This window comes from Colossoma macropomum, unplaced genomic scaffold (genome assembly GCF_904425465.1).
Source record: "Colossoma macropomum unplaced genomic scaffold, Colossoma_macropomum, whole genome shotgun sequence".
Lineage (NCBI taxonomy): Eukaryota > Metazoa > Chordata > Actinopteri > Characiformes > Serrasalmidae > Colossoma > Colossoma macropomum.
The window spans coordinates 12,926,498-13,070,676 of record NW_023494809.1 but is presented as its reverse complement, the minus strand read 5'-3'; the positions used below and the strand labels follow the sequence as shown (position 1 = coordinate 13,070,676).

General features: G+C 37.6%; 2 protein-coding genes across 6 annotated transcripts; both read left to right on the top strand.

The window, feature by feature from the left end:
* The first annotated feature begins 1,232 nt into the window (after positions 1–1,232).
* On the top strand, positions 1,233–49,193 carry erfl1 (Ets2 repressor factor like 1). Its single transcript, XM_036558532.1, has 6 exons — positions 1,233–1,330; positions 39,131–39,207; positions 39,640–39,874; positions 44,706–44,892; positions 46,996–47,125; positions 48,346–49,193. The coding sequence occupies exons 2-6, from the start codon at positions 39,144–39,146 to the stop codon at positions 49,191–49,193; spliced, it is 1,464 nt and encodes a 487-aa protein (XP_036414425.1). The 5' UTR covers positions 1,233–1,330; positions 39,131–39,143.
* Positions 49,194–69,220: 20,027 nt separating this feature from the next.
* On the top strand, positions 69,221–130,523 carry arhgef1b (Rho guanine nucleotide exchange factor (GEF) 1b). Of its 5 annotated transcripts, none has more exons than XM_036558509.1 (32): positions 69,221–69,583; positions 86,594–86,658; positions 93,304–93,390; positions 93,604–93,717; positions 98,909–99,007; positions 99,625–99,667; positions 100,645–100,750; positions 101,286–101,426; positions 103,862–103,891; positions 106,140–106,239; positions 106,841–106,928; positions 108,025–108,048; positions 108,737–108,934; positions 109,365–109,506; positions 113,235–113,390; positions 114,483–114,673; positions 114,959–115,105; positions 115,695–115,777; positions 115,978–116,103; positions 116,591–116,705; positions 117,084–117,184; positions 117,800–117,874; positions 117,956–118,031; positions 119,139–119,306; positions 119,401–119,488; positions 119,895–120,014; positions 120,406–120,464; positions 120,902–121,045; positions 121,164–121,274; positions 125,520–125,680; positions 125,842–125,939; positions 127,085–130,523. In XM_036558509.1, exons 2-31 carry the CDS (start codon positions 86,632–86,634, stop codon positions 125,914–125,916), a joined length of 3,195 nt encoding a protein of 1,064 aa, XP_036414402.1. In that variant the 5' UTR covers positions 69,221–69,583; positions 86,594–86,631; the 3' UTR covers positions 125,917–125,939; positions 127,085–130,523. The 5 variants fall into 5 exon arrangements, with proteins under 5 accessions (XP_036414402.1, XP_036414403.1, XP_036414401.1 ...); XM_036558508.1 differs by having other exon boundaries at positions 69,222–69,583; positions 121,164–121,286; XM_036558510.1 differs by lacking the exon at positions 108,025–108,048 and having other exon boundaries at positions 121,164–121,286.
* Positions 130,524–144,179: the final 13,656 nt, after the last annotated feature.

The window sequence follows — 144,179 nt, the reverse complement described above, 5'->3', positions numbered from 1 at the left end:
AAAATGTTGAGTCTTCTATTAGATGAAATAATAATAATAATAATAATAATAATAATAATAATAATAATAATTATTATTATTATTGTTAGTATTATTATTATTATTATTATTATTATTATTTAAGCAGGAATGTCTAATGGACGCACGAATGATTTGACTTATGTTAAATAATTTCAATAATCTCTAGAAAATTGTTTTACCAAACTGACAAGCAATCCAGTGTAGTACAGCATGCCTAAGTCTAAACTTGGCGCATAATGAAAAAAAAATACAAAATAATCTGGAGTTGAAACTTCCAGATGCTCATCTGACAATTCCAAGTAAAATTTTGAACAGACTAATTTTCCGTTTTTTTCTGCGTCCTGCTGTTTATATTTATTTTTCCTTTTAAATCTATAATTAATTTCGCAAGTACATCTTGTATTTCAACACGTGCATCGCTTTTATTTGTGCCAAATGTCCATGTGTTCCTAACAGGTACATATTACTCTTATATTTGCTCTATATTTTCTACTCTTTTCTGCTTTCTTTCTTTTTTTCTTATTATCGCACTGCTGGACCGTGGATTTTAGTAACATCACGCAGTAAAAGGCGGACGGAGAAGACTACTTGGTGCTTGGTAAAGAAATACACAGGCACCACATTTTCTTACCTATAGCAAGTGAAACTTCAAATTACTCAGATTTTTGTCCCTCCCAGGACGTTTTGTGTGGTAAAATGCTGCGTTTATATATTGGATGAAAAATACGGAGGTTCATATTTATTAATAATTCGCCTACGCGCTGACAGCCTATTTAAAGCGCACGAGCACGATAAGCTCTAGCGTTATTGACATTCTGATTAAGTCAGCTTACGATGGTCCAACCGCTATTAAACACAAAGCTCTGACTTTAGTACACAGACTACAGAACGACTTTCACTAAAGTAATCGGGATGTGCTGCTGATGACTGAGAGCCTCGAAATCAGCAGGCTAGCGGCTGTGTGAGCGACTCGCGCGGTCTCTCGAGCCCTCTGAACGTGTCTGCGTGTGTGTTTGTGAGAGAGAGAGAGAGCAGAGAGAGACAGAGAGACAGGGAGAGAGAGAGAGTTAAAGTCTGCTGTCCAGCTAACTTGTCACCATCAAAACATAAAATGCAGAGAGGAAACACTGATATGTCTGTTGTATTTTCATTCTAGAATCCTCTACGCGACGTGGAGCGGCAGAACTTCTTTTGCCATTCCCATCGGATCCAGTGACACCCAGCGATTCCCAGTCCAGTTCAGAAAGGGTCCGCGGTTCGGGCTTCGGCCCGCGCTTTCCATCTGAGGCAACCCCACTCCGGAGATCCGGTAAGTCTGAACGTCTAGAGCTCCAACCACCTTCATCATGCTCTCTTATGAGTCTCATCTCGGAGGAATACACATCTGCTCCAATCTTTACTCCCATCTCTGCAGTTTCTGCACTGAAGGAAACGAAACTCAACCTAAATGTGACGATACGCGCCATAAATACTTTTTCATTTTTATTCCCACATAAACCTGATGACCTCACCATTACCAGGTATTTGTGGAGCTTACTGGCATAGGACAAGAAATGTAGTGAAATAGGTGCAAACTCCTTTAACATCGTTTAATGCGCAATAACAATGACGCTATTTCATCCGCATGTACATCATAGCTTTTTGGGCAAAAGACTCTTCAGTCTGTAGGACTTATTCCTTCCAAATTAATTGATCTTAACTAGCTTCACCTACTTAACTAAGCACTATACAAGAAATAGCTCGTGTTTCTAGATGCATTAGTAAGTTTAACAAATGTTAGTTATGTTTTATAGTGGAAGTTCAATCCCAGTGAACTTTCAAGTACTGGAGTCAAACTTCTTTTCTTTTTTTTTTATCTCCTATTATAGGTATATTGCCCATTTAACAGTTGATGTGGTTATGAAGCAAGTTAACAGTTAGTGAGCTCAATTAGCAATTAGGCACAGATGCTCTTCTTATCTGTTTTCACTCTAAACACAAAATACAGGAATTTTAAATGAGAGATTTTAGGTCAGTTTTAGGTCAGCCTTCAATGCAAATTACCAAGGCTTCTGGAAGTTGTAATCCTGCATTACACTTATACTAAACTGCATTCTAACATATTCCCTTATCCAACATCCTGTACATGGCTAACACACTCAGTAGCCCACTAGATGATAGTGTTGTAGACTGGTGTATCTCATGAATCTTTCTTATCTTTAGTTTTATGTGCACATTGGTACTACTTAATTATGGTGTGTTGTGTTTGTGTAAGATGGCTTCTCCTTTTGGGTCCTTTTTCCTCTCACACTGGTTTATACTGTTAGGGAGTTTTTCCTGCCCCTGTTGCCCTCGATTTGCTCATTAGTTCAGGTAGTGTATGGTGTAAAAAGTGCTACATAAATAAAACTGAATTTTTATTCAACTCCCAGTCAGGTATAAAGTATAAAAGACCACCTTTTCACTGACACTCTGTATTAGACAGTAATTGGTCAAAATGAAGACTCTTTTGCACCTTATCAGCTGCTCACCCTCTGTCACTCTCTCCCTCATTCTATCTCCCTGACATCTTCCCCTATCTCTCTAACCTCTGTTTTGCACACTTAGTAACTACAACATTGTACTCAACAACAGCACACACGCACACACACACACACACACACTCACACACGCACACATATATATACCTATCTCTCGATCAGGCTTGTTGGCCATGTGGAGAGTAGTAAAGGTCAGTTAATCGATGGGGCCCAATTTGACAAATCCCAGTGACTCTTATCAACGTGTAGGAAAGAAGGATGCTGATATAATGTTTAATCCCAACAGCAAGTGCAGGGAGAGAGAAAGAAGAGGGAGAGCAGGAAGGAGAAGGACAGCTATGTTCATGGGTGGGAACAGGAGGACATTTGGAAAGAAACAAGGACAACTGTGAGTTTATCTACAGACCTGTCTTAAGTCTTTTCAATGAGAACATTCATAGCATCTAATTCATTAGTCTGCTTTTAAGTTGAGACCAGTTTGAGAGAACTGCCCCGAGGAAAAGAAATATAATTTATGAGAGTATGTGAAATGAGGGTAACTTATTAGTGTGGTTATGTGTATGTTATCTGTCTCATAAAAATGTGCTATGTATAGAAAATAGCCCTATAATCTTGCTTTTGGATTGAGGTTGGAATTCCATCAGAATACTCCTAAAAATTAAAGGTTCAGAAACAGTTCTTGGCTTAAAACATATGATCCTACTGAAACCTTCAATTGGTATAGAGCCTTAACAACACTGATAAAACTGTCAAAACTTACCATTCATTCTCTAACCCATTCAGTCTATTTATAGAAATTAAACTGCAAAAACAGGCCATTTTGAAATAATTCTCTTTGTGATGACACATATTTACATATATCTACATATTCAGCCTACAGCAGTTTAAACTAGCCCATGAAGTTGTGTGTTTCAGTGACATGTTTCAGGCCCTACTGCTTTTTGAAGGAAGTACAGTATAGGGCAACCAATCAGAGCAGAGCTCTTTTAAATATCAATACTACTTACAATTTTTATCTACATCATTTGAGCACTGCAGTTGTCTTTATACTGTATGAACAATTCATGATGAATGAACAGAATAAAATTCTGTTACATTAGTTATGTCAAGAATGTTTTTGTAAAGTTACCATTTAGGAGATACAGTTAACGTCATGGTAACAGAGACAGTGTACTTAATTTGACAAAGATAAAGAAAGGTTATAAAATGGTCATAGATACATAAACCCACAGAACCATTGACATTGGGCCTCATAATGGGCTCTTTAAAAATGTTCTTTAAGGCATCATCAGCCAAAAGGTTCTCTACGGCAGAGTTTCTTAACCACTGGGCCTTGGACCATAAGTGGGCCGCAAAGCACCCTCGGGTTGTCCCCAGGTCCATACCGAAGAGGAGCAAGTGGGCATTGGAACAAAAAATCGATAAGAATTAAACCACTTAATAATAAGAATGAAATATTAAATGCTTTTTTAAACAGTAAACAATTAATCAAGCTCTGTAACAATGGTGCACAAAGCAATTTCATCAGTATTGTGCCCCTTATCTCTAGAAACAAAAAACACGGCACAACATTTCACTTACCCACTTACAACGATTGATGTAAAATAAATGCTTTGCAGAAACTTTCTCCTTAATTTGCCAAAATTCTGACTTATTTCTAGTATAAAACAAGATTATATTAGCCTAATCTGATATTTTATGGTTAACGACATACGCTGCATGTTGCAGGGGTAGGCACCCAAGCATCACTTTGTTTTCATAACAACGCCATTTTTAGGCAGTTGAGTTTTGTTTTCCTGTGGGCCTTCATATTTTCTAGTCACAGCAAGATGAAGATCTTCTGTCACCCCTGGGTAGTACAGTTATGATGCTTCCTCCTGACAAACTCATTGATAATAACATAAGTCAAGATATGAGACCAAACGCATCACTGAAATGTTGAGCCAAGAACTTAGTGCACCAATAAAGAACACTGGAGTTTGAAAAATCCTGGACAACATAATTTAACCCTACAAAACAAGATAACTGTGAACAAATGATTGAACTGTCAAACATAAACAGAATATGAATCTCAACCAAAGCATAGCCAATTCTTCGTAATGTTCTGTGATATTGCAGGGACTCTAATACATTTGCTTCTTTTAATTCTGCTGCAGGCTTGTCCTGCTCACCCTTCATAAAATATCTAAACTGAACCAAAGCTAACTGTTTGGCTAAAGATTTAATCTAATTTAATTTACTTTAATTTTGTTTTCAGGAAATGTTTTAGTGCCCACAGCAATTTGATGCCAAAGGGCAGTTGCCCAGCTTGCCCACATGGTCGATTCGTCCATGTTTGTAGTGATAAATAGGTGGGCCTTGAGGTGGTAAAGGCTGAGAAACCATGCTTTAGGGATCTAAAATTGTTTTTTCATGGCATTGGCATTTTTTAGCACCTTTATTTTTAGGAGTGTAGCGAAGATAGACAAAAGTTACAGATGACCACCACACACACACAGATTAGGAGAGACCGGGAAAGTTGCTTGGCCGAGCAAGCAGACTGACGCTCTTGTCCTGTCTGTTCGTCTAAATACCAGCTCAATGTAATTCGATTGAGATTAGTTGCACTGGCATGACAGGAGGTCCCTACTATTGCCAAAGCACTTAGGAGGCAATGACAGGCTCCCATCGACGTGTGCTAATACAACACTCCACGGCTGGCCATGCATTACTACTGCAGCACACACTCACACACGCACGCACAGTGGTGTGTCAGTGCTCATACATTACTTTGACAGAACAAGAAGTACTTGAGAGAGAGAGAGAGAGAGAGAGAGCGAGGGAGAGAGAATGAGAGAGAGAGATACAGTACTAGGGCTACTTCCAGACATTTTAGGACCGGAGTAAAGTCAGAATATAAAAACTGGATGTAGGCTGAATGTGAGTCAGACAGAGTAAGACAGAGGCAAGAGGCCAGAGGGGTGACATAAGAAGGGAAATAGAGGAAATGGTAGAGGGGAGAGTGATGGAGAGAAAGGAGAGATTGATGGAAAGAGTATGGTAGAGAAAGACAGAGAGAGGAAGAGTAAGTGCTCTGAGAAGATGGATGGAGGCAAGTTTGAAAGAAACAGGCACAGCCAAGACGTTGAGAATCTTTACAAGATCAGAGATTAAGTCAACATGTCCCCGGTCAGTCATTAATCCGATTTAAGAGCAATTAAGGTAAGACTGATCCTTTCCCCACAGAGAGACAGAGAGAGAGAGAGAGACAGAGAGAGAGAAGGAGAGAGAGGGAATATATATATATATATATGTGAGTGTGGGTGTGTGTGTGTGTGTGTGTGTATTAGCAGTAGTAGGGTGCACACTTGAAAAGAGCATGTGATGTGATCTTGTACGCAGTCAGAATTTCTAAGCATAATATGAAAAACCTGATTGATTTTTAGGGTTTCTGGGAGAAGAACCACAGCTGTGCAGTAAATTTTTAAAAGTGACAATCAACAAAATTTTCATATTTACCTTATTTTTCACATATCTTTAGTGCAGTAGATTGACTCAAACAGATACATTTTAAGCACCATGTTCAATGTTTTCAAAACATCTTTAGCATAATTCAGCTGGCATGTTAATTGTTTTCAAATTAAACGCTCACTTTAATTACGTTAGAGTGAGCATCTCATGGAAAGCCCAGTTTTCCTTACTTTTTTTTTAAATAAAAGCAGTTAACGTCATAGTAAACATTGTAAGAGTTTCAAAACTTTTCACTGTTCGAATTCATCATGGTGGTAATGTCACAACTATGAACACACATATGATCACCCATTATATACATTTCAGTTCAGAATGCTTTTTAAACAAGACATAATAAAGAACAAAGTCTCAGAGGGCATTTACCTACTGTTGTATGCAAAAGTTTGTGTGCCCCTTGTCAAGGACAAAGGACACATCCTCTCCAGAGAACACATTTCCACACATTTTAATGCACAGTTAGTGCTTATTTGCTAAATTCCACATAGTCTGTTAAAAAGTTCGCACATTTTATTTTAAGTTTGCAGAAAATGCGATATTCAAGTTCTCTGTGGAGTACGTGTTAACTTATTTTCATGTAGAAAACCAAACAAAACATGTAGTTTGATCGGGGGTGTCCCAACTTCTGCACAAGACTGTATATCAGCCTTAAAAACAAAAGCATGATTAATGCTAAGGGATGAAGGGAGGTTGGAAAATGATCTTCTAAAAGTAAGCGATGATTAATATTTTTGGTACGTAATACCCCACAAATATTATAGATTTTTGGTGGAAAATACAAAAACAAATGTATAACTCTTTAAATAATTTTGGAAGACGTGGCATGTATTCGGGTTCCTAACATCTGTAATAACAAAGGTTGTAGAATAGGATTACCTCTCCCAAAACTAAAAAGGCTAAATAAATGTTATTTCTAGCTTTTCCATTTAACACAGCATGAGTGACTACAACACAGTATAGGTTGTGCTTCTTCTTAGGCAAGTATCATGCTAGGAATTTTGACAGTGTTAAGATGATCATTTTGCCTTCTTGAGTTTTGATCTTGATTGAGAATTACCATTCATCGTGTCTTTGTGCTACATTTTTCCAAACTAGAAAGGTTCTAAATAACGGAGATTACTCTGGTGAGATTATGATAAAAAGAAACGTATGGTAGATAGCGAGTTAATTATGAGTTAATGTCAGCTTCACAAAATCTAGTCTTGATTCCTGCCAATATGAATTTGGGAAGACATCTGAATAGAGTTGTACTAGTTTTGTACATGTGCAACAGTATCCACATCTTTGTGAAATGTTTTAGGAAGGAAACCAAAATGATGAACTGACAAGATGGTGTACCACAGGTGTATGTATTGGGCCCTTTACTATTCACCATATATGAGTGTAGCAATTCCATTTATAAAAAGATTACCAAGTAATGTGTTCCTCTGTGTGCAGTGATGAAACATCTGCAAATATAAAAGCTTTTACAGGACATCACATCTATAAAAAGACCTTAAATCGATGTCTGATGAGGGAACTATAAAAGTATAGGCTAGTTTCCAAAGGACAAATTGCTAATGACAGATCAACATCTGGGATATTTCTCATTTTACATCATAGTTACCTGTACTGTATTTCTTAGCTTTTTTTAGTAGATGGCATTCTGTACCATCCTGATTTGTCTCATTTGGACAGCTGTTCTAAAGATTTACAAATTGTGAACTATTTACAGTGTAGGAATAAAGAATAGGAAAATGAAAAGAAGTAGTGGAATGTGAGAAGAGAAATATGCATAAATAGAGAGTAACCTTGATTTTTCTTTTGTCCTCAGTGCAGTGCCACTGTTCGTCTCTCTGCTCTCTCATTATGCTTCTTCTTGGTCTCTCGTGTTTTAGATGTGTATCGCAGGCCACAGGTTGACACAGGGCCCCAGCGAGTGTGTTCGGCTTTATTGTATACTGGGAGATTGTGGTAGTGATAACTATACTGATTGACATGTACACAACAGGAACATAAATCAGACACAACACACACACAGTGCTTTGTCTTTTTGGGTTATGCTTGGGGTTCGTGAAGAGGGTTATAATTCTGCCTAATTACACTAGAGTAAATAAACTGAGCACAACAGATCTACATATACTCAGTGTTTTACATTTTTTGGAGCTAATGAAGGGCAGTATAATTCTCTTTAATTACACTGTTGCACTATTATCGTATATATGTCTGTAAATATTGACCCATCGGTGGGTCCAAATTTTAACTACACACCACTGCAACCTTAGAACAACTCAACTACATTTACACTGTAGTCCATTTAGTTACTTAATAATAAACCTTAATGTGTAATAAATCTGGGATTTTAAGTGGATAAATCAATATTTTTACAAATGTGTAGAATTTTTTTGGTTCTCATGATCTCAAAATGGCTGCTGCTTTTTACACTGCATGAACATTTCTTAACAAATGGACCAATAAACATGGTCCAAAATTACTATTATTAGTAACATTTTGTAACAATATAGCAAGAACATTTTTGCCTCCTTCTAAAGTTAGCATTTCAGCATTACAAGGTTTTCTCATGCCAGCATCAATTTTAGTTCCTGTTAATGCCGCTATGCACAGCAAGTGTCTTCAATACTGTACATAAATAAAGAGAAACACAGAATAGAGGAATAGAAAAAAACTATATAGTAAAAATGTACAATATGGGCTTCAGTTGAAGAATTGTGGCATCAATTCAGGCTGTGTTGCTATGCCAAAGTGCCTAATATCAGTCATCTCAAAGATTCCTTCATGGAGAACCATTAAATGTCAGGTTCTCTCTGTTTCATTTCTCTGTAGTCTATCACTGAATACAGCATGTGCCCAAGTTATGATGCTATAACATAAAAGCTCATATTTAAAGTAATTTTATTTACATGATGCCAAATAAATGTTCTTTCTAGCTTTTTCATTCAACAATCTGTAAGTGACCAGAAAACAGTGTGTCTTGTTTTGCCTCTGGGGCAAGTATCATGCTAGGAATTTTAACATTAATTTCATCACAAATTCCTAATTTTAGACTTTCTGAGGTGTGACATTGGTTTGATATTACCAGTCATTATATCCAAGTGCTACATTTTCCATACTAGAAGGGTAGAATTTTGTTACATTAATGCAAGAAAGTTATTTTCTTCTTCTAATGGTAGCAATTTACAGATACAAGGTTTTTGACGATTTCTGCTGCCAACAATTTTAAGGTATAGTCAATACCACCATGCATAGCAAGTGACTTCAGTACTGTAGACGAGAGCAAGAGAACAGAGAGAAACCTTCTCAGTCTTCATTGTAGCCAACTGTGAAAGAATACATAAGTGTTGCCATAGACTGAGTGGAGTGTTACTTATTGTTGACCAGGATGAAGCGCTATTGATTGGCTCCTCCTGCCGAGGGATAACTGTGCAGTCCTGAGGCCAAACCCACAGTGGCATTTAATACACTACCCTAGTGGCTGCTTCACTTACTGTGTGTGTGTGTGCACGCAAGTGTGCACAAACGCACACACTGACTCTCGAGTACACTCACGCTCTTGAGCTGTATCCGGCTAGATCAATATGAAATGGCTCTGAGTGGAAAAGAACATCAGGAATCAAGAAAGAAGCAGAGACATGAGGAAAGAAAAATGCTGGACTGGTAGGAAGAGAGAAGGAGATAAAGCAGGAAAGGGGATACAGAGAGAGAGAGTAAGAGAGAGAGAGAGAGAGAGAGACAGAGAGAGGGAGGAGAAAGAGAGGGACCTCAAAGGCCGCCTCTAAGGCGGATATAATTTGCAAAAAAGAAGGGTACGCTGAGGACGTTCCACACAGGGGAGACATAAAGGAGACATAAGAAAAAGGCAAAGACACAGACTAGGAGTGAAGGGGGGCAGCAAACAGTAGCGTGGTGGTGGGGGGGTACAATTTCCATCAGGTTTTCAATTGGGGCGGATCAATAGTGTATTAGAGCTCACCTTGACCCCGTGTCTCCCCCCTCTCCTGGTCCTGCCTCACAGGCCAAGCCACTTGCACACACGGCAGGGGGCTGCATAGGGGGAGCGACTGCATTACTGTTTCCCTCTCTGTGACCAAAGTGGCAGAAAATGGCAGAATAAAAAGGGAGACGGTGAAAGAAAGAGTGAGAAGGAGAAGTGAACGGAGAACAGGTGCCACTAAAATAAGATGTGCAGCTGTATTTGTGTGCATGTTTGTGTGGCCAAAAAAAAGCATATTTCAGTTTTGTTGCCGTTAGTCAGTGTGCACTTTGGACTGGGAAATTGAAGAGTATTTATAGAAATCCAATGCCAGGGTAGATCACTAACTTTACATGTGATCAGTCAGTTATGAAGCAAGTACTTCTAGATTCACTGAGCCAGCCAATCACTGTAACACACAGCCTTCATGACTTTATCTCTCTTTGCTTTATTCTGTAGAATCCTTGCTAGAAATGATCTTTTGTATTAGCTTGAATGTACAACGTGTAGAATGGAGGAAGTGGTATCTGTGACAGTTTTGTGAAATTAAATCAAAATAAATGCAAGGAAATCAAAATTTTCAGGAATGTCAAAATGGTGTACCACAGGTACATATACTGGGCCCTGCACTATTCTGTTGTATAGAAAATTAGTTTAGCAATGCAATGAAAATGTGCAAATTTAATTTATATACAGATTTTATATCTTTCCTTTTGGCAAATACTGCAGCTTCTGCAGTCATGCAAATATGTTTTTTAGATTTTAAATTAGACTCTGTTGAGGGAAATTTTAGACATTTTTCAAAAGATCCCTGCCAGTCTGATTGCCTGCTGTAGGCTATACATTGCAGTGATAACCCATATGTTTACAACTCAATACTTGTAGACAATTTGCTGTAAATGATCTAACAAAACATTTCATTCTTCTAAATGGTTTCAGTAAAGTTATAGAAACTTCAGAGAAGGCCAAAAGCAGTGGAAACAACTGGATATGGAATGGCAACAGGGAAAAGTGAAAAGATTCAAAAATTTAATATGTGAACACAAAAACAATGCTCTGTTAGTCACTTAGATAAAAGAAGTGTAATAGATAACTGTCATCTTCTAGGTCATCTAGATGATGCGTAGCATTAAATATGTGTTTTTTCCCCTGCCAGAAAAACCAGCATAGACCAATGTGGCTGGTCACCAGCAATACCACCATATGTTGCGTTTTGAGTACTGGTATGCTGGTCAACCAGCATGACCATGCTGGGTGACCAGCTACACCATTACCAGCATAAACCAGTAGCAGCATGGACATTTTTTTAGCAGGGTCCACTTTTGCCAGTCAAAGCAGTCCTTTTAGTTTGCATCCAGTATGAATCATTTTGTATGAATCACTCGCGCAATGTTTTTTTTTTTCTGCATGCGCTTCCTAAACTACTGCCGGCCTCGCACTCGTACACCCTCGGACACACTTGCGCACACACACACAGCGCCTAACAACAAAACGAGGTGCGCACGCTGTGTCCCTCTTGCTGAGGGGGGGAAAGGGAAAAAAGGGAGAGAAAAAAAGAAATCGATCGCCAGGGACAGTGGTGCGCGTCGGAGGATCGTATCTTGTCAAAATAATATATTACCCTCATCCCCGGCTGATCGATGCGGTGGATTAGGGACGGAGGGTCCTCTCTCTCCCTCCCTCTCTCTCCCTCCCTCTTTCTCTCTCTCTCTCTCTCTCTCTCTCTCTCTCTCTCTCTCACTTTCTCTCTTTCTCTCTCTCTCTCTCTCTCTCTCTCTCTGCTCCGCGCAGTTTAATATTTACCTCCATGGAGGAACAGGCACGCCGACGCTCACTCTTAATTGATTCCGACACTTGGGGCTCTGTGCTCGGGTTGCGGAAGAAGGCGAGGGGGGGTGGTTGGAATATAGAGCGCGCGAGAGGGAAATGGTGAAGACCAGGCAGATGAGAACGAGAGCGAATGCAGTGCGGTTACGAAATGAGAATGGAGAGAGAGGGTCCTTGCGATTTTCTCCAAATAGCAGCAGGAGGCCATTGTAGCAATCCAGTTTGAGCTTTTTTTGAAGTGCTCATCAGAAAACTCGATTTTTTTTTCTGAATTTCACTCAAAAAGGTTCTGTAGAGCAATGCCACTGAAGAACTACTTTTGGCCCCCTAAAATGAATGGTTTATCACAAAAATCAAATGTACACAATTCCCCCCCTCACCCCAAACATAGTCGATCAACCAAGACCTTTTTAATTTTAAGAAGTTTGCTTTTTTAGTTTTGGAGCCTCAAAACTAATATAAAAGAAGTTCATGGTATGCAAGATGATTTCAGGTTACATACACTGCATTACGTACATTGTACATTGATACAGTGTAGCTCCAGTGCAAAATTAAAAAAAGGAAACTTTGGACATGTCTAATCAACTATACCTGCGGTAAGGGAAGAATAGTAAACCTATGATTTTTCAGTGAACTATATCTTTAAGAACCTCAACTTAATGTAAGGTTTATACCTATTCCTGTTAAAAGTTTCTAATAAAACTGGATAAGTCCAAGCCAAGAACCATTCAGAAAACTCTATTTTAAAAGTGTAGAGAACATTTGAAGCAAACATAAGACGGATATGGAAGAAACCAGTATTAAATGTTGGCAGAAAGGTCAAACAAAAATGACTGGTACACCTGGAGGAAAAGTATAAGGATAAAGGACAGAAAGGAAAAAGGCTAAATAAATGGTGCTGCTCTAAAGAGACAAATGAATGAGGAACAGAAGGAAAGAATGTGGCACAGATTAAGGATAGAATGTGGGAAATGGAGTACTTAGAGAAAGAAGAATGGACGGTAAGGAAGGCAAAATGAGGGATGAAGATCCAGAAAAGAAAATGAAGAGGGATTAAGGGCAAGTGACATAAAGATGAACAGCAAAAGACATGAGATATGCCAAGAGAATAGAAAACAACGATAAAAGAGAAAGGAAAAAAAAAGGAAAAACAGTGGAGTAGGGGGTGGGAAAAAGGGGAAAATAGCAAAGAGGGAGAGACAAAAAACAGGAGCGACAGGGGAGAGGAAGAGTGCCGAAGAAGGACCATATTTTCTGTTGAAGGAAAGTGGCTGTCACCTTGTTCCGCCAGCAAAGAGTGTAGCTATAAAATACGAGAGCCAGGCAGGCCACAGCGGATGACTTATGTGTATATCTAGGGTTTGTCAATATTTCTTTCTGTCTCTGTCTCTCTCTCTCTCTCTCTCTCTCTCTCTCTCTCTCTCACACACACACACACACACACACACACACACATAGACTAGTTTTTCTGTCCTTGTTGGGTCTCATATTTGTGTATAAGCCATGATTCAGCTGATCATAATGCAAATCTTAACCCTAAGACTAAACCCATTTTTTTATATTCACTTCCATTTGGAAAAAAATTAAAAGAGCCACCTGAAGACACTGAAAAGAGCTAGTTAGAGACAGTTAAATAACAAACAATAGAATCAAACTAACACACCCAATGACAATTCAGGAGGTAGACAGACAGACAGTTTTGCATGAGGATAGTTTACATTTAATTAACATAATTAAAGCTTAAGAACAACAAAAAGTAAAGGGTACTATGGTATCTGGAAATAAAGAAAAAAACATATATACATACACATAATATATAATATTAAAACAACATAATATCATTTTTTCAGTAATTAGTGTGCATATTATACCTTCCATTCTTTTTAGGTTTTTGCTTACAGTTTTGCAAAGATGTCTGCAGAGATATATTTCCATGCTACTTGGAAACATTTCCAAAGTTCAGTCTTAGAAACAGGTTGCGCTTTATGCTTCCCACAATCCAAGTAATCCTAATTCCTAATTAGGCCATCAGTCCATAAAACCTTATTCCACATTTTAAATGTCCAGTTTTGGCCTTTTAGTACAAGTTTATGTCTATTCCTTTTCTCAGTAATGGATTCTTGGAAGCTACACATCCTTTCAGACCCATAGTGCCGAGTTGTCTTCTTATGCATCTGAAGCAAGAGTGAACCTTGATTCTTATGGCTCAAAGATGAAAGCTTTAAGTATTGTTTACCTGATGACAGTTTTGGTGATCTATCAGGTCTTGCACGTTTTTTAGGATTCCCATTTTCTCTGTATCTTTAAATTATTTTTTGAACTCTACTTTTGTAACTTCCTGTTTTTGTTTTCATTTATTTTCCTTTGACTTTCCCCTTCCTTTACAAGATGTCTAATCTCTTTAGAAATATCTCCTTTAGCCATTTCATATGTACATGAGAAAGACATTTGCAAGGCAGCTAAGGTGTGTTTGGGTAGTTGCCTGTGTGAATGTTAGTGTCTGTTTGAAGGGTAACAATGTTAGTGAATCTTTTGGGAAAGGAACACCTTTTGTTTGGAGGAAAGAGCTCTAACTCATTGCTTTCAAGATTCAATGGAAGATTTAAAGTGGCGAGAGGGTGCACAAAGGCAAAATGCTGATAGATTTGATTTTATAAGTAGTGTTGGAGGCTGGACTGATTTATGGACAATACTGTATAACTTTTGAAATTCCTATGTACTTGAAACCTACCTACCCGTTATTTGCATATTCTTTTGTCTTTGGCCCTTGGCCCTCCACAAAGACTGCATGTTGGCCCCCAAGGGGATTACAGACAAAGTGATAAATCAGATGTAATTTAATGATTTTGTCCCATACAATAATAATATTTGTTAAAATTTCCCTAGTAATAAACTGTTGTGATTGGGATTTATTAGATCATCTGGCAGAATGTTTTGTTTCATTTAATCTAAAATCTCATCACATAGCCATCATTCAATTACAATTTTCTTCCTCTATCTGACATGATATATGAGAATAGGAAAAGAACAATACTAAAGAATACTACTTCAAATTGAAGCCAATCAATTATGATTGTGCGGCATTGATTAGGTGGAAAAAGTATTTCAAATACAAACACATTCATAGCATTTTTATGAATTTGAAGACAAAGGCCAGAGATGGAACTGTTTGAATTCCTTCTACTTTGTCAGTACTTCTTCTAGAACATTGTATCTACTGTTGCATTGCCACATTTGTTGCATTCTCAGCACTAGTGTAATGTTACAACTTTTATTAATTTTATTTATTACTTAAAGGACCCATATCATGAATAACTGATTTTTCCTCACTCTTATGGAATAAAAGAGTTTGATAAAGTGTGCGAATGATGCCAAAAATTCAAAACATTCCGTTCACTTCTCAGCCTATACTGTCGATATATATGGAAATTACCTGCCAAAACAACCTTCTTTGAATTCATTGTATCTGTGATGTCATGAAAATCAACACTTATTCAGCCTACAGTAGGTTAGCTCCACCCCTTTACACTGAAGCTATAAGGAGTGTTTCAGACTTGACTGTTTTTTCAATGAGGCACAATACAGGACAGCCATAGAACAGAAATCATTTATTTATATGTATCAGTCTTAAAGGCACAGTAACAAAAACAGCTTGTTTAATTTTGTGGGATAAAGAGAGTTTGAAAAATAGTCATGCAAAAAATGAATTATGACTGTTTTGGTGCATAAAAATGTACAAGTCATAAGAGGACTGTGGGATCTTATCTTATGTTGTTGGTAAAAGGTCTCTGCCTTCAGTAATAATCCATATGGTTTACTGTTTGTTTGTAAACAAGCTTATGATCGTTGTTTCAGTTATTTGTAATAGTTTACTAGCACAGTGGAAAATCTCATGAGTCAGCATAATACAATACAATAATATTGTATATATAATACAAGTAATTTGCCATAGTTAAAGTGAAATTCCTCATTTTAGATGCAAACTGTCATTCAAAGGTTCATTGTAGAGACACTTGGATTTCTTTACAGTGGTGGTGACAGCAGCCAGGAGTTGTGACTGGGGACAATTTTGCCTTATAAAATGTGCCTGTACCACTGTGGCATAAATGGATTTAAGTCAAAATCTTATCAAAACTATTGTAAAACAACATCTCATTCATCTGGCTCCTATCACTGCTAAAAACAATTCAGACTCAATAAATTGCTGAAGATTAGTACATTTCACATCAACCAGCTCTGAATGAATTTGATTACATCCGAATGGTTTTTTGTATATTGTTAATTATAGATACTTCATTATTGCGCAGAAGAAACATCATTTTTACTTTTACATTTTTTAGTTGGTAATATGTCAAAAATTTTAAAGGTCAGTGTTTCCCAATCCTGAGTTGCTTTTTAGTCTTCTCCAGCTCAAGCCCTGCCTGAGATTAACATGGGTGTGTTACATCAGGAAAAACACAAAAATGTGCAGTGGTACTCCAAGACCTGGACTCCAGACACTGGTTTAAGACATTTCGTGACAGGTCTATTACACAGGTGGTGTGATCAGGATACAAAAATTGTGTTACTGCAGACAGAAGAAGGAGGTCAAACAGAGGTGAGTGTTATGGACTGAAGCTAGTTTGCCAGTACATGTAGACTGTCACACTAAAAGCTCCTTCTCAAGAACTTACGAACACTATAAAACCCCACTCTAGGAGCAGTTTTGCACTTAAATAAACACTCAGTTGGCCTGAGATTGAGGAATAATGACTACAGTTCTGAAAAAGGTTGCTGAGATAAATAACCATAAATAAATAATAAATAAAGATAAATAAAGAAAGTCCATCTCACTACTTCAGGGATGTAGGCTAGTTCCAGTCACACAATATGCTGTCTGCTCCTTTTAAATGTGATCTACTCTGAGCATGTTGAAGCTCTTATTCTAAAATAATTCTGGATTTTGAAAAGAAGACATGTTCCATCTATCCCTTCAGCTTTAACTTCACGTAGACTGTAGTTTTCTCCTGGAATCTCGCAAGCATAGAATCTCAACAAGCTTTAAGGTCATGATAAGTGGTAATTATTTTTGAATCAATAGGATCTCATTAACGCATCTTTTAAAATGTGCAAGAACCACTGCTTTCGAAAAATTTTGTGAAATCACAAAAATCATTAATTTGTCAGTGTTAGAGTATCACTCAACATATGTCAGCAACATGGAATGTTATTTATTTGTTTGTTTATTTTTGCCAAAGTTGACCCCTGAGAATGGAACAATACACGATTTACAGAAAAGCTTTGTGGACTGGCAGGCCATGTTACACTATGCATCTGACCATGTGGCACAAAGGTAAAGAACTTCAGATGATAGAAGACTTGCAAAATGAGAGTACAGTGTAAAGCTGTGAAACAGCAATTTAAGCGACTTTTAAATGCCCTTATAAAGCATGCCTTTAAAAAATGATTATAACGTTTGAAAAAGCCGCTGTAGAGTTTAAATAGAAAAATGATTATTGATTCTCACATAATGACACCAACTGATTTGCTACGATCTCTTGATACTAAACAGACATAAAGCCCTACCATCTGTAATTTCAGTGCAGACAAAGTACAGTACAAAACATCATAGTCTGTGAATTTTATATACAACACATAGCAAAATATAATTATGTGTATGTACATTTCTATAAAGATCTAAAGATGGTGGGCAAGTCTGCTTGAAATAACCAAAAAAATTAATAAAGCTCATCTTATTACAGCAAGGACTGTAGGTTTCGTCTAACCCTGCCAGCCAACCCGCTGTACTTTGTGGTCAAGATTCAGACACTCAAACAGTAGTAGTGCTGATGGAAGAACCTGCCTACTACCATTCTACTACACTGGGAACAAAAACAGAACAAAATGAAATATCTTATTTTTCAGTTTTCATTTTATGCCACTGAGCGAATTCAACATTTTATTTTAACTGCTTTAAAGAAACAAAATACACACTCCAAATTACTCCAACTATACTGCCATAGTCTGATGATGAGGAACTGAAAATCTAAATGAGCAAAAATGGTTACCTAGCTTCCAAAGTTTGCTTCACTAATAGCATTAGCTAGCTGATTAGTGGACTAGCTGGAAATGACATGCTAACTTGGAACCTAAGACAGCCTAAGTGTGTCCTATGTCCTATAATCTGTTATGAGGGTTAATCATTGCAATGATTGCAATCAGTTATAACTTTGCAGACACCCACCTAAACAGACAATTGTTCCTTGTGCAGATCTACCACTTTGCTCACTCATCAGCAAATTCTACCCAACATTGGAAAACAGGGAATGAATTCAATCAGGGAATGATTGAATTGAACAATTTCATGCACTACTTAATGCACACAAACACAAAAATAAAAATAAAATTAAATACTGAAAGAATCTAATCAAGAGACCATTTTAAGCATTTAAAGTTTACTAATTAGTAGCTTTGCTTATTAAAATAACTGACAATAATTTGTAGAGAGCAAACTGTTCACAGCCATGTGCTGAAATGTGTTCTCTCAACATGTTGAGGTCGACAACTTGTTAGTTAGGCTAACAAACCACACAATGCATTATTTATGTTTTGTACAATAGGTTTCTCAACGCCAAAAACCCCAAGAATGTTAGGTCAGGATAAGGTAGCTCTTCACCACTGAGTATGATGGAAAATTGAAATGCATCTTGGTGTTATCCCACTGTGTGAAGTCAACAGTTTTGTAGACTTCCTCCCTCAAGTTAAATCACGCATTCAAGGGCTGCCAACAGAAACTCTCCTTGACCCTTTTGAGGATCACAATGCCTTTCAAGATTCTCGTAAGAACAACTGAAAAAGAATTGGGTGGATGTCTAGGAATGCCTTCCTTCCCAGAATCAGAACACAACACTGATCAGCAACTGATGCTGATCTCGGGGTGTGGGTCGGGTCAGGAACAATGTCCAGGTGTATTAAGTATTCTTAGTACTTGCCTATTTGAGTATTACAACTGAACTTGTTTGGTGGTGGAGGACATTATATAACTGAGAACACTCACTGCAGTGCATTGTGGGATTTCTTGAGTTCATTGGTTATTCTCTACTATGTTTTCAGACATAACTACAAAATCATGGGCTGGCAAAATAATGCACTACAGAAGTGAATGAGGTTTAGTGTTGGATCACAGATATATTTAGAGACCCTGATAGCCAACAGAGGGTGCTGGACTGAAGACCATGTGTATATTCCTCGACATCCTGCCGGTGATCATTTTTGCTCTCTTTTTTGAAGATCTTTTTCTCTAGCACTCATGGAAGGATTAGAATTTATCTCCCTAACTATTTACTAAATTCTTCTGATTTCTTAATTTACTGTCATTTAAACACTCATAGTTTCTCAGGACTTTATTGAGTGTGTAAGTTTTATGGATTTGATGCTATTCATAGTTTTTTAAAACCTGTTCCTAAAATCTGATTTTGAAATCTAAGATGCGATTTACTGTAAGGGTATGTTAGCAAAAAAACTGTGTTGTCAGCAAGTACATACTATTATCTCAGTCCTGGGGCTCTGGCATAATCCAACATCATTTACTCATAATTAAAGAATAGTTCAAACAGTATTTCCAGTAGAAAAATATGAGCAATCCAGTTTGAAAAATGATCCAAAATTCCATATCCTGACATGATATCTCTGTTTTGATTCTCCATGAATATCACATACTTGTGTGTTCTAGTCCAGCACACTCTCCTGATGTCTCTGTAGTGCATGCAGCGAGTGATCAGAGCACTATGATTACTCTCAGCATTTAGAAAAACAATGGGATTCTCTGTTTACACTTCATTTTGTTGTAAACCACTGAGGAGGGAGGGAGAGAAGGAGAGACTGAGCCTGACACATTCAGAGCACATGTTGTTAGCGTGTAGTGATTGTCATAGCTACAGAGGGGGAAGAGCAGATCAGGGCACAGAGCGAACACTAGGTCAGAGCTCACAGCTGACCACTTCTGCTTAGTACAGTCAGTCAGTGCATCAGATTATATAAACTCATTCTAAACAATAATACATTAACTTTTGGTAAATAATAGTCAGTTTTTTCTTTCAATTTCAATTGATTTCAAGTATTATAAACAGTTAATAATGCATACCTATGTCAATCTGAATAATAACAGTTATTTCAAAAGAACTTATCTTGCCCTGAAGAAGGCCTGCTTTGTTGGCATCAAAGTTTTGGCACTAGCCATGGATCCAAGAAAAAAAAAAACATGGCCACCTTATTTTTGCTCAAAAATAAACCACATTTAAAGTTATTGTATTATTGTATCATATGTGAGTAGCCTGGGGTCTCCTGAAAATCAAAACATAAGGCTTGTGTGACTGTTTCAATCTCAAGTGGACCGTCTCTCAAGACTTGAGACTGTCCAAGTACTGTAACTGTGACTGTAGTTGACCAAACAAAACCAATTATGCAAAATTATCCTAAGGTTGTAAGTGCTAATGTTAACAGAGATTATTAATAGTTGTGGATTCATCCAATAACTCTAGACAATTTATCCACAATAGCCAAAGTAAAGGATGCACCAGAGATCATACAAATAGCTAAATAATGGACTTAACTAATGTGAATGACTAGCTAGCTTTCTAGCTAGTTACTCTCATTACTTATAAAGCAACAAAATAAACTGAACATAACAGGTACACTTACAAGTACACTATTTTGTTTATTTTTTGTGGATTCTTTTTGGCACCCACAGAAACTCATTCATTTTACTATAGGGAGTTGACTACCAATGTGGCAGCCAAGTCAGTTGTCTAGGTCTCTAATATAGCCTACAGATATATGGTGTGGACCTATGTTTGGGCAGATTTGATTGGTTAAGGCCATCTCTGAGAGTTCACAAGTCCCAATCTTACATTGCTTTGACTCTTTTATAATCATACTGGTTTCCTGTAACATCTGACTTCATTACTGAGCTCTCCTCCTTTACAAGGAACGCAAGCTAATTTCAATATGGTGTCAAGATGTATGTTTGGAGTAAACAGCCTACTCAGTCACTGTGTCTCTACAGGTGGTCAGCTGAGGCAAAGATCTAAAACTGAGGTCTCTATGATGTTGCATTGAAATTCTTGCTTTCTTGATTGTTTTGGAAAGTAGAGGTGAGCCATTCTTCAAGATTTCTAAACACAACAGAGCGCATAGAGAACCGTCTCCTTACATATATCAGCCTGACTCGATGCTGATGCTTTCCCCCCCCACCTAGTCTTTGGTTTCCTTTCTTCCAATCTCTACACACCCGTGCAGCCATTCTCTGTCTTCATCCATCCCTCTCTCTCCTAGTCTGTCTCTCGGTATATTTCCCCATCTCTGCTCTTTATTTACCGGCGCTGGCCGTGGTAGCCAAGGGAGCGCTAACAGAAGTGTCAGGTGTCATTATTCGTCTAATGCAGTAATCCGTCATCGCGCCCTCCCCGCTCGCGCGGCGCCTTATGCGCGGGCACAGCGCGTGTAGTAGGCGAGCGGCTGGAGATTCGATTTGACACGCGCAGAGGTGGGCTCGTGTCGGAGGGGCTGAGGGGTGTTACAACAGTGGAAATAAGGTCTTGAGTTCGGCTGGAGACAAAGGGGGCATCGAGTTAAGAGTGGATCGGGGAGGGGGGCCGAGTTTAGCACTTCTGGATACACAGTTTAGGTAGATATAGACTCTCGAGGCAGCACATATAAGCTAGCATGCTGTGTTTTTGCGTCGCCAGTGTTGAATGGACGATTACAGTGTTTAACGAACGTTTACAGAGTCCACTTGTGTGCAGCTAAACTTTCCTGCACATATATAAGCATTTTCATACGCAGGTGTTACGTCAGCACGTCTGCACTGGAGATTTTGCTATGTGCTTTCAGTGCGCAAGGAATACTCCATTCTGAGTTGTCCAGTTAAAGCAAAAACGTTATTCCAGGTCTTATTGCTGAGACTGGTACACTATTGTTGGGTATTGCCTGAAATATAGTCAGATAGCCTGTGCACAGATAGTTTTACATGTCATGGCCTGTATCTTGGAAAAAAAATTATTGGCTTTTGATATTAAAGAGTTTAATGTGGCAAGTAAACCCATAAAAAACAACCCATTCTTTAGACGCTAGACACACCTGATCCAATTAATGAAGGCCTTCAGGAGCGTCCGAATATAAGAGCCAGGTGTGTTGGATCTGAACTCTCCAAGGTGGTAGATCTCCAGGACCAGGATTGAACACACATGCAGTAAACAATATGGCATAACGTGTTTATATCAGTTATGCCATCAGTTTATAGAGTGTATCATTCACACTGTAGTCCACTACGTATGCAAACTAAGCTGCGAAAACTGCCCGTTTTGAATTCGCTGCTTTTGTGATGTCACGAAAAACCAATGCATTTACATATATCTGCCTATTCAGTGTAAAACAGTTCAGCCACGTTGAAGCTATAAGCAGTGATTCAGGCCTTTTTGAATGAGACTAAATACAAAACAGTCAAATCAAAACATATGTAATTTGCATATGCCAATCCTAAAAGCACAGAGAGGTTGGGAAACGGTCGTGTGAGTATGAATAAACGTCATAAGAGGATCTCAGGGTAAAAAATAAAATTTAAGACTTTTTGTGTCATAAAAAAGGCTCATGAGAGCCCGTATTGAGTTTGTACAAGACAGTGAAGTTCTGTGCCAACACAAGGCCTTCATTCCATGTGCTTCCACATGCAGGGGGGGAATAAAGGGTACACTCGAGTGCAATCAAGTTTGAGAGCTTCAAATGAAAGTGGCTTCTCTTAAGTGTGAACAGACTCACCTTGGGCGCACCTGGTGGATATTGGACTCTTGTTAAAGGGTTAGTTTCAAGTGGATATGGAGTTAGTGAGGGTTATTTCCTTTTCCTCCTTCGCTTTGTCAATGGCAATTTGTATGGGAACCCTCAAGTCTCTCGGCTCCTAACGGGATCTGGGGGTTTACCTACGCTCAACCCCCACAAGACTTTAAATCCGGTTACCACTACAAAGTGTTTTAAATAGTTTCAACCAGCCCAACAGGAAGATATGGCATCAACAGAGATCGAGAGTCAGACTTGCACCTCGTGGTTTATCTCGGGCATCCTTTTAGGCCGTGTAAAGCTTAGGTTTGATACCAGTGTGGTGTAAAGCCTTGACTGCTTCAGTGGTGTTGCTTTGAGTGTGGGCGAACGGGACTATGGGTCTGCTTAACGTATTTCGTTGTAGTCACTTGGAATTAGTTTCGCATCTCTGTTTAAAGCACAGTTTATCAAGGGCCTTGTGTAAATTTGAAATCATCATCACTGTGTTCTCAGGTCAGAAATGACACGCAGGAAATCGTCCGCTTTCCTGTGAAACTTTTAAGCGAATGTGTTGTGTGAGGAGGTTTCGTTTGAGTTGCGTCATGATTGATGCGCTGATTAATTTAGGAAGACGAAGACGCTTGCAAGGAGAAATACTGAAGCGGGAAAAAACAGACAGATTTGTTCCACGAGGCGAAGTGAAAGATTCAGCATGCAGTCAGAAAAATCCCAATGGAAGTGAAAATTTTTACCTGGTTATTAGCTACGTCATTAGGATTATTATGTTACGTGACATTCAGTAATTACCGCTCCTACCACTAGACTGAATTACTACTACTGATAACAATACTAATACTAAGACTAATAATCACAATGGTTATTATTATTATTATTATTATTTATTTATTTATTTTTTTAGTACTACTACTACTACCACTACTAATACTAATACTATTAATGCTATCGATATTCCACATTATTCCATTAATCAATGAGACATTCCATATTTGACCATATTTACTAATAAATCCAGTATTTCTGGCTAGGCCCATTGCTATAATAATAATAATAATAATAATAATAATAAGTATTATTATTATTATTACTATTATTATTATTTATGGTGTAATAAATATAAAAAATATAATCATTTATAAAATAATAATTCCTCAATAAAGCCAAATCAAGATTACAAAGTAAAAATATAGATCATAATATCCAGTCTGGGCTCACTGAGTGAGGAAAGGGAAAGACCCGCCGTTTCCGTTATCGGAAGAGGCGAGGAATTTGGTAATGAGACATGCGGAGAACTTCAAACAAACGGAAAAAGATATGCTTATGGATCTCCGATAGTCAGAGAGAAAGAGAGAGAAAGAGAGAGAGAGAGAGAGAGAGAGATGAATCAATCCTTCTACCTTCTGCGCATATGAACCGTTTAGGTCCTGTAATTTCAGAAAACAAAGTTTCGCTGGTGTAATCGCTGCGTCTCCTCCAGAGACAAAGATCGAGCATGGGAACAGGTGGCTGAAGATAAATTGCGGGCCAAGTGACTGGAGCGTACAGCAGGCAGCAACCACGATAACGGCGAGGCGAGCTGAGGGGGAACAGGCTGCGCGCCGAAAGTGTGGGAAAAGATAAGAGGATGAAGAGGATGAGGGCGACGGACGGAGATATCAAGCGAGATAAAGGCAGAGACAGAGGGCGACACAGGCAGCAGCGTGGAAGATAGGCACGGCGAGGCGGCTGAAAGATTGATAGTGCGCGCTGAGTTTGGGTCAGGGCAGTCACTGTTTTAGCCCCTCCGAGTAATTCCACACTTAATCACCATCATTATGGCAGCGAGGGAGAGAAAGGGAGGGAGGAGAGCCAAAAGGAGAGGAGGGTTAAGTGGATGTAGATTCGCCTGAGTTATTAGCGTATGCTTGAGGAGAGAGAGAGAGAGAGAGAGAGAGGGAGAGAGAGAGATGGGGATTCACATATGCTTCAGTAGACAGAGAGAGTAAAGAGAAAGAGAGGAAAGAAAGGAGGGAAGAGGATGAGCTAAAGAAAGCCGTGAACGAATATGTGTAGAAGAGGCGTCGCACTGACTGGCTGATGACTTGATCAGATTAAATGAGTTAGCTGAAGCCGGACTAACCCTCATCACCCTCTGTCAAAGAGTCAGAGAGGAGAGGGAGCAGAGAGGAAAAAAGGAGGAGTTTGAGCTTCTGTATGTTCAAAACAAGTTTGAATGGAGCTACAAATATTTACTACCATAAACCCAGTTTATCGAGTACCACGTGCTCTTTGTTCTTAGTGGTACTCAATCTACACTCACAATAAAGCCTGGATCAGGCGAGAATAATTCAAATGCGAGACGAGTTTTCAATCGAACGAACCTAATTGTGGGGGTAGTACATATAAGCTGGCACTCTTAGGCATTTTGCATGCCGTGCGCTCATTCAGCTTCACTGATAATAGCCCAAAAGCGATTTTTCACCAATATTTTCAAACGCTCGTCTATAGTGAAAACTATTACAAAATAGTGAGTTTTTTTCACATGATTTGAATATTTAAGGCTGTAGCTGATTAACTACACAATACAATCACCCCTATTAAGCTCTGAGTTAAATTGATTTCAATCATTTCATACCATGCCCTCTGTTTTAATGCATTGGTGGCCACGAAGGCTTTATGGACCATGCCAGAGTACTGTAGCTGTTCTTGATGGCTGTAATTACTGTTACATTTGTGTTTCATTAATTTCCATGTTTGTGTTGTATTTGCTGAATTAATACGGGCCCTACTGTATTAATTTATTTATTTATTTACCTCATCTGGCCATCCCTCTTTCCTTTTTCATCTCTCTCTCCAACGATTATCCTCCCATCTAATTAGAAATCGATAGTGTGAGGCCGGCGGGTATTTGCAATGTGTTTGTGAACGTTGAGAACAATTCCCCGGACAACAGAGGAGGATAGAATGGAAAAGAAAAAAAGAACGCGCTCTTTCTCTCTCTCTTTCTCTCTCTCTCTCGCTCGCTCTCTCTCTCTCTCTCTCTCTCTCTCTCTCTCTTACACTCACACACGCACAGACACACACACACACACACACACACACACACACACACACACACACACACACACTACATGTACGGACAGAATCACTCGCACAGCTTCCAGCTATTCGTCTTTCCAAACCAGAGAATAGGAGCGAGTTAGGAGGAATTAAAAGGAGAGCGTAAACGAGAGATTAAAAGAATGGCCTGGCATTTCTGCCCCAGGTCCGCAAACAGAGGAATTTGGGATTTTTTTTGTAATGTTAGAAAAAAAGAATCACAGAATGGTCCATGCATTCGTCTTACAAGAATAAAAATGCCTCGCACAGACAGTCAAGCAGCTCAAGGGCTGAAAAAAACTTTGAAAATGCTTAATGGAATTGCAGTAAAATGTGCAATCCCTCAGTCCCTCAGGAAGTCTTTAGTGTCAGAGCTTCATTTGTGGAAACAGGACACTGGACACTGAATAAAACCCCACTGAAACAGCATTATCATAGACAGACAATTAAAATAACGTTAGTGTAATTTTACATCGATTTTCTTAGCTACTACTAATCATCATCATCATCATCATTTATTTCTTCGTCTTCTTCTTAGCATCACTATTATTTTTTACTATTTATCATGATCTTCTTGTCTTCTTCTCGTTTAATGATAGTGATAACTAATGGCGATGATTATTTTGTTATTATTATTATTCTTATTGTTATTATTATTATTCTTATTATTATTATCGTTGTTGTTGTTGTTGTGCATTAGCAGTGCAGATCAGTGTAGCTCTCCGTGTTTGCAGGGACATTTAAATGCTATAGAAGGTGTAATGAGGAGAGGAGAGGGCCTCTGTGTTTGATAATGGCCTCGAGCTCATCGTCTCCTTCTCACTATCAGAATCGCTGGAAAGGTCTTGTGTCGGGCGCGTCCCGTGGAGAGGAGGCGATGGAGGCGGCGGGTTAGCCCCTATTACTGCTCCACCAATCGAAGTTAAACGAATTAGGAGGCCCGGACGCCGCTGTGGAGAAAAGAAAGTGAGAGAAGAGTCGGAGCGCGCGCATTTATTAGTTTCAGCTCGCAGCGAATCTGTTCTCCGCCGCTGTTCTCTTTATTTGCTCCCGCCGTATAATCTGCTTGGGCCTAAACACTTTCTCTCTCTCTCTCTCTCTCTCTCTCTCTCTCTCTCTCTCTCCCTCTTTCTCTCACTCTCTCTCTCTCTCTCTCTCTCGCTCTCTCTCTCCATTCTGCCACACTGTCGTCTGAGGCTTAGTGCCGGGAAATGTCGATTTTAGACGTTGCCACAGCCAGCCACGGCTTTTGCGTGCACAGACATCCACTGTTACATTCTATTTCGTCAACTCATCCAACGTGGAAGCCGCTGTTCTTATTGGCGTTAGACTTCGCGCGCTGTCCGCGTGCCCATCATTGCAGCGGAGCCGCTCATTAAACGTCCCTCTCCTACTCTCTGCTCCGCCGTGAACACCCCCACCTCTCTCCCTCTCTCCTTTTCTCTCTCCCTCTCTCCCTCATTTCTCCGCGCGCTCCTCTCTCCCCTTGCCCATGGCTATATGATCGTGAAAAATGTGTTTACAAAACTCACTCTCGCACAGATCAAACCGCTGCACCGAATCAAAGAGTTTGAAACAGAGACAGAGAGAGAGGGAGAGAAGGCCGGAGAGAAGAGAGTGCAAGGAAGGGTCTGTAATCTTAAAATTCTCTCTCTCTCACACACTCTCTCTCTCTCTCTCTCTCTCTGTGTCTACTGTATGTATGCAAGTGTGTTGTTATTACTTGTGTAGGCTTGTGTACAAGAGAGAGGCCAGCTAAGGAATGAGAGCCTTAGAGAGATAGGAAGAAAACCCTGGATGTCTTGGCAACAACAGTATGACACCATTTCCTGATCACAATAAATGAAATAGCCATGTATCTTGCCAGCACAACTGACTTTGACGTTGGTACTCCTAACAACCATGCAAGACCTCAGAGACCACCAAAATCACCATCTGATAAACAACACTTAAAGCTTTTATCTTTGAGAGATCAACATCAAACTCCACGCTTGCCTCAAATAGGAAAAAACAAAAAAATCTGCTATTCTGAGTCTGACACTAAAACTGGGTCTGAAGGGATGTGTAGCTGAACCTATTACGGAGAAAAGGAAATAGACAAAAAAGAAGACAATTTGCAAATCAAAAATGCTGCTTGTGTTCTCAGAACAATGGGCTGGCAATCCCAGAGCCAAGACCTCAACATCAGCATTTGGGATTACTCTGATTGTTATAAGCAGAACATGCTACCAACTTCTAAGACTGAACTTTAGAGGCCGTTAATGGCCATTTTGACTCAAAATTAAATAAATGTAGGGTGGTCTCTGACTTTTGCACAGTACTATATATGCCATGCAGATGATTTCTTGAGCAGCATTCATACAATTTTAAAGATAATGGTACCAAAATGGTTATGCAACGTACAGTTCTAGCAAAACCTTTTTGTTGAAGTTCCATTAGATCAAAAAGGTTCTTCAGACTCATACATATCATTTACAGATCCACTGAAAGGTTCTTTTGAGAACCAAAATAGTAGAGACAGAGTTTGTGGATGAAAAATGTATTTTGATTAAGGCACTAAAACTGAAATTAAAAAAAAAAAAATATATATATATATATATATATAAGGGTGCGAAGGCTAAAGCAGAAAATAAGAGAAATAGAGAAATTTGCATCTGGATAAATAGTTTGCACTTCAAATGTCTGGATGGTGTAGAGAAGATTAAGGACAGGGAGAGAGAGAGGGTGCGGGGGTAACGAAGGAGGAGGAGAGGGTGGAAAGGGCAGACAGACAGGCATGTGGAGCGATTATAGCAGGGTTTATGTATGAGTTATTGATTGAGTCGGTGGTGACTTCTTGAGTGGTTAATTCGGGAAGTGAGAGCAATAGAGAGAGTAACTCACTGGCCAGAGGGAGGAGGGATGAAGAGAACGGGGGATAAAGAGGAGAAATGGATGAAGAGCAATGGTTCTTGAGAGCAACTGGTGCCACAGACGTCCTTTAGAACAGCACACTGTTCCGTAGCTCTTCTCCTTCTTCTTGATTTGTGCAAAGATTGCATTCATAACATGTATAGCATTGTATTGAAAATGGGTTAAAATTATATCTGTGATGTCTTTCTTCCTCTCCATCAATTTTTCTTCTCTGAAACTCGATTCACATCACTTAAGATGTTGAACATCTGGGCAGAAAAGCAGGTAACTTTATCACCCATCACACTTGGTTTAATATGTTCTATATACATTGACTGGAGAAATCCTGAAAAAGTGAGAACACTAGTGCACTGCACTGGTATTTTGTGCACTCACTCTGCAGTGTGAACCAAAGCCTAATATCTATAATCCACTGGAGAAAAAAAACCCAAAACAAAACATTGTGTCAGACAGCCGAGATCTTTTTTTTTTTTTTAAGGGTGTAAAGTGTTTTAGTCCACTGGATAACAAAATAAAAAGCACTAATAAGCTACACTGAACTACAGTACTGTGCATTTTCAGTCAAAATGGCTGTTAGGTAAGTTAGTTTTATATTTTTCAGCATCAGGAAAACAAACATATTTAAAATTACGCACAACTAAATATATAACATTTTTCAGCCATTAGTGTGTCCACATTTCCCCTTTATTACAGCTTCCTTTCTTTTCAGGAGACTTGCTCTCAGTTTTGCAGAGAAATCTGCAGGGACATTTTTCAACAACTCCAAAGTTCAGTCTTAAAAGTTGGTTGCTTTTTCTGCTTCTCATGATCTAAGTCATCACAAACACATCCACGATGCTGAGGTCTGAGCTCTGTCAGTCCAGGAGAACAACTGGAGCTTCTTTGTTGCAAATTCTCTCCTTTTTGTCATTTTCCTTTTCTAAGCAATGTCTTCTAGACAGCTACAGGTCTCTCAGACCCACAACATAGAGTTGTCTTCTCTCAGAGGAGGATGAACAGAAATACTTATGGACATTTTTAGATCTGAAGTAAAACTGGAGCTTGATTTTCTCCTTTCTGTCCAAGATAAAAACTAAATTTGTCTGATGGTGACAATTTTGGAGGGCTACCATGTCCTGCATGGTTGTTGGGAGTCCCATTTGGACATGATAAAATGATCATGTTGCTTGACACAAAAGTTATTAGATCTTCTTAGTACCATATATAATAGGTTAACCAGATATGACGAGTCTAACACTACTGTGTCCTTCAAAATAATTTCTTTAGAAGTGTAGAATTTATTTCTGTGTTTCATTCATTTACTTGTTACACAGTTAAACATAACTGTTTTTAAATGGTTTTTAGATTAGGTGTAAGTTCTACAGTACCTCGGGGTTCTTTAAACTTTAAAAAGGTCATTCATGCTCATCTCATTTACACAGATGAGATCTGCTGAAATGAAACTTCAGGGAACCAGAAAAGGTTCTTCTACAGCGTCGCTTCAAAGGACACTTCTGACACCATTTTTTTGTCCATAGCATATCTGACCAATTACACTATTGGCTCTTTAATTTGTGTGCTCTGAGTGTACCGCCAAACTTTCACTGGGGTGGTACATCTTCAGTCCGTTTAGTTAGGGATCATAAATGTACCATATTTCATGAAAATTATATTTTTTAAAGTTGTATTGACTCCATACACCCTGTATTCACTCCAGGCTTTTTATTTTACTTTTCTGTTTTAAAACATTTGGTTAGGAGGAGGTATAAATACGTATAAAGCTTATATGAGGTGCACAGTTGGACCTCAAAACCATTGCTGTACCTTTGAAGGTACATTTACATTATTTGCACCGTGATGGACTTTTCTCTGACAGTGTAACTAGGACGCAACCGAAACCATGTCCTGAAACGTCCAGAACAACACAAGTTACTTTTTATCTTTATAAGGTTATGAGCTAAGATCACAAAAAAGTGGGCGAGGTTTGGGCTTAGCAAACGACCCGGGTCACCACAGGCGCTGTAATGCCACATCACGACAAGACCGTGGGCGTGCGTCTCTCTGTGCGCGTGTGCGCGCGTACGTGTGCGCGCGTGTGTGTGTGTGTGTGTGTGAGTGAAGTTTAAGGTCCGCTCGCCGGCGCGCTTTCTGTTCCTTCTCCTCTTCCCCTCTCTCTCTCTTTCCCTCTCGCGCGGGGTTTTGATCTCTCAGTCGCGAGATCAAAGGCGCTCTCTGGCTATTAGTCAGCGCGAGCCATTGATCCCACATCGATCCGCGCGAGACACAGCCGCCCCGCCAACGCCGAACGAGGCTCCCCAAAGCTCTCCCGCGCGGAAAGGGGAGCGCTGAGAGAGGGAGAGAGAGTGAGAGAGAGAGAGAGAGAGAGAGAGAGAGAGCGAGGGGGGTTAGAGGAGCTGGTGTGTGTGCGCGCGAGTCTGTGTGTGTGCGCGCGCTCGCTCGTGTGTGTTTTTCTCCGGCGCTGGTAGAACCAAGCTCGAGCTTTTTCTTTGCCGCGGGACATGAAACAATGAGGCTCGAGCCGGTTTTAATAAAGCGCGCTTTCCCCGCTTTCAACTCTGGCGCGAGGCGGACGAGCCGGCAGCGGAGAGCGATCGATAATTAATGACGATGAATAATTTAACCCTATCGATTGATACTTTTTCTCCCCCCCCCCTTCTTTTTCCTTATATCTTAAGGCCGATGTTCTGTAAGATGGCCTACTGATACCGCGCGCTCACTCGCTCCCATCGCCTTCTCTTTAACTCCAGCTCTGTTCCATCTCTTCACCAAGTTTCCTCTGCAAAACTTCGCTTTCACTCGCCCTTTCTAGCTTATCGTTTAATTAGCCGCTGTCGTCCTAAAAAACTTTCGTGCTCGGCCCATCTGACTGTTTTAAGTGATGAAAGCCCTCACATGACAGGAGGCGAACTGACGGATCCATGTAATGTGTCCACATTTTCACAACTATTAGTCAACCCTGTTGACCAGAACTAGCATCAATGCAAAACTGAAACCTGAACCAAGGTTTCAAAAGGGGTTCTTTGGAGGGAGACCACAGAAGAACTGTACCCTTTCAAAAGATGGTACTTCAAGGGTTCTTTAGTAAAGACAATGGTTCTGTGTAGAACCATGAACACTCAAAGAACCATTTGCATGCTTAAAGCGTTCTTTGCATAGTGAAATATTTCTTCAGATTGATGGAGAACGTCTACAGAGCACCAAATAGGATTCTTCTGTTCTTACAAGCTTGAAATCATAGCTATAGAAGAACGCTTTTTGGTGCTATGCATTTCACAAGAGTGTACACTCTTAAAAATAAAGGTACCAAAAAGGGGTTCTTTGAAGGGAGGAGGCCACAGAAGAAGTATACTCTTAAAAAAGATGGCTCTTCAAAGGTTCTTTAGTAAAGATAATGGTTGTGTGTAGGACCATGAACACTCAAAGAACCACTTGCATGCTGTGAGGGTTCTTTGCATGGTGTAATGGTTCTTTAGATTGATTCAGAATGTGTTGTATATGGTTCAGAACCAATAGGTGTTCTGTAGAGCACCAAAAAGGGTTCTTCTGTTCTTACAAGCTTAACATATTGGCAGTAGAAGAACCCACAATGCAAAGAATCTTTTAAGCATGCAAATGGTTCTTTCAGTGTTCATGGTTCTAAATAGAACTCATGAAGAACCATCTTTTTTAAGAGTGTAGTTTTGATTCCCTAAAGAATCTTTGAATAAAAAAAAAAAACAATAATTGAAACCACTATTTATTGAGCCAAAAGTGTTTATTCTATGGTATTTTTAAGAGTAGTGCTTAATGCCCAATCTAATCAGAAACTGCTACAAATGCTGTATGTCTGGGGTTAAATCCATTGACTGTATTTCTATGTTTGGATGGACTGCAGAGGAGGTTTTGCAGTGCCCTGGGCATATTATTTTATAGTTTTGATATATTGTTGTCCCTTTTTATTAATATCCACCACTGCACTCAGGAGAAACTTTCCAGAGTTGATTTCAAGTTCAAAGGTTGAGATGAAGTTCAGTTCATGGTTAATTTTTAAAGGATTCTTTGGAATGATGTCACTGAAGAACCACTCCTAAAGAGCCTTTCAATGGATGGTTCTTTGAAGAATTTTTATAGATGTGCTCGTGTTAAGAACCTCCATAATAAAGGGCCAATGAAAGGTATTTTCCTTTCCTTTCCACCAAACCATTTAGCACCATTTAATAGCTGAACACTGTTGCTCTGCGCTGTTTCAGCCAAGTGCGCTTTCTGTTTTCACATATTTGTCAGACATGTCCTCGACCCTTTTCTCCATAAACCCTCGCTCCCTCCTGCTCCTTCCTTCTATCCCCTCCTAACAAACACCACACAAGCCAGTCCCTCTGTTCTTTGACCCTGGGGCTGTGCAGAGGAGTGTCAGAGCAGACAAGAGAGGGAAAGGGGTGTACAGAAAGAGAGAGGGAGCAGGAAGAAGGAAGAGAGAGAGAGGGCAAGAGAGAGAGAGAGAGAGAGAGTCCATGTTTTGATGGATTCCAGATAGAGAGGGTGGTGTGTAGAGAGCGTTTGGCCCTTTTCAGTGGCAACCCAAAAACATAAAGATGAGACAGATATTGAGAGTGTGTTTCATGTTCTGGGAGGAGAGGGTGAGAGAAGCCAGAGCCATCACACTCCTCTAGTTTTTATGTTTTCACTCAGAACTCTGCTCCCCATCCATCTCAGCACGCTGCTGGAGACAAAGTGTCACCCATGTGTCACACTTTTCCCCCCATCTCTTTCCTGCTTTTCATTCTTTCTGCTGGTCCACTGCTGTTCCCCTGCTTTGTATTATTTTGTTCGCTCCTTTTAACAAATCCATCTCCTCTTGTGTTTCTCGTTTATTGAAAGTCTACGGATCAGTTCATTGCAGTCACTTCCATTAATCACATGACTAAACTTCACAGCTGTAGTTCACTCATAAGAATGGAGCTATGACAACAACTGCTCTGAACTGGCAGTGCATTAGTGGGCCTGATAGCTGGCCTAATGATGATGACAATGCATTGACTGTATTGGTATGTTAAATAGATGTTGCAGTGCTTGTTGTCGTACAGAAATGGCGTGAGGTTAAAATGACTCTAATGGAGGGTTTTTGGTAAACAATCTTCAAAGAACTGCTTAAAAGTTTGTAAGCTTTAAAAGTCAGACAAGTCTAAAATTCCTAGTCTAATGTGAATCTATAAGTCTTAAGCTTGTTACTTTTATGGCAGAATTAACATTATCATCAATCTAAAAAGGATCAGTGTTGAATGCTATTTTTCATTAGTCTTACAATATTTTTCAAAACTGTTTGCAAGGTTCCAAGGTATATAAAAATGGTCCAAAAGAATAAATATCATGAAAATAATAAGAAAGGTAGAAAAGCATAAACATGCATGAAAAATCTGATGACTAGCCGAATATGATTAAATAGTATTTATGCCTTATACTCTTCATCTTTACAGGTATATTTCTGCAAAATGTACATTTTACATAATGGCCAAAAAATCTTAAAATAAGCATTTGAAAAAATCTAATTGCCAGCCATTTTTGAAGCATTTTTTTCTGTATCATGCTGTTGTCCTTTTCTATTCTTTTCTTCATTGCTGAACCGATGTTCCAAGTTGTTCACGGTTGTAAAAGAAATAGCGCACATAGCATTCTGTTGCGACTCATCTCCTGCAATACCCTGGATTCAATCTTCCTTAATACCCCAGAACCATAGTCTTAGATAGCATGTCTGTGGGGTCTTGTCCTTTATATTATTACTTTTGTCACTATCCAAGTCACTATGTATCCTTTTTTTGTGCAATTGTGTGCTATTGTTTTGTCCCATCATCATGCTAGCCTGCAATTAGCTTTGCACTGTTGTTGAGTGTACATATTAATGTGTTTATCATTCATAACTCTGTTGTGCATATCTGTGTGTATATGCACATGTGTTTGTATGTGTGTGCGAGAGCATGCAGTGTACACTCCCTACATCAGTGTGTGTCTCCATATCTAGGAGTGTGTGAGGAGATGTATTCCCTGGGCTGCTAGTTATAATGTTTCTGGGGGTGATGGGAGGAACTTGAAAGCCCCGTGCTGCCCAAATCAAAACTAACAAGGAAATGATGGGGGCTCCTTTATCTCTTCACCTGCCTGGGGGGAAGAGGGTGGGGGGGTGAGAGAGGGAGATCGGGCAAAAGGAGAGAGGTGGGGGGGGCGGACTGGCTTCCTCTTTGATTTGTAAAAAATGCATTACCTCCGAAATCAAACGGAAAATTACTGAGTGGGAGTGAGAGAGAGAGAGAGAGAGAGAGAGAGAGAGAGAGAATAGGTGTGAGGGTAGCAGAGCTGAAGTCTTGATTTTTTGGTCTTAGTTTTGCCACCCATGACAGGCCCATAAAATCAGCCTGGGTGTCGGTCTCAGTACAAGAATTCTTGATCTCGACCTCTGGTCTCGAACACAACCCCAGTGTCAATAGATAATCCTTGGAAAATTTTCAGAAAGAATAAGAAATTATCATTAAAATGTAATGATTTGAGGCTATGAAGTGTAGTCTCTTAGTAACTGGACAGTGACACAACTTTTGTAGCTTAGGCCATGAATACTAGATATGAAATGAGACAATTTAAATCAACATAGCACAATAGAACTCAACCTCAACATAAATAAACAGCAATAATAGTCACTTTTATAATTACTCTCCCCATTTCAGGAGACCATAAGTAACTGGACAATTGGATGTTCAGTGGCACAATACAGCTAACAAAATATCTAGAGTTGATTCTAGACGTGGAATTTTCATCTGAAACCTGCTGCCATCATGAGGCTGAAAACGAGCATAAATTACCAAAGTTCTGTGGCAATGTCGTATGGACAAATGAGATAAAGATATGGATTTTGTTGAGACAAAAGCCACTGATTCAAAGGAAACTAAAGAATACCACTTCATTTCTGAAACATGGTGGCAAGAGTTAGAATGTCTTTACTGATGATGTGACTGTGGGAAGCTGCAGAATGAATTCAGAATTCAGAATGTACAGAATGTTAACCTCCCAGACCCAACCAAATACCTTAAATTAGCATATAGTCCTTCACCTTACATCAGGACAATGATCTTAAGCATACTACTAAAGCAGCTATACTTTTTCAAGGCCAAGAAGCAGAATGATGACAGGGCAAGTCAATCACCCAATATAAACTCTGTCATTTGTTCATTTCTGATTGAAAAGCCAAGAAACTTGAGAACAGCTAAACCTAAGGCCTTTTTTTTGAAAAGGGGATATAGATAAATACACTACAATTAGCCAAACAGGCCCAGAGTTCTTTGAAATGATGCCATAAAAAGAATCACTTTTGAACCTCATTCAAGAACATTTCATTTAATAAAAAGCATAAATGAGACGTGCAAACAGGAAGGAGCTTAACATAATATAAAGGTCCTATATAAACCAATGTGTCCGAGACGAGAACCATTGAGGAACTTTTATTTTTTAAGGGGAATACCCTCAAAGTAAAAAAAAACCTGTAACCTCATACACTGTGAATTGTAATATTGAATATGCATAAAAATTGGTTGCCTTACTTTTACTAAATAAATTAACACATTAATTTCAAGTCTACAGATTTCTCTTCTGAAAATCTGTGAGTAAAATATCAATTCGTTCAAAAAAAAGTAAACTTTTTAGTAAAGTGTACTTTTACCACTCACAGTGTAGTTGTTGTTTTGTTTGAAATCTAAAGAGCTGGAGAGTTAAAATAACAAAACTATGCCAATGCTTATGGACCGTTGGAGTTGTCTTTGTCTTGATAGTCTAAAATGAACAGTGGTTGATGTCTTGGTCTCAAGGAGTCTGATTTCAGTCTATATCTTGTGTTGTCTGGCTTGGTCAGGATTTTAGGGTTTGGCTATAACAGTGATAATTAGGTCAGAAGACTGGCAAGAGGAAAGAACATTCATGGCGATGGATAGTCTGTGAAGAGTTAGTGTAGATTTTTCTGACATAGTAAGAGAAGATCTTCACCTGATCCCAAGCAGTTTATTAATTCACTATATTAATTAACTATTTGTATAACATTTAACTATTTTCAGAACATAGTCTGTTATAGGGAATATTTTCAAACTCATAGCAGCAAAAAAACAGAAATATTTAGATGCAGGGATGTGTAATATGTCTTACATATACATACATGGTATACGATCACTGCATTTTCATGGGCTTCTTCAAAGACTCTGGTATGTACCAATACTTTGGGATGTGTAATAGTACTTTTCTGAATACCTTTTCCTCTACTTTTTCATGGTTCACCTGAAACTAATTAGCATTAGCTGGCTGCCAGGAGAAGGAAAGAATCTGTGTCAAAAGAAATAAAGAGGGAATGGGAGATGAATTCCAAGAAACAAAGAGAGCAAGAAGAAGAGAAAGAAAAGAGGGAGTGAGTAAGTGGACAGTCCAAAGACTAAAGGCAATAGAGAGAGTGTGTGAGTGTGTGTGTGTGTGTGTGTGTGTGTGAGTGTGTGAGCGTGTGAGTGTGTGTGTGTCTGTAGTGTGTGTACGTTAGTGAGTGAAAGAGAGAAGTGCCTGGAGTTAGCAATAATAATTTATACAAACACACCTTAATAATTCACGTTCCATTTCAATGCTGGAGGGAAGATCCAAAATTCACAGAGCATAATTAAATAGAGTAGCAGAAGAGAGGGTGAGAGAGGGAGAGAGAAGAGAGGGAGCAAGGGAGAGAGCAGCATTAAAGATACCCATGTACTGACGTTTTTTTCTTCCACCCAAGCTTTGTAAAACAACCTTTATGAAATTGTGATGTACAAAGTAAGATTGAATTTCTCCAGCTATGCTGCATTGTTGCACAGAGAAATGGATATTTATTGAGTTACCTACTTTCTTCTGATGCCAAATCCGTGTGCCTTTAATGATTTCTAATATACTACCTTGAACGTGTATGTGCTTAATGACACCGCCGGTGCCAGTTTCTGCTATTGGAGTTTGAGTGTGGCTTGAATGTTTCCATTTATTTTCCCCCTCGGTTCACTTTAAATTTGATGGAATAGGATCAGTTTTATTTTGGAGATTTCTGTAGCCAAATTCAATTCAAACTATTTTATGAGTTGAGTAAGTCCTTTTGTTTCCTCTCTTTTAATTTGTTCATTCTCTCACTACAGAAAAAAAGAAATGTTTTTTTGTATGGCTTGCATATATACATTAAAACATGCCTCTGAAAAACTGTATGCATAATTGGTTGAAAATCCACACAAGCTGGCACTACTTCATAGCCACTGGACCTGTGAGAGGCTCTTTGGACTATTTCTCTTTGTGAAAAATGCTCAGTGATCTTACACTTGGCTATTGGGCCGGCCTTCGGCAGTCATATTTAAAGTCAGCCTTCAAATGAGAAGCAGGTTTTTCAGAGGCCACTGGAACAGCATTCCATGATTTTGAAGAGTGTGCACTGACCCTCTAGTGTGCTAGCTATGAAATGGATATTTATATGGAGATATGTGATTTAAGCATGTGTTACTGCTTAAATTACATATGCTAGGAGCCAATTCTGCGTTTTTAGTTCTGTTTGTTTTTAGTCAGATTTTTTGCACTGTATGTTGGTTATTTTGCAGTGCATGTTGTTTTTTTGTACCATCGCGGTTCCAAATGCTGATATAAAGTTCAGGTGTAAAACATGGTCTGTTATAGTGAACAACATCAGTGTTAATACCACTACAATCTGAACTTTTTTAAAGAACAACAACAATCCACCTCCCTTTTAGGTTCAACATCACATTGCATGTAGAAAATCACAAATATTGTATGCATGTTTTTTTTAATTTCATCTTTAAAATCATGTAATGTTTCATAAGTAACACTACAGACAATCTTTTTGTTATCGTAATTTATTCTAATTTATCAGGAAAAAAAGAGATTTAAATAGTCATGTACTCCTCAGAGTTAGTCTTTCTTCCATAGAAACATTCATACATAAAGTAATTCAAAAACATATTTCTGTATATTATTTAATGACGTTTTCTGTAACAGGACAAGATTTAGTACACTAATGGAATTATATTTATGTATTTGAAATATTTTTAACATAGATCAGAATTGCAATGCATTTTTACAACTAAAACTGAAAAACAAATTTGTTGTTTACATAAAAATAAAAACAATGCTGAAGCATTTGTGAAGTCACTGGTGTGATGTGTTGTTTTTTAATGCACAACATGACTAAACATCACTAAGATGAAACTTCAAAAGAACGAATTATTATAGTTTTTCATGGGTTAATTCAGGAGTAAAATAAAAGGGAAAAACATCAATAATCTTTGGTTTATTCATATTTTGAGATCACTTTCATGATTTCAAAGTTGTGGCACTTTTTTATTTATTTACTTATTTACTTATTTACTTACTTACTTAGCCATAACAATGATAGAATTATCCATGTATAACCAGAATATATATATGTGTGTATGCGTGTGTGTGTGTGTGTGTGTGTGTACAGGTGCAGTGGAGGCATGGACTGTAACTGTGTTAGTGACTTGCTGCTCACTCCACCTGTCCCAGCCCTCTGGACACCAGGTGAGAAGTAAAAGCATTTAGAACATTGATGTAGAACGTCAGAATGGTCATCATTGATATCATCTTTGTCTAAAATATGAAGACAACATTGATGTTATACACTCTTAAAAATATAGCTTCCTAAACGGTTCTTAGCTTTGGCGTATAGCTGTATGACTTATATTTTTAAGAGCGTAGATAAAGGCAACTCTACCAAGATTTGGACATTTCAAAATGGCTGACAGGTTGATTGGAGATTTATTAAGGCTGGCAAGTTATGTGTTATTTTTGTGTTAATATGTCCTCGATTAACATTAGAGCTAATTCTGCAGGCTTAAACACAGCCAACTCCTCACTGTAGCAGACTGTGTAGACAGCCATGCCTCTCAGCAATCACTAAAAACCAACAGGTCTCATCCACGCTCTCTAACTTTCCTCCCTCTTTCCCCTCAGGCTTCGCCTTCCCAGACTGGGCCTATAAACCAGAGTCTAGCCCTGGCTCCAGGCAGATCCAGCTGTGGCATTTCATCCTGGAGCTGCTGCAGAAGGAGGAGTACCAGGGGGTGATCGCCTGGCAGGGAGACTATGGCGAATTTGTGATCAAAGACCCGGATGAAGTGGCAAGGCTGTGGGGCATTCGGAAATGCAAGCCTCACATGAACTATGACAAGTTAAGCCGTGCGCTAAGGTGGGCTTACTATGCGTTTAGTTTTAATGCTAAGATGTTTATATACAGTTCTTTGCAAAAGTCAGAGACCACTCATTATTTATTTAATTTCCTGTGAAATGGCTATGCAAGTTTCATTTTTCAGCATCAGGAAAAAAGCAGAAAAGCATACATTTAACAGAGAACTATCAACAACTATATATATATTTATTTATTTTCAGTATCTAGGGTGTCCGTCCTTTTTCTTTTTTTGTGAGACTTCTTTTTAGTACTTCTATAATTCAAAATGAATCACATTAAATGCATAAAAGTATGTCATAATTCCTCAGTTAAGATCATCCATAGTTAGTTAAAACATTAGTTTTTCAGTATTGGGAATTTATCAAAATTTTTCTAAATCAGCTGTTGTTGACCTTCTACCTAAAACATATTATGGATTCTGTTTTCCAGAAGATAATACAGATTCTGTTTTAGAATAGTAGTATAATCATGTGCTATATTTAATATTGTTAATCACAGTATCATTCTGTATTGTTTTGAAAACTAACCTGGTCTTTCTGGAACTGACCTAGATTTATGTGACACACATTTACCTGGAGGACAATTCTATGTAACTATAGGTGACTGTATAGTGAAAAGAATTCACCATGCACTATGGTGTACCACTGGGTCCATACTAGGTTCAATTATATTTTTGTTGTATATGCACTTCTTTAGGTAGAGTAAACATGGGCTCCGTCATCTGCCGCCAGTTTTAAAAATAACTCAAAACCTTCCCCCCATAGCTTTTAATTAGTATCTGCTTTTATGTTGATTGTTTTATTTAACAATTTTTTTTACAATTATATTTACTAATTTCTTAGTTTTAGAATGTTTTTCTCATAATTTGTTTTATTATATATTTTTCCATTATTACTTCTATTGATTGTTTTAAGTTCAATTTGTTTTTCATTCTTAATGATTTTGTCATTTGTATTACTTTATATATGTTTCAGTTGCATTTTAGTGTGTGAAGGGCAAGACACAAATAAAATACATATTTTTCATCATTTATGATTTGGACACTTTGTGATCAAACCTCTTAAAAAGTGGTACTTAAAAAGTTCTAACTGTTTGTGTGTCCCTTACTTCTTTTACTACTTTATTATTCTATGAATAGGCTTACTCACATGCCTGAGCTTTTGACTTTAACATCTTTCACTGAAATTAACAACCAAGCAACCACACGGAAATCTATAGTTTGTGTAAGACTGCAGCAGAAAGATCATAAGCAGGTTTGGCAATATATTTTATTATATTAAGTTGTGGAAAGATGACACTTGATGTCACTTGGTTGTAATCTTAATGTAATCTTACTGTACGCTTAGTGTATATATGACCACTATGTAGTACTATGAACTGAATGTTATTAATTCAAAATTAAAATGGTAAATATATTTGATGACATTTCTTTCCAAAACTCATTATAGACCACTATCAAGAATTTTCTTTTTTTTTTATGACTGACATTGTTGGGTTTTAAACATACATTATATATTACAGAAATAAACTGCTGTTGTTGGAAGAAAACCTCTCCATTTTTTGACATTTTTTAGTTTTTGACTCTATTTGATAATAATGTCGTCCTTTACATTGTACATAAATTTCATGATAAATGGACTAAAAGAAATGACCCAAAATGACTTGGAAAAAAGTCTGCTTCCACTGACTTACATTAAAAGCAAAGTAGTTTTTTTTTCTTCTCCTGTAAAGTTATTATTTTCGAGATATGAGCTTTTCTTCTGACAACAGTGAAATTTGTATTTTGGAATGAAACCTTTCATTTATTATTCTAGTTTGTAATACCTTTGCTTCATATTTATCTTTTTCTTTAACCCTAATACATAATTTTAACTTCTTGCTGATACAAGAAATACTTTAGGATACACTTTATTTTATGACTTCAACCTTATCGAATAGTGCGTATAGTATATTTATGTTTTCGTCTTAATGTCTGGCTTTTTATCATTTATCTTGTGACGGGGACAGCATGGCTTAAAATTTTCAACAGTATGAGAGCAACTAATTTGTTATTCCTTATGTGCAGAAGAAAGATTTTTTGTTTGTGGACATTTTAAAAGCTGCTTCTCTCTGAAGAACGTCAATACTTTCAATTTTTGTGGGATCTTTAAATGTCCAAATAACTCTGGCAAGAAGCTTTTATAAAGAAGATTTGTCAATAGAGATCTTGAAATTAAGTCTCAGATTGATCCTTACATCATCAAACATATATCAGCCCTGCTCTATAAACCCTCAACGCAGAACATGAAACTTTTTCGAAAGCATCAGCCCCTGTCTTCTTCTTACTTATGCAAATCATTTCCCAGACTATTCCATCTTTTAACCTCTCTGTTTCATCCCCCCTTCCCCATCACTCCAACCCCCCCCGCCCTCTCTTTAATAGACGCTGTCGCTCTCTGCTAATTGTTATGAATTGGTGTAGGCCATAATTGGCCTCGTTGATTAGCCTTTCTTAATTGCTCAATTAAGGGGCAGTGCACAATTGCGATGCAAAGCAAAAGTGTGCAAATCATTGGTGTGGCGGCTTGCATTATGTGCACTTGTGTAGGCTGCTGAGCTGAGCAAACCGAAGCCAAGCGTAAAGTGTTCTGAATTTTCAGAGCGTGTGCAGCTGAGCAGTTTTTCAAATCTCCCTAAGATTTTTTGTGCTAGCTAAAAGCAAAGATTCAAACGAATCTGGACATATTATCTATCCTTCATTACCAACTGCTTTCACAGTCTGAGAGGCAGAGAGTTGTTTTATGCTGAGGGATATGTAGGAGGTCAGGTTCATGCATCAAGGTGAAGAAAAGGAAACTGACATGGCTATCATGCTACGTTGACATCTCTAATCCTGCAGAATGATAGTGGAGGCATTACTTCCTCTTTAGAGACTGGCCTTATAATGCTAGGACCATTTTACCTTTAGAAAAAGTGTTTAAAATAACATGTGCTCTACCATTTTGTTCTATGCACATTTAAAGAGAAACCGCTGTTTATAACAGTGTTGAGACTATTTAAACTTCAGTGTTTTCACTGTTTAAAAAGGTTTCTTCTATTGTTACAAGCTTGACAAATTTTCAGAAACATTCTATATAGGAGTGCTAGAGGAAATATACAACACATTCTCCATTAATCTGAAGAACCATTTTAGCATGAAATCGTTATATATAGAACTCATGGTTCTTAATAGAACCATTGCCTTTACTGAAGACTAATCATTAAGGAACTCTCTTTTTTTAAGTAAGGTGAACCTTTTTTGGATTTTGCAAAAGTTATCAGTTTCTAGTAGGAACCACATTTTTAAGAGGACTGAGTTATAGCCCTGTTATGTATGTACACTCTTTAAAATAAAGGTACAAAAATTATTCTTTGGAACAAAGAACCTCTTTTGGATCCCTAAAGAACTTTTTCAGTGTATGCATTTCTGTTAATAAGATGAAAGCATATGAAGAACCTTTTTAAAGTTAAAATGTCCACAGAGTACCGTAATTTGGCATTACCTCTTATGCTTTTCCCAAATCTGCCTGTTGACCCCAATTTCCGCTAGTACCCCTGTGGCATTCCCTATGTTATATTAGTGCCAACTTATCAGCGTTTATTTTGGCATTTATTCCAATCTCTAGTTCAAACACATACATTTGAAAAGTGTAACTGACACCAGTGGTGGGGTTATGATAAGACTCTCTCACTTTTATCATTAGCCCACGCAAAATGACAGCTTAGATTTATACTCAACAGAAAATTTATGTTCGATAGAACATAAAATTTTAATATATCTTAAATAAATAACAAACAAATTAAAATGCACTCCTTAAATATAACATTTGAAGTTCTATTTTTGACATCAATAAAATCAAAATCCCAGTTTAACCAATAACCATAACTGTGAGGCGTTCGGTGAACTTAAGGATTGGAAGCCTAAGAACATGGTTAATTTTAAGCATGAAAGTAGCCAAACATACCACGAAGAATTAAATAAACACAGAAACTACAGTTATCTTAATCTACACGTGGAACAACAATCAACTGGCTCATTAACACCAAAGGCATAAATGGCAGAAATTGCCAGCACATTAAAGTGATAATGTTAAAATAATGTTGGTTGATTTACAAAGTTAAATGCTGGTCATTGCTGCTTCTGTGTACAAAGCAAGAGACAAATGTTTAAACATTTTTCTATTATGAGCTTAGATTGACCAGTCAGTTGATGTTTGCTACTATGTTTCTTATACTGCAGTGTATAAATGACACTTGGCAAATGCCTCAGTTATGGTTTAATCCCCCCTCCTGTCCATGGGAATGAGATTTGGCCCACCCACAAATTTGTTGTCCCCACCCAAAATGGCAGTCCTGGTGCCACTACTAATTGGCAATCAGGCAGCATGATCTTAAATTTGTATGTCGTAGTGACTCCTTCAAAAAAGCTATCCTCTGAGCTGTTTAGCCTACTTCATTGACAGCAGAATGTATTCTACATGTCTATGTACAGAATTTAGAATGTAGATCAGTTACAGACAGCCCATTAACAGCATTCAGAAGTCTTACATTTTTTATTCTTAGCTCTTGTGAAATACGTGTTTAAAAATACTTACGTCTGAGTGGAAAATACTGAAGCAAATGGAACAATTGTTCCAAGCCAAGAACTATTTATTTTAAAGAATGTAGGATTCAACACACAATATGTGAAAATGTTTTTAAAAATGTTCTGCCTTCACTAACTTACTAATGTCTCCCTGGTTTCCTCTCTCTTCTCCTTCCCATCTTTTTTCTTTACTCTCACTTCTTACTCTCCACTTTATTGGTTCTCCAGGTACTATTACAACAAGCGCATTTTGCACAAAACTAAAGGAAAGCGATTCACCTACAAATTTAACTTCAGTAAGGTGGTTCTGGTCAACTACCCGCTGTTGGACATGGCCAGCTCTCCATTCCTGCTAGCACAGAACCACTTCAATGGTGGAGCAGCCACCCCAGACTGCAGCCCTCTCACACCTGAGGTATGACGGAATGAGTGAATGGGTAAAACAAATATTTCTCAAGCTCATCTTATTTTTGCCTAAACTGCCTAAAATGTAGAAATACTATGTACATGCAGTGCAGAATGAGGGTTATACAGTATATTACAGTATATATGCAAGTATATATGCAAGCCCAGTATTTACAGTTACTGTCCAATACCTAGTTTGGCTAATCAAACTGTTATTAAATTGAATCAGATGTGCTGCTGATATTATTTAACAAATCCATCCAATGCCTGGAATGCACCAAGAAGGCAGGAACCAAACTTGTGTTCTTTCAGCTCTAGTCTTCCAAATAAGATAAATAACTTACAATTAGTTTTACTGTATAGCATAGCATGTATACATATGTTTTTAAAGGCAAAAAAAAAATAATTGAATACCTCCCTGTGGTAGAACAAAATATATAGTCTTTGTATTTCTACAGACTTTTAACTTTCATAAGAATCCACAAAATGCCATTAGTATAAAGAGGTGGGTGGTGGGCAGCGTTGTTTGCTGCCATCCCCTCTCAAACTGAGTGCAATTAATTAATTGAATTTGTAACAGTTAGCTTCTTAACTTTGTATATAAGGAGTCAACCATATATAATTTATAGTCTTATATAACTTTTTCAATAAAAGTGTTGTAAATGCAGCTAACTTCAAATTGCAATATTCAAAACTGAAATGTATGATTTGTGGTTCATTAATGATCACATTTTCATATTATACTCAGCATTTAGTAAATTGCAGTTCACCATTTAAAAACTTTAAACACTTACAATGTGAGAAAGTTATGTGGAATGGTGGGGGAGAGAGAAGGAAGAGGGGGAGGGGGTGAACTGGGTAGGAATCTGCCAAGGTGAAGGAGAAAGAAGAGAGAAATGTCAAAGTGGGTGTTAAAAGGCCTTAAAACAAAAGAAGACATTATCCTCTCCCTCTCATCCTCACCTTGGCTGCTGCATTCTACCGTGGTATCGATTGAAAATGAAAGAAATGTAAGAAATTAAAGGAGAAGGGGAGTATGAGGTTGGTTCTCTATAATTGATGCAGGATGGTTAAGAAATCGAGATTACAACAAGATTGGAGGCGCAGTTACTCAGAAGTGAGAGGTGACAGAAATTCTTGATGGTCTTAATAAATAAAAGAGAAATTTCTGAGACTTACAGCGACTGCACATACCTAGACATGTGTACACAGACATAGCAGTTTTCCTTATTTAGCTTCATCCCTACTTCTTTTGAATCAGAGTTTTTTTTAATAGAAAATGTTTTGGTATATTATATCTCTGAGTAGACTTTATATTTCACACTTGTGAAGCAGGGCCTGACCGATATATTGGAAGGCCGGTAATATCAGTCGATAATATCATTATCCACGGTTTACCAGATATCAGTGAGGATATTGCCAATAACCTGCTGTTAATTTAGTTAGCATTGCAAAATCATGCCAAATTTATCCAGACCTATCAGTTAGCATGAGAACGTTGTTATAACACAAACTACCTTTTATATGAAGAGAACTAATAATAAAATTTCATAAAAAAACAACATAACAGAAAACAAAACTGCTCCATTTCTAGCACTACAACATTTCTGTTATTTAAGATTGTGTGAGTCTGCTATTTGAGTTTAATACGTGCTACTTAATTACTTAATTATTGGAGAATTAAGCACTGTTTAAGCTTTTGGAGTACAGAATTAAAATCTCTAAACTATAAAATTATACTAGCTAATAGTGATATAGGTCACAAAATACATCGGTCAGGCCTTATTATAAGTCTTAGTTACTGTAGATGTTGCCAGCTGTTCCATAATATAACATTTAGTTTGCTTCAATGTTTAAACCATTCATTTAATTTCTGTCTTTCAAAACCTCATCTAGTGTGTTTTTAAAGCAGTAAAATAAACATTTGAGCATTGTTCTTAAAAGACAGTTTGACAGATACTGTGCAAACTGTAGGCATCAATACAAAAATCTGAATTCTTCTCTATATTCCCCTCTGCTTCTCCTTCTTCTGTCTTTCCTCACTCTCCTTCACCTGCCTTCACAATTCCTTTTCATCCATCCCTCTCCCTTTTGCTCACTTTTAACCTCTTAGGCCCTGCAGTCTTTATTCCCCCGCTTGCCTGAGTCTGGTCGAGGGACGTCTCTGTTTGACCGCGGCGCAGGGGCCCCGGGGCCAGAGGGGGATAAGCTGAGGCTGGACACTTTCCCTTTCCTCAGTTCAGGTGAGAGTCAAACAAAAAGAAAAGATAGACAGCAGAAAGGAGGGTGGGTCAGGACAGAATGTTGTTTTTAAGGGCTTGAAAAGAACCTGAGAGAAGCGGAGGGATTTTTCTTTCCGTTACTTTGGAAGAAAGTGGGTCGTGGGATGCGGTCTGGTTGCGGATGTCCAAAGAATAAATACTGAATAAATATCTGAAAGAGGAGGTGCGTCCTTATATCGCATTTGTCAAGCAGCGTGGGAGCTGATTGGACCCCTGCAGTTACTTTGTCTTTGTGACTGTTATTTTTCATTTGCATTGTAGTATGCATACTAGCATATCGATGAATATGCTTCAGTACCTCCTCTGTGAGAGCTCTCTATCAGTTTGTATGCATGCACTTCTTTGTCTTTTCGCCATATAAGCTTTTTTTACAGTATCTGTGCATTAGAATGTGTGTGTGTGTGTGCACGTATGTGTTTGTTTTTGTGTGTGTGTACCTCACCACCCCAACAGGCCCCCCTTACTTTGTTTGTCCTCAGGTCCTATTCCTCCCTCCTCCCCTCCTTACCCTGATCTCACTCCCATGTGTCCCCCTTGTCCTAATCCCTTCCCAGGCAGGAAGGCCCTAATTGAGGGTGCAGGCTTCAGTTTGTGGCCTGTGGGCGCCCATTACTGTGTTTTCATAAGCAAGTGAGGCCTGCCTGACTGATTCAATATTCATGTGTCTGCTAGCTACTTCTGGCCCAACACACAGAGAGACTGTAGCACTGTCAAATTAGCCCTGCATAGCAAATAACAGAGAGAGAGAGAAAGAGAGAGAGAGATGGGCTTGGAAGGATGAGGAAAGTATGAAGAGAGTAAGAGAAGACAGGAAGAGTGTGAGGAAGAGACAGAGGTAAAGATTTGGAGAGAACGAGCAATTAGAGGAAGGATTTCTTTCTTAGTGGGAAAAAAAGAAAAAGAAGGTTTAGCTACATGAACTCTGTTAATACAATTTTTTTGTTCAATGTAATTTTAACAGAACACTGAAGAGAATGAAAATAATGGTTCTCTGTAAATGAGGTTTGAGAGTGAAGTACCTCCAAGTAAAGTTATGTCATTTTCAGGGTTATTTCTGAAAAACGTATGCCACAAATCACTTTATTGATTTAAGAGTATTTGTAGGACATTATTTCTAGTTTGTTATCTCCTTTAGAAGTGTATTTGTTCTTGAGTGCTAATTCTACCTCTACCCCCAACAGGGACTCCTTGTTACTCCAAACCTCCATCCATGTTGGGTCCTTACCCCCGTAACCCTGCTTTTGACTACTCTTGGGGCTTCAACCCTTATCTTCCTGGGGCTTTCTCACTAAATAACTGTCCTAAACTGCCCCCAGGCTCCCTGTACCCCTCGCACTTCTACCCCAACCCGCTTCAGTCTGGCTTGTCCCAGCTGCCCCATCCCTTCTCCTCACTACTCCCGCCAGCGGACACAACTGCAACGGAGCGGGGTCAAACTGGAGGAACCACCAATGGCACAGCAGGTGGTCAGCCCCCTCGACTTTGCATCCCACCCTACCCGGGTAACCTGCTGCAAGGCCGGACCGAGCTGGGTGGCATTGGCCCAGGAGTAGGCGAAAGGGAGAGGGGGGAGACCAACAACAACATCCCAGGGGCAGGTGGAGGGATTGGAATGGGACTGGGATTGGGCCTTGGCCTTGGAGGACTGGGCCTGGGGACTGGAGGAGGAGGCCGCCAGAGCCCATCCGACCGGCGTGGTGGTGTAAAACAAGACCCAGAGTCGGACTCTGAGCTGGAAATCACTGACCTGAGCGACTGCAGCTCAGAAAATGAGAACGAGCCAGACTTCCCCCTGGCCAAAGAGCCCAGGCTGGGCGGACAACCCCACATGCTAGAGGCCAAGACTGGGGGCCTGGGAGGGACCCTACCTCCGCTTTCTTCGCTTCCTCCTCCTGTATCCCCCCATCCTCTGAAAAGCCTGGTACCCCTCACTCCTCCTCCTCCATCCCTCCCTCCGTCCCTCTCACCTTCCCTCACTCTAGTCGACCGGCACAGAGAAACAGACTCTCTTAAACTTGCTCACAGTTAATGTGCTCTACATTCGGTTCCCATTCAGCTAAGTCAAGCACTCTCTGCCTCTTTCTCTTTGTCCTTGTATTTCTTCATCTTGTAAATTCTTGCTTTACTTTTGTGCTTCATCTTCCTTTGAACTTTTGTCTGATGCTTATCTGCCCCACCTTTTAATTTCTGTATCAGTGTTTTGCTGCTTCAGTTTTATCATAGTAAAAAGCCATTTGCACATCATGTACAAACCTTTGATAAACGTGCACTTCTGCATTTACAAATGCACATTTTAAGCAATCTTTATTACACTAAATTTGTCCAAACCTAATTTTGTTTTGTGGATATTCAGAAAAATTTAATTATTTGTTCAATGCTTTTCAGCAACTTTCGAAAACATGAAATTTTAGTCTGCATGCACATGCAGAATCAGTTAAATTGACCAGTGTGAACAAATGAAAGAAACTAACTGCTTTTAGGAAAATGTTAAAAAAAAAAATTGTAGTAAAATCATGCAAATGATTAAATATTGGCAAGCTTCATTAGAGAATAACATAAAATGTTGGGATCTACTTCCGTTAATATTTTGTTTGTTGTAAATCTACATCTTTCTAAAGAAAATGTTACCAAGAAATTGATCAAAATCATGGCCTTGTTATTTTTTTAAATATCTCATTATATTTAAAATGTTGCCAGCACAAATATAAAACTGTCTGGCTTAACATAAGGTAGGGGTTTCATGTATGAATCTTTCCAATTTTGGTTACATTGTATTATGATATTTATGAGTTCTCCAGTTGTTACCCTTTTTATTCAGTCTACATATTATTCCGACAAGGTAGTTTGACTTCATTCCTACTAAAAGTGATGGTTTGAATGGGGTACACTGCACAAATTTTACTGCTCATATGTTCATGTGTTAAGCTCTGTAGTACAATATCCAAGCAGCATAGTAATACAAAGCCAACTGCAATAACAGCAATTTTGTGAAGCTATTTTAATAGCAACTGAGTTGTGTTGCAATAAAGCACTTACTTGCATAGGGTTGTACTAGGTTTTAAGGGGTTGGCTACGTTGGAAACGCTGTCAAACATTGCCATCTAGTGGTGACATATGACTTCTGCACACACAATGATTGTGTATGAATGTAACGTTCAAATTTGTCCTTTCAAGAATAATCCCCCGTTCTTGCACATGGATGCATAATGTGTTTATTGTGCTGGGCTATATAATGCTTTTACTTCTTTGTTCCCCTTGTACAGTTACCATGTTCATTCAGTGCTAAAAAGTCTTATTTAAAGCAGCTATAAAATGTTCACTGAGACATAGAGAATGAGAAATGGAGCAAGGAAAGTGCTTAAATTTGCATCTATATCTCATTGTACATATTTTATTATTGTGTATATTATGTTCAATTACTATTATATGAGATTGATGTATTGGTGTGATTTAATTCTGTATTTAAATGAAAACAGGTTCTGGTGAGATGGACCGTAGGCGTTTATAGTGACTCAGAATTATAAAAAAGAGAAAGCACTTGTTTTCTTGGAGTTTTTATGTGGCCAAAAAAAAATGTAACATTTGCTCAACTGCCTCTAATTATAGCCTTTGGTCATTTTTGCAGATACTTGACTCCATAGAGGACAATTAAAATGCCATTTATATTCACCCAGTAATTGCTGTAATGAGACAAATGTGAGTTATACTGGGGGTTTGCACATTTTAAAGATAAAATGGTCACATAGTTTGACTAATGTTTATTTGTTTTGGCAATTACAAATGAAACCCACAGAATCACAACTGTTAAAGGGGAATTCAGCTGATTTTTTAACATTTCTGCATAACTAACTTGATTAGATGCAAACAAAGTCATACAGAGTGGTTTGGTGTGAAATGCATCGTTCTATATAAAATTACCAGGTGATAGGAACCAGATATCCAAAGAGTTTAATGCCTCTAAAACTATCTCGCAGAAAGTTATCGCATGAAATGGTTATGAATACGTTGCCTGATGCCTCAGACATTGTTTTGTAGTTTTGAGATAAAGTTTTGATCTAAAAATGTATATTTTTTATATGCATTCATGGTAGAGAGATACAGGGCACTGTAAGGCAAAACAGTCACCAAATTATCAACATTACGTATAAAAAACATACATGTGCGAGTTTGTTTATTTTGGAGAGTACATAAAACATACTTTCAGTGAAGACATCACGACCCCTGATTCCCATCACTAGCTGTGTGAAGAATATCAGGGCTGGCAAGTTGCTCTACAATGCAATGTTTCACAACAAACCACTCTGAAAGACACTGTGTACATCTCAACACTTGAATCAGGCAGAAATGTTGAAAAATCATTGTAACAAAATGACACAAAAATGATCGGTTCAAGCTGGTTCTTGCAAGGTCAAAAGGTCACTGCAAATGTTTTTTCAGAAGGCAAAAACAATATTATACCCGCAATTTAGACAAAAGAGTTTGTCGCCCCTCAGTTCCTACGTTACATCAGTGTATTATATGAAACTACCAGTGTACATAGACTTTCCTTTGTGTATTTGTGTGTACACATCAAAGACAAAAAATAGTTTCTTTGCAGTAAGATTTTTTTGGGGTTTGTTTGTTTGTTTTATTGTAAAATTGAAAAAAAAAATGAAAAGGATGGAAAGAAAAAAGAGCTAAGAATAATATCTTCAAAAGCAATAAACATTATTCTGGAGATGTGTTTGTGGGAGAGTTCAGATTTGTTTCTAAAGTTCTTTGTAGCAAATGGACTTTGTAGCAAAAGGACTAATACAGAGCAGCAAATTAAAACCTCACTAGCTTGTTTGCCTTTGTATCTGACAACACTACATGAACGCACTGTGTTATTCTTCAGGCAATGTGGGATGTATGCGATGGTAAGAAGGATCTTGCGCTTTCTCTACAGACCTCCCTGTCTGTGTGCTGATAATGAAAGATGAGTGTGACTGTGATCCCGCTAGCTACACAAAGTGTGAATGACAGTTCATCAATATGCAAATCAGATTTTTTCCCCATTATTGTGAACATTTTCACACAACTGTGCCAAGCTGTTCTTTGACAAAATGCAGTTCAAATCATGTATTGTCTGCTCAAACTCATCTCATACCAAATGTTCAACTTACTAAGATGAGATTAGTGAAATAAACACTGAAAGACTGTGATTACACACAAATTTACAAACATTATAAACAGCTACTGAAAACACTAATATCAGTTGTGTATAATTTAAAGTTTTTATTCACATCAAACAAAATCTCAAAAAGGCCTGAATGAAGAGAAATAGGTAACTATTGAAATGTTGGTGTGTGAGCATGCTGAAAGGAATCAATAAGCACATTATACAATTATATCCAACGCATTGGGGTACAATTTCACGAAATGGAATCATCAGCATGTCACTGAAATCAAGTACATAAAGGGAACATTTCTGAAAAAATGAAATATAGCTTTAAACCAGATTGATATGGGATAACATCTAAAGAAGTGCCAGAATAGCTTGACTAAATCAGCATAATTAAATGTCATTTTACCAATACACATACAGTCATATGCAAAAGTTTGGTCAATTTACATATTTTGTTGATTTTAATTAACCCTCTACTGCACACATTATGAGAGCAATCAAAAATAAATAAATAAATGTTTGATTCCCTTTCTTGCATGAAATGGACCTGATTGTGTGTTCAGGGGTCCTTTTGGGGTATGTTGCCAATGAACAAATGATACAGAGCCGTGTTCCCTTAGGTTGTAAGACCTGGCTTGTGGCTGGCCAAATCCATTCCCACTGTCACACAATGCAGCTTTTAGGCAACAAGCGTATTTCTGCAAATTCAAATTAATTCTGAATGTGGAAAAAGAGGTTAAACGTGCCCATTAAGAGATGCATCATGTTATCGTAAAGTGAGGGAAATGGTTTTGTTGGCCTGAAATAAAGGGTTAACACATTAAAAATAATAAGAATAAAATGTGACCTGTGCAGAGGCAGAAATTATAATTTATTTCACATTTGCGTTTTGCTTATTTATTTTCACCCAGAAATTCAACAAAACTAATATTTTGACCGGAGATGTTCAAACTTTTCAATACAACTAGAATAATTTTTCAGTTTAATAATTTGTGTTATTTTATTTACACTAATAATGTACAATGCAGACATAAATCTTTTAAACTAAACACCAAAAGGTACTTAAGATGTTTTATTTATTATCTGATCTATTAATAATGTTTTTGCTATCTTGCTTCCACTTTTTTAAGGCATTCTGGATGTTGCATTTTTGATTATTTCATTCTCAATATTATGCAGCTTATACAGACACAATTACCAAAAAAAAGCTTTATAGGTTTTTACTAGTTATTTGAAAGCTATAAAGTAGTACATGACTAACAGGACTAGCATACTCGGTACATGTCAGATTGATCGAAACTGAATTTTTGTTGTAACTTCTGAACAGTGTTTCAAAATGCCATGAAACTGCCATCTTTATTTTTAAAAATTCATTAAGAGGACATTTTTAGGTATCACGTTAAGTGTGAGGAGTCAGTCACAACCAAACGACTTAAACACAGTCTAACGTCTCCAATCTTGTTTCAGTGAACACCCAGCACCACACAATTCTCTCCTGCAAGAGACGCTGCGTCCAACAATGTGACGCAGTTTCAGTTAATTGAAATAGGCCAACACGATAATACACACACAGGAAAGGGTGGATCCATTACACACACTGACAACCCCTCATGTTCGCTGCACAAACAGCTAGCATGCGGTAGTTAGCATCCACTCTAGCTTCTCCGCCCCGAGCAGAGTGGCGGCAATGATTATGACCAGAGCGAGTCTCGGATGCCAGCACATACAGGCAGTCGCTTAAATCACAGTCTCTGCTTTAGGAGGCTCTTACACCACTATATCTCACTGGGAATTACTGAATGCAAACTTCCAGCACTCTTGCGTCAGAATACCCACTTACCAGCTCAGAGGAGCAGCGCGGGAAAACGAGGGCCTTTTTTCGGAGCTTTGACGTCTCTCCTTCCTCTCTCTCTGTCTGTCTTCAGCCTTTTCTATCTGGATACATTCTGGAGAGGTATTGTAATTCAAGTTATTACTGCAATGGTGTTTTAAATGCAATTTAAATCAGTGATGTTCGTAAAAGTTTGACAGTAGTGCATTCCTGAGTGAATTACCTTCTGTAGTACACGAGCTCTCTTGGTAAATGTAGTCTTGTTCGAGGGACCACGAGACAATGTAGGTTAATATACAAAACTAGGCGCCATGCTGTTATTGTTAATTATCTAACGAGGATGTGTACATCCGGGAAACTACACATACTTTATCACGAATTAGCCTGTCAAGCGATGCTTATATGACAGTTGAGAGCTCAGAATGTCTCAACTCATGCTGTGTTCATTACCAAGTGGGAAATGCGAAGTTTTCAACTTTCAGGTGAAAAAATCCATTTAAATCCCTTGAGCTCATAACTCTCAGCAACCCTGCTAGAAAAAAAGTGGCTGGTCACCAGCAAAGCCCGCATATGTTGTGTTTTGATACTGGTATGCTGGGGGGACCAGCTAAACCAGAACCAGACCAGCTTAGACCAGCATGAAACTTTAAATGAAGCATTAACCAAACAGCTCCTTAATTCAACTTTAAACACATTTCGGCTGTCTGGTTTTAACTCGTGTCTTCTGTGGGTCCACCCGCTGTAGCAGTATGCTTTGCTTAGGGTGATTAAGTTTAGGTGTTTAAGTTTGCTGAGTTTTTTCCTCACTTTTGTACAACTCAGCTGTCTGATTTTGACTTAGTTATGTCATCTTCATTGAGCAAACGTACATGTGGCAAACATATATGCAGATATGCATGAAGGGTATTACAGTGTTGGTTGTGTTTATGTGAAGTCAGTATTCTGGTTGATTGCTATTGTTTTGTATCACCATAGGGTAGAAGTGCTGGATTAGATAGGGTGATGGCTGTACAGCTGTCAGGAATAGGCTTTTACCTGATGTAATGACACTGCAGGACATTAACGCGTTTGGAAATTGTATGTACCAAGTTGATTTGCCCACTTTTTCACAGGCCTACACTAAAATGTATTTTTGTCCACGCCTCTGGGAATGGAACTAAAAAATTCTGAAATGCATAAAAATTTTAATTAAAGCACTTGAAAAACATCTCTTTCCATGTAGAAAGTATGGGTTGGTGGGCCATTTAAAGAGTGTTTAAAACCCTTTAAAAAATTACTTTGGCAGAGTTAACTGGTCAACAGAGGCACAACCCATCACAATATGAGGACAATTTTCTGACATTCTTTTATCATACTACAATCGGCACTCTTCCCCAGACATCCATGTCTTTTTCTGACTGCACAATGATAGGAATGCAATTGTTTAGGAAACAATTCAGTGCATCATTTCACCACAATTCAAATAATTTATTTCTCATGTGATTCACTGTTAAATAGTAATAAAATATATTAAACAAAACACTAAGTTTTATTTTATTTTCAAATGTTAAATATCTCAAGAATACAGTCATAAACAAAAGTTTAGGCACCACTTGTTGATTTCTAAGTGAAAATAAGTACAAATGGAGAACACAGTTCTGCACATTTTAATGCACAATTACTGTTTGCACTACAATTAGCAGAAAATGACACATTTTAGATTTAGTTTAGGTTTATGTCCTCTGCAAAGGTTGTGTTACTTATTTTCACTTAGAAAATAAACAAAACATGTAATTTGACTGAGATGTTCAAATGTTTGCATATGACTTTATATACAATTCGCAGTGATATGGAAAAGTATTATTAGGAGTCTTGTCCAATGACTCTTATTGGTATAGCAGTGGTATTCCTGCCTGGACATGGAATCAAATCTTCAATCCTCCGTGTGCAGGACAATGGTGCTGTTCACCATACTACACAATTCATCCTACCAATGCCACCAACAGAAGCCTTGGTCTTACCAGAAAGGAAAAAAGGCTTATCTATGAAAATACAATGAAATTGGTGGATGTTATCATATTAGCCTATCAATAGGCTTAATACCCTTTAATAATTTAGGCCTCCATGTATTGATGCTATTTTTTCACTTAAAATATCATGTTACTATGTTGTATCATTTTTTCTCCCCTAAGTTTGCGCAGCCTGTCTCTGAGCATTCACGGGTTTAACTGTAACTTGCTCTCCCTCAGCTATGGGAGATCCCTGCAGGTGATGTCAGGAGCAGCACGTCTCCCTGAACCAGCAGGTGTAACAGGCCTCTCCTTGACGACCATGAGTGCCACATTCTGCGCGACGATGGCGGATACAGCAGGCATCCCCTCATTTAACAGAGCGACTAACAAAATGTTCAAACAGTAAAACCCAAACCGAGGCAAAGATACAGAGAATCTGCAAGGCACTAACACCTAAAAATCAAGAGGCCTCTGCAAGCTTGATTTGGTTAAATAAATATAAGTGACAGCAGGTGCAGCAAACCTCCCCTGAGCAACAGCAGGTGCAGATGGATTCTTCTGGCCATCACCTTCACACACTGACAGCTCAGAGTCATTGTGGAGAGCACATATGGTTTCAGACACTGCTACATACATTTCTCATCAACCCCGCCTACTGGCACCATCTGGTACAGCATGTCCGATGCACTTAGGAAAACTTTTCTCACTTTGGCACTGTACGTACATCGTCTTTGAGAGATTTTTTGGTCATAACATCAACCTAACCCTGTTACCTGAACACATTTACTCATATGAAACATCACATGTTTAACTGGAAGTTACATTATCCAGATTTCCGGAAGACTGTGGGCTTAGCATGGATGCTAGTTAAACACATTTTTATTTATTTGATGAAACTATGCTAAACTCAACCCTGTTACTCATTTAAGCCATTGTAAGAAAAGAAACCTGGAAAAAATTGATGAATAAACACATTTTTAATTGTTATATGCCTGTTTTCTGAGATTCAATGTTGAAAAGTAATGAATAATACAGTTTAATTTTTAAAAGGGCTAACTGGCACCCCAATCATGGAGTGCAATGGGTGAGTATTACGGTTAAAAGCCTATTAGGACGAATGTGAATATTCAGCAGGATGTGGGATAAGTTCTTTTGTTATAGTTGGAAACAACATGATTGTGTCTTATACATTGTGTATACAAGAGCTGTTAGCCAGAAAGCTAGTTGCAAGCATTCATTTCACCTCACACTCCGAACACACTGACATAAGCATCTGACCAGTGACCTTTACCGCTCTCCCATGAGATGGCTGCTAAAACATTATGAGCTTTCATACACAGCAATGTGCAATTCATAAGAAAGTTGCTACATAATACACTGCACAATTATACAAATGCACACCTGTATACACTGGTTATTTTTAATGTCTAGCTTTCTATACAATAAGACTTTTTATACTGCATACATACACTATGTGTATGATACACATGTATGTATATTTTTAAGAACACTTTTAGCTGCTACTGCATCATATTGCATTCGCTGTATCACTGTCTAAGGCTTTGATTAAAATACAATTAATTTATATAAATTCAAGGGACACTCTGGCCAAAATGAAAAACAAGCACCATTTGTCCCTAGAACAAGATTTTCTAGTTTAAAGACTAGGAAAAGACTCCTTCAGATGATTCCTGAAGGTGGAAGGAACTTTAAGAAAACTACAAGTGCTTTGGGATGGATACATGAGGGCAGCTTTTGGAATTCTTTATTTTTTTCCATGCTAGCTGGCTAATGCAGAAGGAAGCTTCATAGCTAACCTTAATGCAAGAAAGCTGAATATGATATCTGTTTTTATTAGTTTCTATATCGATGGCTGTAATAGCAGTCAGGATGTCAGTATTGCTGTGGGGGGATACTGAAGGGTTGGATGATATATTTGCACAATGCATACTGGGTATTGTAGTGAGAAAACATTGGTGAAAACACAAAAAGTACACAATCATGAACTCTGTCAAACCTATAAGGCTGAGAGATGTAATGCCTCACTACCGAATATTACATAACATGACAAATAACATATTAAATGCAGTTTTAAGCTGGAATACCCCATTAAGGCAGCTGTGTTTTATTTCCATCATCAGAAAATCATGTATCCGTATCAGTAATAGCTTACAAATGCAAATGGCTTTCCTTTTAAGCCCTTAAAATCCCAGGTTAATTACATACTAATGGATATTATTCCGGGGACTTCAATGCAAACTGGTTCAGCTATTCTTAGGTTATATAAGCATGTAATAAAACTTTGGGCCCACCAGCAGGACCTGGGCATTAAAGGGGTTAAAATAACCACAGAAACGTTGCTTAAGATTTATCCATGTGATGTATGATCCTTCATTAACACTTGCAGGCCTTTTATTCAGTTCTTAATATTAAAATGTAACTACTATTTTACATTCTGTACTATAATAAATTCTTTGATATCAACTATGACTCTAATATGTAATTATAGGAGTTAGGAATTTAAATGTGGACCTACATACAGTGTCCTGCAGTTTGAAAGATAAATAAAACTTCATTTTAAGAGGTCAAAGTCAGTGGTTGAAGTTGTGAAATTGGAATGACCTGTTTTTTGACACGGCATTCTGACCTGTTTCATTTGACCACTGTCCAATTTTGTGTTCATGGTCTTTATAACAAAGGTGTAGAGTTCACTCAGTCACCTGTGCATACAGCATAGGACAGGATCACAGAAGATGCCAGCATGTTAGCTCCCAGGGTCAATTATGAATGTTATCAGTTCCACATTAATGTATGATATATAGAGTCGTTCTCACTATGTTCTCTCTCTTCCCTCAAAGGGGAACCCGTTGGACTTTTTCAAGTTACAATATTACTGCGGCATGCCATATGTTGTATGCTTTTGTGTACCATATGACTGTTATAATAAGATCTACAAGAATTCTAAATATATTTTTGTCACTGTAGCATGTAAAATGCAAATCTTCTTTGACCTGTATTTGAGCAAAAACAGTACAAAGACATGTAATGATTTACCCAGGGTTGGGATAACTACTGAAAAATTTGTAGCTAGCTACTTTGTAACTACTTTCCCAAAGTGTGTAGCTTGTAACTACTTTTCCAGAAAAAGTAGTGGCTACTTTTTAGCTACTTTCAAAGCGCGATTGTCAGCATGTTTGTGAATCTCCACTTGACACACCAAACAAGCCCAACTGCAGTGTGAACAAGACACTGCATTCAGTTATGTGCCAGAAAGAAACGTACAATTGAAAAGCTGCAAATATACACAAAAGATCACCAAAAAGTAAGTTTTAAGTGTAACCAACAATCAAACACAACCAAAGGCGTGATTTCCAACAAAATTTTAGACTAAGTAAAAGCAAAGTCAATCATTCCGGGTTTTTCCTAGCAAAAATCAACAAAAATAACCGAATACAAACCAAACAATTTTATGCAAAGCATTGTCTGTTGAAATAAAACTACTCCAATTTAAACATTTCAGCAAGATAGAGACATGACATTCAGAGTCCTTTATTAAACTTCATCACTTTAGCCTCAAAATTCTCATAAGTGACCCTGGCTCTGTTTGGGGTGAGAATCAGGCCTGAATAATCTCTCCACTGCTGCAGATGGTCACGCAGCAATGCAGACAATGAAATGGCAAAGAGAAAGATTTAAGACGAACATTGATAATTTGGAGATGAATGGACTTATTTGCATTTATAAGCGTTCAGCTGGTTTCCTCATACATTTAATCTGCAACAACTCGCGAAGCTGAAGTCAGCTTCTCATCCGCCAGCTACTCGTTCGAATTGTCCAGTGGACAAGGTGGAACGGGACAATTCGAACGAGAAGCTGGAGAATGAGAAGCGACTTCAGCCTCGTAAAAAGTCGAACATTGAGAGACATTTTACAAGAAACTCGTGGAAAAGTTTCCTGAGATGTGAGAGAAGCGGCTATAGCTGAGCTAAAGCTTAGAGCAGAGCAAAGTAAGTCTGTGTTTTCATTTATATTTTTATCCTGTACTAGTACATCAGCACATACTGAGACATGTTCACAGCCAAGATGGTAAAATGGACATAAAATGTTGTGGCTCCCATGGTGGTTTCATTTTTGTTGATAGGACAAAATGGCTGAGCTAAGCCTACTAGTAAGGGGTGATCAGCACGTGACCGTTAGCTCAAACTGTCCATGGCTCAGTCAGGGTGGCACAGTCGCCACCAGCCCAGTTAACGGCCACGTTCTATGGTTCAGATTTTGCACAGACTGCCAGGAGGCCTGTAGTGAAATTTTTGCGAAAATTATCACTATAGCTACACAAAAATTTGTAGGTGCTACGGCTGTTAGCTACATTTCATAAAACTGTAGCAGCTACAGTTATTAGCTACAAAAATTTGTAGTTAGCTACAAATAGTAGCGCGCTACTTAGCTACTCCCCCATCCCTGGTTTTACCTTAACATCTTCATACACTCATTCTGAAATTGATGCCTGCAACACATTCCAAAAAAGTAGGGACGGGGGAAATTTAGGACTAGTAACATTGTGAAATGTCCAAAACCACATTAAACAGGTAAGGCAATTTTGCTTGAGTATAAAAGGAGCATCCAGGACGGATGGGTCAAGGCTTACTACTTTGCCAGAAATGCATAAGTAAAAAATCTAACAGTTTAAAAACAGCTGCAGCTGAATGCTTTTGACTTTGATACCTCAGATGACACTGCATTTAAAACTGGCTTGCTTTTGTGATTGACATCACCACATGAAGAGAAGAGAGAAGAGGGAAGAGGAGCGATGGGGACTGAATCTGAATCTCATGTTAAATCACAAATCAAAGGTCTTATATCTCATGCTAAATCTTATGTTTCTTTTATCCATCTGCACATATGGACACCTTACTGCACATATTGCACTTTCTGCACACCTTATTGCACATCTTGCACATCTGGACACTCCACAGTAGACACTTTATTTTGGTACCAATATCTGCACATATTTATTCAGTATTGTCATTATATGCCGTTACCTGTGCCTCCTTGTACAGTCATTATTGCACTGCGTCTTTTCATCTCAGGTTATAGATATTATTCCAGATTGTTGTATTTTTCTATTTGTATATATGCCTGTAGATAGAATTTTTTATATTTATTCTTCCTGTTTTATTGTTTACATCCTTATTACTATTTACTGTCCTGTGTTGTATGATCAGTATCAATAAAGTATCTATCTATCTATCTATCTATCTATCTATCTATCTATCTATCTACATGGGCTTGAGAATACTTTGAAAAACAGTGTTTTGCTTATCAAGGTGCAAACAATGCAAATGTACCCTCAAATGTATAACAATGGTTTTAAGGTCCAACTGTGCACCTTAAGTGAGTTTTCCCCATAGGGAAAGGTATACATTTGAACCTTAATGTTTTAAAAGAGAACAATAAAATGCCTGGTGTCAAGACATGCTGTGTGGAGTCAATACAATTTAAAAAATATATAAATACAGTGAAATGTGGTATAATTTTGTTTCTTTTAACTGAAAGCACACCCTTGAGGGTACCACCCTACACACACTTGAGTATGTTTTCTGAAAGTGTACAGCTGCAACGTCTAGAAATGCTGCTGACTTCTCTGGTGTCAAGCTCATTTAAAATGGACTGATGCACAATGGAATCATGTATTGTGTATTATGTATTGAGATCTGACAAGGCAACCTTCCATATTGTTTGTGGAAATAGGACCATTCAGATTGTTAACAAGTAAAGTTCAAAAGCCAGGGTCTTTCATGGCATGGAGGTATATTAGTGGCCATGGCACGGGTAACTTGCACATCTGTATATAAAGATAGACACATTTTCGAGCCACATAGGCTGCCTTCTAGACTGCGTCTTTTTCAGGGATATCCATGCTTTTTGTAAAGTGACCATACAGGCCACGTTCTGCATGTGTTACAACAGCATCAGAGAGTGCGGGTGCTAGACTGGCCTGTCTGCAGTCCAGACCTGTCTCCTGATGAAAATGTGTTGCACACTGTGAAGCACAAAATATGAAGGCCCTGAATCATTGCACTGCTGAAGATTCATACACTGTTAGAAATAAAGGTTCTGTGCAGGTACATTTTTCATTCATAAAGGTATAAACAAAGAAAATGTACTCTCAAAGGTACAACAGTGGTTTTAACATCCAATTGTGTACCTTAAATACGTTTTTCCAGGTGAAAAATACATATTTGTACCTTTTCATAACCTAATGTTTTAAAACAATAAAAGAAAAAGCCTGGAGATGAGATGGGGTGTGTGGAATCATACAACAAAAATATAATTTCAGTGGATTATGGTACAATTATGCTCCCTGACTAAAAGTGCTGAGATGTATCCTTGAGGGTACCACCCTAGTGTCAGTTTTGTACCTTTTGTTTCTGAGAGTGTATAATGAAAGAATGGCTGCTTTCAAAATTGGATAAATTGGTGTCTTCATTCCCCATATTATTAAATTCCCCATATTAATGTTGTTAAAAGGAAAGGTGATGTAACACAGGGGTAAATATGCTCCTGTGCCAGTTTGATCCTGTAGCATCAAATTTGAAGCAGATGTTTGGAAACATCAGTTATTGTATTTCATATTGTTTTCAATTTAATACCGGTTAAAGAGAATTTAGTAACCACTGCTTTTTGTTTTGTTTTTTTACCATTTCATGTACAGTCCCAACTTTTCTGGAATTGAGGTCTGTATGGCCATACAGTACAGTAATAAGACTTAATGTATTCTCTCAGATTGCAGCCCATATGTTTATAGATTCACCACCATGCCAATCAGTTGGTTGTGGGTTAAAGTCATCCGTTGCTTTCTCCAAACACAAATTCAAGTTTTTGGACTATATTACTATATATATTGTATAGGTGTACATGTGCCTCTTGAACACAATATGTTTCTAAACAACACACCAGCCATATATTCCTGCTTTGTACAGCTCACAAAGTACAGTCCTTTTTGGGGTCTGGCAGTTGTTGATTCAGTTCTATGGTATTTGCTATACTTAGTGTTTAGCTATCCTGTTAAATGTTTGCCTTTTGGGGAGTTTGTCCACGGTGGCCATAGATTGCTATATTTTTCAAAACCACTACTCTAGAGATGTTTAATAATTTGTAGTTAGTTCCATCATATTACATTTGTGAGTTAGTTACTTCAAAGTAATAGTCATGTTCCCACTTTTTTGTGGTAAGACCAATCAGGATGTAGTCATAGCCTTCCATTTTGTTTCATGATGCTTAGTGATTGACTCAGTGGAAAGCAATATGGACAATGCCCTATGTCAGCAAAAGCCTAAAGAGCACCAGGTGTTCCAGGAGTGAGAGAAACTCATTCCCCAAATGAGGGGCACTGGGGTATGACCAGACATCATCCCAGATGGCACAAAGGGGGTAATGAAAACAGCCCACAGGAAGATGCCCTTTGAGACTCCCAGTGAGATGGTCATCCCCTGTTCTGAGTGTGCTCTCAACCTTCCAGTAAGCCAGGCATATAATGTCTCACAAAGTGTTGTTCTGGACTGCACACAGAATCTGTTTTTCTGAAGCTTTATCCAACTGGAGCAACACAATGAAAAAACACCACCATGGTGGTAACATATTACTGCAATTCCTCCCTCTTGAAAAATAGCTTATTTTCTGAAATGAATTGAACGTATTTTCTGAGACAATTGACTGAAGAAATCTTCAAAAATGTGCTCTTCAAAAATAAACAATATTTCAGAAACTGCTCAACGGCCTCTGTTATAATTATGTTTTAAATCAGTGGGCTGATTTCTTTTGTAAGTAAAGAGAAGCATGTTGAAATGACTGTGTGCAGATGCAGTAGGTAGCAAATAGGCTGAAAAATGGCAGACTGTTCTTTTAAGGCTCTGGACAGGACACAAGCATTGTAATCTCTTTCCTCTTGAGAATTAAGAAGGGGACGGGGGGCAGGAAAACAATCCACAAATAAGATAAATGCAGACAAGATTAAGAACAAAGGCCAGGATAGGCCTTAAGATAGCTCTATAAACAAACCCTCCATAGATACCTACAGGGATCATAGAGAGAGCTGCTGCAGTGCAAAAAAGTCTAACCACACGGTTGGGGCCGGTTAGGAAAAATTAGACAGTGTAATGAAAACCCAAAACATCATGATATATCATGAAGAACCAGTAATATACAGACAAAGGATTGACAACCCATCCACATCCACCAGAGGGAGTCATCATCTATTGAATACAACACTTAAGAAAACGGCATGGCATTTTTGAACAAAAGCATTAGTTTTATCTTTCAGTGTGTTGTGTATCAATAACAATCATGACAGTTTTGATACACCATAATTGGTAGTTTGGCTGAAGTGCAAGGTAAAATGAGCATCTAATGCAAAGCTGTCTTACTACCATGTTAGCAAACCATGCTTCCAAAATGTGATTAGCAACCAAAACCCTGTGTTTTATTGGTTTTTACTGTTTGCTAACCAGAACAAATAAGTTTCATAATATTATATAACATGGCAAATAGTCACAATTAGAGCTGGGTATCGAAATTCAATACAATTATGGTAAAATTCAGCATCATTTAGTATCAAATTTCAATACTTATTCAAGTAGAGAGTGTTAGCATCTGAACCAGTAAGCATGCTTGTTCCAACATCTAGACTGCTGATCAGCTATCTAAAATATGTTCCTTATGCATGTTAAAATGTCACTGCTTTTTGTCTAGACTGCAGTCCATTGCATACAATCAAATCACTTTTCTGACCAACTATTTAACAAGAATAATTAAAGTGACCCCTTTACTGACTGTCTATAATATCAGTACCAGTATTTATATCTTTCTTTCCATTACAAGTGACTCACAATCTGTCTCCTTTATACACATCTATTCATTTTTGCCTAAACCTCACTAGAGGGCACCACCCAAATGAGCATGGGTTCTTTTTTAAGCCCTGATTCCTTTCAAGGTTTCTTACTCATGTAAATTAGAACTGTTGCCCTTGGCTTACTCCTTAGCCAGGGTGTATTTTTGACAAGTTATAGCCCTCCTCATTTTCACAGGGAGGTCTGAATTTGGTACTCTTTCACAGTAGAATTGAAGAGAGTCAGTGTGATTGGTTCTGCACATGTGCAAAGAAACAAGGCAGTTGAGACAGCTTTGTCTCATCTCTGAAGATACTGGTTTTGCCATAGGAAAATGACTGGTTTTTATTTAAAACAAGTTCCCCTTCCCTAGATAGAAAGACTGCTTTCATAGTTGTGGTTCTTTTTGTCTGGGAAAACAGGCTAGCTGGGGTTCACCATTGACGGCATCATTGGTGTGGACAAGTTCAAAACCCTGTGTAGCACACAGGCTATATTATGTAGTTAGTAGTATTGGGAATTTCGGTGTCTTTCAGAGATCCAGATCAGCTGGCTCAGCTCACCAGTAAGAGCCAGCTCTTTTGGCTCGCAAATGACACCTTGTTCAGCAGCATGGTCAGTTTTTTTTTCTTTAGCCTCCTCAATTTTGATATTAGAAACTTTAAAAATAAACAATGTTTTGTTTTAAAATATATGTTCTGCTGCGTACTTAATAACATAACATAACATAATAATATCTTATGTTAGTAATAATAACATGGTCAGTGTCCGGTACGCTGGACATTTGAACTTTAGCGCATGAAATGTGAATGCTTTTGTTTGTTTTCTGTATGTACAGTTGCATGAAAAATGTTTCTGAACTCTTGGAGCTACCTGGACTTCTGCATGAACAGCTCTCAAATTATTTAAAAAAATTACATAATAATTTTCATATCAAAATAATAAATAAATAAATTTTTAACACAAAGCATAGACACTAGTTCACTTTATCATATCTAGAACGTACAAATGGTTGAATCAATCGAGGTCATTGATGAAAATAAGGCATGAAACATTACATGAGCTGTATGACATATTACATAGATTTATATGTAAAATTACACAATGAATTACACACATTACATACATTTTTTGTAGACAGAAATAATGTGTTTGTGTTTCATAAATATCACATAACAAAAGAAAATGTGCACTATTTTTGTTTGGGTCTGTTATGCATTGATAATAAACACAGTCATTTTTCAAAATCTTGCAGATTTCATGTGCCTAATTCTAATGTCCAGTATATTGGACAGTAAAAGCCATTGAAATCACAAAAAAAACAATATTAATTCATAGAACATCATCTACTGTCACTGCTTAAATAAACATAAACTTCTACTTTGAACAGAAAAAAAATCTTGAATGCGTTTTATAATGCATGAGTCGATTACATTAATCAAAGCATCACTGGACTCCAAATGTTCAGATTATTGGACATTAAGCTTTATCTCAAAATTTGTATACGTGGAAATAAATATCTACTATTTCCTTCTTTGCCTTTCACAAAAGGGCACAGTGAAACAGTGTTTCATTTGGTATTAGAAGTGGGGTGGCATTTATCTTGACAGCTGCCATGTTTGTTTTTGTTTATGATAAGATAAAAAAAAGAAAACATTCTATTAAATTATTAACCAATACATAGACTGAGTTCTGTAGAAACACATAAAAGTGTGTGTGATGACATACCTGCTTCTATAGAGCTAGAACACCTGGGAAAAGTGGTGCTGTTATTTGTCACTTCAAAGCGGAGGCCCACTCTCATACCAGACTCAGCAGCCTTGCCCTATTCACATAATGTCACTGATACTAAGTACTACACTTTCATAGCATCTCTGCTGCTTTTTTTTGCCTGTATCATACCCAAACGTTTTTGCCAGTTCCTCCCTTTTAATGAAGCACACAAAAGCTGCTTAAGTGCTAAATAGCTCCCTCTCCTTCAAGATCAACATCAGCCTAAAGTTTAATAGCACAAGACCACCTGAACCCTATCACAGCCAGCCTGTTCAAAATCACAGTTAGCGTAGCTATCAACCAGTACAAAATAACCCCTGGATATTTGGTTATATCTTTATTGCATGGGATTGATTTTTCTCTCCATATCAGATCCTCTGGCATTGGACTTCTTGCAGTCCCATGCACAAGACAGACTGTTACAAGTGCTACAGCTCTCAAACGCTGAAACTCTTTGCCACACTTTGAGACTGCTTTAACTTTTCATCATTTAAATCCCAACTTAAAACATTTGTTTTGCCTGTTTTTTTAATTTTATTTACAACCCCATTTCCAAAAAAGTTGGAACACTGTGCAAAATGTAAATAAAAACAAAATTCAATGATGTGCAAATCATTTAAACCCTATATTCAATTGAAAATAGTACAAAGACAGCATATCAAATGTTGAAACTGAGAAATTTGATTGTTTTTTAAAAAATATATGCCCATTTTGAGTTTGATGCTAACAACACATTCCAAAAAAGTCATCTGGATGGCAGCATATGTTGCCGAAACATATATAGCATTCAGCATTAATGGTGCCTTCACAGATGTGCCAGTCACCCATGCCATGTGCACTAATGCACCATATACCATCCTGAATACTGGCTTTTGAACTGTGCACCAATAACAAGCTGGGTGGACAAAGGATACAGTGGCCATGATTTCCAAAAAGAATTTTAAGTGTTGATTCGTCGGACCACAGGACACTTTTCCACTTCCCCTTCAGTCCATTTTAAATGAGCTCAGGCCCAAAGAACGTGGCAGCGTTTCTGGATCCTGTTTATATATGGTTTCTTCTTTTCGTTTTAGAGTAACTTGCATTTGTAGATGCAGCGACAAACTGTTTTTTATAGACAGTGTTTTTCTTAAGTTTTTCTGAGCCAATGCAGTGATTTCCACTACAGAATCATGTCTGCTTTTAATGCAGTGCTGTCTGAAGTCCCAAAGATCACAGGCAGCAAATACTGTTTTTTGGCCTTGTCCTTGGATACGTTTTCTCCAGATTCTCTGAATCTTTTAATGATATTTATATACTGTAGATGATGAAAAGCAAAAGTTATTTGCTATTTTATGTTGAGAAACGGTATCCTTGAATTGTTGCACTATTTGCTTGAGTGATGAGCCCCTCCTTGTCTTTACTTCTGAAAAACTCAGCCTCTCTGGGATGCTCATTTTATACCCAATCATGTTACTGACCTGTCGCCAATTAACCAGGTGTTTTTTTTAGCATTACATAACTTTACCAGTGTTTTGTTGCCCCCGTCCCAACTTTTTTGGAACATGTTGCTGGCATTAAATTCAAAATGGGCATTTCTTTTTAAAAAAAACAAGAAAATTTCTCAGTTTCAACATTTGATATGTTGTCTTTGTAGCTATTTTCAATGAAACATAGGGTTTAAATGATTTGCACATCATTGCATTTTGTTTTTATTTACAGTTTTCACAGCGTCCCAACTTTTTGGGAAATGGGCTTGTATTATATTACTCATTTATTTAATTACAGGACTTTGGTCTGTAATCACCAGTGAACACAACTATTTTACACAGTTTAGATGCTAAGAGAATATTAGAACCAGGTTTCTTAAATTCCACTGCCCAAAATGTACACCTTGCATATCTCAGAAGAACATCTTTCGAATGTATTTATTTTTATCTGCTGTGTTTATGTTCATGTTGACTTCATGCTAGGGCAGAAGAGACAATGCTGTCCATACGTGGTGGTCACTGCCCTGAAAGGCAATTTTAATCTTTAATCATATAACAATCCATCATAACAGGAGTGCCTTGGTGTGAAGTGAACTTTGAAGACTGGGATATCCAACCAGCAGCACCTTACTTACTCTCCAGAAGGATATTAAATTATTTAACAAACAGGGGTGTTCAGTAAACTACATGACCATTTTAAATAAACATTTGTTACGTTGGGTTAAATCATGTTTAATTAGTATGTTCAAATGCAATTGCAAACCATGATACTTGGATAAATGACTCCCCCACACGACAAAAGAGTACTGGGTAATCATGCCAAGTTCTCATTAAAGTTTTCCTGCGTCTTAGGCCATCGTCACAAGTCACACACATCCACACCTCAGTTTGTTATTTCACAAACCAGCACTGCTGCACAGACACTTCTGTAGCTTCTCTGCTTTTGGCCTTGTTCAGCTAAATGGAGGGGAACGGAATTGCTGTAACACTGTGCGGAACCCGCCGAGAGTCTGCTCGGTTTCAGAACTCTCAGCTCCTCTTCGCTGCGAACTCGAACAGGAAGACGGGTGATGTTTGCAAAATGTCCTGCAAATAGCTCGAAACAGAGACCTGCCTATATCCAGGCTATATTTACCTTCGGTTGAATAATTTTCTGAATATTCCGCGTGATATTGTCGGTGTGCAATACAAGTACACATAACCTATGTAGCATAGCGACTTTCTTCTACTTCCGCGTACGGTCTGTTTTTTTTTTCACCGCAACTTTCGTGCAGGGCATCCTAACAAGGCGTCTGTCAGTTTGTTTCACATCTTTTTAAAGGTAAGTTTCTTTAAGCAATTCGAAATACAACGTGAACTGCAATATTGCTTTAAGCAGCCTTTGTTTTTTTCTGTTTTGTGTCGGGGAACTGTCTGGTGCGCTGTCTGTCAGAATGTTTTGCTCTGCTTTGCTTGGTTAGCTGGGAGCAGTTAGCCCTCGTTTCTCGATTGGCGAGAACAGTATTTGGCTACAATGTAGGTTTGAAACCGGTCTATCCACGATTACATTCTCTTCGCAGTGAGTACAGTACTCTTGCTTGCGCGTTCGTGTTATGTTATATGCGGTTATAACACGGCTTTACTAACAGCAAAATAGGACGAAAACACTGTAAGCTGTTCAAATGTTGGGATAGAGTAAAATATGAAATTGCAGTAGCCTTTGATGTGAGATACGGTCAGGTAGCTACGATAGGCCTCCCTGTTGTAGGCCTGAATGTATTCTTTTCAACACTTCTGATCTTATCTGTCACTGACATACATCATAGGATTCTTTATCTGCCTGAATGATATTTGGTAGACACTAGTCTTAGTTATTTACAGTACAGGGGAGCAATGTATTACAGGTGCCTGCAATAAAAACTAGACCATTGCTGTTTTATTTTTATTCATCTATTTATTTATTTTGGCTTAAAAAGAAGTAATTTGCCTCCGTAAGATCTAACGTAAATGCAGGGAGGCAAAATGAAGACGGGACGGTTTCTGGACAAAAATCACAATCGTAAAGTACTTAACTAGAACATAAACGTGGCTTTAGTGCTCTGTAATTGTGTACTGACAAGGTTAGATTCAGTGGAGTAGTTTAGATTGCCATAAACTAATTTTTAAAGAGTTTTAGAGGAGGAGGTGCTCCTTGAACACTGACATTTGGGTGGATTGTAGCTGAACCGTGTGAAGGGGGGACCCTATCACTTCCTTTTTCCTGTACTGATACCGCTTTTCTTCTCTTGTTCTTTCTCTCTCCCTCCACCCTCACTCTCTCACTCAGACACTCGCACCAAGTGGCAAGTCTAGTCTTGTCAGCCTTAAACATACCAATTTCTTTCTTCCCCATACACTTTTATCTGTCTCTCCTTCTCTGTTTGTTTCTGGTTCATATGCTCTTACTATTCTGCGCTCGTTTTGCTGCAAAGGAAACCTTCTTGCAGGTGTGAATGAATAAAGAATTGTACTCAGATGCTTATGAGGTAGTAGGTAGGGTTCAAGGCCAGCAAAGGTGATTCTGAAATAGCGTTAGTGGTATAAACCTAACAGAGTGATTCTTGGTTGTTCTTCTGTCCAATGTGTTTTTAGCTCTTTAATCTACTTTCTTTATTATTCCATGTGGCAATCACTTGCATGACTGTTTAGGCTAGTGGTCGCCAACCCTCCTCGTGGACATATGCCTTCCTGCAGACTTTAGCTCAAACCCAAATCAAACCCACCTGAACAACCTTTTCATTGTCTTTGATTACCTGAATGAGGACTGTTAGACCTGGGTTACAGGTAAAACCTACAGGAAGGTTGATCTCCAGGAGGAGGTTTGGAGACTACAGGTGTAGCACTATGAATTTGGAGTGAAGGCCACCTTCAATTGTACCCAGTGTTGAATACTCAGGTATTCCAACTAGTTCTTGTCAACAGATTTCCCACTATTTACTGTATAAGTTTAATACAAAAATATCTGAAATCACCAGCCTTTTCAGTTATTTCTTGCATTTTTATTTTCATAGCTGTCACTCATATTACATAGATAAAGTAGAATGTGGAATCTCATATGGAATTACTTGGAGTGCGAAGGAGGACTGAATGGACTTCAGAATTGAGGCTGTAGTCTTGTTGTTGAAAAACATCTTGTCGAGTTGAAAGTCAACTTAAATCGGAAATCTATCAGAGTAATGTTACTAATGTGAAATCTTATTAATAGATAATTATTTTTCGTTACCTGCTGGTGCATGATGACATACCCAAAAAGCAGACATTTTAGCGTCAGGCAGAAGTCACCTTATTTTGAGGGAAGATTACGAAAACATTTTTTTTCTTTTAAATGATATGATGAATTGTGTTTAATATAACCAGGGACAAGGACAAGATAAGAGGCCATTTTTTCAGGTTGACTTTAAGGCCTAGCCAAGTAGGCACACTATAGAGCCTCCTGTTGCAACAACGTAAAGATTAAAAAAAGTGAATCTTTTACAGTCCTTGTCGATGTTTCTGTCGTCTAGAAGAGAGCTCATTTCCATGTCAGTGGCATTTAAGGGCCCAGAGAAAACTATGGTAATCCAGTCTTGCTTAGCTCTGCGCTTACTGAAGAATTGTTTAAATACATTTTAAATGTCACACATGACTGTTGTTTTGACATGTGACTGTACAAATGTCTCACTGTGAAGAACCACACACCAAACTCAGTCTGTGTTGGAATGAGTCTGTTACATAAAATGTAGGCACTGTGGGGACTGCCAGTGGGACCGGAAATGCACAGGAATGATCAAAATCTTGGAGAGGTCCGTCCACTTGGAGTGGACAGTATGACAATATGTTGTCGCTATCGGGACAAATTAAATCACAGTACACATTACAGAGTATATATTGAGCATTCTAAATACTGCTAGAACAGCACTTGTCATAAAAAGACATATTTGGTCCAGTTATAGAGCACCTGTAAGACCTTTTCTCTTTACCAGTTGTATTAGTTTTCCTCGTATTCCTTCTTAGTGTAAATTTATTTATTTTTTTGGCTAATTTTTAATGTGGCACACAAACTTTGTTAGTTTGCACATATACTTTCCACACATTCCTCAAATATGATTACTGACTCTTGTAAGACTGAATACCTAGTTTGGTATTATACGACACAATATTGAAGTAATTTGGTCAATACCATAAAAGTATCAAAACTCCAACCTACAGCTTGTCTACTGGCACAGTTTCCTCGGGTTGATATCCAGAAGCCTGGGTCGCACAAGTTTTGATTATAGCAGTTTTTTTGCTATAGGTTCACTGCTGCAGATAAAGCTTCAGAATTGCTGACAACATTTTTTTTAATTGTTTGTTCTTTTTTAGTTTTTTTCACTTTTAATGGCCAAGAGCAGGCAATTAAGAATTGTCAGACATTCATTGGTAAATGCTAATCATGTCATGTGGTGATGATGAGGAGACACATAACTATAAGTGTCTGGAGGAAAAAAATGCAATTCCAAGTTTATTTGGAGAATAAATAGTCCCTACTGTCTTCTTTCTCAATCGCAAATGAGTATGTAATCCATTTGTTTTTATTGCAGAACACTGTTACTTGTACACTAAGGGCCTGTTGTTGTGGTTGTAAGATCTAGCTGTGGTGTTTTGTCTGGATTCGTGTTGTATCCCGCCCAGTCATGATTTGAAGCCTGTTTCTTCATATAGTTTGACTTGGTGGCCATCAAGAAAGCATCATTCATGTACCATAACCCTGGTTTAAGTGCCTAAAAGACCAGTGCCTAGTTGTTAATAAAAGCAATGTCTGTCACAGTTACATTCTATGAAATGAATACTAATGGGAACAAGTCATGTTAAGGATGTGCCAGTCATGTTAAATCGCTTAAAGAACCGGTGTTTTTCAACCTAATCTATATCTGCCGCTTTGGTAGCATACAGTCGATTACCATGGACAATAATTAATTGGTCATTAATAATGTACTTAACAGAAAAAGTATTTATTTTAAATGCATTTATAATAGAAGCCAATGGGATGAATTCTGTGCATAAATATTTATGCAAACGTATTTAAAAAAAAAAAAAAAGTCATAAATGTTTGTGTCATTCCTTTAGAAACGAGACTGATTTTCCAGAAAGAAATTTGTAGTCCCCTATTTTGAACATTTTTTTTCACAGAATTCAGGAGCCTCCTGTTGCTTTCTTTAATAAGAGTGTTTAGAGTAAAAGAGTCTTTCCTTTTTTAAGTACTGGGAAATATCAGTTTTAATGCTGCGTGATGGGAACCCAGTGGTGTCATCAACAGCAGGATATCATAGAAAACCATTGATGCAAATCATTTTAAGACCTTTTCTGTAACCTCCTCTCTCTTTATGCAGAAAAATATTGAAAGAATACATCACATTGTAGTGTGTAAAAGTTCTTCTGCACAGTCACCTAAAGAGCAAGGGTGGGGTAAGTGTTTCAAGTATACAAGCAACTCATTGAAAGTATTACAGTTACCTCACTCCTTTGATGTTGTTTTGAAGTACATGACTCGTGCTACACCATAGCCTGCAAGCAACAAGTGCAGTCTGTCTTCAGCAGTGTCAGGGGTGTGGCTTAGTGGGTGGCAGCTGTTGATTGGACAAAGTGCTGGACCTTCGTGTTGCACTCTGCCTTTCCAGAGTTCTGCCACTGGACACAAATGGGACATGATGTAATGCTCCCAAAACATCCTGTTTTACACTGTTACTGCTTTGGGTAGAACATGTGCTGTTACTCAACTCTACTGTTTCTCGCTCCACACACACTCTTTCCTACAGATGCACAGAAACAAGCATTGAAGCGTCAAAAATGAACGAGCATATTCACTTGGAAAAACACCTAAACACATCCAACATTAATACACAAGCATGCACAGATTGATTTGGGCAAAGGTGTAGGTGTATGTGGCTGACAGATAGACCACATCTGTGTGCACTCAAAGGGGCTCTGTGTTGGAGGCAGTGTAATTACTCCCTGGATTTAAAGTTCCTATATTAAACATAGAGGCTGAACTGGAGACTGACCGAGTGTGTGCCTGTGCCTCTGAATGGCTCCTTTGCTTCAACTTGGCCTCAGTCTGTGGTGGCCTCTGACCTTCTTGGCCCCTTTACTTATACTTGAAGAAGACAGAAGGAAAGAACTTGTAAGATATTTATTAGGAGGTTAATTTTAATAGAATATTCCAGCATTTTTCATCCTAAGCTCTGTCTGCTTCATTCGTACCGTACTGTCAATTACCTTGGACGATCTTTTGATGCATTTCCTTGTATTTACACAGGGAAATAATTCACTTCTAATAGCCAGTGGGCAGTTGCTGAATTCTGTGAGTAAACCATATAATGCAAATTTGAAACCATAACTGTTACAGGCTATTAATGAGAGAGACATGACAGATTGTGTTACTAAGTTAAAGGAATCTGTGAAAACTCCACCCACACAACTATGCTCACAATGTGTTACCACAAATTCCTCCCACTGGCATACAAGGCCCATCAAATTATATAGCTTCATTTTCACAAGATAATCGACTGTATGCTGCAGATTCAACCGTTAGAGATTAGGTTGAAAAATGCTGAAGTATTCTTTTAAAGCATTGTGATGGTTGTTGGTGGTGATGATGATTATTTCAGCCCTTGTCCTTAGTTACCCTAAAAATTTCTCTTTGAATTGTTCGAGAGAATTTTATTGTTCTGGAGTAATCAGCCATTATTTCTGTGCATATTGGCCTGCGATCATGGTAGCAGCCCCGCATATGGTAAAAAACTAATTTACTGCAGGGTAAAAAAAGAACATGTTAATTTTTTTATTTATTTCATGCAAACACCAGCCCATTACTAAGATTCCCACATGTGAACCTAATGGAAGCTTTAACATTAGGGTGATGTTATATTCTGCATTATACATCTACTAATACTTCTGGACACATCATCTGTAATATTTCTGGAAGCATCAGTAGATGCACTTACATAATCTACTTACAATAATATTAATAAAATAGTAGCAACTAGCAAACAGCAATTTTTAGACTGTTCCCAACTCTGAATCAGACCGGAGAGAAAACAGAGTAATAACGTATGACTTGGAGCTTAATTATTGTTAAATAAAAGGCAAATAAACAAACCTGGTTTTACCCATTTACCGTGCTTGTTCTCCATATGATTTTCAGAACGACAGAGTTCTATCACTTGCACAGGCCTATGTGTGCAAGTTGGAGGATCTGGAAAAGAAACAAGGGCTCAGAGTAGTTAGAAGAAAGGGGAATTAGAGAGAAACTAGGAAAATTCATATGCTTTCCAACCTGCATCCGCTGATGCAGGCACGTTTAAAATGTTGGAGTGAGTTGAAGTACCCTCTCTGGAGATGTGCTCAAATCCCACAGTGTATTTTGTCATGAACATTCGAATGCTTCTGTTACGTGATACATTGTTAGTACTCTTTTATGGGTTATAAAAAATGGTGGATAGGTTTAACATATGCTGTTACATGTGATTATACCACTGTCCTTGCAAATGACAGAAATTTACTTCCAGATTTTTTTAAATTCATTTGACTTTTTACTCTGAAAATTTAAATACCAGATGTTCGGTATGGATATTATTAACAAGACTGACAATAATAAATAATTAGCTTCAATAATCCTCAACAAATGTTTTCACTGCTTGCCTCTGAGCCATTGTGGAGGATGATGTGAGTAACAAATGACTTCCCATATTTTACCGACATATTTTTATTTTTGAAAACCGAGCTGATCTCATCTACATTCTCTGGTTTTCCATGACTGTTTGGTTTGAATCCAAAGTGATTACTATAATGACCTTAAGCTCAGTAGTCCTTTCCGCACCCCCACTCCCCACCATCCTCCACCCAACATAGCCTACTGTTTCCATAGGCTAGATTTCTGCCATACATTGCATGTGGTCTGCAGCACAGTGTTTCTACTGAACTTTACATTTTACGTTTACATTTAATATTTACGTCTTACATTTACATTTATGTATTAATGAATGCGATTATTCAGAGTGGCCTACAATTTAATCATGTTATAGATATAGGTGAATTCAGTGTTAAGATTCATGATGTGCTTGCCTGGGAAAGGAATCGAACCCTGTCTATTCTAATAAAATCTATTGTAATTCGGAATCCCCTGTATTAGCAATTTATGCTACAGAAACAATTGTTTATCAGTGATGTTTTTTTTTCATCTCTTTGAATTGGGTTTAATTATAAAAGTATTAATAATAATAAAAAATGTGAATTTGATGCAATACAGCCTATAAATAGTAATTTATTTATTAAGCATTTGTGTATTGTATTATATTTGTTGTATTAGTAAGAAGCAGTCTTGTCATGCTGTGCTACAATTGGGAACAACACATGGCTACTTGAGACTTTGCGTCATTTACTGCCTTGGTTATGCATTGCATAGGAACAAAATGCTTTTTTCTTGTACCTTCGTTTAATCCGTTTTTTACCTTCTGGGGCCCTGTAACTTGGTTATTTGTCCCAGGACCAGTTGAGAAAATGGAGGGCAGGTGCTGATGAAGCGCTGCAGAAAATATGAAAAGCTGTTACTGTTTCCCTGCTCTTTGGGGTGGATTTGATTACGTAAACTTTAGGCACTATGCGACGGCTGCTGAATTGCATAATTAGCTCTTTTTGTTGCTTGGAATAACTCTGCTGTATTCCAGCATTCAGTAAATCTGGTTGAGAAACAGAAAATGGGAAGAAAAACAGTTGCAAATGAGAGAAAGTAGGCTACTGAGGCATTTGCACATAACTCCCTCTCACACATCCTGACACCCTGTCATTCTGTATCACACTCCCTGCCTCAGCTTTCTCTCAGGTTACATCTGGCCATGAAAATGCAGAAATGCAGGGATTTGTAACTACATTTTAAACACTAAATTATTTATAACTACTATCAGCATGGTGAAAATGGAGTTGTAAAGCCGATACTACACAAAAGTGCATTGACAACAGTTTTTCTTTTTTAATTTAAATGGTTTTGGTTAAATAATTGCTATTTCTGCGTGATTTGGCTACTCAGATTGGCAGTTTTGGACTAGAGGCACAGCCTGTACTTGATTGCCTTTTAATTCATCACAGTGAAAGTATTTCATTCCAAGATACATAAATCAAAGATAACGTTGTTTCATACTGAATGACAGACACTAGGTGTTTTAGTCTTGCAAACCCACGTGTTACTAGGTCACTTGTGGGCAGAGGTGTGGAGTGTGGGATTTTAACCTCAGAGTGTCATTAGTTACTTAAATATTTATTGTAGGTTATATTGCATAACTGTTCATTGATAACACAAGGTGTAAATGACTTTAATGGTATATGATAAATATAGTAAATAGGTAGCTGTACTGCAATAATTGCACATATATGGTTACATGTATTTGATCAGATTAATGGTGTGTGTGCACCACAGAGCTGTATGCAAAAAATAGGCTGTAGCTTGTATTTAAAACGGTTACAATAACTGAGAATCATTAGTTGACAGATCATAGGTAACAGGCAAGCCTGAAACTCACGGATGAAACACATAAAAATAGATAGGTTTGTTTCTGAGATCTGATTGGCTGAGCCATGTTCGAAGACGTTATAAAATACTTGATATACTTATGATTGTATACATTGACTCTGAATGAATTCTGTACCAAGATATTAAATAACGTTCCCTGTATGGACCATGTAACATGTTACTGATAGGTAAGGCAAGGCATAAGTGTGTATATGAACTCCCAAAACCACATTAAACACTCTAAGTGCATGTTTTATGTAACCAAAATAATTATATAACCAAAAACTTTTATGAAATGACTGGAATATGTAGTAATAAGTTACTGAAAATTCTGTATTCTCACAATGTTATAGTCACAACTCATTGCTATCCGTTGGCGTCCACCACATCCTTCTCTGTAGTTTTGCACATATGTAATTTCTTCACACGCTGCACATCACACTTTCTCTCTGAGAACATGATACGTACAATTTAAAAATATTCTTCAACTTTAATGAGAAACCCGCCTATTGTTTATTGAAAATTAAATTTTATTTGACTCGTTTTACTCTTCTATTGATAGCATTCTCAGAAAATGGTTTATTTGTCAGTTAATCATTTATGTCCCTTATTACAAATTAATACGTAAGACCCTGAATGCAAAGTTTTGCTTTTTGGACGATTACAAATATCCTGAAGAATTTCTTTAGTGTCCATCCTGCTCAGAACCCCTAATACAAATGAATCCAAATGACTTTAACATTGATCAAAAGCCAGTACAAATTGATAATTACATTTTAGAGAAGTAATCACATTGGTATCGTTACATCTGGTATTTAAAAGATGTTTTTTTTTAAATGGTCTGTGCGAATCTGACAAGTGTGTGCTTCCTTCAGCAAGTTTCTAGTGAACTCTGCATTACATAGTTACTATTTCTCTGTCACAAACTCCCGTTTTTTGTCTTTGTTCTGATGCAGACTCTCAAGTCTCTCTCGCTCTCTCTCTCTCTCTGTCACTCTTTCCCTCACACCTGTTCAGACTCTGTAAAACTGCCTACCTGTCTTCAGGCTTATTCCAGTCTCATTCTTATTGGCCTGGCTAGCTCTCAGAACCTGATTTCTTATCTCTTGCAGTATTGAAATACCACACAGTCTACAGACAGAAGGACTCTAATAACCTTTGTATATTGGGGGAAAACATTGCACATTGAAGATTTTTGTGATTTTTGTGTTGCTTATAGCACCTGGAATTTTGCATCTTTTATGCAGTATCAGTATTATAAAGGATAATGTCATTATCATAATAGTTAACAAACAATAGATTGTGTAGCCCTGCTTGACAGTGCTTGCCTCCCCATCCGCTTTGCTTCTGTGGCATTGCATAACCTGCAGTTTCCCTCAACTTCTTGCAGCGGTCAAAATTGTATACCCTGTACGCTGGTTGCATGGTGGAAGAAAAGCTGGCAATGTGAAAGTGTTTTGAAGAGTTTGTCAGGCTGTCCTGTATCAAATACATTTTCAACTATGATATGCTTTCCTCTCATGTTCTCGGAGTAAATTGTTTTAGGAACCGTGTTGAGGTGGGAAGTTTGCTGGACAGCAGCAGGTTGTGCTGCAAATCTAACTGAGGTTAACATTGATTGATTCTTTTAATTAGGTCATTTTGTCCCTGGCCTTACTGTTGCTTTTAGGGTTGTGCCAGAACTCTCAAACTGTTGCATTTTATGTCTTATGTTTTGGTCAGAGTTTCTTATGATTTTGCTCCAAAATAGAAGCATATAAAGACTACTGCAGCTGTCTAAAGCCAGCATGGTGAACAAGAAGCATCTCACTGCAGTACAAAATTCAGCTTTATCACATTCAAGTTCATTTTTCACTTTTACTTGTACAGATTTAATGTAAAACTCGCTGCTTTCCAGCTAAAAGGTGTGAGGTGAAATGAGTAACAATGTGACTAGGCTAGTAATGTTGGGTGTGGCAACAGAGCGTTAGCATTTGTCTTAAAGACTTTAGATTGGCTGCTTGGTGTAAATTTCAAGCCACCTGTCACCAACTATATATTTGTGGTCTATCGATGAACAGCGTCTTGTGAGGTCAATACCGTTTGTCTTTTAGCACAGTCAACTGATGCTGATCAAGACTTGGGGCAGGGACAGGATGACGAGACACTTGACTAGTCAGGCAAAAACACCAAACTTGGTTTTAATTAACTTGACATTTTAATGAACTCGCCTGAAATAGCAGGCATCTTACAACTTCAGGACCGAATGCTTATATGCCATAAGTAGGGCTGGGCGATAAAACAATAACAATAATTATTGTGATATAACTTTCATCCTAACATCATAACAAGCTTTAGCAGCGTTAAGTCACATCTGCCCCACACAACTACAGTGCTGTGTTACAGCACTCAAACTGTCATATTTTAGTATTAGTGCAGGAACCAAAGTGAAAGAAAGAAGTGGGTTCATGCTGGTTACAGCACTGTTTTAAAAGAAAGTAAACTGAAGATGCTGTGTGTGTGGCACTGGAGAGTGGGAGAATTCTAGCTTCCCAGGCCAGCTGTTTTTAGCAGTGAGCTTCTTCGTCACAGCATGAAGAATGGATGTTTTTGTAGATTAAACAAGACAAAATAGCACTGATTTCAGTTTAAACGTAACTAAAAAGGGGGCGCTGTTTGTCTAGTGTAAGAAAATCACATTACAGTTGAAGCTTTTACACAGCGGGCATCAGATATATTGCTGTTCTTCCACTTTACAACTAATACGACACAATAGAGAAATCCAAATGTCTGCTAGCTTGTGTTTGAGTACTGTGATATACTCTGACATGGATGTGGTAGGAGTGGTGGCAGTAAGGCGGTATGATCCATCATGAACAGTTTAGCACCTGTCACCAGGTAGCCTAGCACGTGTCACAAGACAGCTAAAAATAATCTGTTTTCTTTCTTATTATGAAAATTACAAGAATTGCTGCCATGCTTTTCCAGCTGGTAAAAACAGCTAACCAGAAACTTTCTCCCACTATCCCGTGATAGATTTGTGAAATGTTCCACCTTTAAATGTTCCACCTTTAACTAAAAAGAAATAACAATTTGACATTTATGTATTCATATTGTCTGATATGATTTTTTTTTTTATCATGCTAACATTTTTGGCCATGTCGCCCAGCCCTAGCCATAAGCCATTTTAATTTGTATTTTCAGACACAAGTAGCAACAAGTAACAAACTGCCTTACAACAACTAAAGAAACGACAAAAAAAAACAGGGCTTACCGTTAAGAATTGATAGCGGATTTTTTTAAGAGTATATTTTGGCTTTCTGGCATGGCACTCTGTTGTTTTTCTTGTTAAAGATATTTGAAGCAGTGCTAAACTTGAGCTGTCCATACATGTGCCAGACACAAAAAGGTAGGCTTGAGCGACTTTGGCAACAGTAGGAAAGCCCTTATTAAGCTGAGTACCTTATTAAGCTTGAGTACCAGTAATTCATTGCCGTAGCGCTCCATGGAAAGGTTGCCTGGTAGTTACATACTTGAAATACAATCAGATTGTTGGTTTCCCAGCTTTCTGCATTTTCCTAGAGTATGTCAGTGTACATGTTAAATGAGGAGTCCACTTGTCATCTCCAGAGTTTGGTAGCTATTTGTCTGTGTCATGTTATTAGCTTCTTACGCATGTATCTTGTTAAAGGTAGATTGTATCTTGTAAAAGTTAAAATGGTGTACTGGGATCATCGGGTTCATGTGGTCAAGTCTTGGTTTGTAAAATTTGTACTACACTCAGTATCTTTGAAATTGATTATATGAACTTCTACTCTGTTATATATCCAAAAAAATTATATGTAGGGAAATTTGGCTCATATTTTGAGTTACTGATTGATGCTCACTATTGGCCAAATTAATAATTACTAATGAAATTTACTTACTATTTAGTAAGTTTAATTTTTTAATATTCACGCATATTTAGGAGGATCTATATCCGATCAGTCTTACTAGGATACTGAGTGGTGGTGATGAGAAACAGCAAGTAACCTGAATGTCTGAATCAAACTTAATCAGAAAGAACAAGTGGATATACGTTATTGTTGTTGTTGTTGTTGTTTACATGTTCATTATTATTGTTCTTTTTTAAAATGCATGTAGTTTTTCAGTGCTCTCGAAGTGCTGAAACTACCCATAATATATGCATTAAAACATTTTATGATGTAAAAGGCCAAAATATACTAACGTTTCATCATCTCTCACCACTACATGGCTATAAATCATTGTTTATCTTCTAGCTTGCTCTGTGTTCCTATTTTATCCTGTCATGATTTACCCAGTCTGTCCCAGACTTGTTGAATCCAGTTGCTGCTCATCTTTGCTCCCTTTTGTCTTCTTCTTCTTCTTTTTTTTTTCTGTGGTATTTGTGGTGGAAACTTCCTCTCGCTGACAGAGATTAGAGTAATTGGAGGTAGAGAGAGCAGTTAATGTCTGACAGTCAACCTTTAAGTGACATCTCAGCTTGATCTTTCTTCTAGTGTCTGTTTAGCGCAGCAGACCATTCACCATTACACACTGCCTCTAGGGCCAACATTTCGTCTGTTTGTGTTGTTTCTTATGTGTTGTTGGTGTCTGCGTGTCTCTTTCCCTTCTTTGTTTCTCTCTCTTTGCCACTTTGAACATAGCTTTTGCAGACAGATCGGCAGGAAATGACTCCGATCGGAAATTACGCCCATTTCCTCTCTCACTCGCTCATTTTCTCGCTCTCTCTCTCGCTCTTGCTCTCTCTCTCTTTCTCTCATTCTCTCATTGTTCTTTTTGCTCTAGCATCTGAGGCAGTCCTCAGAGAACAGTAAGGGGCTCCAGAGGCAAGTTTTTGAGTCTGATTATGGCGGGTGATAAACACACAGTCATTAGTGGCTGTAGCCTTGTGCAGTTACACTTCCTCAGTGCAAAACACATGGTAATGGAGCAGATAAACAGTTGTACAGAAGGCAGCAAGGAGTACGGCCTGCACAGACATTAAACAGCTGCTGTAAATCTCCTGTGTGTCTATTTCTAAAGTACTCTTTTAGTGTCGATGAAGAATGGACATTGTTCTTTTCCGGTTGATCCATACGCCCTATATCAGTTATACCCCTATCTTCTCAGGCCAGTAACACATTACTTTAACACAGCTCTTCAGTAAATTATTAATGTACTAACAAGGATGGAAAATACTTAATGTTTTAAGGCAGATGCAGAAAATGTCTGTTTCTTTCATTGTATCTGCACTTCCTAGTTAATCACGTGATTTCTCAGTCGTGTTGTGTTAATTTAATATGTAAAGAATGTGATCTAACAGTCGAAAATGCAGAGAGAATAAGTGCTTACCAATCCAAATTCTGTTCAGAATGAGCTTGCATAAAAAAGTGCATCCAGCAAGTTACATTTCCAAAAAAAAAAAAACATACTTTTTTCCTTACATATTTATTTAGACCTTCACCTATAACTGTTTATTTTTTATGTTTTTCATGTTATGTTAAAATATCCAACTCATTTTATATCAATGTAAAAGAAAAAAAAATGTACTATACCGCTGTATGTGAACTAGTACAGCCCATATGTCACCTCATTATGCATTACACTTAATTTTAGCTGTGTTAACGTTCATCTTTTACTTTTAGATACTTGAATCTGGTGAAATGTAAATACTTTTTTGATTGATGGTTTTGGCTCCATCCTTCTCTGTAGAACTGTACCTTACGCCCAGGTACAGTTCTTGTAGCATTTATATGCTTAATGGAATAATGAACTAGAGAGAAGAAGCTGAGGGACAACTTTTTTTTCAATATTGTTCTAAATCTATTTCCTAACAAGAAGGATAGTTCAGATTGAGTACATATTTTCTGATACTTACCGATATTGATTGCATAATGAGTAACCAACTTAAAATTAAGCAGTTGTTAGTGTAAGTGAGTGCAGTGTGCCTCAACAGTTGAATAAAATCTAGCTGATTTTAAATTAAAGACGTTAGCTAACTATGTTACATTAGCTACCTTAAATCGAAAAGTGTGTTTTGTTCCATGTCAGAAAAGCACTTCTGTACAGCTGTAAGTGAAGTACATTTCATAGTTTTGATCCTCATCTGTCTCTTAAGGCAACAGTCTCTGTAGCACAGAGAAAGCAGGCAGGCTAATACATTTAAAGAGCTCACTTGTCGAGCTTTACATCTTATTGGAGTCCAGGCATAAAGTGTGCAATTGTAGAAATCTTGTTCCTTAGTAACAACTCACACTGTACATTTAAATAGGCTATTGTGTACAGACAAAACCTACGATTTTTATGCTACATGCTTTGGCATGATACGTGAAACGCAGCCCCTACAGGGGATTTCCTACAGGCGGGAATATGCCAAGGCAGAATACTTAAAGTGGCTGGCGATTGCCTAGGACATCCTAGGACAACCCTGGGGTCTTGTCCCGGTAGGCCATGCCTGGTACACCCCCACCGGGAGGCGTCCAGGGGGCATCCGGATCAGATGCCCGAACCACCTCAGCTGGTTCCTCTCAATGCGGAGGAGTAGCAACTCTACTCTGAGCTCCTCCCGGATGGCTGAGCTCCTCACCCTATCAAATAGAGTGTAGCCCGCCACCCTGCGAAGAAAGCTCATTTCCGCCGCTTGTATTCGGAATCTCATTCTTTTGGTCATTACCCACAGCTCAGGCCATAGGTGAGGGTCGGGATGTAGACCGACTGGTAAACAGAGTCGGTCTCTTCACCACTACAGTCTGGTACAGCGACCGCATTACTGCTGCTGCCTGTCCCAGCCTGCGGTCGATCTCACGATTCCTCTTCCCATCACTCATGAACAAGACCCCGAGATACTTAAACTCCTCCACCTGGGGCAAGTCCTTTCTCATTCATTGCCAACATGAGCATTGAAGTCTCCCAGTAAGACTATGGAGTCTGTAGGCGGGACCCTTTCCAGAACCCCGCCCACTTGCTCGAAGAAGGCCGAATACTCCGACCTGCTGTTTGGTGCATAAGCACACACAACAGTCAGAGTTTTCCTCTCTGCGATTTTAATTCGCATTGAGGTGACCCTCTCGTCTACCGGGACAAACTCCAACTGCACAGCTGCCAGCTGGGGACTTGTAAGTATCCCCACACCCGCCCTGCGCCTCTCACCCTGTGCAACCCCTGAGTAGGAGAGGGACCAATCCCTATCAAGGAGTTTGGTTCCAGAGCCGACACTGTGGGTGGAGGTGAGCCCAACTATATATAGTTGGTACCTCTCAACCGCCCGCACAAGCTCCGGCTCCTTCCCCCCCCAGTGAGGTTACATTCCGCGTACCAAGAGCCAGTTTCTGCCGCAGGGGCCTAGGCCACCAGGGGCCCCCCCCACAATCTCCCACTGCCTATACGGCACTGCACCGCTCCCCCATGCTGGATCTTGCGGGTGGTGGGCCCACATGGCCTCTCCACGTTGCCTCTTCGGTGACCCTCTCCCGGGCAGGGTACACGATTGTCTGTGTCCATCTCTCATAGGGGATTTTTTGGATCGGGTTAGTCTGGGTCTTCACTCCAGACCTGTTCGCCCTGGGAGACCCTACCAGGAGCATACTGCTCCCGACGACTTTGCTCTGAAGATCCCTAGACCACACAAGCCCTTCCGCCTCGACAAGCCCCCGATCCAGGAATGTTGGCTGTACAATATATAATTCCTAAACCCTTTAAATGCCCAGGTCCCGACGGCAGATCCAGACTTTAATGCCGGCCTTACACCAAACGACTTTTCAAGCGATTTCACTGTTGCAGACAATTTCCAATATCGGAATAAAATCATGAGAGTCTTGTTAGAGCTGCGTCGCACTCACGTCATCTCGATGCTTGTAAATTTCCACCAGGTGCATGATGGGGAATAATCTCAAAAATCTAGTTGCAGTCTTATAAATAGTGACACTGCAAGATTCATAGTCTTTGCAAAATCATAGTCTGTGACTAAAAACCGTGACACTGTCTTTAGATGTGAGAGGGTGTCAGACTTTAGTCTTTCAAAAGTCTTTTCAATGTCTTTTCAAACTCTTCTAGTGTACGGTTAGCATAATTCGTTGCTCCTATAACTTTGATAATAGATAATAACTTATACTATAGCTTGTAAAGAAAATTATGGCTAGTTTGCCTTGTAATTGTTTTCTTTGTAATTGTTGTGACATTGTTTTTCACAGTACTGATCTTGCGTATGTGTGCAATATACAAATGGAGTCCTAACCATCATTAAATGTTTTATTGGACTGCAAGCATCTAAACAAATTACAGATCTGCTTTGTGATGAATCAAGATATTCAAATGATTCAGTAAACATAAGTTGGATAAAAATAATGCAGGCGAATTTGTAACCACATTACATTGAAGTTCATTGATGTGTTTTCAAAATATTGGAATGTATATTGCAATTACAATATGTCTTAATATAATCACAATATGGTTTGTCCATGTTGTGCATCCCGAACCAGAATATTGAACAACTGCCTAAATTCACCATCTAAATACACCCTTTCCATTGCCAGTGATGCTGTTGGTGATAATTAGCTCAATTGAGAAATAATTTTTTTCCTTTTTTTTTTTTTTACAATTTTTTACAGTTTTTTTTTCATACATCCCAATATTTATCGCTACAACTTAAATTTGACTTTTCTCATTATTTATCCCCACTCACAGTGTATATTGCCTTGTTCCTGGGTATGTGCTTGCATGTCTGTGAGGGAATGAGAGTTTATACATACTGGTTTATATTTGTAAGTTTGAGTATGTTAAAAGCTTATTGATGATGTGATGTCTTTGCAGGAGCTTGATTGACAGGTGACTGCCTCACCCACAATACCATGGACTTTGTAGACGCCCATGATGGGGTAAGTGCTTGAGTGAAGTGTCTTTGTTTAATTGGTTGTTTAGAGATCAATAATATAAATCTTAAATATGGGTTATAATCTTTTCTTGGCTTTAGTATGATTAACTCCTGTGAAGCCCTTATCTGCATCAAGCATAGTCTTTTAATACAAGAGCTCTTGGTAGTGTTCAATAATAGATTGTTATTGCTTAAAGTGTGGATAGGGATGCAGGACAAGTGCATGTCACTGGCATGCTGACACACAAGGAAAAAGCCATCAGAAGCCAATTTCAGTTTAATGTTGAATCAGATTAATTTGTTTAATGCACTGAAACCTTTACATCAAATTTAAAGTACTGTTGTTGTTATGCAAGCACTCTGAACAGGGGAGGTATGAATTTACAGTATTAACAGCAACAAAGTTAGCATTTTTCTGTTAGCCTGTGTGACTCAAAGATGTGTACAGTCCATTCTGATAAGCAAACAAAAAACAAAACATTATAAAATAGGTGATATGGCCAAAGGTATGTGGACACCCCTTCTAATTATTGAGTTCAAATGTTTCACCATACATGAAGCACATAGCCATGCATTTTCCAGAGACGAACACTGGGAATAGAATTGGTCGTACTAAAGAGCTCAGTGACTTTAAATGTGGCACTGTCATGAGTCAGTGAAGTCTCTGCCCTGGTTGTTAGCGTTATTATTTTATTACTGAAAGATTGTCTATCCTCTGTTGCATTACTTACCAGTACCAAACAACATCAACACAGAATGGTGATTCAGGAGCTTCATGAAATGGGTTTCCATGGCCAAGAAGCTGTACACCAGCCTAAGATTGCTATGCACAATGCCAGGCATTGGCTGGAGTGGTGTAAAACGGAAACGTTTGATGGAGGAGGGATAATGGTCTGGGACTTTTTTTCAGGGTTTGGGCTAGGCCCCTTAGTTCTAATGCAGTATAGTGTTAATGCTGCAGTATTGAAAATCATTTTAGACAATCATATGTTTCCAACGTTTTTGGCGACAGTTTAAGGAAGGCACTTTCCTGTTCCAGCATGACTTTGCCCTTGTGCCCAAAGTGGAGTTTACGAAGACTCACTGGCTTGCACACAGGGTTGGACTGTAACAGAATGCAAGTATTTGGAGTATGTATTCAGAATACAGTTAGCAAGTATCTGTGTTCAGTCCAAGTCCAGTCCAGTTCAAGAAAACCTTTAGAATACTTACCTACTAAATGTAATAATATATATATATATATATATATATATATATATATATATAATATTTGTATATATAATATTTGTATAAAGAAAAAGTAAGTAATTAAGTAAAAATCACACAGTTACCCACTTTCTAGTCAGAGTTGCAAGATGTTGTTGGGATATGGTGAATTACTTGCATACTTCATGAGATAGCAGTGGGATTATGGGAGCAGCAGATATAAGACCCAAAATAATGGTGAAAATTTTGTAACTTTTTATTTAAATAAGTAAATCTTTCATAAACATATTAACAGAATTACATGAAGAAAACTGCTAACCAGTAACAGAAAGGACCAGTGTGAATTAAATAAATATTATGACAGCAGAGTTTTTCCCATGTGCCTTATCAGTGGGTATTGTAAATGTATTCTTAATATGTTACTTTGTTATGTATTGTCATGGAATACATTGCTGATACACTCAGGACAGTGTATTCAGTATTCAGCCATCATTACTTGTAGTATTCTGCCCAATACTGTCTGCACACAGCCCTGACCTCAACTCCATTGAACACCTTTGGGATGAACTGGAACACACGCTTACCTCACGAATGCTCTTTTGACTAAATGAGCACAAATTCTCACAGACATGCTCTAAAATCTAATGGAAACTTTCCCAGAAGAATGGAGGCTGTTATAGCTGCAAACATGGGGCCAACTCCACATTAATGCCAGTGGTTTTGGAATGGAATGGCCAACAGTCTCATATAGGTGTGCTGGTCAGCTGTCCACATACTTTTGGCCATGTAGTGCAAATATAAATAATATGCTCCATAGAGAGCTACACGTTTGTTGAAACCGTTACAGATATGTTGTGTGCAAAATGTGAGAAGCAGTAATGGATATACAACACTTGGGATTGAGAATAGTCATTATGTTGAAAGTTTTTTATTGGCAGGTAGTTAAGGATAATGTATTGTTTGGCTATGTGTGGAGGTTTGTTTTGTGAGCATCTAAATAGTTGAGTGGTTGAGACACTTGCCCTGCATAAGAGAGAGCAAAGTTCAAGCAAGCACCCCATTCTAAATTTAGGCACCTAAAACTACATTCCGGCTTTGGTCCACACGTGTAATGTAATCTGTTCTGTTATCACAACATTTTAACTGTATGTTTACAGTGGCAACTCGCATTACGATGATGATAAGAATAGTTTAGTAGTGCAGCTCTGCTGATGAGAATCACATTTCACATTATCTTGGGTCTATTTGATTTATCCAGTATCCTTATGATTAGAAATGTAACTAGACTTGATGACCTGATAACCAGCCAAGTAATCAAAGTAAGTGCCATCAAAGAACAAGCATAAAGTTTCTGACAAATATTTAAAAGAAAAGTCTGGGTAACAGGATAGTTACAGCAAGAATATAAATAATAAAATAAAATAAATAGTTTAACCATTGCTTAGTAGCTAAATGAAGTCTCACAGAATTTATATAGAAAGAAAGTCTCACTCATCTTTCAAAATCTGTCTAAAGGCAGCAAAGTGCCACGCTCTCCACTGTTGATACAGTAATCTACAAATGTTACTGTGTGTGCAGGGCATTACCCTGGCATTTGGTTAACAGAATCATAACAGGGAACACAAATTATTTTTCTCCTCTTCTCTTTGAAACTCACATCTGTTCATGCGTCACGTCTGTCGATGCTTAAGCACTTGCTGACACTTAATAAATTCTGGAATGCACCATGACAGCCGGGGCAGTGGCTGCACACCACTAATACAGCTGGCTCCTCTCTCAGCCTCTTACACTGTGAGCCGGAATGTTCCACCACCTAATCATCCTGCCCCGAGGGTGGACTCTATCACACAGAGCCATGAATCACCCATCCTACCAAGCAGCAGTCCCCCACCCTGTTCAAGAATGATACAGCCATAGAGAGAGGCTCCGATGATGGACAGTGTTCTCCTTATTTATTTAAGAGAATAGCTGAACCTGCTAAATAATTCCTAAAAACATGCTGCAAGATGCTGGGCAGTGTATCATCTGTACTGATATTCGTGTCTCACACTGTTCAGTTGTGGCAGTATTGGCTAATAACAAAAATGTAAACTGAAGTTCAAACTTAAATGTATGGTTGCAACAGACTGCTTTGAACAAATTACTCAGAGTACTTACATACGTACTTACATACGTGGGTATCTTTCATTTCTGAAAATGTGCCTTCTGTCTGGTTAATAGACACACTATTCATTTGGTTTGGTTTTAGGGGACAAAAACAGCATTTATTAATGCAAACTAACACATCTGATACAATGATATGTTTAGAAATTATAATGATGTTATTTTTTTTCAGCACAACCTAGCATTAACCCTATAACAACCCAGCATTAACCCTATAACATTTGTTCAGTTAAAATTTTGTGGATTTTAATGGGGGACTAATATTTGGGAAGAACAGTGAGAGGAGGAACATGCTAATAACATTTTTAAAAATTAATGAAAGTGACCAAAAAAAAAACAAAAAACAAACCAAATAAAATTCAGGGCTGGAGTTTCAGATAACAGAATAATGGATTGCAGTGCAGATTGCTTATGCGTGATATGATTTTGCCAATCAATGTCACAGTGTTACTGATTATTATCAATAAACTAATTAGTGGTCCCAGGCTTGTGTCTGAATAACTGTTGAATAACCTGAAATTACAGAAATAATAAATTTGCAGACTCTCTCTGAGTGCAGATAGTACAGACTACACTTTGTAGACCAGTAGTTCCCAACTCATTGCTCTGGGCCCCCCAGTTAGTACACGTTTTTTCCTGTATCTTTTTGTGTTGTCTGCAGCTAAAATGTGGACCATCTGGGGGCCCCGAGGACCGGGTTAGGAAACACACATATAGACAAGTCAAGCTACAAGTCGAACATGTGTCTAATTCTTGTGAATGGGATTCAGAGACAGAATATTGGACTCTTAAAGACCTCCTATGAATGGAAAAACAATTTCGAAGTAATTTAACAATTAAGTATACAAAATGTTAAAAACCATATTGCTCTTCCTTTTTGAAAATCACAAAATTAACATTGTTCATAATCGTCACACAAATCTAGAATACTTAACTACAAAATGTAGCTAAAATATATTGAATTCAGTTTTTCCAGAAATTCCGGTTTTCTCAGCTAGAGATTCTTAAACACTTGTCTATCATTTGCTCTAAGATACACACAGGATTGTTATTGTTGATGCATTAAATCTTATAGTCTTATCTCTTCCTCTGAAATGTATAGCATCCACTGAATGAGACTATAGAAAATGTTTGAATATAACACACTGCATACAGAAAGATCCTAAAATATGAAATCTCTTTCTTTAAATTGATTTAGTATCTGCATTGGGCACTTGATATTCCTCTGGTGACCACTGTAACTATGTGACATAACAAAGATTTGATGATCAGCTGGTTCATGTGCTCAGGGTCCAGTACTGAATTTACAACAGTCATAGACTTTGTGGTTTACCTTACTCCATGATTTTGTTATCTAAACATCTCATGCATAGTCAAGGCCATTTACCAATCTTTGGACCTTATTTTCCTGAGGTGTTCACAACAAGCAAAGACCAAAATATTAGTAGTTAAATAACAAAATATAAATACTTTAGCCACTATGCACTGATTGTATTATTCCACCAAAATATAGCCATAGTATGTTGTATAATTTTTTTTCTCCTACCTTTGCTTATTGAGCACAGAAGGTAGTTTAATGGATCCAAGCTTTTTGGACATCAGCTAGCAAATTGTTAGCATTTGAGCACTATACAGTGACAGAAAAGTAAAAACATGACATTTAAATGACTTAATTTTGTTTTAAATTTCCCTACACCAGGTTAATCCCAATTCGATAAAATTCTTAAGAGTTTTTAAGAGTGGAGTAGGTTGAATAGGTTGAATGTTTCTTGAGTAAGCGTGTCCAGTAGTGGTCATGTATAGTAGTGGGAGTGTCTTGTAGTACTGGTGGAGCTTGTTATGTCTGATTACATGTAGCCTCAACTTAATTTGTTGAACTATATTATAAGGGTGGGCAATATGATGATACTTTATCATTGTCATAATAAATTACGTCACAGGATGCTTTTCTAAGCATATGGTGAAAATCATCAGCACTTAAAAAATACTTTTATTACAAAGAGAGCATAATTAATCCTGTTTAAATAGCAAACAGTGAATAAAGACCAGTTCTAACTTAAACCTCAGAAAACTAAATATTGTGATACAAATTGTATTGTGAAAATGTCTTTACACTAACGTTCAAACTTAATAACTGAAGGACATTATTCCATGATCCATGTAATCACTGTGCACTTCCAGTACATATTTTGTTTGTGCCTAATGCTGGTGAAGACATCAGGTTGTCAGACTGCGCTGATTTTAGATGCTGCGGTTAATTTAGACATGGTCCTTGTGTAGGATTCCTGCAGATTCTCAAAAAGCCTTATAAATTATACAATATTTTAGGTCATAAATGTCTGAAAATGCCATATTTTTTATACTATTAGAACTGTTAAAGGTACACTCTGGCCGAAATAATAAAAAAAAATATATATATATATATATTTAACCATCAATACATCTGTAGTAAACAAGCTTACTCTTGTCCTATGGTGATGCTGTAAAAGACTCTACAGGAAGACTTTCTTGTTTAAAACTAAAATCCTGTTCTGATGATGTATCTTGAAAGTGGAGGGAATTTTTTGAAAAATTACGGCTTCTTTGAGATTACTCAAGTGCCAGAAATGACTTGGAGAATGGCAAGTTAAAAGCTAAGGTTAGCAAGGTAGCTATCTGGCTATCTACAAAAATTATAAATAAATTCCAACTGGACCTCACCTGTGATTGCACTAACTCACCCACCATTGCACAGGCCAAGGTGTGCAGGGCAGAAAATGACCAAAATGCAGAACTGTATTATGTGATGTTGAGCCTTTGTTCAAACCTAGATGTTTTGACCAAATAACCAGTTGGAGCAAATTTGGAACCAGCAATTTTGTACTCAACGAAAAATGGGCCAAGCTTTTCAAAGTAGTTTACTGATGCTTATAAAATCATTATCATATTTAAGGAGGACATCAAACGTTGACCAGTTAGCTAAAGCCAAGCTAGTCTAGATTAGCAACCTTGTACTGGGTGGATTTCTAGGAGTAAGGTCAAATGAAGGTGCATCATTATTGAACTTACAGGGGTGGACAAAATAATGGGGACACTTCAACTGGCTCTTTTAACTTTTTATAGACAGTTATTAAAAAGTACAAAGATGAACACACGCTTTACCACTTGTTGCCAAAGACAGTTAAAATAAATAAATAAACGTAAATAATAAGTGTAATGAGCAGAGTGGTTGCATCTTGGAGAACTGAAACAAAGTAACAACGTTTTTCCTATATTTCTACTTCTTTCTCTCTTCTTCAAGCGGGGGCTGTCAGGAGCTCAGGGTTCTAGCATGGCCATTAGTATAATCGGAGCAGAAGATGAGGACTTTGAGAATGATCTGAATCAGGTGAGCCACGTATCCTCCTAAATACACTGAAACTGCTTTTATGTAGCTCTTAGTAAAAAGCTGAACAGTTACTGTGTACTGTGCATGCACCTCTCAGTTAGTCAATGTCTTGATGTATTAAGACGTGTATTTCCACTGCTTTATTTGTAGTTATTAGTGAGTTGATTTCTTTCATCTTGACACTTCTCCATATCCTCCTTTCCTCTGTTTCAGACTGTGGATGATCAGTGCTACTATTTTAACAGTATTGAACTGCTGAAATCCAGACCCACCCACCTGCTGGTCTTTCTGCATCACGTCATCTTACAGTTTGACTGCGCTCCTGTGGTGAGAAAATTTGAGGGACTTTTTGTACTCTTTCAGGACAAAATGATCAGCACTAACCTACAGGGCCAACATATTTTCCCTGACTGGGTAATGTGCTTTTCACAAAAAGTCACACGTTTAATTGTTTAAAACTTACAGGACAAAACTATTCCTAGAGTTGAATAGAGTAGCCAAAACCCATACTCAGGTTCTTTGTTGAAACAATTGTTTGAGTAAAAGTACATTTCCAAAACAAGTTGAGCAGAACTACAAATAAATGTGAAGTTTGTTAAATGCTATTCTTCTCTTCTTTATATTTATTCATTTATTTATTTATTTATTTATTTGGTCTACAATAAAATGATAAACCTCAAAAGTTTGTGTGACCAGTCATGTAGAAATACAGAGCTACATCAGGGGAAAAAGTAGATTACTTTCATTATAAATGTACTTGTGTAAAATTATCATGAATTAAAAATACTTGACGATGTGACATGAACAAATATAACTAGTTACTTCCCACCTTTCCTTTTTATTTCTTTCTTAAGTTTAGGATTAGCTTTAGAACTAATAGTTTATAGTTAATTATGTAAATGAAAAGAAGACATGTGACAGCCCCCCATCATGACATTGTATGAAAACGAGTGAGTGAGTGAGTGAGTGAGTGAGTGAGTGAGTGAGTGAGTGAGTGAGTGAGTGAGTGAGTGAGTGAGTGAGTGAGTGAGTGAGAGAGAGAGAGAGAGAATAGTAAACAATGATGTTTGTCCGATTTCTCGCCACCAAACCACAGTCTGTGTGTCTAGGTATGCATGCAAGATTAAATAATGTGTGCATGTGCTGTATTTAGAATCAAGCGTGTATGTTTCCTCTTTATAGGTACATGCATGTGTGTGCGGTCGTGTGAACGATTTGTGTGTGTGTATTTGCGCAAGGGCTGGAGGCAGGTTGACGTTAGCAAGTCCAATTTGTAGGGTGTTCAAACGTTACATATTGTTTGCAGTAGAGGAAGTGAAACATTACATTTGGTAAACAAACATGTAAATAAGATATTAAAATGTAACAAATAAAGAGCTCTTGGCAAGATAGTCAGGATGGTCACTTTGCATTGCTCCTGTAAAAATGTATGAGAATCTGCCACCTGCCTATCTGAGAGTAAACCCATTTTGTTTATATATTTTTAATTATGGAGATATTTCCCAGTAATGAAGTTGCCATTGTTTGTTCTGTGTTGGTAAAACTTTTTAATTGATTATTTTTGGATTCTGTCCCCATAAATTGACAAAGAGCATAAACCAGTGAAGAGGTCTTAGTGTCACTGGTTAATTTCTGTGAATGTACTGCACTACTGTGCAAAGGTCAGAAAACAACCTTCATTTATTTAATTTAAAGTCAAAATGGCCATTATTGTATTTATTTTTCAGGAGATATTAGATATAATCCACTTTCATAAGGAAATGGAAGATCTAAAAAAAATAAGTGGAAAAACAGGAGTTTCAAAAACTGGAGTGCAAAACCTGTTAGATTGCCAAGACTCACTTTTAGATAAACAGTAAATAAAGCGTATCTTTGAGAGATAGGAGACAGTCAAGCTCCACTCTTGCTTCAGACCTGAAAAAAATCACTGTTGTTTCTGTCCATCCTTCCACTGTGAGAAGAAGGGTCAACGCTATGGGTCTGAAATGCTATAGGTATGAAAAGATGTGTAACTGTTACATTACTGAGAAAAGGAAATAGTCCACAAACAAAGAAGCTGCTCTTGCTCTCAGAACAATGGCTTGACTACCTCAGAGCCCAGACTTCAACATTTTTGAATGTGTTTGGGATTACTTGGATTGTAAGAAGCAATAATCACAACCAACTTCTAAGACTGAAATTTGGAGGTGTGGAAAAAAAATATCCCTGCAGATTTCTTTGACAAACTGAAAGCCTCCTGTGAACAATGGAAACTGTACTAAAGGAAACGCTGGACACAGTAAACACTGAAATAGATTCGATTTATTGGTTGAGGCATCTATGTAATTTATATAAGTATATGTTCCCTGCTTTTCCACTTTGACACTTGTACAATAACTTGTACTCAGGGGCCATTTTGACTAGAAATCAAATAAATGCGCTCTGACTTTTGTACAGTACTGTATATGTAGGTCACACTGAGTTATTTTTGAGTTATTAAGTGAAACCTGCAGTTGTGAATGGTTAATTGTTCTCTTAACTCATGAATTCTATCCAGTTAGCAGTAGATGTTGTCATATTTTATATTTTAGATGTTATGTATTTTTTATAAAAGACTAGAGGTTGCATGTTGACTGATATGGTTGGGCTTTGAATTCTGATTCTTTAATGTTATGAAGCACGAGTGTCTCTTCCTTTATTTTGCATGCAGCCAACGTGACCCTCCCAGGTATTGTTCCCTAAACACAACACACCCTAGTCACTGCTTTTCTCCTTGGCAGCGTACAGTTCTGTAGCTTACTTACACTCTTTATTACTACCTTTGTTGCTGTACTACAAGAAAAGTGTTTTGCCTCATATCTGATTTTTTTAGCATTCTTGCACGTTTACTTTGAATTCAAATGGAGCATGCACTTTTTAAATAGTTTCCCCTGCTGGTGCTCAGTCCATTTGTGGGTTAATCAGGTTAGGCAACTGTTTGAAGACTCTGAAGGCAGAGGATTGCTTTTTGGCTGTTTGAGACCTTATGTGCTATATTTAAATTAAATGTTAAGTTGCATAAGATGAATTGATTGATACTCTCTCCACTGCTTAGACAGTCTTGTTCCCAAACGAAATCCGAAGGATCAGATCGTGTACTCCTCTTGTGGTGGAACAGTTAAACTACACAAGTCTGTATTTCCCCTTTATTCCCCATGGTATCTTCTTCAAAATCAGGGTCTACACATGTCTTGAATAGCAGTGCTATAAATAGGTTGTGGCTGTGGCTGTTTGCATAATAGTTGGTGATGACACTGATAATTTTGTCTCGGGTGGTGGCGGTAATTCACATTTGTGGTGTAATATTTTGTGCCTAAATCATCTCCACATAGAAATTCTGTACCAAAACCAAAGCATAATATAAATTTGCAGAATCCTAGAAACACTTCAGGGAATCTGCAGGCCTCCCTCACCTCACTTGAGGCCATTTTCATGATTTTGTAATCAAGACTTTGCAACCCGGACTGACTGTGAATACTTGCCGCAAGTTTATTAGGATGATCTTAAGATTAGGTGGTTTAAAGAAGCAAAAATGCCTTATTTTAAGTGTCATGCGCTTGCAGTGTATCTTGAGTAAACAGTACTGCAATGCTACACTAATGCTCATGGCATAGTGTTAGAAGTGACATGATTTGAGAAACTGTTGCTTTTTCAGGACCTGACTGACCTGGCCAACTTTTCAGTCCTGCTGTAGTGCAGTTGATATTATGAAAGAATGTACGACCATCTGTTCATGGGTTAAAGCTCAGTATAGCATGCAGTAAAACAGTGGAGAAAGTACTTTCTTATCAATAAGATGAAGCTGGGCCTGAAACCAAGTCAAGCTTGAAGTTAAAGCAGTTCAGTGTGGAGGAAATGCGTACAGTCAGTTTTCATGGTCAACATGTTAGATGTGGGAGAAGTGGCCAGGTGTGAAAACCTGAAAGACTTTGACAAGGGCCAAATCGTTAAGGCCAAACCACAAGGCTTGTGGGGTGTTCAGAGTCAGCAATGGTAAGCACCTATCGACAGTGGTCTGAGGAGGGACTAACCACAAAGCAGCGACAAGGTATTGGGCACCCAAGGCTCATCGTTGCATGGGGGCAACAAGTCTATCCCTTTGAGTCTGGACAAACAGAAAGGCTAGATTTTTATGATGGTTACAGGTGGAATATATCACAACATACAGTAAGTCGCATTCTGCTGAGTATGTTGCTACGTAGCCGCAAACCGGTTAGAGCCCCCGTGCTAACCCCTGTCCACCGTCTACAGAGCCTAGCATTGGAATTGGAACCTTAGTTGCCTAAAGGTTGCCCAGTCCAATGAATTAGATTTCTTTACGTCTTGTGGACTGCCAGATACATGTGCTACATTTACTTGGGGAAGTGATGTCACCAAAATGCACTGTGGGGGAGGGGGGGGGGACTGGGGGGAACAAAGATCAAGTACACCCCTTCATGGCAACCTGCTTTAGCATCTGTGGGAAGTGCTGGAACGATAAGTCCGATCCACAGAAGTTTTTTTTTTACTTTTAGAGTAAATCTGTCTTTGAGATCCAGTCCTTCAGTCCTTAAACAAATTCATCCAATGGGGTTTGATGTGAAATGGTTAATTGTAGATGAACTTACAGATTTTTTTACATTGATTGAAGTGAATGTTTTACAGTAAGCCAGTGGAGATCATGGAGAACAAGCGTAATGTAGTCATGAGAGCGAGTATGAGCGAGAAGATGATCAGCAAAGTTATGGAACATCTGAAGCTTGTAAAAAGTTAATGCCTGCAAGAAGAGATTTATAGTAGTCCATGACTGAAATGAAAGCATGTACAAGAGATACATCAGCAGAAAGTGAGAGGAATAGTGGAATTTTGGTTATATTGCATAGAGAAAAAAGTTTTAACAATATAGATGACATGGGCATTGAATGAGAGAGTCAGATCAAGGATGACACCCAGATTTCTGACCTGAGGGGAAAAAGAGACTGCTATATCGTCAAGTGAAAGAGTTACAGAGCCAGTTTTATTGAGTATTTATATGGAGCCAATGAGAAGGAGTTCATTTTTATCACTGTTTAACATGAGAAAGTTATGTAAATATACTCATTGGTCTGAATATGCAGCCACTGTTGCTCTCACCAGAAATTGATGAATATTTTAAACTGCATTCTCCTAATGGAAGTCACACAATTTCCATGTTTTGATTTATGTGGCCCTTACATTCACATGATGAAAATAATATATTTGAATTATTAAAAGTAGTAAAACATTCTGATGGTGCTTATTTTGTCCACTCATAAAACAAACTGCACTGCTTTAACGTAGAAAGATTGTTCATTAGCTTCATGTTTGAGCAAACAAGACATAACTTGCAATTGACTACACAAAATGATGCAATTAATAGCAATTAATTATTTAAATTGTTTGACATTTCTAATAACACTAATTTTGTGCAATAAATGGAATAAGTATTATACGTTTGTAATGTTTTATGTATCTAACCATCTAACTGTCTGTCTATCCACAGTTAAGCTATCTGCATGCTGACATGTTCAAGAACCTCAGTGTCAAAGAGACCAAAAAGCACTTTGTGGATTTCTACAACAGTTTCCTGGACAAAGGAGCAGTGAGTGAATGTCACATGTTGGCATGAAAGAGAACAGTAGACTGACCTATCACATGTGTTTATTATTTCATGTACTTTGTCCTGTCTGTTACTTCTCAACATCTGTCTCTGCAGTTGTTGTCGCATTATCTTTTTGTCAGTTTTCCAATCCCTCATCTTCTGTTTCTTATTATGTCTGTGAGCTAGCCTTTGTCATTATTTTTGTCCTGTTTCTTTTTTACTAGCCAAATGCAGTGTCTGAGCCTGTGCTTCCTGTTTGGGTCGTGGGAATGACCTTGCAGATAAACTTTGCTTATAATTTCCTCCCCTTCTTATACTGCTCTTCTTCTACAGCAGTATCTTTTCTATCCCCTCCCTTTCGTTTCATTTCATTTGTTAGAATAAAGCCTGACCTTGCATGTATTTCATCCAGTTTAACTGAAACTTGTGTTGAGTGTGGATCAGAGAATTTAACACAGGAAAGGAAGAGCTCTGATTTAGTTTTTGATCTGAGTAGTTCTTTTGTAGTGCTCTTGGACCATCTAGAGGTGAACATGGTGCACTACACACAAGTACATAGGGCTGTGTAGAGTATTATTGATTGTCCCTGACTTTGTGTGTGTATCTTCCTCTTCTAGATTCTCAGAGTATCTGTACCAGGTCATGTGTCAAATGAGTTAGGTAAGCTTTCCATCTCTCCATTTTTCATATTGCACCCTTCTGTTGTGGTTGTAGATGTTTGAATGAGTGCATGACGGTAACCAAAAGGATTAAATTATCAAAACTATCAAAGTTTTTGAATTACACATAATGTACAATGAAGATTTGCTTTTTGCTGTTGATTATACTATTTGATTATGTTTATGCAGTCATTGGTCTTAATACTTCATCTTCATGCAGGGGGGCTGGAGAGACTGAGCTTACATGGACCATTCAACCAAATTGGATATTTATATGGATTATGATATATTTAAACCCAATGCATTGGTTGAGATAGTATTAAGATAATTATATACAAAATCATCTTTTATACAGCATGAGAAATGGCTGTTTCAAACTCTAACCCCTACATTTCTACTTGTGAATTTTTTTTATATTGTTTTTAAAAGATATTTTGATTTGTTTTAAAGTGAAGTTGAAAGATTTAGATTTATCATGCATTTAATTTTCAATTAAAAAAAAATTAATCAAAAATTCCGTCTCACCTTTTTATGTCACTACCGAAACACAAAGAGTTTAGTTCATAGGTGGGGCCTTATTTAAGCCACACCCCTGCATTTTAGAGCAGGATGTGAGACTGCATCCCTGTCCCTCACGGCCACATGGTGAGCAGTTAGATCCCATTGTTTTTTTTTTTTGTGTACAGCTGTTCAGAGTTGTGTTTGCTAGTCATGTCCTGGCTAGCGTATTGAGTCATGCTTAGAATTAGTTAAAATTTTCAATACTGAAACAGTCACTACCAAAACATATTTGGTAATGTTTTGGTAGTGTTAACTTTGATGATCAAAAATGATGAATTAAAACCCACAAACTGTTTGACAGAACTTGTTTCATTGCAATATATTCTCTTTTGGCATTTGTCTCACACTACCCAGTGCTTACAGTTGATGTCACAGTTTTAGAAGGGCTAATTTTGTGTGGTTTTCACTATGTTTCAGATCGCACTCGTCCGGAGCTGCTTAGTGATGACCTGCAGAAGCGATATGCTCAGGAAGTACAAAATATGCAGACAATGGAGGTGCTGCGACAGCTTGAGGACTTTAGGTCAGAGAAAAAACATGGTCACACTTTCACGTGCTCTTCTCTTTAACTTTACATACCTTAAAATTCACACATAGAGCTAAGTCCTGACTTGGTGCTTCTGCTAAAGTCATTTTGACTACCTTTTATCTGTAAATGATTTTTTTTATTGAAAACAATATTTTGTCTCTGTACAATATATATGGCTTAGGTCTTGACTTAGAAGGGTGCATTCATATAAAACAGAAAAAAACGATATTTCGACGATAACCTTTTTCTGATGTTAATTATAGTTAACAGTAAATTGATTAGAAATGTAATCATATATGCGGAAAACTCAAGTCATGATTTGGCCTGTCATAATTAGGCAGATAACATAAGGCCTAAACTAGCTAAAATCAAGTAATAATGAATTATCCAAAATTTTCTTTCACACATGGTTCTGTTGTCTGTTTTTCTACATATATATATATAACACAGAAGTGTAATCATTGCCTGTAGCACTGTAAATGGTCACTCTAACCTTACTTCATGCTTGTTTAATCATGTGCCTTGTTAGGCAGAAGAGGATGATGGGAATGACACCTAATGAGCATGAGCTGAGTCAGGTGGAAAATCACTATCAAACCGACCGTGTTCCCAGAGAAATGAAGGAGAAAGCAGTGGCTGAGATGTTGCTGGAGAGGTTGTTAGAAGCCAAGTGAGTTTGTTTTGAAAACACAAATGTGTGAACATTTTTTATAGAACTGAAATAATGAACGCCCCCCAAAAGTTAGTTGTGGTACAATCTAATCACTTTTTTCAATGAATGAATGATACCCAACCCTACTTTGGACTAATGTGGAGGTCACCCATGACCTCACACACTATTTTCTGAGGTCATGGGAAGAACTGCCAGTAATAGGGATGGTATAACACATGCAGTAGTCTGCAGTTCTGTAGCCATTCTATGACTTGGCACTATCTAGTATAGAGTAGTAACCAACTCCAAAAAAAGAGTAGATCAAAGTTGCTTCTCTCAGAAAGCATGCCCCAGATTAGTCCTGACATGATAAAAGTCTCTGTTTCAGTATGCCGCTCACTGAGTACAGCTTTGAGCAGCAGTTTTACTAGGATGTTGTAGAGTCATAATTAATTATAATTTAAATACAAACAAAACATCAAAATAAAACACAATTTATGAAAAGAAAAAAAAAGTTTAGTTGCCTTGCAATAGCATGTAACAAACGTTTGCTGTAAATGACACCCTACAATCATCAGTTTGTTTTAAACCCAAGCTTGAATATTTTCAAGAAAATTAATTTGTTCTTCAGTCAAAGAGTGTCTTTGCATTCTTCTGAAGTGGAACTCTTGGCGCTTTTGACATTCTAAACACTAGCCTGCATTTTATGTATTTGGTAAGATCACTTGACCTGAGCTGCAATCACAGAGCCGCATGTTTATCATTAAGTAGCAAAAGAGTATCTATTCAGTGTAGTAATTGAATTTAAAATATAGCTTAATTAATAATCTCTTGTTTAAAAAGATTACAACATAATAATTCCATACAGTTCAGTAGAGAACTGGTCTGTAAAAGCGTTATGCTTTTTGCCTTTTTTGTGGAAGAAAAGAAAATAACCACATACTGTTACCCTCAAAAAGTCAAATTATACCATGAAGTGAAGGAGATGAATTCAGTTGGTTGCCAGCCTGCCAGCTCCGCTCATGCAGAGCGAGGCAGGGAAAGAGGAGGGAGAAATGGAGAAGAGGAAGCAGTGGAGAGAGGATGGAGTTAGCAGTGCCACGCTGGCAGGAAGTCTCTCCTCTCTGGCTCTCTGCCAACTGAGTGACTTAAAAAGGGGGATTTAGTAAAGGGGGGTAAGGGTAACAAGACTGAAAAGAGGAAAAGAAAGCAAGTGTAGTGTGCATGTAATGCAGACCGGAGGGTTCACTTAGAGTCAGAAGGAAGTCAACTCTGTACACAGTATAGCACAGCTTCACCTAAAGGCAAAAAGGTCAACTTAAACAATGTCTATTTGAGTGGGGTTTCTACCGTATGGCCAGTTGAAAAAAATATTCTGGGGCACTCCAGTAGAAACAATGCCCTCTTTTTCTGCCAGCAGTTCAGTGCATACTCCTCAGATACTCTGACAAATAGGATATAGGGCAAAATGCCATATCTCTGCTGTCTCAACGTTTTGATTTATGTATAATTTTGCCTGTGTTAGATTTGACCAAAAAGATTGATGCTTGTTGGATTGCATGAATTCTTTGATTCAAAACACCCACAGAAACTCATCTCATAGTTTGGGTTGCTCACAGCGTACAATGAAAGTGATTTATTATATATTATTACAGACTGTTTCAGCTTTTTACAGTATCAGTATTGCAAAGGACAGTATTGCAATCTTTAAACAAACAAAATGTTGTGGAGTCTCTACTGACAAATAATGTCCTCTTTTTTTCGCCTTTCTTTTCTCTCTCACGTGTTTTATCCACTCTTCCCCCATGCTCTGACCATAGCTGTAACAAAGGCTACATCTGAATTCTCGAGGGAGGAGCAGACTTCTTGATTGGCTGAGCTCCGGGGATTCCCTGTCAAGCCCCACCTATCATTTGTGGTCATAGAAAACATAAGGATCCAATTTCCATGTTCTTGCAGGCCTGTTGCATCAGACAAAAACACTGTTAAATAGTCGCTTCCACTGCTGCACTGCTTTGTTTGCTTTGTGGATCCTGCCGGATGACAGCTTCAGTGCTTTAGTGGAAATATTGAGTCTTTCAGAGTAGTTCTAAGAAAAGTTTGCAAAAGTTACTTTTACTTGGGCAGAGTAGATAGGTATTACATTTTGGAAGTTTTATCCAAAACTTTTAATGCAGTTACAGGTTTTTTAGTTTTTAGGTTTCTTTTTTTTTTTGGTTTGCAATTCTCAGAATATGTTCATTAGTTTGAGCTCTGAACACAATATCACTACAGTCAGGTCAGGTTTGCATCAGGAAAAGCATAGTCATTTCAAGTTTCATCGTCCAAAAACAGCATTAAAACAAGAGGGTAAAAATGTTACTTAAACGGTGAGAATTGCAAACGACTTACCAGTTTTATTGCTTTATTGTTTGAACACAATCCTTGTCTAATTTCTCCTGTTTTGTTTCCAGCCCCACTATTGTTGCAGACGAAGATAAATGGTGAGTTCTGTTCTTTTTCTTTCTGCTTAAAAACTGCTAGACATGCTCTGTTGCTTTTAAATGTGTATATTGTGTGCAGTAAGATGCAATTCCTTTAGGTCTTACCATGCTTTCCAAAAAATGATTTTCTCATCACAATCTCATGTTTGCTGATTTTTTTTTATAGCAAAACCCCACAATAGAAGGAGATCAAAGCCAAACTGAAAGAATAACACTGAAAGAATCTTTGTAATTTTAGGGCGGGCCTGATTATTCTAGTAAAATTGATGGAATATAATAAATCTGCAATGATTAATTAAAGATTTGAATCATGATAATGCAGATTTCCCACTAGTATCTCTTGCAGTAAAAAAAAAAACAGCCTGATGATGGACACATCGTATGCCACAGTTTTATGTGTTTTAAGTTTTTAATTGGCTTCTTTTTTTCCACTGAAGTATTTTAGAACTTTTGAAAGGTGATGCATGGCATATTATTGTTCAGTTAAGCCCATTTGTATTGGTTAGCATTTACAAAAATAATCAGTAGTTTATTCAGTTGGTAATATAATTGATAGTGACAGCACTTGTCTTTCTCAATATTTCGCTTCATTCTAGTTGCAAATGAACAGTTACAGGCATTGTTTGGGCCATTTGATCATGCTTCAGTTTCAGTTGTTCAGAAACTAATTCATGTCTATAAATGAATTGCATTTGGTTCTTTCTCTCTTTTTCTGTCTCTGTTCTTTTATCTTCTCTGCTAGAAACTTTCCAACTTTCCTTTTCCTCATGTTTTTTTTTTCACATCTACCTCATGTCCTCTCATCAACATGAACACTTGAGCTAGAACAATAGCCATAACTGTTTGATTCAAATCAATTGTCATAATAATAATCAGTTTTATTCAGTAATAAACTACACATTATAGTTAGAAGTACTGTAAATTAGAAACAACAAAGTCTTTGAGATGTTTTATTCAGTATTTTAAGTTATTTGGAAACATTAAATGCAGACTCATATACTGTATTAATGTATTAATAGTTATTTTTTTTTACGTGTTTCAAGATTTGATCACCACCTGTCAGTCAATTTCATATATATATATATATATATATATATATATATATATATATATATATATATATATATATATATATATATATATATAAATTGATAGATCGATAGGTAGATAGATAGATGGATAGATAGATTGGTGGATAGATATTATAACATTTATTCCTGATAATACAATTCTCACCATCATTATAGACTCGACAGCTCTGTTTATCTTTCTGGACACATTCTTAATTTGTTAATGAAAGCTATATGGAATTGTCAAGTTGCATCATAATAGACCAATGTACACATTTAGTGCTTACAGACTTTTGAATGGTTGTGATTCAGAACTTTTGAACGGTAGAGTAGGTGATTGCCTTGAAATTAGGGATGAGTTTATTATTTGAGAACGGAGAGGACTAAGAAGATGAAACTGATCAGGAAGGTCAATATACAACAGTTTTGCCAATGTATTAGCTATAATTCATCAGTTATTTCAGTTCAAAGGTGTACAATGAAGGAAATACTAAGCAGAGTGCTGCATTACAGATCTGCACACACATGAAATTAAAGCCTGAACCACACCCATACCCACGACTTTGAGACCATATCCACCAGGCTCGAGTGTTACTGCTAAATTTGAAGCCCAGCCCAGATTCACTTGCTCTGTGGCAGAATGGCTTCATACATGGTCAGTATTTCACTAAAGTGACGATGTGCCAGTCTTCCTGCTATTAGAGTTCGAAATACTATCACAAGCTCAACAGCAGAGTTCTTTTGTTTCAGTTCTGGCGCTGTTTGCTGATTTTCCTGCCAAAACAAAACTAGTTCAATTCATTTGTTAATTGCCAGATTTAGTGGGTGTGCTTCAGCAGGGAAATCTCTCTTTATTACATCTGTGGTGAACAGTTAGCAAGACTGTTAGTAAGACTTTGTTGTACACATAGACTATAATAAAAAGTGCACAAAATTGATATAGATTTGGTCCTTTTAATAGAAATAAATTTACTACATAACAAACCAAGCATTTAAAAAAAATAAAAATAAAAAAAAACAAGCTCGATCCCATGTTCTATGTGAAAAATTGGTCCGAAACTCAGGACCCAGCTCAGTTGAGTAGCAGACTTCCATGCCGTTTGGAATTTGAGTGAAAAAAGATAATAAAAGCGTCTTAAAGCGATAATAATTTTCTTTTACTGCTTTTCTCTCTTTAGCTCAGCCATCTTTGGTGCAGTGGTTGTCTACATGAAGTATCTGGGAGTTAAAACTAGAGCTCCCGACAGTAAGAAGTCCAAAGGGTTCTTCAAGTGGAAGGTACAAAAAGCATAAGTCTCTGCAGACTTTTTAGATGGAAAGTAGGGCTGCACAATATGGATAAAATACTCTTTTTACGATTGAGTTGCTGCAAATTAGGATTGTGGTATGCTTTGTGATATATTTCTAATGCACTGATGAATCAATTATGTAGCATGGTTAAGGGTTAGCATGTAAAATGATTTACCTTTGGTGGATCACATGAATACCTTGACTCTTCCTTGAAACACCCCCAAAAAAACTCATCTGGAACTGCCCTTGGTCAAGATGCTCAAAGCACACAGTTAAAAAGCATTGGTTTGGTTTACATATTGCAACCTTTTGTGAAAACAATCAAAGGCTATAATTAAAAGTTATCCCACTACTATATAAATGCTATGACATGATTATTTGTAGACTTCGAACTTACTTTTACAAACTGCACATTCAGTTTTTAACGTATCTCATGCTACATGTAAATTTGCTTTCAAATTTGAAGAAATGTGTAGCGATACAGTATATAATATGTACTTATATATTTCTAATTCATTTTGATCTGCTGCCAGTGGCATGTTAAATGTGGCTATGAGAATGTATTTGTATTTGTGTTTGTGTTTTTTAGTATGCAAAGAAAGAGGAAACCAAGACCAAAGGACGCAGTGTTATACCTAACATCCTCAATGAGGCAGGCCGACGGATAGTGGGAAGCAGTAAGTAGCCCCCCTTTCATACCTTGCAAGTAGTTCTGCAAACTTTGTAGATTTTGGACTACAGTCTATAGAACCTAGAATTCTTTATCCTGCATTAATTGGACTACTGAAGCCATGTATTTTAAGCAACATTATCAAACATATCTAATGGTTTGGTGTCCAAATGTTGCTTCTTCTTAGTTTTGTACCAGAGATACGAGACTAAGGCTCAGCCTTAGACTAAGGTTGATAACAATTAATACAAGCTTGTGCCCCACCAATTAACATCAGGCAGACTTCTTGCCTAAATCATTGTGAGCATAACGTCATCTCAACTAAACTAGCTTATGTTGTCTCTGACACTGTATGACATACTGATATCTATACAAATGGACAAATGTTCGCTGAATAGTTAAAAACAAATGCAGTGACCATCTTATAGCCTTGACGTACCCTCATATTTGAAAAATGACACATTCTATACAAAGACTGTGTACATTTATTTTTTTATGTAATATTTCACATAATTTGCATTACTACATCCAGTAAAACAGGATTCATTGTTCTGTTTTGGAATCCTGGAATTCATGGGATTTGACCTTACAATCTGGTAACACTTGAGAGAAGCCTTAGCTATGACATGGGAGTCTGTCACTTTTTTTACTAAACGTTTATTAAAAGATGATGTAGCCCACAAAATGCTCACAAAAGCTTATCTTGACATAATGTATTGTCATAACAGCATATCTCGTCCCTTATGTTCACCTGATGATCTGAATGATGTTGCTGTAGTTGTTACTGTTTTCTCAGTTAGGATTAGTAGATCATCCAACTCAAAATTTAAATAAAATATCTGTAATCTGTAGTAGGGTGCAGCACTTCGTGTGCGGGGGGCCGTGATAACTTATACTGCGACATGGACTCATTAACCCAGTTTCAGTAAACCTATAATACAGGATCTGTTTCATGTGTTGTCCAGTCTTAGTGGTTTTAATCAGTGCCTAAGACGTTTTCATTAATCATGTTTAGCATAAGGATCATGATGAGGATAATGGTGATGGTTGAGGTGTTGCAGATTTTTAAAGGAAATATTTGTTGCCATGTTTTCCTCTTGCAGATGAGGCAAAACCAGCCAATGAAGGTACTTTGGTCTGCTCTCTCTGTGTAGGACCCCCTTTTCTTAGATGGTGTACCCATTACTAATCAAATCAGTGCATGTGTGCATGTTCAGAATTAAGCACAGGAAGGGTGTTGGGCTGTATTATTGAGTTAAAAATTGTGTGTGTATATATATATATATATACACATGTCAAGATATATATATATATATATATATATATATATATATATATATATGTATATATGTATATATATATATATATATATATTTCTCACTTCAGTGTGTGTATATTTATTTATATATATATACATATATATATATATATATATATATATACACATACTGAAGTTAGAAATTTTGTAGAAGTACAGTTACAATGAAACAGTGTAGATATAAGATGGAAATTAGTTGGTATCAGCAGACCTAAATCATTAATTGCCAAAGTTTGATGAACCTTTTGCTTTATTACTAAAATCTCCCTTCAGAGAATGACTAATGCTGTTAGCACCTGATTTCACCGTAATTTTTTCCTTCGGTTTGTGTATTTACTCTTTATTCACCTGTACCCACCTCTTTCTCCTGACGACCTTTTTTTGTCTCCTTGTTTCGTTATCTCAGACTAAGGCATGTGCATGCTGAAGTAATGTAAATGCAACTACATTCTCATTCTGCTCTTAAAGTAGTACTAAATTATTACCCTCTCTATCAGGTGACAAGACCAATGAGCGGAAAGGTTCTGGACCTGCCTCAACGCATCGTGTCTCCAATTCTGAAGGTAGCTCCACATCCATTCGCAAACAGGTTGTGGCAGGGCCAGGGACAATTCAAGGGACAGAGGGCATTGATGCGCAACTCAGCAACATTATCATAATCCCAAGTGCCACCCAGTCCACCCAGAGTGATACGGGTAAGAACAAGGAAATCGCTTTTGGCAAGTTGAGGCTTGAAAAGGAAAATGATGTATTTTAATACAATACAGTCTCTTGGATTTTTTTTTATAGTAATACATGAGTTAGTGTGTAAGTGTCACTAATCTACCATTCCTGTTGCAAGAGATAGCCAACAACCACCTACTTTGACAGGAAGGTGCAACTTTACTGACAAACTGACTAGCATGAATTATAGTGGTTATCAATGATTATCCTTTCTTTTTTTTTGTTTATATTATTATTTATTTTTGTAAAGCAGTCACTATATATCAAAGAAAGGGAATCCCAACTTTCTTTCTGGTGTATATATGTGCATGTGTGTGTGCGTGTGTGTGTTAAGAGGTTTAAGCAGGAAAGAAATGTAAAAGTACCATTGCTGATAGATTTATACATGGTTTTCTCCCTCAGCTTTGACTCCTAGCTGTTCTGACCCAACGTTTTTGTGTGATGCGGGCGATATTTCTCCCATAAGTAACAACACTGGCCTCTCTCTCTCGGAATCATATTCTGCTAATGACATCCCTACGGAGGACAGCCATGAAAAAGACAGGTGAGAGGAGATTTGTTGGAAAGAAGACTGAGCCTCCTGGCACAGCCTTTAAGGCCTTTACACACCAAAAGCATTTTTTTAATCTCTTTTTAGATGTAAATTTAATCAAACACTCTGTGTTCTTTAATTCTGTTCAGTTTTTTGACAACTTGCATAGACCGTATTAGCTCACTTGACCAATCATTATTTTCTTTGGCATTGACATGGTAACATTAAAGATAATGAATCAGTTGAAGTCCAGGAAAATGTGCTTTTTGACAAACATCAAAAGAATTTATTGGTCCTCTCTTCTGTCATATGTGAGGATATCATCCCTAACAATAAGTTATGGACAACAGAGAGTATGTATTGAAATTATGAAGCTCTTTGTAAAGATTCAATTTTTGTATAAGCTGGTGATAAACTTCTCATCAGCATTAGTACTTTTTTGTGCGGACTTCTTGGACACTTTCAGAAATTTTGGGGCGGATTTACTAAGAGAGATGCTAATTACAGACAGTCTACCCACAATTTGCATCAGTTGTGGCGGCCAATTTACTGGTTTATCTACTAAGAACCTCCATGCAAATGAACACAGGCACAACTTCGTAATTACATGGCTCATGTGCTTTTTGTATGTAAGCCCATTTCGGTCATGTAGGAGGAAAAAAAATTTGTCAGGTTCAAAATATGACTCATTTGGTGAAAATAATGACTTAAACAACCAAAGAGTTCAATATGTACTTTTAATCATTCAGAAAATAAAAAATGTCAGATCATTGAGGCAAACCTACTCTTTGGTAAGTGTAAAATATAATTTTACAACACTTTTTTTTTTTACTTTAAATTAATTTAAGAATAACATACCATGGAAGACATTTCTGAGTGTTTTTTTTTATAAATAAATATGTGTTTCTTATACGGTACACAGTCAGTATTTACTATCTGCTTTGGAGTAAGTGGTTCATTAAAAATCTCCTTCCAGTATTTTGTACTTTAAGAGGGAAACTGTATCATAAATGCATATGAGGAGTGCAAAAGGGCAGCAATCCTTTGATCTTTTTATGGTCATTTTGTCACATAAGCCATTTTTTAACACCGAACAAAAAGGAGTTTGCAACAGAAAACCTTAGTAAATCTGCCCCTTTGTCAATTTTATTGGTTTCTTTTGCTGTGCATGAATCTTATGAACATAGTTTTTGTGTGAAAAATGATTTTGCATTTTGTATGTATTCGCATTGAATTTGGTGTGTATTGGCCTTCAGACCTAAAACAGACTTAAATCTAAAGACAGACAAGAAAATTACGTGGGAAAATATCTCAGTATTTGAATAAAAGGAGAATGAGCAGCACAAGTACTGTGCTTAAGGCACTGCAGTGATAAAGAAGAAGCTGACGTTTTGGACTGTGTTGCGACTGAGGAGCGTGGTAAAACTCCATCAGTGCTGTGTCCCTGCTGTGACTGAGGGAGCGTGGTAAAACTCCATCAGTACTGTGACTGAGGGAGCGTGGTAAAACTCCATCAGCACTGTGTCCCTGCTGTGCTCTTGCTGCTTCTGCCGTCAGTGCTAGCTATCCTCCCTGTGGACAGCAACAACCGATTTGTCACACTTCAACACTGTTCGTGCCTACTTCCTGTTCCCTCCCCTACTGCAAAGTCCCTTTGTTGTTGAACTCTATTCTTTTTTCTATTCCTTCTTCTTTATTACTCTTCATGTCATTGTTCCACTTTTTTCATGTGATTTAGGTACGGTTGTATTTGCGGCCTGCCTGGAGTATTTGTTCTTCTTGTCATTTTCCTTTATAGTTTCTGTGCTTTAATTTGAACTTAATTGGAAGGAAATATTCTTTGTTTCTTTTGTTTCTTCATGTTATTCAAGTATTTTGAAGATAAATTGACTACAGAGAGAAGCATTTGCCGCTGCTTAAGGCTTTTTTCCCTTATGTTTGCACAGCTTTGTTGTATGTGCAATACTTGGACAACTTGGGCTATTTGCGCGTTCACTGACAATGTCTTCAGCTAGTGGGCTCACCAAAACGTGTTCAGTGTGTGCCCCTTGTATGCTGGTTGTCTGGTTCATTTAGAAGAGTTACCCTCTTCATTTCTGGTTGCTTCGTTGTTGCCTTTGTTGCTTTGCTTTCTTTGGATGCAAGAATGTTGCTGAGGGTTCGGGTGGTTGTACTGTAGGTTAGGTGTGGGGAAAGTATCGGTCGTGTCTTTGTCCGTGAGAACTGTTTTTGCTTGTTCTGTAATTCTGTAATTCCCGTATTTTACAGACGGAAGACAAGGTGGGTCTTCACGACTGAGACATGGATATTCTGCCAGCTTCAGCCTGCTACTGATTTCATATACACTCTCATACCAAACACAGATAAATATATACCCGACACTTATGTTGTGGTTAATTATTAGCTTGCATATTTTTTCAACACTTGTTTTAAAATTACTCAGAGCTCCTTCTTTGTGTTATATTTTAGATGTATCTGTAAACCTTGTTTGAAACCTAATGTGGAGCAGATAAGAAACTGCTGAATCTTCTGACAGTGTTGATATTATTTGCCAGTTAAGGCTGACTTTAATTGGTGAAACTTTAATGCAGCAAGTTGCAAATTGCATGCAACATTATTTCTGTACAACTTGATGATAACATCAAGCACTTAAAAAAATAATGTGATAAGTGTGATTAGCAAGATTATAGCATCTTTGTATTGTGTGTCAAGCACTCACAACCCAGAAGTGACCACAGGCGCCAGCTTCACACACTTACATACATGGGACATACAATTGCGATTCTGAGAGACGTACAATGCCACTGACAAAAGCTTGCACGCAAAATAATGAGATGCAGACTTGATCTTAAAATATACACAAAATCCAACTGGCCCATCTGAAACTGGAAATTAAGTCCCCTAAATTACTTGTGTAACTCACTTTTCATGTGTGCTCTTTAATGAATTTACATTTATAGGATGACATAAGATTACAGCTTACGAATATGACACATTGTACATTTTAGCTTAAATCTAATTCCAAAGCATTACATTTTACAACACAAAGTTGTAAACATGTTTTAAGAGAGTGGCTGGAGGCTTTGCATTGTACAAAACAAGTGAAATTTACTTGCTTACTTACATGAAACTAAAGTTGCATGTTTCACCATGTAAAGCCTGTCTAAGACTTCATATAGTATACTTGGTATACACATAATTGCTCCATGGCTAAGTAAGGTTAATTGTTGTTTGGGCTTGTGGTTGTGAAGTGATTTAGGCATGTTCAAGTAGAACAATAGAAGCCATGTTGTTGTGTTTACTGTGCGTGAGATTGGAAACTCAAAGGAGCCCAATTAACTCTCATTAATGTTTCATAACTTGAGTGCTGTGGCGCTCAAGTGCACTGAAATGTGGCTAATTGCTTCTTTTGATGCTAATACTTCAGAGAGAGAAGTAGCTGTTTTGCTGATATTTAGCTCAGAGGGTTTTCTAATAGGCTTGCTCAGAGTAAACTAAGGCTGTGGGAAATTGCTGGTTTGATCACATTTTGTCTCAAACTTCTCTTAAACACTTTCTTCATATTTCCTTTACTCTCTTAATTTCATCAACGTTTTCATCCTTCTTCTGACATTGCCTCTTTGGTTGATGTCCATCCATATCTCTCCGCTGTCCATCCATATCTGTCCTTTTTTCTTTTCTCTCTCACTACTCCTTTTGCACCCTCTCCTCTCCTCCTCCCTTCCCTGGTGTGTATTCAGGAGCGTGCGACGCAGTGAGAGTCTGTGTGTGGAGCGGCGTCACTCTCGTCGTGGTGGCTCTGCCCGGGCCAAACAGTCTCGCTCCCGTAGTGACGTGGACCTCCAGTCAACTGCCACCTCCCACCCCCCTCCATCCCCCCTCCTTCACCCTGTCTTGTAAGACTGCATGAAAACACATGATCACATAGAAACACACACATTTAGGCTTCAGCGATCCTGCTTCCAACACAAACGCATCCCACATGATTAAAGGTGTTCGGATTCTGTCCAGGTACACCACTCGCATTGACCAGGGACAGGCACAAGCAATCAATTATCAAACCAAAAATCTGTTATGTATATGTCACCACCTGTTCAATCAGCACAATACTACTCGAGATTCTTGCATTTTGCATTGTCTGAGACCACAGACAGAAAACTAAAATCCCAGTGCATATCTCAACAGAGTTACAATCCATGGTATGGCAATGCTGCTAGGCTTTAGTAGGTTTCATTGCTCAACATGACAAAGAACTGTCTACTTTGACAGGAAGGGCCATTTGACTAATATGCAAAATGGCTAACCACAAACCATTGTTTTAGTGTAAAATACACGGGCAGGTTATTGTAAAAACGGTGCTACATCAAAAACAAGCTCATGTTAAACTAAATGGTGTGCCTGTCGACAAACATACAGGGGTCTAGTTTACCTTCAGCTAACTGCCTCAGACTGCTTGAATAATTGTTAAAAGATGAGATGCTGTGACTTTGAAAAATTGCTACAGGTTAATTGTTGCCAAGATGTGCAGAGGAACCTAATATTTCAGAAAGTTTACAGTGGCATACAGTCACCTGTATGGAGTTATGATCATCACTTGAGATGCGTTTTGCAATATGAAGCGGTCTTGATGTCAATTTTATTATAACTTTGTTACTAATGATGTACATCTTTCTCAGTCGTTATAAGAATCACTTACAGCTCTGTCCATCATTGATACATACTCTGTTAGTCATTAACTGCAAAGGTAAAGACATATACACATTCATAAACATCTGAGTCTTGACACTCTGGGAGGATGCAGCACAGCAGGGATTCAGTGCCTGAAACTTAACTGTATAGTGGTGAGTGAGTTAGGTTCAGCTTTGAGAGATGCAAGTGAACAATGAGAAGTTGGATTTGTCTCTTTTTCCCATGCTGTGACCTTTAGCTTGCTAATTTCTACCTCTTCTTGTGTTTTTCTGGGAATGTTTTCTTTTGACTGTCTCCAGTCCGGATGTAGCAAGCCTACCTGAAGGCACCCTTACAGCATCCACCTCAGGCCCCTTACCTCAGCAGGAGGAAGTGGAGCCCCGCCTGTTGGAACTCGAGCAGGACCCCCCCAACTGGAGAGAGCTTGCTTCCAGTGATGTTCTGAGCAAACTCAGCAAGAAAGAGATGAAGAGACAGGAAGTCATCAACGGTAAGTGTCCAAGCAGGTAACTGCTGAAAGAGAAGCTTGTAGTTCATGTGTTTATTGAGTGAAAGCTGTGGTCACAGTTTATGCCTATTAAATGATTGGGATGGTTACATTTTTCATTTTGGTCAGAGTGTCCCTTTAAGATTAACTCTTTGTTAAAGGAGTTTTTTTACATTTGATACTTAATATAATTACACATAGCCATACTTTGACACTAGTAATTGCGGTATTTGCAGTAATTCAGTATTTCTTCTGTTCTCTCTTTATCTCTCCCTATCCGTCTGTCAGAGTTGTTTGCAACAGAGCATGCCCACGTGCGCATGCTGAGCGTGCTACAGACAGTGTTCTATCGTCCAATGGAACGGGAGGCGATCATGTCTGTTACTGAACTGGATGCCATTTTCCCCAGCTTGGATGATATAATTGACTTGCACTGTAAGTCATTCCTGCAGTCACTGTGTCTGTCAGTACTTTTTCTTTGGTTAACTAAAATAAGAGAAAAACAATTATTTGGCCAGAGAAATTCTATTAATGAATTAATCAATTACAGATTTATCACTATTAGAAAAAACACAGTGAGGCAACACAGATATTCATTTGTTTCATATGATAAAGAATGCAGCACTCAAAAATGAGGATTGTTGTGGGTTTTTGCATGCATATTTAAAATAAATAAAACATGTAAAATGCATCCAAATACAGTGTTTCCCACACATAGGCTCCCAGTTATATTTTGTCCAATTTTAACAACATCCAGTTTCCATTTTGTCCTATTTTAAGAGAACATCAGTCGTTATCTATGTGGTTAGCAAAGAGATGAGGTGCTTCACATCTAAAAACAAAAATGATGTAAGGGTTAACATTCCCTTATTTAAAACCGTATTCAGTTTTTCAAATAAGTAAACAAATTTTATTGAGCGATATTTTCAGATGTTGTACTTTTTAACTCCTTTAAATTGTTTTTCCTGACATCTTCATATCATTTGTGCCCTAATCTAAAGCTTATTGGGAATTTTTCTCCTAGATGCCTTCTACGAGAACCTGAAGAAGCTGCGGCAGGAGGATGGGTTTGTGGTCAAAACCATCAGCACACCTCTCCTCAACAGAGTGAGTCTTCTGTCAACATGAGATTTAAGATGCATACTCAGAATGAAGTACATAGATGTATATGTTGTTTTGTAATGTACTTTTTTAAAAGGAAATTGTAGATTTTATATTTGTTATATTTTTATATATATTTTTTAATGTCTTTGGCGGTACCTGACATGACATACAGTGAGTTGTGATCTCTCTTTTATTCATTTTAGTTTAATGGATCTGAGGGTGAGTGGTTCCAGAAGCTAGCAGCTCGTTTCTGTAGTCACCAGTCCTGGGCTCTGGATCAAATCAAAAGCAAACAGAAGAAAGATCCTCGCTTTAATGTCTTCATACTGGTACACATACAAATGAGTCCACTTTATACATAACCTTCCAGAAATAATGTTTGTTTTTTCTGTCCGCAAGAATTCGTCGTATTTTTAGTGATGGGAAAATAGCACCATCACGTTTTTCTCATAATTGGACTAGATACATGCACAGTTAATATCAATATCATAGTTAAAGTTAATATCCCTTGTCACTACACAGAACACAAGAAGATGCGTTCCCAAAGAGCCTGAAATAATAAGGAGATTTTGGAGGCCATAAAGTTTGGCTAAGATTGAGATGTGCACTAGTTCAGTTCTATAAATATCAAATATAGTAGCTTTGCTGAAATGGTTTGAGTTTGAAAACACTGCAAGCTACATGTCTAGTTTGATTTTTTTTTTTTCAGCTCTGCACCTCCAGTGTGTGAGAATACAGTCCATGCCTTGTAGTACTTCTGTTTTTGGTGCTACTATACCAGTCCTTGTGTCTCTGGTAACATTTCTGTGCTTCTAGGATGCAGAGAGCAAGCCTCAGTGCAGGAGACTACAGCTGAAGGATATCATTCCCATTGAGATGCAAAGACTGACAAAGTACCCCCTGCTGTTGGAGAACATTGCCAAGAGCACAGGTAAGTTATTTGTTTAGATAAAAAGCTATTTTTTTCAGATGTGTTCTTCTTAGTCTTCTTCATTATTATTATTATTATTATTATTATTATAACTGCAGTGTTAGCAACTTTGTGTATATGACTGTAGTGAAAATTGCAGTTGACATTACTCATTTAGGCGTTATTTGCATAGTTACATTACTTTAGATTATGTTACTTAGATGCTAGTTGACCTCAAAACGTGATCCTGAAATAATGTCAGAGACTACCATGTTTTGTGCATTTTTTTTATTTTGGGAAAAGAAGATTTCAGTGTTTGTTTGTTTTTTTCTTTCTTTCTGAGAAGTATATCATTTGCTGAGATACAGAGTTAACTTACTTGGTGTTTGTTTCTTACAGAGGACAATGCAGAGAGAGAGAATATCCAGCAGGCGGCTGAGTGTTGCCGTAAAATCCTAAACCATGTCAATGAAGAGGTGAAATACATGGAGAATTTGCTGGTGAGTAAAATGTATTTTAAGTATTTCTTTGACCATGACTGTTTTTCATTGTTTAAGTTTTGCTGAATTTTAATTTTTACAAAAAAAAATTCATTTAAATGTTAAGGGCTGTTTTAGAAGCCAAAAAATATGTCATGGCCCTTAACTTGACCACTTATTAGTGCTTCTGTAGTGATACCGTAGCTACATTAGTACGCATCATACTTCAAACAACACCACTGGAGAAGTTGTGAGGATTCCAGTAAATGGATAAGTGACATTTTTGGCATCTTTTCTTTTGCTTTTGCAACAGCCTTGAATTATTGAGCTATTTTCTGCAGTTAGCCACTCTCATCAGCAGGTGGGGCTGTCAGATACCAAAAAAGAAAAAAAAAAATCATATGAATGTCGCACCACTGCACTGTATGATTAATGAAAAGGTTCATACTTTTGAGTCAAAATAATTTATTGTAAATAATCTAAATATCTCAACGTGTATTTTTGAGTTTTTCTGTCTTGTAATTCTTAATATGTCACTTATTTTCATCTGTTCTTTTATTTGTTGCTTCTTTAATGTCTGTTCCCTCACCTGATTCACATACCATAACCCTCTCTTTTTTCCTTAATTGTTGTTAGACTTTAAAAGACTACCAGCGCAGGTTGGATACTTCAGGACTGAAGCCCAGCAACGAGCTCTACCTTGAGTATAAGGTAAGACAACTGTGTCTCATGTCTTCTGTCAGAATGTAAATGTAGATAAGTGAACTTAAGTGATCTGTCACTTTCTTTTAGAATTTTGACCTTACCACAAGGAATATGCTTTACGAGGGGCCACTGTCCTGGAGAGTGACTAAGGAAAAGGCTATAGGTAACTTCTATTGGTGCTATGCTGCTATTTTAAGTGAAGGACACTTTGCCATCTTTTTAAATTTTTACTTTCACTTTTCAGTCAAATAAAAAATACCTGCAGGGGTTTTGTTAACATATTACTTTAGATATCTTACACCCTTTAGCTTCATGTTCATCAAAGTGTCTTCCTTTGAATAAAGAGTTGATTTTGCCTAAGTAATGATTTGAAAGTTTGCTGATCAATACTGATATTGAAACAAAGGGGGATAAATGCATGGGGTCTAGCTTTTTTCGAAGTTGTGCCTTTTGTTTTACCAGTTTTGCCAAACAAAGATGCACACTGTCATTGATGTAAAGCACTGCTCTTATGAAACATCAAAAACTACTATTTGACTCTTAATGGAATCTCCTTTTGACAGATTTAGTTTGTTAGTTAGGTCTGCAGGAAGTTACAAGTTCAATCCAAAACAGCAAGATCTAAAATAGGCCCTGACCGATATATCGCTTGGCTGATAACACCCGATATTGATGATATCAGCCACTTTAGATCTCCAGACAACAGGGCAAAATCTTAAACAGCTGTGCCACTATATGACAATAATATGGCATAAACACAGGCTGATATGGTGAATTTGAACACAAAACACAATTATGCTTATTATAACAAAAGCATGTAAAATGGATCCAAACCAAATCTTTAGCATAACAGTGGCATACTTTTTATAAAGAGAATTAGTGGGAAAAAAAGGAAAAATAACATAACAAATTATCGCAGCACAATAGGTGGGAACTACTCTTGATGGGTGGAACTACCCAGAAACACAGTGAGTTTCTGTTGTGTAAGTTTAAGAAATGTAACAATTGAGAACTGACAATCATATCAGTCAGTAAAGCACTGTCTAACTAAAGCTACTGGAGTATAAAATGGTAATATGTAATATAAATATAAAATTTTAGGTATTATTACTAAAAGTATTATTATTGGCGATTGGAATTTTTAACCTTTTAAAATTGGTATTGGCCACAAAATTATCATATCTATTTTATTGTTTAATTAGGAATCACTGTTTTTGGGCCTATGAGAACACATAACCACCCTGTATTGTGTGTATGTGTGTGTGTGTAGATGTGCAGGGTGTGCTGCTGGGAGACTTGCTGGTTTTGCTGCAGAAGCAGGATGATAAGATGCTGTTGAAATGCCAGAGTAAAAGCATCATTGCTGCTCAGGAGGGCAAACAGATGCTGAGCCCCATCATCAAGCTGGATTCTGCTTTCCTTCGTGAAGTGGCCACAGGTGCGTGGTAGTGATTCCACAGGTTGGATTAAGGAAAAAGTGTTTAGTGTTGTGTGTAGAGTATCACACGGAAATGTTTTTCTCTCTATATCAGATCGCAAAGCTTTCTATGTTATTTTCACCTGGGACAGTGGAGCACAGATCTATGAACTCGTGGCCCAGTCTGTCGGGGAGAGGAAAGCGTGAGTGTACAGTCATAAAGAGATAGTTTAACAAAAATTTTAATGTACATAATTTCCCCCTAACTGTAGTGTGGTCAGAAAGCCAATGCATTTTTGGTTTCTGGGGGTTTTCCGTACATGTTCAACAATTACCATTGTGCAAATGTCATGCCTAAATCATCACAACTTGCTTCAAAACATGTTGTTAAGTAATGGACAGAAATTGATAAAAGTATGGATAAAATTATGGCTGCTTCTGCAGATTTAGCTATGCTTAGATAGATATCCTCAAAGCTCCGGTGCAAAAAGCAGACTTTGAGCTTCGAGCGCATCTTGGCTGATCAACTACTTTTGGTGGTATACTAATAATTGTGTAAATCAAATACTGGCCAAAGTCAAATTCAAACCCAACTTCTGTGCCTTGTAGTTGGACAGAGAAGATCAAATCATCAATGGATGAGTTAAAGAAGAATGGATGTTCCACCCTGGACAGGGCGAGGCCTGGCAGCATGCCAGCAGGAAGCACCGCAATGCATTATAGCTCCTCGTAAGTGTGTGCATGTGTATTGTGTGTATGTGTCAAAGAGCAACACATTAAAGCCATTTAGGTTAACATCATTGTTTTCACATGTGAAAATGTGAATTCAGTGTAGAGTAATTTATTTAAACATACTTTATTTTAAAAAATGTCTTTTTTTCTTGGAAAAAATAAGATCATTTGCAAACATTTGTACCATGGCCACTTTTGCTTGCTCACATTTTTATCCATAAATAACAAATGTTTGTCATGTTTATATAGAAATTATACATATTAAGCAAAGTGCACTGTGGAATTTGCCTTCAGCTTTCATACCCCATTTCTATCACTTCTAAATTTAGTGCCAACCAAATCTAAAACAATTTTAGGCTCATTAACAGTTCTTCTTTCTCTCCTTTAGGCTGCAGCCCCCTCTCAGCCCCATTGAAAATGGAGCAGACCCTCTAAAGAACAATGCTGGTAAGAATTTGTGCTCTTTTTTTTTTAGTTTTTAGCTTAGCAATGGTTACTAAGCACCGGAGCTTACAAAATGTGTCATAACATTTGTACTTGGTACGAGGTTACTGTAAATCAGATACTCAATACTCCAAGAGTTTGGCAGGAGGGAGTGAAATTTTAGTCACTTCCTAAACCGAAGACATAAGAGGTGAGAGGTAGGATCTGGATTAAACAGTGTAGAAGACCACATTACCAATTAAACCCATTTAGAAATCACACAAAACAGGCACTGTTCCAAGACAAACTGCAGCATTATGGCCAGTATGACCTATTTTGATACTTAACATTTAAAATCATTTACTTCTGTACTTCTCAAACAGAAATATAAACAGAAGACTTTTAAGCTATACCAAAGTTATTGCACAGTTTAAACTGTCTTTGTCTTTTAATTTAAATAGGCCGAGATAAGGACAGCCTCACAGATGAAAAGAGCAGGCACTCTCAGGCCTCAGTGATCGATTACCTTGCTGCCAATGGATTTGATCCTCTCGCTCACAGCAATGCACCTCCAGAGAAATCAGCCTCTGGGGCTTTGGATGAAGGTCAGTCATTTTGTTCCTTTTTTCCTTTTCTTGTCTGTGTGACAGTTCTAAAACTAATTTGAAATGATGACGTGTGTGAATGAACAGCATTCTTACATGCATTGTACTGCTTCCTTAGTTACATCCTTGAAGAAACTGTTGGTCGGTAGCAGCAGTCTATCTGAGGACACCCAGCCAGATGGCGAGAACGGAGCAGGTTCAGCAAAGCAAGACACGGACACTGATGGAAGTCAGTCATTAGGTATTACCTGGGTTTTACACAGTATAACGCTGTGGCTGTGATGTCCATTTGCACTATATGTTTTGTCAAAGTTTGATTAATTAATTGATAAATTTTCTAAATTAAACTTTAGTTAATGGAACAAACGAGACTGGTGACAAAAAAGAGTGACGTTAATCAAGCACAGAACAAAATCATAACTGCTATTCCTGATCCTGTGTGTTAGGCAAGATCAGAAAAGTGAAATATACACAATATATCTAAAAAAAAAAACAAGGTAACACTTTACATTAAGGGTCGCTAATTAATCATTAAATATATAATAATCAACTATTAATTTCCCATTATTTACTTATTAGTTAACGCTTCATTAAGCATTAGCTATTACTTAGTAATTTTTTAAGCACTTATCAATTAGTAATTAAGTACACTGTTAGGTCATAAGTTAGTTTGTCATTAGTTTATGGCATACTTACTCATTATCTGTGTACTAACTGCTGCTTATTACATTGTTAATTAACTAATAAGTATTTTTGTTCATATAAAGAAGTAACGTGATAACTTACTAGCACGTATGTGTTAATCCCGCTAATTATCTGTTAATTAACTTTCCATCACCTCCATATATTCAGTTGCTTCACTTTTCTCACATTGGTTCTTGTTCATTAAAGATGCTTATGGTCACATCTGACCGTAAGATGAGTGCACACAAATTCACTGACGGTTTTGTTATTCATCACTTTCATCTTGGCATATCTGTACAAACTAACTCATATCTGGTAGGAGTGCATGTAAATTTGGGCATAAATGCTGGATATGTGGCTAATTAACCAAAACTATTATCAACATAATCTGTAATTGCAAAAATAAGAACAACAGTTGAAAATATCAATAATACTAATGTGTGTGCATGACAGTCCAGTACAAAAGTAGATGTACTTACTTTACATGCAGATTGATATAAACAAGTGCTGCAACTATTTCATGTTCCATTTAAAGACACATTACACTGTGATTTTGTTGTCATACACTGCAATAATACAGCGTTTATTTTAGGGAATTAATTACACTAAACAATCACTCTACTATGTTAACAACACTGAGAGTATTTTGTTTTATTTCACATCTTATTTTTTTCCAGTTGTTGTCATTTTAATACTATTAAGTTTGGTCAGCAGGGGAGGAGTGCACTCACTGCTGGACATGAAACTCCACCCCTGAGCACAGCCATTAGCTTTCATGCCAAACACTGCCGTTTTATTGGCTGGCTACTGAAACATCTGCATGAATTAGTGTGTGCTTCATGTAAATAATATGTAAATGAGGTGCTGGTAGGCTGGTTTCATGCACTGAAGCTGAGTTATCGTTTCTGCTCAGATCTCCACTTGTTTCCACATCGTACAAAATTGTTCTGAATCAGACGCAGAGCGGTTCATACCTTATAAAACGTGTTCTTTTTTACGTGACTTTGATGATTAATGGCCATTAGATCTTTACATTTTGACCATTAATTACTTCTTAAATTCCTCTTAATCAACCATTCATTGCTTCTTAAATTCCTCTTAATTAATCATTAATTACTGCTTTTGTGTCCTTCAAAGTAGTGACAAGAAGTAAAGCAGTAATTAATGATTAAGTAAGAGGAATTTAAGAAGTAATTTATGGTCAAAATGTAAAGATCTAATGGCCATGGGCCCTTTTCACAAAGAGTCGCGGATTAAGCATTAGCAGTGAACTATAATGCTCAAATACTGAGCTACAACAGACATATGTTAGTTTGTCGTGCACTATCATGACAAAAAGTGAGAACAGAAAGTGAATGGAAGCACTGATTTAACTTTAAACACAGCTAAAATGCTGTGTGTGGTGTAGCCCTGCTTACTGCTGCTGCAGCTGCTCACATCAAGCAGTGTCTCTGTAGTTGTACAACATGCCAGCGATGTCTGTAATATTTGTTTTCAAAAGAAATAAAAGTTCTTCTGTGTAGTATGAATTTGGTAGACGTTGTTAAGCTGTAGCTAGCTAGCAACGCTAAAAGCCATTTCTAACTGTAGCTGTGTTCCCAAAATAAGGAAGCTAGCTTTCATTAGCTGCTGCCACCAGCTGGCTAACGTGGAGCAGGTTCTGTGACACATTTAGCTACAGGATGCAGAGACTTCTGACATAAACGCAAACAAAAACTTTTATACGTAAAGTCTATTTGATAGACATCGTTTAAACTGTATTAGCTTACGATAGGCTAGCAGGCTACAGTCGCTAATTTTTTGCCTTTTATAAGGTATGAACCGCTCTGCGTCTGATTCAGAACAATTTTGTACGATGTGGAAACAAGTGGAGATCTGAGCAGAAACGATAACTCAGCTTCAGTGCATGAAACCAGCCTACCAGCACCTCATTTACATATTATTTACATGAAGCACACACTAATTCATGCAGATGTTTCAGTAGCCAGCCAATAAAACGGCAGTGTTTGGCATGAAAGTTAATGGCCGTGCTCGTGGGTGGAGGTTCATGTCCAGCAGTGAGTGTACTCCTCCCCTGCTGACCAAACTTAATAGTATTAAAATGACAACAACTGGAAAAAAATAAGATGTGAAATAAAACAAAATACTCTCAGTGTTGTTAACATAGTAGAGTGATTGTTTAGTGTAATTAATTCCCTAAAATAAACGCTGTATTATTGCAGTGTATGACAACAAAATCACAGTGTAATGTGTCTTTAAATGGAACATGAAATAGTTGCAGCACTTGTTTATATCAATCTGCATGTAAAGTAAGTACATGCACTTTTGTACTGGACTGTCATGCACACACATTAGTATTATTGATATTTTCAACTGTTGTTCTTATTTTTGCAATTACAGATTATGTTGATAATAGTTTTGGTTAGTTAGCCACATATCCAGCATTTATGCCCAAATTTACATGCACTCCTACCAGATATGAGTACAGATATGCCAAGATGAAAGTGATGAATAACAAAACCGTCAGTGAATTTGTGTGCACTCATCTTACGGTCAGATGTGACCATAAGCATCTTTAATGAACAAGAACCAATGTGAGAAAAGTGAAGCAACTGAATATATGGAGGTGATGGAAAGTTAATTAACAGATAATTAGTGGGATTAACACATACATGCTAGTAAGTTATCACATTACTTCTTTATATGAACAAAAATACTTATTAGTTAATTAACAATGTAATAAGCAGCAGTTAGGACACAGATAATGAGTAAGTATGCCATAAACTAATGACAAACTAACTTATGACCTAACAGTGTACTTAATTACTAATTGATAAGTGCTTAAAAAATTACTTAGTAATAGCTAATGCTTAATGAAGCGTTAACTAATAAGTAAATAATGGGAAATTAATAGTTGATTATTATATATATTATATATAATTAATGATTGATTAGCGACCCTTAATGTAAAGTGTTACCAAAAACAAAACAGAAACATCTCCTATTATGAGAATGTTGATTATTTAATTGGATTTAGAGTTAGTTCATAGACCAAGGTTTCATTATTTCATGGGAATGTCGTTCTAGACATTCTAGCCCATGTGTCAAACACTCAATCCTATCTGGACTGTGAAATTATTTTAATTTTTTGTTAATATTAGCTTGGTTCACAATAAGCCACAATACAATCCCCAGCATGCACTTCAATGTAATGTGCGCTCTGTACTTGTGTTCTTGGGAAGAACGTTCTCGAATTAAGGAATTATGGGACTTTAAGGTCCCTCTTGATGGCAAATCATGAAGTGAGGCTTCCTCAGTAATCGGGGCGGATCAAGCATACATCAGATTACTCTTATAGATCTTTGTACTTGCATCCCTGAATATTGGAATGTAATTTGGGCAGTGGAAAATGACATTAGGCAAGAATATGAACACATATTGATAAATGGCCTGGGTTCCTTCGGGCCACAGCTCTTCAAAAATCAGTGCTGTTTCTCTTCTTACACTCTGAATTCATCTCACGAAGGCCTTGCTAATTAGCTTATGTGTGTTCAGTGAGGCAAAACACTAAACTCTGCTGTGACCTAGAAGGAACCTAGTTTTACAACCTCGTTTCTCCATCATGGCAAATCATGAAGTGTTGAAAGATTTCAAATGAAAATTGGGATCTTGGGTTAGATAAAAAAAAAATAATAATAATTTATGCTATTGATATGCAACACAAGTAAATATCATGGATGAACAGTCATCTCTTGTACTGAGTGCCCCCCTCTTTCTTTTTTTTTCTTAGGAGAAGAGCACAGTACAGAGGGCCAGGAGGAAGGAGAGCACGGAAAAGCGAAAATAGAGGAGGTACCAGCAATTGCTGCTCCGCTGGTCCTTTCACATGAGAGTATGAAAGAGGTCTGCAGGAAATTGGACAGTCTGGAAGACAAACTGAAGAAACTACAGGTGAGAGAGAGAGTCAGCAATTTGTCAAGATGGAGAAGATGAAACGAGGAATGAATTGGAGTCAGGATATTGTAACTGCTGTCTTTATATCTGTCTCAAAAAGGAAATAATGAAAAAAGATAAACTCATCAAGTGTAATTATGTCAATTTCATTTTTACAGAATGTTGAGGAGGAGTACCACAGGCTGCAAGATGCCCTTGCTAAATTCACCATTCAAAGAGGCAGCTACAACTGAGCATCATCCCTGCTGGTTGCCAGGTAATGCTGTATAAGAGTGACACGTTATAACCAGGGCCGTCATCAAATAATCTCCCCATTATTTTGATTATTTTATTATCAAGTAAACAATAAAACAATAAAATGGACTTGACTTAACAATAGCAGATCATGCATGCATAGTCTTTAAAAAAAATGTTATAGAAAATGAAATGGCTATGAAGCGTTTAAAAAGACAAACAATTGTGTAAAATCAAAATTGCATATATGGACATTGTACTGGACTTATGCAGTTCCACAGTAGTATTCAGACTTTAGATGTTTACAAGGACAATGTTATGATTTCTTTCAACTCAATACATGGATTGAGATAGTAAGCTAAATACGTGCAAAATCATAATTTATAGGGTACTTTTTGTTTAGAGTTGGCTGTCCCAAACCTTAACACTTAAATTTCAGCTTGTGAAAAAACAATACTTAAAGACTTAACTTTTTGCTTTTTTAAAAGTTTAAAAAAGTTTTTAAAAGGGTCTTTTTAATTTCTTTGTTGAAAGATTTAGATTTAGGTTTGGGTCATGAGTTATTGAGTTATGTTTTTTAAATTAAAAACTGTATTTAAAAAATGCTGTCCCATTTTAAATTAGCTACTACCACTGCTGAAACAGTGACTAGCTAAATGACTAGCTATTTGGTAACGTTTCAGAAGCCTTATTATTAAATTGGTAGTGACAAAATTAAATGTTCAATCATTTATTTTAATAAAATAAACATAGGTTTAGGATTTTAGTCTTAAGTCCAAGTCAGTTAAAAGTCCAAACCGGGTTTTCATCTCTGACTTTGAACCAGTTTGGTAGAATATATGATCTATTTTCAAGTGCATCAGTTTCTTTCTTTCAGAGGGAAATGTAGAAGAATATAAAACATGCATTGTCACCAGACATTGTCAACTAGTCATTGCTAATTCATTAAGAAAGTACATTTAAATTTTAATCAATTACTTTTTTTTTTGGTATTAAAGTTTAAAGTTTACTCTAAAGTTTAGAGTAATCTTCACAGCCCCAACTATAGCATTAGTGATAAGTTTGAATAGTCACAAGAATAGAAATTACTTCATATGACTAACATTCATATAGCTTATGGCACATTCTATGTGAAAATGTGCTGAATGTTTCTGTCTCCACTAATAGATCACTGTACGTGCTGGAATGAGGTGTGAGACTTTCTTTTTGGGAAATTCCTTGATTGATTTGATGCTCCCTGGATTTTCCTGTTTGCGCTACTATCCACGCTCAAGTCCCTTTGCTCATCCTGGAATCTGACTGTATGCCCCAACCTGGTGATGTGATGATAGGCTGGCTTCAAGTACAGAATTCCTTCAGTATGTGTGTGTGTGTATGCGTGTGAATGCATGTGTATGTTAAATGAAGGTGATTGGATCGAAGACCATTTTTAAACAAGGTCCCAAACAGAAGAGCTACAGATTTTAATCAGATTTTAAGCAAATGCACTCTCTCACGGACTGCTCCAGTGTAAGCCTGTCAAATGTTTTATATTTTCTCAAGTAGTAACATAGTAGGAAAGGGATATCTGTACATAAAGAAAAATGTGTTCATGTACATTTCACCCAGAATTCACCAAAGAGTTGTAACAGAAATGTATTTTAAAGGAATACTCCAGTATTTTTCCATTTTTCAATCTCTGTTTCCAGGACCTGTAGGGCACAGATACCTCGATCAATAATTTAGATCTGTTTCCATGTACTTAGCAAAAGAACAAAATCTATCTGCTTGAAGCACTGTTATAATAGAAACCAATTCAAAGGTGCTTCTGAAACACTTATAATAGAAAACAATAGATAGGGAAGTGTTGAATGATTGGCTTCTATTATGTGTGTTTTTAACAGAATTTTTTATAGAAGTATATAGAACTACATTATTGTCCATAATAATGTGACAGAAAGTGAACAGATTGAAAAATAATGGCATTTTCCTTTAATGTGCATATTTACTCATCTATAGCTCTGAATGTGTCTGCTTTCAAAGAAATTCTCAAATTAAAAAGGGAGGCAGGAATAGAAAGTAGGGTTGAGAGATGTAGAGATAAGGAAAAGAGAGATGGATTCTGTAGGTTGACATAAAATGAAACTGAGAGGTACCAGCACGGTTATTTGTTGTAAATAATTGAAATATTCGCATGTTCTGCACTGTACAGTTACAACTTACAACAGACTTTAAAGATTTGGAGTAACTGAAACATGCAGGTGTTGTTTATTTGCTGTGCCGCAGTTAAACTTGAACCACGGTTGATGGTCACGTGGTCAGTGAAGTGACATTCTGTCCTTGGAGTACATGTGCATGAGAGTGTCCCATTTTCAGGAGTGCTGTTTGAAATAACAAAGAAAGTTTAGGGGTTTTTGTTTGTTTTTGTTTGTTTGTTTAAATATACATGCTGTTTATACATATTCTGTCAGGTCAGATGCAAGGATTGTATGGTCTTTCACATATAGCGTTGTTTTTGTTAGTTAGTTCCATATTTTCAGGATGATTATAATTCTTTATTGTTTTCAGAATGTTTACTTTTAAAGGGTAGCCTTAGTATCCTTCAGATATCGCAGGACCAAAGAGGCAGGTGTATATCAGCAGGTAAAATGGTTACATGCAGTATGAATTATTCAACATATGTAAGTGTTTAAGGATGTGTAAGATTGGCTGTAAAAGACAGTGGCTAATCTATATGCTAAAACCAACACCCTTCTGTTCCCTACATCAAGTTCCATTCGTTAGCCAAGGACTAGTGAACAAATAATATATGAATAAGATGAAAAATAAATTATGGTTGAACTGATAGCTTGTAGAGCTTTATTAATATATAGAATTTATATTAATAAATATAAAATGATATTTAGGACCTTTGTATGTGTAATCTCAGTTTATAGTTTACCTTAAACAGAGCATCAAGTCTTCCCTGCTGCCTTCCAGCTTGTAATTGATCTGTATATCCATGCCTACAGACGCATTCTTCCATAGCGACTGTTGCAAGGTTGGACCAGCTTTAAAAACTGAATGGGAAAATCATGTTCAGCTGACACTAAGGTTGCTACATAATCAGCATTTTAAACTGGAAACTTTTATCTGTGTTACAGAGCTTCATTATATTGTAGAAAGGATAGGATAGGCAAGTTGGACATATCCACATGCTAACATTAGCATGATTACAGAACAACAACAATAAACAAAACATGCCCAGTTGATCCTAATGCTGTGATTGGTCAAGAAACTATTAAATAAATGTATGTGAAATAAAATACTATTTGAAAACACTCAATTTAGATATGCATCTAGATATTTTGACCACAATTGGCAGCAGTCAGTAAAGCTTGTCTAGCTTTGCAACTATAGCTACTAAAGAGTGCATTTGTAGACGGAGCATGGCTAGATAAGTTGTTGACAGGAACACAGAGGAACACATTTTGTTTCTGCGAACTGTAACGAGAACACGAGCATCAGAGTATGGGAGTGGGAATCTGCAGGCTGTTTTAGCGAGTACTGTTACTAGTCATCTAAATGATCACATACAAATATACAGTTGCATTGCAATGGCAACTACTCTTTCTAATTTAAAGTATTTGTTTAAACAGAGTACCAAATATGCTTGTTATCTTAGAGGAATTAGAACCAGTAGATTAAATGCTTTAAGATGTAAAAATACCCTATTGCAGGCCTATTGTACTATCAAATATTCTGTAGTATTTGCAAAAACGGGTTGTGCTTATAGTGAACCTTTCATTTTATTTTGTTTGTGTTTTATGCAAAACATTTGTTACAGAGTATACTATGCATTGCTGATCATGTAAGAGGGAGCAAGAGAGAAAGAAAACAGGCTTCACGACCACGCAAAGAAAAACTGACTAGAATGTAAGAATGGCCTTTCAGAATTCAGGCTCTTTAAATATAACATGCATATTCATAAGTATTAAGACTTTCAGACAAAAACAGGGGTTTTAGTGACATTTCTTTCTCTCTTGCTCCAAATAGTGAGCTTTTATGACATTTATCTAGCCAAGACATGCACACATGTATTGGTATGTATAAATCTATTTATAATGCAGGTTGGCTTGTGCTAATGATGAAGTGTTTCATTTTCATTATATCTCAAGGGCTGTCTAGTGAACTTAGTGGTGCTCTTCATCTTTTTCATCACCAGCAGATGAAAAGCAAATATGCCTGTGTTTTACTTCCACATGGACACACTGTGTTGCCCACCAAACACACACACACACACACACACACACAAGAGAGAGAGAGAGGGAGAGAACTAAGTATCTTCAAATAGTTCGTGATAATTATAACGTTCTAAAATTTTTAAAAGGCATAATCGATAAGTGTCACATTTTTAGCTCCATTTCAGCTTCTCACATAGTGCTGTGTACATTTTCTTTGTACATTTTTTAGGGGCAATTGTTACTCAGCCCCTCTGCTGTCAATCTTTAGAAATGATTATGCAAGAACTATTCTGTGTATTTGGGCTTTGATTTTATTATGTAAGATACTTTAATGGAACTGAGGTACTTTTTATTATTACTGTAATTTTCCTTTTCTTTTTTAAATAAATGGTTTAAAAATTGTCTTTGAATATGCTGTTTTTATGGTGTGCATGCAAATATAAGGACACATGTGGCTGGTCAATATGACTATATTCACCCTTATAAATTACAGTTTTATCCATTCTGAAAAATTACTTCACATCACAATATGCTTTTCTGTGAGTATCAGGGATGTTGTCAGTACCTAAAGAACACTGAACAACTGCCTGCTTCATTACAAAGAAAGTATCAGTATAAATCAGTACTGTCCAGTACTAGGAGTTTTTTTGTCTTTTCTAGCTTATATAAACTCAGAAAAATTAAATATTGTGTATTGTAAAAAATGTCTATACTTTTGCCATATCTCCCAGGTAAGAGAGTGTGTGTGTGTGTGTGTGTGTGTGTGTTTGTAAGAAAGAGAGTGAGCAGAAGAAGTTATTACAGTGGTGGTGTAATGTCTGACTATACAAATATTATTAATTTATGGCATACATCCTGAAATCTCAGATTTCATCACTGTTCAAATATATGTGGTACAGTTCAGAGCTGGGCATCACTGCATTTTTCCGCTATCGATACCAATACCGATCCTTTGATGTTGATTACTGAATGATGCTTTTTTAATACCTTGTTTTTTAATAACAAAGCGAAAATGGGTGTGACTTAAGCCAAAAATTAGTGAAGGGAGTTTGAAGTGTGTGTATTTATTGACCACAATGTAACACAGACTAATCAAGATGTGATCATGTTAATAAAATGCTTGCAGAATTTAGATCACCAATCACCAGTTTAAATTTTGGAACAAGCATGCCTGTTGGCTCACGGATGCCAAAACTGACCATTTAGGTATTAAAATGATGCAATGCAATGAATCTTTGGATACTCTGTAGTCTTTAAGTAATTTGGTCTGCATCATAAAAGTGTAAGTAAAAATTGAATTTTGATACCTAGGCTTTATTTGGAATCTTAAATATACACTAATGGGACATGAGGGATTGTTTACACACATTTTTATGTTTGAAAAAAGGCTTAAAAATGCCATTTTATTAAATATTGCTTTGAGATTACATTGATTCTAACATTTCAAGCTTGTTGCAGGTGTGATAGACAAATCACGATGCATCAATACATTTCTACACCCCCGTCTATTAGTGAGAGGAAAGGGGAGGAGTGACAGTGGGTGGTGGGGGAACAGATGGGTGGTAGTGATCAGTAAATGTCACAATATCAAAGTGTGAACATTTGAGGAAGAGGCATTAAAGTCTGTTTTTGGCACCTGTGTGAGAAGTATAATTGAAGATAGAGGCAACAATGGTCTTTCTATTCTGTTTTTTGGCAGGTCATTATGCTCATGAACTCAAAATATGGAAATCTGTTTCTAGTGTATTATGATCATGGATCAACTGCATCAGTTATAACAGTGCAACTTGCAGTAGATTGATTTATTACCCAAACATACCAAAGTACAGTGCTAAAGTCAGACAGAAGGATTGCTCTTCAAGGCTTGTGTATGCTCTCATAGACCAACAGATTCTTCAACAAATTATAACCTGCAGAAGCAGATGTTAGATGGCCTCAGATTACTACTGCCATTTTTTTTTAATTATCGAAAATGTATGATGTGCTCTTCAGTGTGGTTTAATAAAGAGAATTTTACATTCTTCTACAAAACTTTTAAGTTTGGGTGATCTGGCAAAAAAGTTTACATTACAATCCTTTTAGACTTTCATGATACATGACACGTAACTGATTTAGTCTGTCTGAGGTTTGTGAGCAAAAATGCACCAGCAAACAGTAGTGATACACTTCAGTCTATGAAAAATCAAGCAAACAATGTTTTGGATTTTTTTTTACAATAAACAGGAGGAAAAATAAACAACTGTTAGAAAAAAAAAAAATAAGATAACTGCATAATGGGATAATATTCAATCAGTTAATAGATCTAAATCTGTAATTTTGTAATGATACATGATGCAGTCGTTCAGTGTTCTAACACTACTGACAATAGGACTTTTAGAACACTTTATGCATGGGCCTAAAATAACCTAGTAAAGAGAGAGGTTTTGCTCATTGTTAGCTCAGAGGGGTTACTCAGCCGTCAACTTACTCGAAATGCTCTTGTCTAGTTTGGTAATGCGGCCTTCTACACATTCATGGAGATATTACACATCTCGTCCTTTGTCTTCAGTTTGAGAAATGAGTAACATTTCACTCTTTCTACCAAACTCTTAGAAAAGCTTTCAGAATGACAAATATGCTACGGCATACTGTAAAGTACTTCAGAGGAGTTCCACTCAAAGTGACAGTTGCTAGACTATGAAGGACCAACTGGGTGAACCAATTTGCTACAGCACCACCCTGAGGCAGACTAGTGCTGCATATCTAGTTAGTTAAAGCATTCCAGTAACAGAAGCTCGTGGATTGTGGGTGAAGCAGGCTAAATAATGACGTTTCCCTTAATTTGAGTGTCTATTTTTCTCCCAACGGACAGCATAACCTCAAAATAACTTTGTCATGGACCCCCCCAGAATTTTGATTTTGAGACATTTAGGGGATCCAAGAGGGTAATTACCCAGCTAGCAAGATAGATCTGGGCCGATTCTGGTTGAGTGTCGGCACTGTCAGCTACATTCCGGCTCGGCATACATACAGTATCACCGGAGCAGGGTCGAGTCTGGGCTCTGTCAGCTAAGTGTATTTCGGCTTATTAATGACGCGCCAGATTTGAGCCCAGTCACAGTTCACAAAGCAGTCCAGTTTAAGGACCAATCAGATTTCTCTATTTTTATGCTACTCATTCTTAAAAGACTGCGCTGTAAAGTTTACATATATATATATATATATATATATATATATATATATATATATATATATAATATAATATAAACAGGGTTTGATTTCCTGTGAAGTCTGATAAAGTTGTTTGGGCAAAAGCACAATATTAATAATAATAATACATATGCTAAACAATGCTCCACCAGACTGTTCTTTATGTTATCTTGTTATTGATGTTTTATGCACCAAATATTTACCTGTCGAGGTGAGCAACAGTAATGCCTTTTCCTTTTATTAATTTTACGAATTTTTATTAGTTATCAACAGCTTCATACATTTGTTTATTCTTTTATTTAATTATTATAACGAATTATAACGCATTTTCCGTTCCAACTTAAATGGTGTACAGAATGTAACTGTGGCACAATTAAATGTGGAAACGAACATTTGAAAAAGAACCTGGCGAAGCAAACTTAAGCTTCATTTGGAAATGGACTGCCATCTCAGTGCAAATTTCTAGCCTTGACCGTCCATGGCTTTCAGCGGTATGGTTCTGAGTATGAGTCCGTAACTACAGCCCCAGGGCCCGCCAGCAGGTTAAAGCGCCCCTGTTTACTGATGTTATTTATTAAAGCAATAAACCACGAGAGGCCGTTAGTTACTGCGATTCTATCACAGGGAAGGGTGTTCTTTAGCACGACGCCAAGCGGAGTGCCTAAAACTCCCTTCCCCGTGATAAAATCGCAGTAACGCACTACCTCGAGTGGTTTATTGCTTTTATAAAACGGCAGCCAACAAAACACAATGTTTTAGATAATGATTTAAGTCATTATTAATAATAATCGACATAAATAAGTACTCCGCCAAGAAATGTAGTTCCTTTAGAGTGCGGTATCCTTGCTAAGCATGGACCGCTGAACGAGGAGAACGTTCGGTCGCCCATGCTGTATATTGCGGTCATTTCATTATTTTTCTTTTTATTTATTTATTTTTTGGGTTTTGTCGTATAAAAATGAACATATGATAACACAGCACTGTTTAATGCAAAAAAACCTTGTATAAGCACTTTTTTGTCACCAGATTACCGCTGCGAGTCTAGCACCAGTCCAGCAGCTCCCCTCTTCTCGTGCTGGGGTGAATCTCAAACGGCTCCCTGCTCCCTAGCTAGCTACATAGTGCACTCTCTAGAAATTTAACCTATACTGGCTGCAGCCCAACAATGCAAAATACAGCTAAGAAATAGTCATTTGGGACTCAGCCACATCCATACTCGATAAATGATACCCTATTTGACTGTAGAGACTAGAATTTCTAAACTTTCATAGCTAGAATCATTTAGGGAGCACAGAGCCATTTGGAATATTCAGCCTGGGTTTGACGTACAATTGACCAAAACACGAACATTTGAATCGCGTAATCCATGCAAGTGACATACTTTGGACTTATATACCGCTGTTTTTTTATATACTGATCTTTTAGCCTGCTAGGTAGCTTACCAGCCTAGTTCTATTTACTCATCACTCAACGCGATGCTTGTCAACGCAGGCGTCTGTTAGCTGACGTAACAGATCTGGCGGTTGGCGCTTTCCTCCGAGCGCGTTCAGTTGGCCAATGACGTTGCGTGAGCGGCAGCTCGAAAAGAAGCGGTGGGGGCTTCACAGGTCTCGGAGGAAGCCTGTGCTAGCTTTCACCCTCCTAGCATTGATAGTATCGTGTGTTTTGGGGGAGTCCTAACTAGCGGGTTTACTTGGAGACGGCTAAATTGGGGGAGAAAATAGGGTAGAAATAAAAAAAAATAAAAAAAATCATTTTTGTTTCACTGCCCTAAAAAAAAGTTGTGCAGTTTTATGCTTTACAGCGCATACTGCACTTGTCGGCGATGTCGGCGATGACGTCACAACCGAGCTTATAAATAGAGCCTGCAGACGATTTTTTTTCTTACTTCGACTTGTGTCGGCGTGTGAGTTTACTGAGTTAGCGTTGTGAGTGTTTCGTGATGGCAGCGATTACATCCATGAGGAAGCGGTTGGGGAAAACGACTGCAGAACTTTGGAAGAAGACACTGGACGTGCCAACAGATGGATACTGTCTGTTAGAGGAGGAACCAGGAGACGAGATAGACTGGAATGATACGTCAGTGACAGAGAAAAAATGGAAGGAATATAAACAAAAGAACACAAAGCTGTGGAATGACTCCAAAAAGCTGTGTAAGGCCGAGGCGCAGAAAGCCGTGAAGAAAATGACAGCAGCACTTTGGAAAAAGACAGAACACGTGCGAACAGACGGATACGGTCTGTTAGAAGAGGAACTAGGAGACGAAATGAACACAATCACATACAAAACAAAGAAGTCTCGCCAACCTAAACTGTCCTGGAGGACACTTCGGACATTGAAAGAGAAGGCAAAGGAGATTCAGAAGAAATTGGACAAATTCGTCGCTGAATACGTTGATGTGGCTCCCCTTTACCAGTATGAGCCGCAGACGATCGAAGACTCGTTGCAGGCGTTACGGCGTGCATACATATAATTATGGAAAATAAATTCATTAAAGCATATTCCTGAGTCCTGCGATGTATGAAGGCCTTTTAGGGCCACTGTTGAAAAATTAAAAAATGGTACACTCTAAAAAGGTTGGGTAGAAATTCACCCAAATGGGGTCATTTTCATAACCCAGTGCTGGGTCAATTGGACAAACACAGCACAGGGTAGAAATGACCCAGCATCTTGGGTTATTAGTCTGACCCAGCTTTATGGGTCAAGCAATTAACCCAACAGCTGTTTACTTTTTACTGTATTGCTGGGTCAAATGAACCAAAGGCTGGGTTGTTTTCTTTTTCCCATTTTATTCCATTCCATACATTTGAATAACTTTAGTAACAGTACACAATGTTACATCCTAACACAACAAAGCAATACTGAAATTCAAATAATATGCATAAAAATGAAACATTACATTAACCACCAAAACTGTAGTGATTTATTTCATATAAACATATTAATTGGTACATAAAATACATTAAGTGTAACATGGGAACTACTGTATGTATAAAAACATATGATAACATTCAGTTAATTATATAAAAAATATTTATATATTCATTTTAAAAATGTTATTTACCATCAAGTTTAGACTGAATTAACATCAGAAAATTATCACAATGAACACTTGTCATAGCTTAACTGCAAACACTAACAATGCATTTAAGAATAACAGACATTTGTCAGCACTGGGTTCCCAGTCACAATTTCAACGTTGCTTACAACATGAGCGCCCAGAGATCTCATACAGAAAGAGTCTTCCAACACTCCCTTCTTGTTCTGGAAGTTGATCATGGATAGACATCACTGTTCAGTGGCAAAAATAAAGTCTTATTGCAGGGATTCCTGACCTGGAAGCTCATACACGACAGTCTGCACAACTCCCAAACTGGAGAACACTGTTGGGAATAGTTTATATCAAATACAAAGAAGGCCTTGAAACAGATGTCAACTGCTCCAACAAGCGTGCTCTGCTTCACAGCTTGTTATGACGGCAAAGACTGGTCATGTAAAAGGACACGTGTAGGTTCACTGGTGGTTTTGAATAGCAAACAAAATGTCTATATTTGTGTTGCAGACATTATGACCCCTGGTTCCTATCACCACCACTGTAAAGGCATCTCAGTTTCTCTACAATGGCCCATTCCATTAAGGTCATTTTTAATAGACATATAGTAGAAAATATTTTGGACTTGAGCCCCATTCGAGCTGGAGTGGTTTTACCTGTAGTGTCATTTGTAATGAATTTGACTGGCCAGTTTGTTGGGAATAAAGTTATCTGTAATTTCCCCACATTAATGTTAGCTCGGATAGCCCGGACCAAAACTTCTTAGGCTTTTATACGCTGAGCGTGAGTTATAGAGAAATCAAGCACGTGTATAAATGATCTTTTTCACACCAAACGCATTTATTTTTCAGACAGCGAAAAGGCGACATTCATTTATTCGTCCAAGGCAAGTAATGAGGGCTCATTTAACTTGACAGATGTGTCCCAGCAGGACAAAAATATTGCTGTCTTAGGACAGGATCCTTCCGATATCTAATTTAATTCTCTTTCTACTTTGCCCATCACCAAAAATGTTGTAGACCACAGTAGTCCTGTTCGAACTCGAGGATAAAGGAACTGTGCCAACAGCTCCATTTCAGTGGTTAGCATCGTCTCCCAGTCACTTAAAAAACAGAGGTGCTGATTTTTTGAGGCGAACTAAAGCAGGACTTTTGTTAACAAATAAGCCGGAATTATAGAATGTCATTCACGCCGGAATTATTACTTCACATTTATAGAAAACTACGGACATGGATTAACTCATACTAGATTCGTAATCATTCAAATTACATCACATCCCCAGGTAAAACTAATCCAACTTGACTATGGTTTTGAACAGGATTGGTTTAACAGAGGGAGGATGGGGTAATGTGATTATTACCAGTGTTTCTCAGTCACTTGAAATTCCTAATCTAATGATAATGCTTATAACACACTGCGTTCACTTAAAACAGCTAAGTAGAAATAAACGATGGTGAATGAATTAGGATTAAATGAAATATGTGGACATGTTTTCAACTTGTGAGTAGCTAAATGTACCGCCTTTTTGGTGTGAAGCCAGTGCATAAATCAAGTAGCACTCTCACCTCAGTCATTTAAACAGATTACTGACATTCTGATTTATAAGCTTTTATCCTGTGGTAATATTACATTTCCACATGTCCTAGTAAAACTAATCCGGTCTAAATAGAGTGCATTTTATTCAACAGTGATTATTTGGTTTTGGAACGCAGGTTTTTATTTATAAATATATATAATATTTTTTCTTTTAGATGTCTCTTGTGCAAGTGCACTCTCCCACTTGCAGTGCTCTGCTGCTCTCATGTATACGGTAAGTGGACACAGTTTGCAGAAATGTTTATTTAAAAAGCTATTTGTCTGGGGAGTGAACATTTATTTGCAGAGTGAACACTTATGTTACAATACAAATATTCATATGATAAGCATGGCCTTAACTAGCTATGAGGACACAGAGGTCCGGACCCCGGTAGTTTGAGAAGAAATTAATTAATTAGTATGGAGTTAATTTTGTGCCAAAGTGTTTGAGAGAGGAATGTTACGGTTTGAGAAGACAGCGGCGCTCTGAGCGCACAGCTAATGAACTTGAATGCACTTGTCAGTACAGAGCTTGCAGGTAAACGCCTTCGGATTTGCTCAGCAGAACACTCTGGTTTCATTCAGAACTTGAAAATCTGCACAACGATGCCTTTCCCTTTCAGAACTCGTACGTGCAAAACACTCTGGCTTCACTCAAAACTTAAAAACTTGCTTAGTTCACCTTCAAGACTCGGATGTGCACGCAAATCATTTTTGCTTTCAACTCCACAGCGCTCTCAGGTTTCAAATCTGCTCCATGTAAAACGTTTAAACGTGTCAAAACTCCAGCCAATCAGAGCTGTCGAGGGGCCGTTCCTGTCATTGCACCAATCATGACAGCCTTTCTTAAGCAGCTTTATGACAATTGGTCAAGGTACGTTCATTGCCGTGGTATTGAGTCGGCTAGTGTGTTTGTAGCCTTCTGACATCAGCTAGACGGTTTCTAACCTTCTAGTATCAAATTAATATAAATGATTTAACAGTACCACTCATAAATAATAACTTATATACCACTTATATACCACTCTGTCATAAATAATAACTTATATAATTAATCTAACTACCATTGGTAGATAGGCCATTTAATTAATTATTTATTTAGTTTCCTACCAGAGGATCCACCAATATAACATTACGTAACCTCGGAAATATAGCTTAACATTAATCAACTAAGCTGACGTCAGGGAATTTTCTTTGAACGTAACTAACAATGTGTTCTATAGAAAATTCTTAACTGTCTTACCATGGCGCTCCTCTTTTTGATGCTGTATATTTATCTTGTATAATGCCATCTTCAGAAATAATACTAATGCTGTGAGTAGTTTTTTGTGGACAAAAAAAAAAAGTTATTTTCTGGAGAAGCAAAAAACCACTTCTCAATGAGTACAAGCACAGGAGTAATACAGTTCATCACAGTTTATCTTGTTTACTAGACATAAAAATGTACTTCTTTTTTAAGGACCATTCATAATGTGTTTTCCTCTGAATGATTTTCACACATTGGTTACTGTAAAAAGATGTCATTGATTAAAAACATTATCAAGCACACAGATTGTAAATGTAAGGGACATTTCTTCTCAGACTCAGCTTTTTGCTACACTCTCTGGATTTCCACCAATCCCTTTGAATAAGCAGTATACTCTAAAACCCCAACATAAAAACCAGTTGATTCTGAGACTAAATTGGCTGACTTATCTGTTGTCTGCATTTCAGTGTATCAATACAGTTAATATCGTGGACACTAAGTTTAGGTTATCAAAACACTTACTTTTGGCTTCAAAGCAACCTACTGTTGTTGGGTGCTAAATAACAACGCAGACAATCATTATGACAATTTAAAAGAACAAAGAGTGTTTTAATAATGCTGAAAGGAACTCTACCATATCCAAATAGATGTTGCAACCTTATGTGTCAGAATCAGCAATGGCATTAATGGTACTCTGCAGTATGACAAGTTGGTCTAGGGATAGAGGGCAAGGAAAGCTGGGAACAGCCACTCCTTTCTCCACATTTGCTGGGCCCTCTGGCAGCATCTCATCTTGCTGAAGCTGAATAGATAAATAAAGAAAAGGATAACTAAACATAAATTTCGAAGCATGTCATATTTAGAAATTACTTTGATTACATGTCTTGTGGTTTCTCAACAACAGTGCAGAATTAAATGTACAAGTACACAGATTGTTTTAACAGAATAATGATTGGCTTCACTTTTAGGCTGAGTTTAAAGGTCATTTTTGACCAACACATTAAATATATAGCTAAGAACTAAGGATAGCATAGAGTAGTCAATCAGTTGTCATATAGAGGAGCAGCAATAAAGCTGGCAGAGAGTTAAAACAAATGAATAATTTTTGCAACATTTTTACTCTTGTACTTCAATACTACAGCAATACTCCAGGGCCTACATTCATGAAGCTATTCAGATTTGGAGTGTTGATTTAGGATCTATTCCAGTCAGTGGAGTCAAATGCCATGTCTGAAACGGTCCCCTAATCACTGTACCCTACATTTGAAAATCTGGATTACTACATAGAACACTATTATAGGGAGCAGAATCTGAGATAATGGCAAACGATTTCAGACACTACGTTGTACGGGTTTGCTTATTACTGTGCAACAGCAGATTCAGTCAAACAAACACTATTACCGTCATTCCATCCGTCCACTATAACTGCCGAGTCTGACCGCACACATCAGAAGAGCTTACTTCCGTCTGTAACAGGTATGAAGAGAGGTCTCTGGAGATGCTGTCATTTTGCAGTTCAAGACACTAGACTCTAGATAATGGGTGGGGAACAAAGGGTTAGCATAGTTTGGCATTTTCCACTCTAACACTCCAACAAAACCTGGCAATTAACTGATTAGATTTATCAGGTGTGTTTGAGCAGGGAAAAAATAAAAAAGAAATAAATTGCTAAATTATACAGGAATTAGGCCCACCAAGATCAGAGTTCCCCATCCTTGCTCTAGATAATGCTGTACTGTTAAGTGTAGCAAATTTACATTTAATCTCATTTTGGCAAAGAAATTATTACATAGTACCATCCTTTACCTTTGGTTGTGGACACTGGGACCTGCAATGAAGCTGCCACGTCCTGTTCCTCTGACTGTGAACATACACTGGGCAATGTCCACATTTTCCATCCCATGGTCTGCACGCACCCTGAAAATATTACTCAAATGGGACACTAATTACAAAGGACCACCAAGTCAAAATTATTTCAAATTTGAAATTTTTACATTAAATCTTTTACAACTACATTGATGGCCATCCATAAAAAACCCAAAAGCTGTTTCAGCTCTGTTGTCGTTGGCAGCATGAAAAAAGAAGTTCTAAAGAAGAAAATAAAAATTAAAGGGCCTATGTCCTATGTTTTTCTTTGAGGTTTGCTTATGACATTTGTGTGGTTTTAACTACCACAGTCATAAAACTAACAGTTTTTCTTGTGTTAGTTTAAAAAACATGTAGCCAATTCATTTCCCAGTCTATATTTAGAAACTAAGCTGCAAAAACATCCTGATGGCGCTACCAGTAAAACCAGTGCATTTACATAAATCCACATATTCAACCTACGACAGTTAAGCCACACCCAATCACGGTAAAATTATAAAGTGTTTTTCAGCCCCAACTTATTTTTGAATGAGGCACAATGTACAGCAGCCAATCAGTACGTAGCTTATTTGCATATCAGTCTTAAAGACACGTTTTACAAAGACACAAATTCACAAAGACATCATTTTGGTGCTAAAAACATCCTGATGGTGCTACCAGTGGTTTTACTGGTACCACCATTGGTTTTACTGGTACCACCATCAGGATGTTTTTGCAGCTTAGCTTCAAAATATAGACTTTACACAAGACATCAAACTCTTATTTAAAAAAAAAAATGAGTAAAATTAGAGCTTTCCTGATATGGGCCATGCAACAAACTTTTTTGTTATTTGGGGAAAATGTAACTGTTAAACAATCGATTTACTTTCCTTGAAAATCCATCAACTCATGCAAAAATCACAATTCCAAATCTAGAGAGCACAAAGCATCATTCAAGAGACTGATATAGTTACCTGTATCATACAACAAAGTTAAAAAACAAGACAGTTAGCTAACCTAGTTAAATTAGCTAAATTAGCCAACGCTAGCTAAGTACTAAAGGCAGTTTAACTAGTTAAATGAACCAAGTTATAGCTATAGCTAGTTAGCGAGATGATTCAAATACGTTATCAAGGCTGTATCATTGACATGCCACTATCAAACAGCAATTTGGTCACATTAAAAACACCCACAACCGCTATTTGAGGTGACCCACCATTCTGGCAAAAAAAGCAAAGCAGACTTCATCGGAATAATTCGGCCCTTCCACTTAACCAATCATCACGCACTCTTTCGGTAAACTATTTTGCAATTTGTTGGACCAACATGCATCCCTGATTGGCTGGAGTTTTGACACAAACATTTTAATCGAGCAGATTTGAAACCTGAGAGCAAAAATGATTTGTGCGCACGTACGAGTCTTGAAGGTGAAGAGAACCACTGATCAAGTTTTTAAGTTTTGCACGTACGAGTTCTGAAAAGGAAAGGCATCGGTGATTTTCAAGTTCTGAATGAAACCAAGTGTTTTGTTGAGCAAATCCTAAGGCGTTTACCTGCGAGCTTTGTACTGCCAAGTGCATTCAAGTTTATTAGCTGCGCTCAGAGCACCGCTGCCCTCTCAAACCGTAACATTCCTCTCTCAAACATTTTCGCACAAAATTAACTCCACAGCCATAGACTGAACTGCCCGCTTTGTTTATCTCTGTATGAGCCGCTACACTACCCAGAGAACCAGAGTAACTTGGACTTCTTCAGATGTTCAGGCATGCAGCACACATGCTATAGGCTTACACATAACACCCCTATGGTAGCTCAGTTTAGGCTACAGGCTCCATAGTCGGCTATAGAGGGGATTAGATTAGAAATTAGTTACCTACTCATAACTACAACCAGCATGAGAAAGTTTAGTGTTAACTAGCATGTTGATAGAATAGCATCATGTAGCTAACTTTAGTAAGGAATCTGCAGGTACGTCAGACTGTATTTTCTCTGATTAACCGAATAGCTGCTCTTCCCGTTAGCTGGGGTTTGGTACAGACAGCGTTTTACAACGTACGTTAGGCCCAATCCCATTTCTTCTTTTTACCCCTACGCCTTGTTTTCAAGTGTCACCCTAACCCTTTGGAACTAAGTTACAAGGGGTAGTGGTTGAAATCTTGCCCTACGAAATGGGACAACCCTCAAATTAAAACCTAAACATTGCATTAACAGCCTACTAGCGGTGCTCTGTAGGCGACTCGGCCAGTCTGTAGTGATATCACAGAAGGGAAAGGTTCAGCAACCTCGCTGCTGGGCTTTATTTACATTTAGGGCATCATATGCTTTCAAAGAGGGGGTATAAGACAATTATTTATTATCGCCCACCGCTAATTTTTTGGTGATAAGAAGCTGTCAGCTAATCGCCAGCTTCTTGTTCGAAATTTCCCGTTCCACCTTAAATGGAGCAGCAGTTACATTCTCGTGCTTCAGGCGTCAATAGGACCATTTAGTGAAACGGGAAAATTAGCTAGCTAGCTACCGAGACGTTAGCATCCTATTAGCAATTTTTTATGCTTGTTACGAAAAAAAGGATCCATGATACGTTGAAACGACATCAAACTAAGATAATAGAATGATCATCGTAATTTTAACGGAGAAAATAACCCTTGGTCGCTCGCGCAGCCATCTTGCCGGTTTTTCTTTTTTTTTTTTTCTCATAACACTCCGTTTGGAGTGTGCCTCTGAAAAATCTCCGTTTGGAGCGCCATGTAGCCCAAACACTCCGCCCTACCCCTCTATCTGAACAAAAAATGGGACACCCTAATCCTAGACGTGAACACGCAAGACAGAGGGCTAAGGGCCAAGTGATAGAGGCAAGGGGCTTTAATGTGTGCTTTTTCAGTAATCAGTGAGGACAGCGATGCAAAAGCAGCAAGCATAGATATATAGATACGAATTATATGGTTTTGAATGGGTAAGAAAGGAGCAATGATTTGGTAAAAAAAAACGAACAAAAATTAAAGGATAATTTACAGATGATAATACTAATATTTGGCAGTTAGTTTATTCATTATGAGCTTTAGGTCACATTTCTGCAAAAATGACCTCACTAAAATTTTGATCCTAGTTACAGCCCTGATGATAAGTAGTGTTTTTACATATGTCAGTGTGTTC

Excerpts from the sequence above, each read along its gene's own strand:
- arhgef1b (XM_036558508.1), top strand. The coding sequence starts at position 86,632 with ATGGACTTTGTAGACGCCCATGATGGG. Across the intron at positions 99,668-100,644 it reads TCATGTGTCAAATGAGTTAG|ATCGCACTCGTCCGGAGCTG; the intron begins GTAAGCTTTCCA and ends ACTATGTTTCAG. Across the intron at positions 121,046-121,163 it reads CTCTGGGGCTTTGGATGAAG|TTACATCCTTGAAGAAACTG; the intron begins GTCAGTCATTTT and ends CTGCTTCCTTAG.
- erfl1 (XM_036558532.1), top strand. The coding sequence starts at position 39,144 with ATGGACTGTAACTGTGTTAGTGACTTGCTGCTCACTCCACCTGTCCCA. Across the intron at positions 44,893-46,995 it reads GCAGCCCTCTCACACCTGAG|GCCCTGCAGTCTTTATTCCC; the intron begins GTATGACGGAAT and ends TTAACCTCTTAG. Across the intron at positions 47,126-48,345 it reads TTTCCCTTTCCTCAGTTCAG|GGACTCCTTGTTACTCCAAA; the intron begins GTGAGAGTCAAA and ends TACCCCCAACAG.